The sequence below is a fragment of the Pelophylax lessonae genome (assembly GCF_965119305.1).
Source record: "Pelophylax lessonae genome assembly, chromosome: 9".
In the NCBI taxonomy this organism is placed as follows: Eukaryota; Metazoa; Chordata; class Amphibia; order Anura; family Ranidae; genus Pelophylax; species Pelophylax lessonae.
The window spans coordinates 82567207-82711385 of record NC_138776.1 but is presented as its reverse complement, the minus strand read 5'-3'; the positions used below and the strand labels follow the sequence as shown (position 1 = coordinate 82711385).

At 45.9% G+C, this 144179-nt stretch overlaps 1 protein-coding gene and 1 long non-coding RNA gene across 9 annotated transcripts; one reads left to right on the top strand and one right to left on the bottom strand.

Moving 5' to 3' along the window:
* Positions 1–31198: 31198 nt before the first annotated feature.
* Positions 31199–121108, top strand: PHC1 (polyhomeotic homolog 1). Of its 8 annotated transcripts, none has more exons than XM_082268238.1 (15): positions 31199–31330; positions 52703–52830; positions 56572–56682; positions 69473–69550; positions 69686–69835; positions 72602–72757; positions 76502–76826; positions 87912–88468; positions 90763–90895; positions 91096–91283; positions 92042–92153; positions 103248–103353; positions 116459–116609; positions 119636–119861; positions 120708–121108. In XM_082268238.1, exons 2-15 carry the CDS (start codon positions 52717–52719, stop codon positions 120860–120862), a joined length of 2562 nt encoding a protein of 853 aa, XP_082124364.1. In that variant the 5' UTR covers positions 31199–31330; positions 52703–52716; the 3' UTR covers positions 120863–121108. The 8 variants fall into 8 exon arrangements, with proteins under 8 accessions (XP_082124364.1, XP_082124360.1, XP_082124363.1 ...); XM_082268234.1 differs by having other exon boundaries at positions 116444–116618; XM_082268237.1 differs by having other exon boundaries at positions 69683–69835.
* An 848-nt stretch (positions 121109–121956) lies between these two features.
* On the bottom strand, positions 121957–122912 carry LOC309563661. The gene is made up of 2 exons (XR_014225726.1): positions 122112–122912; positions 121957–122081 (listed from the first exon to the last, which is right to left on the bottom strand). It is a non-coding gene; the product is annotated as an uncharacterized lncRNA (long non-coding RNA).
* Between the last annotated feature and the right edge of the window lie 21267 nt (positions 122913–144179).

Genomic DNA, 144179 nt, shown 5'->3' with positions numbered 1-144179 from the left:
GACGGGCGGCTGATATAAACACAGCCGTCCGTACTTCTCCCTGAAGTGATCACAGATGTCATGTGATCCTGCTATATAGGATCACATGTCTCTAAGATGACTTCACAAGGAAAGCCCCCCCCCCCCCACACAGTTAGAATCACGCCCCTAGGGCCACATTTAACCCCTTGATCACCCACAGGGTTAACCCCTTCCCTGCCAGCGTCATTATTACAGTAACAGTGCATATTTTTAACCCTGATTACTGTATTAATGTCGCTGGTACCCCCAAAAGTGTCAAAAATGTCAGTCAGGGGTCCGATCTGTCCGCCGCAATGTCGCAGTCCCGCTAAAAATCGCTAATCGCTGCCATCACTAACAAAAACAAAAAGTTCAAAAATCTATCCCGCTAAAAATCGCAGATCGCCGCCATTACTATTAAAGAAAAAAACAATAAAAATGACATAAATCTTTCCCGTAGTTAGTAGACGCGATAACTTTTGCGCAAACCAATCATAATACACTTATTGCAATTTTTTTTTTTTTTTTACCAAAAATATGTAGCAGAAAACAAATTGGCTTAAAATGTAAAAAAATTTAGATTTTTACTGTTTTTTTTTTTTTTTACAATTTCATATAAAATTATGTGAAAAATATATATTTTTTTTTTCAAAATTGTCGCTCTTTATTTGTTTATAGCGCAAAAAGTACAAATCGCAGAGATGATCAAATACCACCAAAAGAAAGCTCTGTTTGTGGGGGAAAAAAGGACATTAATTTTATTTAGGTACAGTGTCGCACCACTGCGCAATTGTCTGTTAAAGTCACACAGTGCTGAATCGCAAAATAGGGCCTGGTCTTTGAGCAGCCGAATCCTCCGGGGCTAAAGTGGTTAAGCAGGGGGAATCTGCGCCACCCAGAGTGATTAGGGTGTGCCCAGGCACACCTGGCACACCCTGTGCGCACGCCTATGTGCTTCTGTCTTTTTCTGAGGAGTGTTCTTCAGCAGGCTGAGTGAGAAGATACAATGTATGGGGAATATTTATTCTGCCTTGGATAATTACTGCACCACCGCGCAATTGTCTGTTAAAGTCACGCAGTGCCGAGGAAACCTTCCGGGGCTAAAGTGGTTAAATACTGAGGTATTTTTTTTTTACTATAGGAGATTCTCTTTCAGATAAAAGTGGTTTTGCAGGCAGATTCGCAGTGGGCCCACTATTAGAAGCCCCCCCCCCCCCAGGTGCCCCTCCCCCACCGCTTCCCAGTTGTTCCCGCCCGGGCTTACCTGACTGATCGGTGATGCACCGGAAGCAATCCGACACTGGCAGTAGCCAAGATGGCCGCCACTCATCTCTATGCCCTTGGAGGACCAGAGGGACGTCGTGACGTCACTTCTGGTTCCCGGGCCAAAATAATAATTATTTTTTTTAACCACTTTACCACTGCTCACTGTGCTGCTACTGCGGCACAGTGGCTCGTTATCGTCTGGCGATGTAGACCTACGTCACCAGACATTCCTCTCTCTCGGCGGCGCGTGCGCGCTGCCGTAGGCTCGCTCCCGCTGTATTCAGACACAGCGGGAGTCGGACCAGGGGAGGAGAGGTGGTGATCACCGCCGCTCTTCCCCGATCGTCGGGGATCGAGTGTGGAGATCCGCCTGCTTGTGTAAACAAAGCGGGCGGATCTCCTAAGTGACAAACAGTGACAGATTGCAGGATTCAGCATAGCTGAACCTGCGATCTGTGCCTGTGTCACATAGTCCCCTCCCCCCACACGTCAGTAAGCACCAGGCATACATTAACCCCTTGATCACCAATAAAAGTTAACCCCTTCCCTGCCAGTGTCATTTTTACAGTAACAGTGCATATTTATAGCACTGATTACTGTAGTAATGTCACTGGTACCCCCAAAAGTGTCAAAAATGTCAGTCAAGGGTCCAATCTGTCCGCCGCAATGTTGCAGTCCCGCAAAAAAAGAAATTGCAGATCGCCGCCATTACTAGTTAAAAAAAACCCAATAAAAATGACATAAATTTCCCGTAGTTAGTAGCTGCGATAACTTTTGCGCAAACCAATCAAAATACGCTTATTGCGATTTTCTTTTACCAAAAATATGTAGCAGAAAACAAATTGGCCTAAAATGTTAAAAAATTTTGATTTTTACATTTTTTGGGGGGGAATTTCATATAAAAAAATGGGAAAAATATTGTTATTTTTTCAAAATTTTCGCTCTTTTTTTGTTTATAGCACAAAAAGTAAAAATCGCACAGGTGATCAAATACCACCAAAAGAAAGCTCAAATTTAGTTTGGGTACAGCGTCGCACAACCGCACAATCGTCCATTAAAATAGCGCAGTGCCGAATCGCAAAATTTGGCCTGGTCAGGAATGGGGTAAAATCTTCCGGTCTTAAAGCGTTTAAAAATACACTCATTGAGAATTGTTTTGTCAAAGACATGTAGCTAAATACATTTTGGCCTAAATATATGACAAAAATGTAATATATTGGATATTTTTTAACTGTCAAAGTAGAAAAATATTGTTATTTTTTCAAAATTGTTCCATTTTTTATTAATATCGCAAAAACTGAAAAGCGCAGAGGTGATTAAATACCACCAAAAGAAAGCTCTGTTTGTGGGAAAAAAAGGACGTAAATTTCGTTTTGGGTACGGCGTTGCATGACCGCACAATTGTCAGTTAAAGTCGCACAGTGCCGAATCGCAAAAAGTGGCCTGGACGTACAGCAGGAAAATCCTCCAGTGGTAAAGTGGTTAATGCAAAAGTTTCAAAAAACTTTATTTTTTGATCCTTTGTTTTTAACCACTTGTGGACCGGAAGGTTTTACCCCCCTTAATGACCAAGCCAATTTTTGCGATACGGCACTGCATTACTTTAACTGACAATTGCGCGGTCGTGCGACCAAGTACAATTGCTGTCCTTTTTCCCCACAAATAAAGCTTTCTTTTGGTGGTATTTCATCACCTGTGCCGTTTTTATTTTTTGCGCTATAAACAAAAAAATTCGGAAAAAAAAAAAAACAATATTTTTCACATTCTGCTATATAACATTCCCAATAAAAAAAAATTGTAAAAATCTAATTTTTTTCAACATTTTAGGCCAATTTGTGTTCTGCTACATATTTTTGGTAAAAAAAATCCCAGTAAGTGTATTTTGATTGGTTTGCGCAAAAGTTATCGCGTCTACAAACTAGGGAAAAGATTTATGTCATTTTTATTTATTTAATTTTTTACTACTAATGGCGGCGATCTGCGATTTTTAGCGGGACTGCGACATTGCAGCGGACAGATCGGACCCCTGACTTACACTTTTGGGGGGACCAGTGACATTACTACAGTAATCAGTGCTAAAAATATGTACTGTTACTATAATAATGACACTGGCAGGGAAGGGGTTAACCCAGGGGCGATCAAAGGGTTAAGTGTGAGTCTAGGGGGTGTTTTCTGACTGTGAGGGGGAGGGACTTGTGAAATGATCACAGAGACGTGTGATCCTATATAGGAGGATCTCTGGTTCATTTCAGAGAGAACAATGGTCTGATGTGTTTACAACAGCAGACCGTCCGACAGCAGAGCAATAATACTAGCACTGGACCTTCTCTGTAACTCTAAACTGGTGACCTCTAAAAAAAAATTTAAAGCGTCGCCTATGGAGATTTTTAACCTCCTCCCATCCGCGCTACAGCCGAAGTACGGCTGCAGCGCGGACTCACATTTTCGGGAGGCCGTCTTTAAACGGCCTCCCAGACACAGGCTCCCAGCGCACTCCCGCGAGCGCGCATCGGGGAAAATCTGTGTCGGCTATGTCCCTTGGACACAGCCAATCACAGATCGTGGTGAATGGCCAATCACAGCGGCCATTCACCACGTGATCGGACCGTCCAATGAGAGATGATCTCATATGTAAACATATGAGATCATCTCTCATCGCCAGCGCTCCTTCCTCACACGGAGACTGCAGTGTGAGGAAGGAGAGAGCAGATCAGCCGTCGGGGACAAAGAAAAAAGTAATCAGGGCACTGATCACCAGTGCCCTGATTACACAAGGTACACCAAACACACTAACTGCCCACCATCAATGCCCACAGTGCCCGCCATCAGTGCCCCCCATCAGTGCACACAATCAGTGCCCATAGTGCTGCCAGTCAGTGCCCATCAGTGCCTGCTCATCTAGGCACTGATGAGCACTGACTGGCAGCACTATGGGCACTGAGTGTGGACACTGATGGTGCTGCCCATCAGTGCTCATCAGTGCCGCCCATCAGTGCTCATCAGTGCCACCCGTCAGTGTCAATCAGTGCCACCCGCCAGTGCCCATCAGTGCCGCCCGCCAGTGCCCATCAGTGCCGCCCGCCAGTGCCCATCAGTGCTGCCCGTCAGTGCCGCCTCTCAGTGCTCAGCAGTGCCACCTCTCAGTGCCCAGCAGTGCCACCTCTCAGTGCCCAGCAGTGCCGCCTATCAGTGCTCATCAGTGCCGCATATTAGTACCTCCTCATCAGTGCCACCTCATCAGTGCCCATAAGTGCCACCTCATCAGTGCCCATCAGTGCAGCCTATCAGTGCCCATCAGTGCCGCCTCATCAGCGCACATCAGTGAAGGAGAAAAATTTATTTCTTTTCAAAATTTACTCGCAGAAAATAAGAAAAAACTTTTTTTCTCTTACGTCCTCCGACAGTCGCCGCCCCCTTCCAAGTCCTCACCAATAGGTATTGACCTTTGCTCCGTAGGAGTAGCTAGGCAACAAGAATTGTTAATACAAAAGCTTTTAGCATAGACACACCCCTAGGGGCTGTCCCCTCAGTCAATACCTCCCTGCACCAGCATTCCCAACTCAGTTTGATCTTGCCTAGCTTAGGAGTAGCTGGCTTTCCTGTGCTGGGGCTCAGTCTCAGCCTTCTACCCTTCTTTGATTTTATTTCAAGTATTTTTTCTCTTTTCTTTACTAGCTGTTATTTTGTCAGCCTTAGTTTTGGGATCTTCAAATGAAGAATCGTCATGCGGAGCTTGGTCTCGGACTGGCCGCCCTGGTTCCCAGGGCTGAGAGCCAGATGGATCCCCGGCCTGCCATCGAGCGTTCAGCTTAGGTTTTACCCTGGCACATTGAACGACCCATCCCTGTTCGCTGCAGGGATGCTGCCTGTGAGGTGGCTACCTCACTGGACGCCATGGCTGCAGTCCACTAGCGTCCTGGCTGCGGCACTCCCTGTCTGCCTTGATAGCGGTTTGCCGCTGGAGACGGCTCCCCACGCCATCTGGTACGGTAAGCACCTTCTGTGTGGGGACCTTCTGTGTGGGTGTCAGTCTGTGGCTGTGTAGTACCCCCCATGTCTGTGTAACTGCGGGCTCCCTGTCAGATCCCTGTGTGGCTGCACTGCCTGTGGGCTGCGAGGGGGGGCCATCCTGCTCTGCTGTGTAATATGCTCTGGGTGCAGTTTTGTGTGCAGACATGTGTGTGTGCGGCGGTCGCTGCGGCGATCCGCCATTTTCTTTGCCTGAATACTGTGACCGGCCCTGTCCCTGTGCAGCGCCGTGTTTTGGCGCCATTCGCCGCCAATTTTGGTGGGCGGTGCTCGTCCGAGCACATGTCGGCGCCATTTTACTGTAGCCTTCTCCCCCAGCCGAGCGGCCATTTTGCCGGAGCCTTCATAGGCTATATCAGTCAGCCAGCTGTAATGTTCTGGTACCTCTGGTACCCTTGTTCCCTATTTCTCTCTTACTAAATTGCGTCCCATCTTGTTATCCAAGAGACGCATACACCTTTAAGACCGGATGACATCATTGCTGAGCGCCGCTATGAGCGGCTATTTCAATCGCCGGCTTTCTCTCACTCATTGCTCGTTCAAACCACATGTTCACCGCATCTTCTCCTGTGAAGTCGGAGCTGCTGACATTTCCCTTTGCTGAACTGAAGCCGGAACCTCGCTGCTGATCCGTATCTCGCTACGGGATCACCTCTCTCTAATGGGCACTGTTACTACTAACCTATCTAAGTGATAAGTACCCCACAGGGGATTCCTTACTAACCAATCTCCTACTGTCATCTACTGCAATTACCAGGACTATCTGTATCTATCTATTCCCTATCATCTGCATAGACTGTTAGCTCTTGGGACTACCTTCAACTATCCCTGCACTAGGTTACTCTGTCTAAGTATACTCCATCTGTGTCCTCTTACCATCTGCACTATACTTGACATCAGAACCTATCTGCTTTACCATCACCTGCAACTCTCCTAATACTACTCCTAGTGCTCACCATACAATAGCCTGTCTCTCATCTATACATTCTCATATATTCTATCCTTCCATTAAACATCTGATTGAGTATATGTATATTGCATAACAGGCTGTGCACTGTGATGAAGTCCTGAGAGTTGGATATGTTTGTTCAACAGAATCTCTACAAGGCTACTGAGTGTAATAATTCTGCAGCTGTAAATCCATCCACTAACAAAAACGCATGAACGTTACACCAGCATTGCATCACTTCCTCTTTCTCTGGGAACAGCGATCGGTGGCAGCAGTCCGGTGTGCTCTCTCCAGGTTTTTACCTTCTTGTCCTGCAATCCTTGCTCAGTGTTATCTATCCCTGCGGGGTCGGTGCATACAGTAGTGTGCGGTGGGCTGCGCTCGCCGTGGTATTGAAGGGCCAGTACCTTTATTGCTTTTCTGTGCTGGGGCATGGATTCTCAGGATAGCAAGTTTCCCCCCGCCCTGGTGGGGGACCAGGGGGCTGCTGCACCCCCCGAGGGGGCCGATCTGACCGCTGTAGTGGCTTCCTTAGTGTCTCAGGTGCAGATGCTGATGGCTGAACGATCCGCAAAAAGGGCCAGGGTGTCCGTTTCCTCTGATTCAGAGGGCGATGTGGCTGCTGTGGCTGGCGTACCCTTCTCAGGGTCCCACTCATCTTTGGACCTTCTGGGGTCTGAGGGGGAGGCAGAGGTGGAGGGGGTTGATGTTTCTCCCCCTGGCTCGCCTGAAGAGCTTGCACTCATGAATGAGCTGATTGCTTCTATAAAGGATACCTTGCACCTGGAGGATGAGCCTACTCCTCCTGCTAGGGTGTCCTCTTTTGGAACGCAGAGGGCTCGCAAATCAGCGCAGGTTTTTCCCTGTCCTGCTGAATTCCACCATACGGTTAATGAACAGTGGCGCAATTTAAAGAAGCCCTTTACTGTGCCAAATAAGTTTAAACTGCTCTATCCATTTGCGCCCTCCACCGACGAGCGTTGGTGTGTGGCGCCTCAGGTGGATCACGCGGTGGCCATTTTGAACAAGGCTACTGCCGTGCCTTCTGAGGATACCCCGGTTTTCCGGGACCCTACGGACAGGAGAATAGAGTCTCTTGCCCGTCATGCCTATATGGTGGCTGGTTCTATGCTGAAGCCTGTTTTTGCTTCCATTATGGCGGCACAGGCTGTTGCAGATTGGACGAAGATGCTCAGGCGCACCTTAGTGGCTGATTCAGCTTCACCTACCACGTTGGCTATGGTGGACCAGATCCATCAGGGTGTCATGTACTTGTGTGATGCGGATTTGAATTTAGCTCCCTTGGCTGCGCGCCTGTCCAGCGTGGCGGTACTGAACCGTCGTTTGATTTGGCTGAAGAATTGGTCGGTCGACCAATCTTCTCGCAAGACGCTGGCGGATTTTCCCTACGCGGGATCTCGCCTTTTTGGCGAGGCTTTGGATACCCTGATAAAAGGGGTTACGGGGGGCAAGAGTACTCTCCTGCCCCAGTCCAACAAGCATAAGTCATTATGTGGAAAACGGAATTTCTCGTCTAGGCCCTCTCAGGGGTCCTTTCGTGCCTTTCGGTCGCAGTCCAAGGGCAAGCCCTTCAAAGGCCAAGGCTCCCAGAAGAAGCCGTGGGCGGGGAAGCAGAAGTCCGGCCAGTCCGGTTCGACTTCCCATACCACTTCCGCCTGAAGGGGCGCCCTCACCCGTTTCTGGGGTGGTGGGACGTCTGCGCGGTTTCCTACAACCTTGGCTGGCCCACATTCGGGACAGATGGGTTCATCGGGGGTTTTACTCCAATCTGTTCACTGTGCCCAGAAAGGAGGGCAAGGTGCATCCGATTCTGGACTTGAAAGCTCTGAACCGCTTTGTGCGGGTTCGCAAGTTCCGCATGGAATCCCTGCGCTCAGTGGTGGCTGCCCTGAGTCCGGGGGAATTCATGGCTTCCATCGATCTGAAGGATGCGTACCTACACATCCCCATTTTCGAGGGTCACCAGAGGTACCTTTGATTCGCCATTGCGGAGGATCACTACCAATTCGTGGCGTTACCTTTCGGTCTCGCTTCGGCTCCGCGGGTTTTTACCAAAGTGCTGGCGCCGGTTCTGGCCCTGTTGCGAGCACAGGGCATTGCTGTCCTGGGGTATCTGGACGATATCCTGATAAGGTCAAGCGCCAGTCAGAGCCTGGTGACCGACCTGTCCACCACGATGCGGACACTGCAGGAGTTCGGTTGGACTATAAACATTCTGAAGTCGACTCTGCGTTCCTTCGGTTCGTCTTCCCTACCTGGGAATGATTCTGGACTCTGTCCAAGCGAAGGTCTTCCTGCCGGTAGACAAGCTTCGGACTCTTCAAGACGAGGTCAGGTCCCTCAGGGACAACCGGCACTCGTCTCTCCGGACATGCATGAGATGTCTAGGTTTGATGGTCTCGGCTTTCGAGGCGATCCCCTTTGCCCAGTTTCACACGCGAGGTCTCCGAGCGGAGATTCTTGCCCAGTGGGACGGGCGGCCGCAATCCCTGGATCTGTGGATCTCGTTGAGCCACAGCACCAGAAGGGATCTTCTGTGGTGGCTCCAGTCCCCGGCGGTGTCGGGGGGCTTGTCTTTTCGTCCATTATCGTGGACGGTGCTCACCACGGATGCCAGCCTGTCGGGCTGGGGTGGTGCTCTGGGCGTTCTGTCCGCCCAGGAAACTTGGTCGGGGGAGGAGTCCTCCCTTCCGATCAACATTCTGGAATTGAGGGCGATAAAGCTTTGCCTTCTGAGATGGACGGACAGGCTTCGGGGCCGTCCAGTTCGGGTCCAAACGGACAATGCCACCGCGGTGGCCTACATCAACCACCAAGGGGGCACCAGGAGTGCCCGAGCGGCTCGGGTAGTAGCCGACATTCTGTCTTGGGCCGAGACGCACGTCCCGGCGATAACGGCAGTTCACATTCCGGGGGTGGAGAACTGGCAGGCGGATTATCTGAGTCGCCAGACCCTGGACCAGGGAGAATGGTCCCTTCACCTGGATGTCTTCCAGATGTTGTGCGCGAAGTGGGGTTCCCCGGATGTGGACCTGTTCGCGTCTTGTCTGAACAACAAGGTGAAAAGGTTAGTGGCAAGGACGCGCGATCCTCGGGCAGACGCCTCAGACGCGTTAGTGGCGCCCTGGCATCAGTATCGTCTGATGTATGCCTTTCCACCGATTCAACTACTGTCCGGGTTTCTTCGCAGGTTAACCTCGGAACCGCACACGGTGATTCTTGTGGCACCGGACTGGCCTCGCCGGTCTTGGTACGCAGACCTCGTAAATCTGGCAGCCGACGCTCCGTGGCATCTGCCGCTTCGAGAAGACCTCCTGTCTCAAGGGCCGATATTCCATCCTGCTTTACAGTCGCTGGCTTTAATGGCCTGGCTGTTAAAAGCCAGGTCCTGATGGATAGGGGTCTCTCCCCTGAGGTCATTCCCACTTTGATCAAGGCTAGAAAAGCCTCTTCGGGAAAAATTTATTACCGTACTTGGTATTTTGCTTGGTGTGAGTCCAGGGGGTATTCCCCTCGCTCATACTCGGTGTCGAGAGTGTTGGCTTTCCTTCAAACGGGAGTGGACCAGCGTTTGGCGTTGGCCATGATTAAGGGTCACATTTCTGCACTGGCTGTTCTCTTTCAACGCCCTGTGGCGTCTAATTCATTGGTTAGCACCTTTGTTCAGGGGGTGCGACATTTGGCCCCTCCTAGGAGGGAGCCTTTGCCTCCATGAGACTTGAACTTGGTTCTGTCCGTGTTACAACAGGCTCCCTTTGAAAAGATCAGGGAGATCTCGTTGTCTCTGTTGTCCAAGAAAGTTGCCTTTTTGGTGGCGATCACTTCGGCTCGCAGGGTGTCGGAGCTGGCGGCTTTGTCCTGCAACTCTCCCTACCTAGTGATTCACAAGGATAAGGTGGTCCTGCGACCTAACCCATCTTTTCTTCCGAAAAGGATCTCGGAATTTCACCTAAATGAAGACATTGTCTTGCCTTCGCTCTGCACGAAGCCTAAGCATCCGAAGGAGGTTGCCTTGCATTCCTTGGATGTTGTCCGGGCGATCAGGGTTTACCTGTCGTCCACTAAATCTTTTCGCAAGTCAGATTCCCTCTTTGTCCTTCCTGAGGGACCTCGGAAGGGCATGGCGGCGTCAGCTGCGACCATCGCCAAATGGATCAGACAGATCATTGAGCAAGACTATGCCTTGAAGGGGAAGGTTCCTCCCTTCCCTGTGAAAGCGCACTCTACCAGATCTTTGAGTACGTCTTGGGCCTACCGTCATCAGGCTTCTGTGGCCCAGGTGTGTAAGGCGGCGACTTGGTCGTCCGTTCACACCTTCTCAAAATTCTATAAGGTGGATGTTCAGGCATCGGCTGATGCCTCCTTTGGCCGTAAAGTTCTCAGTGCGGCAGTTTCTTAGGGACCCTTGTTTTTTGTGGGTCCTTGGTTATTGGGGTGTTTTGCCCCTGGGTTACTTGTTTTTCCTGGGTTGTTGCTCCTGTTGAGCACGTTTTCCTGTTGCCCAGTTGGTTCTCTTACTGTGGTAAGGTTCCTTTCTCGGATGTGGGTACTGCGTTGCATTTCTACGGTTGCGTCTCCCACCCCTCATGTCTACACTGCTTTGGGACGTCCCATTGGTGAGGACTTGGAAGGGGGCGGCGACTGTCGGAGGACGTAAGAGAAAACTGAATTTTTGTAAAATCTTACCGTAAAATTCCTTTCTCTGAGTCCTCCGACAGTCGCCGCCCCCGCCCCTCTTTTGAGGTTTTTGTGTACTCTTACTGCTATGCTACCAAACTGAGTTGGGAATGCTGGTGCAGGGAGGTATTGACTGAGGGGACAGCCCCTAGGGGTGTGTCTATGCTAAAAGCTTTTGTATTAACAATTATTGTTGCCTAGCTACTCCTACGGAGCAAAGGTCAATACCCATTGGTGAGGACTTGGAAGGGGGCGGCGACTGTCTGAGGACTCAGAGAAAGGAATTTTACGGTAAGATTTTACAAAAATTCCGTTTTTTTTCAAAATTTTCTGTCTTTTTTCATTTTTTTTGTAAAAAATAAAAAACCCAGAGATGATTAAATACCACCAAAAGAAAGCTCTATTTGTGTGAAAAAAATTATAAAAATTTCATATGGGTACAGTGTAGCATGACCGCGCAATTGTCATTCAAAGTGTGAGAGCACTGAAAGCTAAAAATTGGTCTGGATGGGAAGGGGGTATAAGTGCACAGAAGGCAAGTGGTTAAGTAGCGTAGTTTGTCGCCATTTCACAAGCGCGTGCAATTTTAAAGCATGTTAGGTATCAATTTACTCGGCGTAACATCATCTTTTATATTGTACATAAAAAATGGTATATCTATGGTGTTCTTTTCACAATAACATTCATGAAGCCCTCGTTTACATTGAATGCGGCTTTGAAATCGTGCGACTTCATCTGAAATTGCACGCTTTCAAAGCCGTTTGCCCTTGCAAGTCCAGGTGCAACTTGGCAAACATCTGTGCGGCTTCATACACCAACGTCTATGCGAGTCGCCCCCGCCAAAAGTAGTGCAGGAATTACTTTTTCAAATCAATGCACCGACGCAAAGTCAAAGTTGCACCGAATTGAACAGTGGCATGGCCAACAATAGGGTGAGAGCTGTCATGACAAGTCGCTACAGTGTGAACGGGGGCTAAAGTGTATTTTTTCCAAAAAAAATTTGCATTTAACCACTTAAGGACCGAGCCCATTTCTGACACTTGTTGTTCGCAGGTTAAAATCAATATTTTTTGCTAGAAAATTACTTAGAACCCCCAAACATTAAATATATATATATATATATATTTCTAGCAAAGACTATAGAGAATAAAATGACCGGGAAGTGGCAGGAGGGGGGGACACCTCTCCAGCCACCATTGAGAAGCAAAGTCCCTGGATTTAGGAGACACCTAAACCTAAACCTAACAATCCTAGATAAAACATACAAAACTAGCTGCTTAGTTTTCAGTGGAAGGGTCCTCTGAAGGTCCCACTTTAACTGCTTGCATAATCCTGTACCTAGTCCAGAAAGGGTGCCTATAGATTGTCTCGTTAAGGTGACATACCCCTGCTTTGGGGTTGTCCGTTTATTACATTACAATTATATCCACACAGGGGTCAATTGAGGTAACACAATTTCAAACTCGCATTCATTATGAACCTACTTCATGGTCCCCAGGCATGAACCTATCTAGTTGCACCTGTGCTAAAGCTGTTTCATGGTACCCAGCCTTAAACCTATTCCTGGTTTCAGGTTTAGCTGGATACACACTATACAACTTTTGTTGTTAGATTTTCTTTAGATTTACCTTCAACTATGTAGTGCAAGGGCCTGCCTGATTGCATACAAATTGAAAGTGTTTAGGTTTGACCTCATATTATATGGTTTTGGTAAATCTAAAGGAAAAAATCTAAAGACAATTGTATAGTGTGTATAGCCTCTGTGATTACTTTAGTGAGAATGACAGACGGCTGTGTTTACATCAGCCGTCTGTCATTCTCTCACTGCAGAGGGAGATTGCGAGTGGCCGGTGGCCATCGGAGCCGCCGGGCACACGCACTGACTCCCCAGCCGACGAGCGGGGGCGTGATCGCCCCCTAGCTCCTCCCAGGCTAGTGCCGTAAATGTACGACGCTTTGCGTTGGAGCGCCAGACTGCCGCCGTACAACTGCGGCGGACGGTGGGCAAGTAGGTAAACCCCTGATATTTTACCAAAGTCCCCTAATGCAGTGCTCCCCAACCTTTTTATCCCCGCGGACCGGTCAATGTTTGATCATTTCTCTGTGGCCCACTGGAGGGGGGACGTCAATGCAGAGTGCCCACAGCGTGCCCCCAATCAATGCACAGTGCCCACAGCATGCCCCCAATCAATTCACAGTGGCCACAGCATGCCCCTAATCAATGCACAGTGGCCACAGCATGCCCTTAATCAATGCACAGTGGCCACAGCATGCCCCCAATCAATGCAAAGTGCCCACAGCATGCCCCCAATCAATGCACAGTGCCCACAGCATGCCCCCAATCAATGCACAGTGCCCACAGCTTGCCCCCAATCAATGCACAGTGCCCACAGCATGCCCCCAATCAATGCACAGTGCCCACAGCATGCCCCCAATCAATGCACAGTGCCCACAGCTTGCCCCCAATCAATGCACAGTGCCCACAGCATGCCCCCAATCAATGCACAGTGGCCACAGCATGCCCCCAATCAATGCACAGTGCCCACAGCATGCCCACAATCAATGCACAGTGCCCACAGCATGCCCTCAATCAATGCACAGTGCCCACAGCATGCCCCCAATCAATGCACAGTGCCCACAGCATGCCCTCAATCAATGCACAGTGGCGACAGCATGTCCCCAATCAATGCACAGTGCTCACAGCATGCCTCCAATCAATGCACAGTGCCCACAGCATGCCCCCAATCAATGCACAGTGCCCACAGATTGCCCCCAGTCAATGCACAGTGCCCACAGCATGCCCCCAATCAATGCACAGTGCCCACAGCATGCCCCCAATCAATGCACAGTGGCCACAGCTTGCCCCCAATCAATGCACAGTGCCCACAGCATGCCCCCATCAATGCAGAGATGCCAGCGTTTCCCCAGAGACCAGCGCACTTACTTCACGGCAGCTTCTCTTCAGTCCCCGGGTGTCCTTGAGTCCTCCCACCTCCTCCTCAGCCAATGGCATGGGTTTTGCCTTTCGACCAATCAGGAAGCAGGAAGACCCGCTCCCTGATTGGCCAGGAGGAGGATCGGTGTGACAATAGCGATTTTCATTCGCTATTGTCACACAACGGGCGGGCTCAGGCGCAGAGTGCTCTGTGCACAGGCCGCCCGCCACAGTAAAATAGTTTAAACTTCCTCGGGCGGCCCGGTACTGTTTGCTCGGTCCGTGGCCCGGGGAACACTGCCCTAATGGGCCTTGTAAAAAATGTGTAATAATTATTTTTTTAAAAAAAAAGTGTAAAAGAAGAATAAAAAATAAAATAATACAAATAAAAAATACACCAATCACTGCTCTACTGACACCGTCAGTATATATATATATATATATATATATATATATACACACATGCACACGCATATGTGTTTGAGCTTTGAGGTGCACACCCTAATGCAACCAATAAGGCTTTTCCCACAGCCAATCCGCCACTGGGACCACCCTTTTGTTAAAGCGGACCGCCCGCAGTTTAAAAGAATAGCTGGGTTATGGCAGCTATGTGTGAGAATAAAATAGATGAAAAAATATTGAGTAGAAGCAATTTGGTGTAAGAAAAAACTTGGTTCTACTGTGAAACTGTTACATGTATTACAGCTGACTGGGTCCAGCATACAGCGGGATGCTCAGAGGTTGCTAATGTGCTTCCTTCGGCCACCTCCGGCCACCTCTGTACTCAATGGTAGACTTGAGCAACTGTTACATGTATTGCAGCTGACTGGGGGTCCAGCGTACAGTGGGATGCTCAAAGGTTGCTAATGTGCTTCCTTCGGCCACCTCTGTACTCAATGGTAGACTTTATAATGCTTTATGCACTACCGGTGGTGGACGAGTAGTATGGCGCTGCATTACCTATTGCATTACCTATTACCTAACCTACAGTTCAGCAGAACTGTATATAGAGAAGTTGCAATCGGTATTTAAGGCCTCCAATTTCAGAGCTGGTCACGTTAGGGAGAGTACCATTTTTTATTTTTTTCACTGGAAACGTCCCAAACGGATTGTATAAATGACCTTCTTCCTTAAAGAATAATGTATGTGAAAAAAAAGTTGATTACAATAAACAAAATAATAGGAATACAGCACATTGTGTGAGGCATATCACTATATGCAAATGAGCAGACCTGCCGCATTGCATTATGGGAGCGCAGACCCCGCCCACCAGCCAGCACGAGCCACGATGTTTTCAGAGACAGTACTAGAGTTCTGCTGGTGGGCGGGGTCTGTGCTCACACAATGTATTCTGGTTGGCTGGTGGGGTGGTAGGCGGGGTCTGGGCTCTCATAATACATTCTGCCAGGGCTAGTGACTGACAGAATGTGCTGCATTCCTATTATAATCTCCTTTTCATTTCACAGACATTATTCCTCAGGAAGAAAAGTAATTTATAGAATTAGTTTGGAATGTATAGATGAAAATATTACAGTTGTTCCCTCCCCCTAAGTTCCCCGTTTTTTTTTTTTTTTTTGACACTTCTTTACAACTTATTTGGCTAGAAAATTACTTAACCACTTGCCGACCAGCCGCTGCAAATGTACAGCAGCAGGTCTGCTCTCCCAGGCACCGTACGGCGCTCGCCTGGGAGGAGCTAAGGGGCGATCGCGCTCCCGCCCCCGCTTGTCAGCAGGGAAGCTAGTGCGTGTGACTGGCGGCTCCGATGTGCGCCGGCCACTCGTGATCTCCCGCCGCTGACAGAGAAGGACGGGCGGCTGATATAAACACAGCCGTCCGTACTTCTCCCTGAAGTGATCACAGATGTCATGTGATCCTGCTATATAGGATCACATGTCTCTAAGATGACTTCACAAGGAAAGCCCCCCCCCCCCCCCCACACAGTTAGAATCACGCCCCTAGGGCCACATTTAACCCCTTGATCACCCACAGGGTTAACCCCTTCCCTGCCAGCGTCATTATTACAGTAACAGTGCATATTTTTAACCCTGATTACTGTATTAATGTCGCTGGTACCCCCAAAAGTGTCAAAAATGTCAGTCAGGGGTCGGATCTGTCCGCCGCAATGTCGCAGTCCCGCTAAAAATCGCTAATCGCTGCCATCACTAACAAAAACAAAAAGTTCAAAAATCTATCCCGCTAAAAATCGCAGATCGCCGCCATTACTATTAAAGAAAAAAACAATAAAAATGACATAAATCTTTCCCGTAGTTAGTAGACGCGATAACTTTTGCGCAAACCAATCATAATACACTTATTGCGATTTTTTTTTTTACCAAAAATATGTAGCAGAAAACAAATTGGCTTAAAATGTTAAAAAATTTTGATTTTTACTTTTTTTTTTTTTACAATTTCATATAAAATTATGTGAAAAATAGTTTTTTTTTTTGTTTTCAAAATTGTCGCTCTTTATTTGTTTATAGCGCAAAAAGTACAAATCGCAGAGATGATCAAATACCACCAAAAGAAAGCTCTGTTTGTGGGGAAAAAGGGCATCAATTTTATTTAGGTACAGTGTCGCACCACTGCGCAATTGTCTGTTAAAGTCACACAGTGCTGAATCGCAAAATAGGGCCTGGTCTTTGAGCAGCCGAATCCTCCGGGGCTAAAGTGGTTAAGCAGGGGGAATCTGCGCCACCCAGAGTGATTAGGGTGTGCCCAGGCACACCTGGCACACCCTGTGCGCACGCCTATGTGCTTCTGTCTTTTTCTGAGGAGTGTTCTTCAGCAGGCTGAGTGAGAAGATACAATGTATGGGGAATATTTATTCTGCCTAGGATAATTACTGCACCACCGCGCAATTGTCTGTTAAAGTCACGCAGTGCTGAGGAAACCTTCCGGGGCTAAAGTGGTTAAATACTGAGGTATTTTTTTTTTACTACAGGAGATTCTCTTTCAGATAAAAGTGGTTTTGCAGGCAGATTCGCAGTGGGCCCACTATTAGAAGCCCCCCCCCCCCAGGTGCCCCTCCCCCACCGCTTCCCAGTTGTTCCCGCCCGGGCTTACCTGACCGATCGGTGATGCACCGGGAGCAATACGACACTGGCAGTAGCCAAGATGGCCCCCACTCATCTCTATGCCCTTGGAGGACCAGAGGGACGTCATGACGTCACTTCTGGTTCCCGGGCCAAAATAATTATTATTTTTTTTTAACCACTTTACCACTGCTCACTGTGCTGCTACTGCGGCACAGTGGCTCGTTATCGTCTGGCGACGTAGACCTACGTCACCAGACATTCCCCTCTCTCGGCGGCGCGTGCGCGCTGCCGTAGGCTCGCTCCCGCTGTATTCAGTCACAGCGGGAGTCGGACCAGGGGAGGAGAGGTGGTGATCACCGCCGCTCTTCCCCGATCATCGGGGATCGAGTGTGGAGATCCGCCCACTTGTGTAAACAAAGCGGGCGGATCTCCTAAGTGACAAACAGTGACAGATTGCAGGATTCAGCATAGCTAAACCTGCGATCTGTGCCTGTGTCACATAGTCCCCTCCCCCCACACACGTTAGTAAGCACCAGGCATACATTAACCCCTTGATCACCAATAAAAATTAACCCCTTCCCTGCCAGTGTCATTTTTACAGTAACAGTGCATATTTATAGCACTGATTACTGTAGTAATGTCACTGGTACCCCCAAAAGTGTCAAAAATGTCAGTCAAGGGTCCAATCTGTCCGCCGCAATGTCGCAGTCCTGCAAAAAAAAAAATCACAGATCGTCGCCATTACTAGTTAAAAAAAAAAACAATAAAAATGACATAAATTTCCCGTAGTTAGTAGCTGCGATAACTTTTGCGCAAACCAATCAAAATACGTTATTGGGTTTTTTTTTTTACCAAAAATATGTAGCAGAAAACAAATTGGCCTAAAATGTTAAAAAATTTTGATTTTTACATTTTTTGGGGGGGAATTTCATATAAAAAAAAAAATGTGAAAAATATTGTTATTTTTTCAAAATTGTCGCTCTATTTTTGTTTATAGCGCAAAAAGTAAAAATCGCACAGGTGATCAAATTCCACCAAAAGAAAGCTCTATTTGTGGGGAAAAGGGAGTCAATTTAATTTGGGTACAGCGTCGCACGACCGCGCAATTGTCCATTAAAGTAACGCAGTGCCGAATCGCAAAATTTGGCCTGGTCAGGAATGGGGTAAAATCTTCCGGTCTTAAAGCGGTTAAAAATGCACTCATTGAGAATTGTTTTGTCAAAGACATGTAGCTAAATACATTTTGGCCTAAATATATGACAAAAATTGAATATATTGGATATTTTTTAACTGTCAAAGTAGAAAAATATTGTTATTTTTTTCAAAATTGTTGCTTTTTTTTTTATTAATATCGCAAAAAATAAAAATCGCAGAGATGATCAAATACCACCATAAGAAAGCTCTGTTTGTGGGAAAAAAAGGACGTAAATTTCGTTTGGGTACGGAGTTGCATGACCGCGAAATTGTCAGTTAAAGTCGCACAGTGCAGAATCGCAAAAAGTGGCCTGGACGTACAGCAGGAAAATCCTCCGGTGGTAAAGTGGTTAATGCAAAAGTTTCAAAAAACGTTATTTTTTGATCCTTTGTTTTTAACCACTTGTGGACCGGAAGGTTTTACCCCCTTAATGACCAAGCCAATTTTTGCGATACGGCACTGCATTACTTTAACTGACAATTGCGCGGTCGTGCGACCAAGTACAATTGCTGTCCTTTTTTCCCACAAATAAAGCTTTCTTTTGGTGGTATTTCATCACCTGTACCGTTTTTATTTTCTGCGCTATAAACAAAAAAATTCGGAAAAAAAAAACAATATTTTTCACATTCTGCTATATAACATTCCCAATAAAAAAATGTAAAAATCTAATTTTTTCAACATTTTAGGCCAATTTGTGTTCTGCTACATATTTTTGGTAAAAAAAAATCCCAATAAGCGTATTTTGATTGGTTTACGCAAAAGTTATCGCGTCTACAAACTAGGGAAAAGATTTATGTCATTTTTATTTATTTAATTTTTTACTACTAATGGCGGCGATCTGCGATTTTTAGCGGGACTGCGAAATTGCAGCGGACAGATCGGACCCCTGACTTACACTTTTGGGGGGACCAGTGACATTACTACAGTAATCAGTGCTAAAAATATGTACTGTTACTGTAATAATGACACTGGCAGGGAAGGGGTTAACCCAGGGGCGATCAAAGGGTTAAGTGTGAGCCTAGGGGGTGTTTTCTGACTGTGAGGGGGATGGACTTGTGAAATTATCACAGAGACGTGTGATCCTATATAGGAGGATCTCTGGTTTATGTCAGAGAGAACAACGGTCTGATGTGTTTACAACAGCAGACCGTCCTTCTCTCTCAGCTGGGAGTGATCGCTTGTGCCCCGCGGCAAACGCCGCCGCTGCTGGCCCCGTGGATCGGCTTCCCCGCTGCCTTATGGGGACGCACTCCCGCGAACTGCCGTAAGATCCCCGCGCTTGTTAGAGCGAGAGCAATAATTCTAGCACTGGACCTTCTCTGTAACTCTAAACTGGTGACCTCTAAAAAAAAATTTAAAGCGTCGCCTATGGAGATTTTTAAGTAGCGTAGTTTGTCGCCATTTCACAAGCGCGTGCAATTTTAAAGCATGTTAGGTATCAATTTACTCGGCGTAACATCATCTTTTATATTTTACATAACAAATGGTATATCTATGGTGTTCTTTTCACAATAACATTCATGAAGCCCTCGTTTACATTGAATGCGGCTTTGAAATCGTGCGACTTTATCTGAAATTGCACGCTTTCAAAGCCGTATGCCCTTGCAAGTTCAGGTGCAACTTGGCAGACATCTGTGCGGCTTCATACACCGACGTCTATGCGAGTCGCCCCCGCCAAAAGTAGTGCAGGAATTACTTTTTCACATCAATGCATCGACGCAAAGTCAAAGTTGCACCGAATTGAACAGTGGCATGGCCAACAATAGGGTGAGAGCTGTCATGACAAGTCGCTACAGTGTGAACGGGGGCTAAAGTGTATTTTTTCCCAAAAAAATTTGCATTTAACCACTTAAGGGCCGAGCCCATTTCTGACACTTGTTGTTCGCAGGTTAAAATCAGTATTTTTTGCTAGAAAATTACTTAGAACCCCCAAACATTAAATATATATATATATAGGGCCGCTGATAGGCATTAGTGAAGATTATGAAGTGGCGGCGACTGTCGGAGGACGTAAGAGAAATATATATATTTCTAGCAAAGACTATAGAGAATAAAATGACCGGGAAGTGGCAGGAGGGGGGGGACACCTCTCCCGCCACCAACATAGGCGTGGGCACAGGGTGTGCCAGGTGTGCCTGGGCACACCCTAATCACTCTGGGTGGCGCAGATTCCCCCTGCTTAAACCTCTGATATTTGACCAAAGTCCCCTAATGGGCCTCATAAAAAATGTGTAAAAATGATTAAAAAAAAAAGTGTAAAAAAGAATAAAAAATAAAATACAAATAAAAAATACACCAATCTCTGCCTTACTGACACTGTTCACTGCTCTACTGACACCTTCAGTATATATATATATATATATATATACACAGGGTTTTTTTTTCTCAGAGAATAGGAGCAGGAACTCTCCTTTTCCGAGTCACCCCTTTTCTCTGCCCCTACCCACCTCTGAGCCCTATTCCTTGGTTCCACTCCTTACCCACCTCCAAGTACTGCCCTTTTAGAGAATACAGAGCCAAGAATCATTTTGTGGTGCTAAGTAATTTGCATGGAATATGGTAATAATAAGAAAAGCGGTAAAATAGATCCCTGGCAGGCAGTAATAATATAGCCCCCCGTGTGCAACAATAGATTCCCCTAACAGCAATGGACCACCCCCAACAAAATTTCCCCCCTAGCAACAATAGACTCCCAGCAGCAACAACAGATCTCCCACAGCCAGCATTAATAGATCCCTACCTCAACAGCAGATCTCCCCCAGCAATATAAGACCCACCCCCAGCAACAGTAGGTCCCCCACCAGCAACAACAGACTTTCTCAGGGTCAATAGACCCCCCTGCAACAATAGATCCTCTCCAGGTGGAATAACCCCCCCCCCCCCAGCAGACAGCATCAACAGACCCTGTAGTGCACCCCAGCTCCTCTTGCTATTACATACAGTCGGTGCTGGAGGTGCCGGAACTGCGTTCTCCCGCGTTCCCTCTGAAAAAAAGCCCTGTATATATATATACACATGCACACACATATGTGTTTGAGCTTTGAGGTGCACACCCTAATGCATTAGGCTGTGCACACCTAAGCAGAACCAAACAAAGTCCCTGGATTTAGGAGAGAAAGCCAACGATCCTAGATAAAACATACAAAACTAGCTGCTTAGTTTTCAGTGGAAGGGTCCTCTGAAGGTCCCACTTTAACTGCTTGCATAATCCTGTACCCAGTCCAGAAAGGGTGCCTATAGATTCTCATTAAGGTGACATACCCCTGCTTTGGGGTTGTCCGTTTATTACATTACAATTATATCCACACAGGGGTCAATTGAGGTAGCACAATTTCAAACTCGCATTCATTATGAACCTACTTCATGGTCCCCAGGCAGGAACCTATCTAGTTGCACCTGTGCTAAAGCTGTTTCATGGTACCCAGCCTTAAACCTATTCCTGGTTTCAGGTTAAGCTGGATACACACTATACAGGGGAATCAATGGCCCCCTTCCAGGCCACACCCATGTTCTGCCTCCTGCCACACCCACATCACACCTCCAGCCACACCCTACACAATCTTTAGACACAAGGAACAAAAGTGCAATAATTTATAAACAAGTGCAATATAAATAACGAATGCAAAACCAAACTGTGCAAAATAAATCACAAACCAAGACAAGTGCATTACCAATGATAAACAGACAAACCAAGACCAGTGCTTTACAAAATCATAAATATACAAAACCAGAGCATTACAAATCACAAACAGACAAAACCAAAGCATTACAATGGTAAATTGCCAGGTCTAGGTGGGGGGAATTAAATAGTGACAATGGGGGTGAAGTGCAACAGTGCATTGTTAGGTCAGGGGGAGAATCCCATTGTAGCAGTAGGGGGAGGGGTGGTGAATGCCAGGTCTAGGGGGGGGGGGGTCACTGTGTAGCAGTGGGGGTGGTAGGCAGTGGTGAATGCCAGGTCTAGGGGGGGGGGGGGTAGGCAGTGGAGAATTACCAGGTCTGGGGGTGGGGGGTCACATATGCAGTTTCCTGCAGACACCTATAAGTGATATTTGCAGTATGACAGGTGGTGTTGCATTTAAAGGGACTGATGGAATAGGATGTTATGGATACACCAATATAAAGTCAGGTAGTATCAGTGGAGGCTGGGAATGGGGTGGCAGTGAATTGGCGGGGGGGGGGATAGGTAATAGTCAATGATCAGGTCTGAAGGGGATCACATATTAGGGGCGGGGGTAGTAGTGAATCATCAGGTCTGGGAGGGGGGGGGGGAAACACAGTGTGGTGGTGAATTTGGGGGGAGATCATATATTGGTGGGGGGCAGTGCTGAATCGTCAGCCCCGGGTGTCAGTGGTGAATTGAGTGGTGGGGAATGAGAGCGGCGGTGAATTTGGGGGAGATCACATATTGGTGGGGTGTCAGTAGTGAATTGTGTGGTGTAATGGGGGGGGGGGGTGACACAGCAGTGGTGAATTGTGTGGTGTAAAGGGGGGGAGGGTGACACAGCAGTGGTGAATTTGGTGGGGAGATCACATATTAGAGTGGGGGGTGTCAGTGGTGAATTGTGTGGTTTGGCAGGGGGGGCCCTACACCACCACTGTATCATACCCCCCACACAGTTCACCACTGATCTCCTCAACACATTCACCACTGCTGTGTCATTCCCCCTGAATGACACAGTAGTGGTGAATTTGGTGAGGAGATCAGTGGTGAAATTGGTGGGGAGATCACATGTTGGGGTGGGGGGTGACAGTGGTGAAATGTGTGGGGTGGTGGGGGATGACACAGCAGTGGTGAATTTGGTGAGATTACATATTGGTGGGGGTGTCAGGTGAATTGTGTGGTAGGGGGGGGGGATGGCACAGCGGTGGTTAATTCTGGGGAGATCACATATTGGTGGGAGTGTCAGTGGTGGTGTAGGGGGGGGGGGGGTGACACTGCAGTGAACTTGGGGGAGATCACACTTGGGGGAGATCACATATTGGTGGGGTGTTAGTGGTGGTGTGGGAGGGTATGACACAGCGGTGAACTTGGGGGAGATCACATATTGGTGGGGTGTTAGTGGTGGTATGGGAGGGTATGACACTGCGGTGAACTTGGGGGAGATCACATATTGGTGGGGTGTCAGTGGTGGTATGGGAGGGTATGACACTGCGGTAAACTTGGGGGAGATCACATATTGGTGGGGTGTTAGTGGTGGTATGGGAGGGTATGACACTGCGGTGAACTTGGGGGTGATCACATATTGGTGGGGTGTCAGTGGTGGTGTAGGGAGGGGATGACACTGCGGTGAACTTGGGGGAGATCACATATTGGTGGGGGTGTCAGTGGTGGTGTGGGGGGGGGTATGACACAGCAGTGGTGACATCTCCGCTGTGTCAAACCCCCCCCTACACCACCACTAACCCCTCCACCAATATGTGATCTCCCCCAAGTTCACCGCAGTGTCATCCCCCCTACACCACCACTGACACCCCCACCAATATGTCATCTCCCCCAAGTTCACCGCTGTGTCATACCCCCCCCCCACCACCACTAACACCCCCACCAATATGTGATCTCCCCCAAGTTCACTGCAGTGTCATCCCCCTACACCACCACTGAAACCCCTACCAATATGTGATCTCCCCCAAATTCACCACCATGGTGAATTTGGGGGAGATCCCATATTGGTGGGGGTGTCAGTGGATCTGGCATTTAGTTGGGCTTGCCTTGAAGAAAGCCTGTACCATACCATCATTCTTAAACGGTTACCAACTAATTAGAGAAATTACCTACCTGTGGACATCATGACATTGACGCAGCGTCACTCAGTATGCGACGCCGACGCTCCCCCTCTCACTGAGGACACCATGGAAACCCAAGGCGGGCCCCTCCTCCCACGGAAGCAGTGCCGGCCACAGGGCCCCTCCCTTCCTCCCACTACCACAGCGCCGGTGGCCGGGCCCCTCCCCTCCTCCCACTTCCATAGCGACGGCCACAGGGCCCCTCCCCTCCTCCCAAATCCATAGCGCCAGCCGCTGGGCCCCTCCTCTCCCCTCCTCCAACTTCCATAGTGACGGCCGCCGGGCCCCTCCCTCCTCCCATTTCCACAGCGCTGGCTGCCGGGCCCCGATAGCCCGATGTTGTCTCTGAGACAACATTGGGTGAATTAATGCTGTACTGGCCAGCTGGTCCCCTTCCCGACCGGGCCCTTCTTCTCGGCCGGGCCCTCGGACCACGTCCGAAATGCCTGACCGCTCAGTCCGCCCCTGACACTATACAACTTTTGTTGTTAGATTTTCTTTAGATTTACCTTCAACTATGTAGTGCAAGGGCCTGATTGCATACAAGTTGAAAGTGTTTAGATTTACCAAAACTATATAATATTAGGTCAAACCTAAAGGAAAAAATCTAAAGATAACTGTATAGTGTATATGGCCCATTAGCTATACCTGTGTTACAAACTATCTCATGGTTCCCAGCTGTGAGTGAATGTCTGTGCTGCTGCTGTGACTGTGCTGTTGAGCTGACTAAAAAAAAGAAAAGTAGACAAAATTTTATTTTTTTCCAAATTAGATTACGGAGGTAGGGAGGAGTGCAATGCTGTCTAGTACATCTACTCAGTATAGGGTGACCAGACGTCCCTGGTTTCCGGGGACAGTCCCCGGACTGAGGACACTGTTCCCGGACCAAGTTTGTCCCTGGATTCAGGGCTGGATTAATGTAGACAGGGCATCCCATGCTGGCTGAGAAACAGCCTGGTGGCTCAGATGCAGACACCCCCTGCTGGACGATAACACCTTCCTGTATATTATGTAGTCCTGTGCCCAGCACTCTGTGTATCATGCAGTCCTGTGCCCAGTGCTCTGTGTATTATGCAGTCCTGTGCCCAGTGCTCTGTGTATTATGTAGTCCTGTGCTCAGCGCACTGTGTGTTATGCAGTCCTGTGCCCAGCGCTCTGTGTATTATGCAGTCCTGTGCCCAGCGCTCTGTGTATTATGCAGTCCTGTGCCCAGCGCTTTGTGTATTATGCAGTCCTGTGCCCAGCGCTTTGTGTATTATGCAGTCCTGTGCCCAGCGCTTTGTGTATTATGCAGTCCTGTGCTCAGTGCATTGTGTATTATGCAGTCCTGTGCCCAGTGCTCTGTGTATTATGTAGTCCTGTGCCCAGTGCTCAGTGTATTATGTAGTCCTGTGCCCAGCTCTCTGTGTATTATGTAGTCCTGTGCCCAGTTCTCTGTGTATTATGTAGTCCTGTGCCCAGTGCTCTGTGTATTATGTAGTCCTGTGCTCAGCGCACTGTGTATTATGCAGTCTTGTGCCCAGCACTCGGTGTATTATGTAGTACTGTGCTCAGCGCTCTGTGAATTATGTAGTCCTGTGCTCAGCGCACTGTGTATTATGCAGTCTTGTGCCCAGCACTCGGTGTATTATGTAGTACTGTGCCCAGCGCTCTGTGAATTATGTAGTCCTGTGCCAAGCGCTCTGTGTATTATGCAGTCCTGTGCCCAGTGCTCTGTGTATTATGCAGTCCTGTGCCCAGTGCTCTGTGCATTATGCAGTCCTGTGCCCAGTGCTCTGTGTATTATGCAGTCCTGTGCTCAGCGCACTGTGTATTATGTAGTCCTGTGCCCAGTGCTCTGTGCATTATGCAGTCCTGTGCCCAGTGCTCTGTGTATTATGCAGTTCTGTGCTCAGCGCACTGTGTATTATGTAGTCCTGTGCCCAGTGCTCTGTGTATTATGTAGTCCTGTGCCCAGCACTCTGTGTATTATGTAGTCCTGTGCTCAGCGCACTGTGTATTATGTAGTCCTGTGCCCAGTGCTCTGTGTATTATGTAGTCCTGTGCCCAGTGCTCTGTGTATTATGTAGTCCTGTGCCCAGCACTCTGTGTATTATGTAGTCCTGTGCTCAGCGCACTGTGTTTTATGCAGTCCTGTGCCCAGTTCTCTGTGTATTATGTAGTCCTGTGCCCAGCACTCTGTCTATTATGTAGTCCTTTGCTCAGCGCACTGTGTATTATGCAGTCCTGTGCCCAGTTCTCTGTGCATTATGCAGTTCTGTGCCCATTGCTCTGTGTATTATGTAGTCCTGTGCTCAGCGCACTGTGTATTATGCAGTCTTGTGCCCAGCACTCGGTGTATTATGTAGTACTGTGCCCAGCGCTCTGTGAATTATGTAGTCCTGTGCCCAGCGCTCTGTGAATTATGTAGTCCTGTGCCAAGCGCTCTGTGTATTATGCAGTCCTGTGCCCAGTGCTCTGTGTATTATGTAGTCCTGTGCTCAGCGCACTGTGTATTATGCAGTCTTGTGCCCAGCACTCGGTGTATTATGTAGTACTGTGCCCAGCGCTCTGTGAATTATGTAGTCCTGTGCCCAGCGCTCTGTGAATTATGTAGTCCTGTGCCAAGCGCTCTGTGTATTATGCAGTCCTGTGCCCAGTGCTCTGTGTATTATGCAGTCCTGTGCTCAGTGCTCTGTGTATTATGCAGTCCTGTGCTCAGTGCTCTGTGCATTATGCAGTCCTGTGCTCAGTGCTCTGTGCATTATGCAGTCCTGTGCCCAGTGCTCTGTGTATTATGCAGTCCTGTGCCCAGTGCTCTGTGTATTATGCAGTCCTGTGCTCAGTGCTCTGTGCATTATGCAGTCCTGTGCTCAGTGCTCTGTGCATTATGCAGTCCTGTGCCCAGTGCTCTGTGTATTATGCAGTTCTGTGCCCAGCCCATTGTGTATTATGCAGTCCTGTGCCCAGCGCTCTGTGTGTTATGCAGTCCTGTGCCATTTGCCAATAAAAAAAATAAAAAGGTCCCCGGATTTAATTTTAAAAATCTGGTCACCTTAACATAGTAAAGGTCTGCTTTAGTCACAAAAAAATATATAGTGCAAAAATCCCTTTTGTGCTACTGCAGAAGATCGTTGTGTGGCCGTTAAGAGTTTACTCAGATTATCCTCATGGGGGGTACTTAAATGTGGAAAATCTGCCAACAATCTACTAAATAAGCATGTGTAGAGGGAATAATCCCCTGCACTAAATTCATGAACAGACAGCATTTTGGATCGAGTGAAGAGGGATTAGAAGACCTGTCAGGTTTTTTTTTTTGCTGTCTTTGCCCTTATTAGGGAGATTCACCCTCTGTGCTGTTTACCGTTATCACCGCGTGTGGAAAAGAGAGAAAATCCCAAATTTTGGATTGTCCCCAGAACTCGTTTTGTCCATTTGGGACCTTAGTTCTGGTGACAACCAGGGATTTCCTCACTTTGTAGAGATTTCCTCTCTCTTCCTGTTTTGGCTATTGGACAGGAAATCTCCCCAACTGGACATAGATGGGAAAAAAAGAAAACTGACAGAGGATCTGCCCCTCATTTACTCTATCCAACATGTAAAAAAAATGAGCTTTAGGCTCCATTAACATTGCAGTGTCTTAAAAGTTGCACTGCAAATCGGCTTTTGGTGCGACTATGATCTGACTTGCCATTCTTTGGATCAAAGACGCAATCAAAAGTCAAACCAAAGTAGTGCAGGCATCCTTCCAAAGATTTAAACGGGTGCCATTGAAAAAAAGGGGTGCCATTTGTCATGCGACTTTGATGGCCAAAGTCGCATTACAAATCGCACAACTGTGAATGGAGCCTAAATTCTACTGTAAAGTGGAATTAAACTGAAAAACAAACATGTAATAAATTGCAGCTCACTAATGATTAGATGTGGTGGCTGCATTTGTTTTCTATTTAGGCTTTTTTTTCTTTATTTCACCTGGTGATCTGACCAGAAACATCTTACAGTGGCTGCATTCTGGACAAAGGAGTAAGTCAGCCACCTTTGGAGAGCAGCATTGTCAGTATGGAGACAGAGACATAGTAGTATTCAAAGAAAGACAGTACAGTTAGATGAGAGACAGATTTAGATGGGCCTGACACATTTGATGCTGAACTCCAGCTAATACTTTATAACCAGTTACAGCAAGGGCTTTTTTTTTAGCTGCAGTTTAATTCTATCACCTCCGGCATTGGCCCTGTGCTTACCACACTACTGTCTTTTGTAAACACAGAAGTCTTAGTTTCTGTTATAAAATGTTACAAACAGCTAATTCTTCTCCTGCACTGATGTGCGCTGATGAGGCTGCACTGATGAGGTGGAACAGGTGGACACTGATAAAGCTGCACTGATAGGCGGCACTGATGGGTGCTAATAGGCAGCACTGATGGGCGCTAATAGGCAGCACTGATAGGCGCTAATAGGCAGCACTGATGGGCGCTAATAGGCAGCACTGATGGTCACTAATAGGCAGCACTGATGGGCGCTAATAGGCAGCACTGATGGGCGCTAATAGGCAGCACTGATGGGGGCTAATAGGCAGGACTGAATGGTCGCTAATAGGCAGCACTGATGGTCACTAATAGGCAGCATTGATGGGCGCTAATAGGCAGCACTGATGGGTGCTAATAGGCAGCACTGATGGGCGCTAATAGGCAGCACTGATGGTCACTAATAGGCAGCATTGATGGGCGCTAATAGGCAGCACTGATGGGTGCTAATAGGCAGCACTGATGGGCGCTAATAGGCAGCACTGATGGTCACTAATAGGCAGCATTGATGGGCGCTAATAGGCAGCACTGATGGGTGCTAATAGGCAGCACTGATGGGCGCTAATAGGCAGCACTGATGGGCGCTAATAGGCAGCACTGATGGGCGCTAATAGGCAGCACTGATGGGCACTAATAGGCAGTACTGATGGGCGCTAATAGGCAGCACTGATGGTCACTAATAGGCAGCACTGATGGTCACTAATAGGCAGCACTGATAGTCACTAATAGGCAGCACTGATGGGCGCTAATAGGCAGCACTGATAGTCACTAATAGGCAGCACTGATGGGCACTAATAGGCAGCACTGATGGGCGCTAATAGGCAGCACTGATGGTCACTAATAGGAAGCACTGATAGTCACTAATAGGCAGCACCGATGGGCGCTAATAGGCAGCCCTGATGAGACAGCACTGATGGGCGCTAATAGGCAGCACTGATGGTCACTAATAGGCAGCACTGATGGGTGCTAATAGGCAGCACTAATGGGCAATAATAGGCAGCACTGAGGAGACAGCACTGATGTGCACTGATGAGAAGGCACTGATATATGGCACTGATAGGCGGCACTGATGGGCACTAATAGGCAGCACTGATAGGTGACCCTGATGCCCCTGATAGCTGGCACTGATTGGCAGCATTTTTGTGCACTGATTGACAGCACTGTTTGGGATCACTGATGGGGCTGCACTGCTCATCAGGACACTGATGCTCAGTGCAGATGTCCTCTTTCAGACTAGCCAGTAAGCGGCTCTCTCCTCCCCTCAAACTGTCACAGCGTCAGGAAAGAAATGTCAATAGCTGGCAAGTGTGTTTACATTGTGATTTGACAAAGCTGATCATGTAGTAAAGAGCTGCTGTGATTGGCTCTTTACCCCAATCAGCTGTGTCTGAAGGACACAGCGATCACACAGCGCGCATGGCGTGCGCTGCAGCGGGCATGCAGGGGGTGCCATTCTGGGAGGACGTCAATAGAACTGAACTTTATTCTATCACCTCCGGCGCTGGCCCTGTGCTTGCCACACTACTGTCTTTTGTAAACACAGAAGTCTAAGTGCCGGTTCACACTAGTGCGGCTGCGGAGATTGCATGTAATTCGGAGCGCACTGCTCCTTTATTACATGCGATCGGAGGTGCGGATGCGAATTCAGCTATACACTATGTATGGGTAAATTCGCACTGCACCCGCACAAAAGACGCACAGGACCCTTTTTTCCAGCCGCATCAGGATCGGATCGCACAGTGGTTCACACTTGTGCGATCCGATCCTGTGCGAACTGTCAGATTGCACTACGATATGCGATCAAACTGGGGGTGTCCTTAACATTTAATTGACACCCCCTGCGTATCGCATATGGCAGTGTGAACTGCCAGATGTGCGTTTGCGATGAGGGAACAGGCTGCGAATTCGCAGCCTTCCCGCATCGCACAAGTGTGAACCGGCACTTAGATTCTGTTATATAATTTTGCAAACAGCTAATTCTTCTCCTTCACTGATGTGTGATGATGAGGCGTAACAGATGGGCATTGATGAGAAGGTACCAATGAGGCTGCACTGACAGGCAGCACTGATGAGGAGGCACTGATATATGGCACTGATGGACACTAATAGGCTGCACTGATAGGTGACCCTAATGGGCACTGATTGGGCTGCACTGATCATCAGCACACTGAGGATCAGTACAGATGTCCCCTTTCACACTAGTGCAGTGATGGCGAACCCAGGCACCCCAGATGTTTTGGAACTACATTTCCCATGATGCTCACCTACACTGCAGAGTGCATGAGCATCATGGGAAATGTAGTTCCAAAACATCTGGGGTGCCAAGGTTCACCATTACTGCACAAGTGGGTTACCGTCTCTCTCCTCCCCTTGCACTGTCACAGTGTAAGGAAAGGAATGCCGATAACAGACAAGTGTGTTTCCATTGTGATCAGCTGTGATTTGTAGTAAGGAGCTGCTGTGATTGGCTCTTTACCCCGATCTGTAATAAGCTGTATCTTAAGGGTGTGCGCTGCAGTGGGCGCGTGGGGGGTGCCATTCTGAGAGGACGTCAATAGACGCCATCCCAGAAGCGGACGACCACGCTGCAGCTGTCATTTGGCTATTGTGCGGTCTGGAAGTGGTTAAATGAGTTAATGCCCAAGACTTGCTAAATGTGTCTAGATGTGTTTACAGCTTCAAGCATCTTTTCTGTCAAAACACTGCTGCCAGGAAGAAAGGATTGCCATCACATTATTTACATATTTTTAGCAGGTCTAAAGGAGATTGTATAGTGTATGTTAAGCACAAAAGTAATTGTACAATCAGACTGAAACTTTTATGTTCAGCTCTATACTGATTTGGGTGTGCATGAGGTCCTATACCCTGGTGGAGGAGAGTGTGCCATTCTACACCCATCCCCTGTACACACAGGGCACCCATGGGGCACAGCACAGGGATAGCACAGGGACCGCCCCCTCCGTTCCCATAACAACGCACCGAAAGGTGAGGAGGGAGTGGTCACGTGCTCAGGAAGTCGTCCAGTCTGAGGGGAAATGACGTCAGGGGCTGAGAGAAAGAGCCAGACAGAGAAGGAGAAGCTGAGTTCGGAGTGAGCGGCGGGGAGAGGTCAGAGGTCAGCGCGGGACCGTAGAGGGGAAAGGTCAGGAGGTCAGTGCTGGAGCGAGGGGCTTCCCAGGTCAAACGGGAGAGGGAAAGGCGGGGGGAAGCTGGCTCCGTCCGGTCTATGTGTGTATATATGAGGACATGGAGCTCCTCCCCCTCTGTGTACAGTCACCTATCAGTATTATGTGTGGAGCTGGTGTCACCACCTGTCTGCCTGTCTCCATACCGAAGAGACCCTCATCTGTGTACAGTGTGTATAGACAGGTCTGTATACATGGAGATCACACCCATCATCTGTGTACAGTGTGTATAGACAGGTCTGTATTGTATACATGGAGATCACACCCCCCATCTGTGTACAGTGTGTAATAGACAGGTCTGTATACATGGAGATCACACCCCTCATCTGTGTACAGTGTGTATAGACAGGTCTGTATACATGGAGATCAGACCCCTCATCTGTGTACAGTGTGTATAGACAGGTCTGTATACATGGAGATCAGACCCCCCATCTGTGTATAGACAGGTCTGTATTGTATACACGGAGATCAGACCCCCCCCCATCTGTGTACAGTGTGTATAGACAGGTCTGTATACATGGAGATCAGACCCCTCATCTGTGTATAGACAGGTCTGTATTGTATACATGGAGATCAGACCCCCCATCTGTGTACAGTGTGTATAGACAGGTCTGTATACATGGAGATCAGACCCCCCATCTGTGTACAGTGTGTATAGACAGGTCTGTATACATGGAGATCACACCCCCCATCTGTATACAGTGTGTATAGACATATCTGTATACATGGAGATCAGACCCATCATCTGTGTACAGTGTGTATAGACAGGTCTGTATACATGGAGATCAGACCCCCCATCTGTGTACAGTGTGTATAGACATATCTGTATACATGGAGATCAGACCCATCATCTGTGTACAGTGTGTATAGACAGGTCTGTATACATGGAGATCAGACCCCTCATCTGTGTACAGTGTGTATAGACAGGTCTGTATACATGGAGATCAGACCCCCCATCTGTGTATAGACAGGTCTGTATTGTATACACGGAGATCAGACCCCCCCCCCCATCTGTGTACAGTGTGTATAGACAGGTCTGTATACATGGAGATCAGACCCCTCATCTGTGTATAGACAGGTCTGTATTGTATACATGGAGATCAGACCCCCCATCTGTGTACAGTGTGTATAGACAGGTCTGTATACATGGAGATCAGACCCCCCATCTGTGTACAGTGTGTATAGACAGGTCTGTATACATGGAGATCACACCCCCCATCTGTATACAGTGTGTATAGACATATCTGTATACATGGAGATCAGACCCATCATCTGTGTACAGTGTGTATAGACAGGTCTGTATACATGGAGATCAGACCCCCCATCTGTGTACAGTGTGTATAGACATATCTGTATACATGGAGATCAGACCCATCATCTGTGTACAGTGTGTATAGACAGGTCTGTATACATGGAGATCAGACCCCTCATCTGTGTACAGTGTGTATAGACAGGTCTGTATACATGGAGATCACACCCCTCATCTGTGTACAGTGTGTATAGAGAGGTCTGCATTGTATACATGGAGATCAGACCCCCCATCTGTGTACAGCGTGTATAGACAGATCTGTATACATGGAGATCACACCCCTCATCTGTGTACAGTGTGTATAGACAGGTCTGTATACATGGAGATCGGACCCCTCATCTGTGTACAGTGTGTATAGACAGGTCTGTATACATGGAGATCACACCCCTCATCTGTGTACAGTGTGTATAGACAGGTCTGTATACATGGAGATCACACCCCTCATCTGTGTACAGTGTGTATAGACAGGTCTGTATACATGGAGATCACACCCATCATCTGTGTACAGTGTGTATAGATAGGTCTGTATACATGGAGATCACACCCCCCATCTGTGTACAGTGTGTATAGACAGGTCTGTATACATGGAGATCACACCCATCATCTGTGTACAGTGTGTATAGACAGGTCTGTATACATGGAGATCACACCCCCCATCTGTGTACAGTGTGTATAGACAGGTCTGTATACATGGAGATCACACCCATCATCTGTGTACAGTGTGTATTGACAGGTCTGTATACATGGAGATCAGACCCCCCATCTGTGTACAGTGTGTATAGACAGGTCTGCATTGTATACATGGAGATCAGACCCCTCATCTGTGTACAGTGTGTATAGACAGGTCTGTATACATGGAGATCACACCCCTCATCTGTGTACAGTGTGTATAGACAGGTCTGTATACATGGAGATCAGACCCCCCATCTGTGTACAGTGTGTATAGACAGGTCTGTATACATGGAGATCACACCCCCCATCTGTGTACAGTGTGTATTGACAGGTCTGTATACATGGAGATCACACCCCCCATCTGTGTACAGTGTGTATAGACAGGTCTGTATACATGGAGATCAGACCCCTCATCTTTGTACAGTGTGTATAGACAGGTCTGTATACATGGAGATCACACCCATCATCTGTGTACAGTGTGTATAGACAGGTCTGTATTGTATACATGGAGATCAGACCCCTCATCTGTGTACAGTGTGTAATAGACAGGTCTGTATACATGGAGATCACACCCCTCATCTGTGTACAGTGTGTATAGAGAGGTCTGCATTGTATACATGGAGATCAGACCCCCCATCTGTGTACAGTGTGTATAGACAGGTCTGTATACATGGAGATCACACCCCTCATCTGTGTACAGTGTGTATAGACAGGTCTGTATACATGGAGATCAGACCCCCCATCTGTGTACAGTGTGTATAGACAGGTCTGTATACATGGAGATCAGACCCCTCATCTGTGTACAGTGTGTATAGACAGGTCTGTATACATGGAGATCACACCCCCCATCTGTGTACAGTGTGTATAGACAGGTCTGTATACATGGAGATCAGACCCCCCATCTGTGTACAGTGTGTATAGACAGGTCTGTATACATGGAGATCACACCCCCCATCTGTGTACAGTGTGTATAGACAGGTCTGCATTGTATACATGGAAATCAGACCCCTCATCTGTGTACAGTGTGTATAGACAGGTCTGTATACATGGAGATCACACCCATCATCTGTGTACAGTGTGTATAGACAGGTCTGTATACATGGAAATCAGACCCATCATCTGTGTACAGTGTATAGACAGGTCTGTATACATGGAGATCACACCCCTCATCTGTGTACAGTGTGTATAGACAGGTCTGTATACATGGAGATCACACCCCCCATCTGTGTACAGTGTGTATAGACAGGTCTGTATACATGGAGATCAGACCCCCCATCTGTGTACAGTGTGTATAGACAGGTCTGTATACATGGAGATCAGACCCCCCATCTGTGTACAGTGTGTATAGAGACGTCTGCATTGTATACATGGAGATCGGACCCCCCATCTGTGTACAGTGTGTATAGACAGGTCTGTATACATGGAGATCAGACCCCTCATCTGTGTACAGTGTGTATAGACAGATCTGTATACATGGAGATCACACCCATCATCTGTGTACAGTGTGTATAGACAGGTCTGTATACATGGAGATCAGACCCCTCATCTGTGTACAGTGTGTATAGACAGGTCTGTATACATGGAGATCACACCCCCCATCTGTGTACAGTGTGTATAGACAGGTCTGTATACATGGAGATCAGACCCCCCATCTGTGTACAGTGTGTATAGACAGGTCTGTATACATGGAGATCACACCCCCCATCTGTGTACAGTGTGTATTGACAGGTCTGTATACATGGAGATCACACCCATCATTGGTGTACAGTGTGTATAGACATGTCTGTATACATGGAGATCAGACCCCCCATCTGTGTACAGTGTGTATAGACAGGTCTGTATACATGGAGATCAGACCCCCCATCTGTGTACAGTGTGTATAGAGACGTCTGCATTGTATACATGGAGATCGGACCCCCCATCTGTGTACAGTGTGTATAGACAGGTCTGTATACATGGAGATCAGACCCCTCATCTGTGTACAGTGTGTATAGACAGATCTGTATACATGGAGATCACACCCATCATCTGTGTACAGTGTGTATAGACAGGTCTGTATACATGGAGATCACACCCATCATCTGTGTACAGTGTGTATTGACAGGTCTGTATACATGGAGATCACACCCCTCATCTGTGTACAGTGTGTATAGACAGGTCTGTATACATGGAGATCAGACCCCCCATCTGTGTACAGTGTGTATAGACAGGTCTGTATACATGGAGATCAGACCCCTCATCTGTGTACAGTGTGTATAGACAGGTCTGTATACATGGAGATCACACGCCCCATCTGTGTACAGTGTGTATAGACAGGTCTGTATACATGGAGATCACACCCCCCATCTGTGTACAGTGTGTATAGACAGGTCTGTATACATGGAGATCAGACCCCCCATCTGTGTACAGTGTGTATAGACAGGTCTGTATTGTATACATGGAGATCACACCCATCATCTGTGTACAGTGTGTAATAGACAGGTCTGTATACATGGAGATCACACCCCTCATCTGTGTACAGTGTGTATAGAGAGGTCTGCATTGTATACATGGAGATCAGACCCCCCATCTGTGTACAGCGTGTATAGACAGATCTGTATACATGGAGATCACACCCCTCATCTGTGTACAGTGTGTATAGACAGGTCTGTATACATGGAGATCACACCCCCCATCTGTGTACAGTGTGTATAGACAGGTCTGTATACATGGAGATCACACCCCCCATCTGTGTACAGTGTGTATAGACAGGTCTGTATACATGGAGATCACACCCCCCATCTGTGTACAGTGTGTATAGACAGGTCTGCATTGTATACATGGAGATCAGACCCCTCATCTGTGTACAGTGTGTATAGACAGGTCTGTATACATGGAGATCAGACCCCCCATCTGTGTACAGTGTGTATAGACAGGTCTGTATACATGGAGATCACACCCATCATCTGTGTACAGTGTGTATTGACAGGTCTGTATACATGGAGATCACACCCATCATTGGTGTACAGTGTGTATAGACATGTCTGTATACATGGAGATCACACCCATCATCTGTGTACAGTGTGTATTGACAGGTCTGTATACATGGAGATCAGACCCCTCATCTGTGTACAGTGTGTATAGACAGGTCTGTATACATGGAGATCAGACCCCTCATCTGTGTACAGTGTGTATTGACAGGTCTGTATACATGGAGATCACACCCATCATTGGTGTACAGTGTGTATAGACATGTCTGTATACATGGAGATCACACCCATCATCTGTGTACAGTGTGTATTGACAGGTCTGTATACATGGAGATCAGACCCCCCATCTGTGTACAGTGTGTATTGACAGGTCTGTATACATGGAGATCACACCCATCATTGGTGTACAGTGTGTATAGACATGTCTGTATACATGGAGATCACACCCATCATCTGTGTACAGTGTGTATTGACAGGTCTGTATACATGGAGATCAGACCCCTCATCTGTGTACAGTGTGTATAGACAGGTCTGTATACATGGAGATCAGACCCCTCATCTGTGTACAGTGTGTATAGACAGGTCTGTATACATGGAGATCACACCCCTCATCTGTGTACAGTGTGTATAGACAGGTCTGTATACATGGAGATCACACCCCTCATCTGTGTACAGTGTGTATAGACAGGTCTGTATACAGTAATCCCCCGCTACATCGCGGTTCAGTTTTTGCGGTCCCGGTAATTCGCGTTTTTTTTTGTAATGTTATTTTACTATATAAATCATTAAAAATGAAAGATTTTTGTGTTTTTCATAGCTCTTGCTCTGTCTCGAAGTATCTTTTATGTGTTTAAATTAGTTTCTATTGTTTTAAAAGTGTGTTTAAAGACCTTAAAATGCTTCTACACGTACAGTGACAGAAAAAAATCATGCCTACAATGCATTTTAATAGGGTTTTTCTATTTCGCGGAATTTCACTTTTCGCGGCTGGGTCTGGAACGTAACCCCCGCAATGGAGGGGGGTTTACTGTACATGGAGATCACACCCATCATCTGTATACAGTGTGTATAGATAGCTCTCCATTGTATACATGGAGGTCAATCCAGTTCATCCCTTTTGATATAAAATAATTGAATGATACTTTGTTTATAGTTATCTCCCAGCACTTAGCAATGTTGGAGGCTCTTTTTTTTTTTTACAGCTGTGAGCGAGGAGAGAACAGCTCTGCACTGTATGAATTGTGGAAATGCCGGATAAAGATCGTGCGGGGACTTGAATTGAGATTTTTTTTTTTTTTTAACGAATAATCGTGCAACTCTACTGTGCATATAAACCAAATATCTTCCAGGTTTTTTGTCAAAGCCTATTTGAACACGCTGAAGTTAGAGACATGCATCTGCATGGCTGTCAAGTTGGAATCAGTGCAGTGTCTGTGCAGCTGCTGCGTCCCAGTAGACATGAATGGGACTGTCTGCACATCCTATGTGGGCAAAGGTGGTCTTTCACACAAGTGTACAGATAGGTCTGCCTGTGTGAATGAAGCTTAATGAACCGTACACAAAAAATTCCGCTTTCCAGCCTTTGGAAGAATGGTCAAACATTCCCATAAACACACTCCTAAACCTTGTGGACAGCCTTCCCAGAAGAGTTGAAGCTGTTACAGCTGCAAAGGATGGGCCAACTCAATATTGAACCCTACAGACTAAGACTGGGATGACATTAAGGTCATGTGCGTGTAAAGTCAGTGTCCCAATACTTTTGGTAATCTAGTGTATATCCACATGGCACCAGTCCTATTATCTATACCAGCCTTTCTCAATCAGGATCTCTCCAGAGCTTTTCAGGGATTCTTATAATAGGGGATAAAATAAGTATTGAACATGTCACCATTTTTTCCATGTATATATATATATATTTCTAAAGGTGCTTTTGACATGAAATTTTCACCACATGTCGGTAACAACATTGACATTTCATGTCCATAGGAATTTTCAGAAATATTTACCTAGAAAAATTGTGACGTGTTCAATAATTCTTTTACCAGCTTTATATATCCACATGAGGGCCGTCTCATGTTTACAAGTTTTTATACAGCCTGTGGCCCTTTTAATGCTTGTGGCACAGCCTATCATATCCCAGCAGTAAGTGAAAGCATAGATTTGTCAAGTGGGTTGTAATTGCAGCGATGCCTAGCAGTCTCATGTAAAAAATTCCCAGTCTTTAACCACTTGCCGACCGCCGCACGCCGATCTACGTCGGCGGTCAGCCCCTCACAGGCAAAGTGACGTAGGGCTACGTCACTAGCTTGTGAGGGTCTAGGGAGCGAGCGCGCGCCGCCGGAGGCGCGCTCCCGCGTGGTCACGGACCCCCCCCGCGCGTGTGACCGGCGGACCCGATGTCCGCCGGCCACTCTGCGATCGGCGGGGGAGATGGAGAAAGTCAGGCAGCTTGTGTAAACAAGCTGCCTGTCATTCTCCCCTCTGTATGAGAGCTGATCATATGGATCTACTATGTAGATCCGTTGATCACTCTGCATACAGCTGAAGCCACAGCCAATCACAGTAAAAATCACGCCCCTAGGGACACACACAGCCCCTCCCTCTCAAATAAAGTTAACCCCTTCACTACCAGTGTATTTTTACAGTAACAGTGCATATATATAGCACTGATTACTGTAGAAATGTCACTGGTAACCCCAAAAGTGTCAAAAATGTCAGTCAAGGGTCCGATCTGTCCGCCCCAATGTCGCAGTACCGCAAAAAAAATCGCAGATCGCCGCCATTACGCGTTAAAAAAAAAAAAAACAACAAAAATGACAAAAATCTTTCCCTTAGTCAGTGAACGCAATAACTTTTGCGCAAACCAATCAAAATACGCTTTTTGCGATTTTTTTTTTTTTTTTTTTTTTTTTTTTTTTTTTTTTTTTTTACCAAACATAGGTAGCATAAAACAAATTGGCCGAAAATGTTAAAAAATTTTGATTTTTACATTTTTTTGGGGGGGAATTTCATATAAAAAAAAAGGGAAAAATATTGCTATTTTTGCAAAATTGACGCTCTTTTTTTGTTTATAGCGCGTGATCAAAAAATCGCACAGGTGATCAAATACCGCCAAAAGAAAGCTCTGTTTGTGGGAAAAAAAGGACGCCAAATTCGTTTAGGTACAGCGTCACACGACCGCGCAATTGTCAAAGTCACGCAGTGCCGAATCGCAAAATAGCCCCTGGTCGTTTAGCAGCCAAATCCTCCGGGGCTTAAGTGGTTAAAGCCCCTTTCACACGAGTGTTCTGATCGGGTCTGGCTGTCCATATTTTTGTCGCACCTGATCGCCCCCTCCATTCTCCGCTATAGGCAGTTGTGTTGTGTATGTTTACAGGGTGCCAGCCAGCCACCTGCCACAGGGTGCCAACAAGCCAGAAACCCACCACAGGGTGCCAGCCAGCCACCCACCCCACCACAGGGTTCCAGCAAGCCAGAAATCCACCATAGGGTGCCAGCCAGCCACCCACCCCAGGGTGCCAGCAAGCCAGCCAATAAGCATTAACCACTTAAGCCCCGGAGGATTTGGCTGCTAAACGACCAGGGGGTATTTTGCGATTCGGCACTGCGTGACTTTAACGGACAATTGCGCGGTCGTGCGACGCTGTACCTAAACGAATTTGGTGTCCTTTTTTTCCCACAAACAGAGCTTTCTTTTGGTGGTATTTGATCACCTGTGCAATTTTTTGATCATGCGCTATAAACAAAAAAAGAGCGTCAATTTTGCAAAAATAGCAATATTTTTCACATTTTTTTATATGAAATTCCCCCCCAAAAAAAATGTAAAAATCAAAATTTTTTAACATTTTCGGCCAATTTGTTTTATGCTACCTATGTTTGTTAAAAAAAAGCGTATTTTGATTGGTTTGCGCAAAAGTTATCGCGTTTACTAACAAAGGGAAAGATTTTTGTCATTTTTGTTGTGTGTTTTTTTTTTTTTTTAACGCGTAATGGCGGCGATCTGCGATTTATTTATTTATTTTTTTTTTTGCGGTACTGCGACATTGGGGCGGACAGATCGGACCCTTGACTGACATTTTTGACACTTTTGGGGTTACCAGTGACATTTCTACAGTAATCAGTGCTATACATATGCACTGTTACTGTAAAAATACACTGGTAGTGAAGGGGTTAACTTTATTTGGGAGGGAGGGGCTGTGTGTGTCCCTAGGGGCGTGCTTTCTACTGTGATTGGCTGTGGCTTGAGCTGTAAGGACACTGATCAACGGATCTACGTAGTAGATCCGTGTGATCAGTGTCTTTACACTGAGGAGAATGACAGGCAGCTTGTTTACACAAGCCACCTGACTTTCTCCCTCTCCCCTGCCGATCGCAGAGTGGCCGGCGGACATCGGGTCCGCCGGTCACACGCGCGCGGGGGGGGGGGGGGGGTCCGTGACCGCGCGGGAGCGCGCCGCCGGCGGCGCACGCTCCCCAGATCCTCCCAGGCTAGTGACGTACCGATACGTCACTCTGCCTGTGAGGGGCTGACCGCCACTGTATATAGTCGTGCGGCGGTCGGCAAGCGGTTAAACAACAATTAACATGTTCAGTACCAGGTTTGTGTCAATTTTTTTTTTTTTTTTTTCAAAACTTTAAATGTACAAAATATCGACCGATAGGTTGTGACCAAAATATCAGTATCGGTATCGGCCCTGAAAAAACCATATTGGTCTATCCCTAGTACAAATACTGTAGCGGCTGACTTTTAATAAACATGCCCTTACCTGTCCAGTGATCCCGGGAGCCTTGTCCTCACTCAGTCCAGTTCTTGGATGTGGGAAGCCGGCTGTGACTTCCTGGTTCTTTAAAGCCCTACTTTTCACTGCGCATGCTGGAGACACACTGCGCTTTCACAATGGTACTGCGGGCTTCTGGGCCCTGTGATGTGTTCTGTTCTAGGAGGTTGTGGGCAGGGAAGGTGGGGGGAGCAGGTACCTGCCAGAACTAGGTACCCACTTCCAGAAAGACATAAGTGGGAGAGGAAGAGGAGAAAAAGTGGAAATTCCCTTTTCAGGTGGAGTTCCACTTTAGGCTGACTACACATTGTCTATGTAAACATGTCGGCCATCAGCAGTGGTGGCAGCCAATAAGGTCGATTGTATGATGTGCACATGTAAACATAAAATATGTCCCATACGCAGGACTGTGAATGCAGATTTTTTTAATGCTGCAAAGCTTTGTGCATGGGCCCATAGGGTACAGTACTGCTGCTTTCACATCTGTATATATTGCTGATCTGAATACAGAAAAACTTATGCCCATGTGCAATGAGCTCTTTACAGTGTATCTAAAACCACTTTTTTTTATTTTGGATAAAGTAGGGGGAAGGATAACAATCTTTGTCAGGTTTTTCATTTCTGTCTGTATCCCCTATGGGGAGCTTCAACCTCTTTGTCCTGGATTGAAAAGTGAAGGAAAACCCCAAATTCTGAGCTGTCATTGGACCAAGGATCAGGGAGGAAATTATCCAGTGCAGACACTTGTTGTAAAGATAATTGTCCAAGAGATGATTTCTCTTCCTTTTAGAGATCACCTGCTCCTGCTTGTTGTGTTTGGGGACAGAGGGTGAAGGAAGATTTTTTTCCCAAAGGGACACAGGCTGCGAGCAAAAACACTGTCAGGGATTTTAACCATTTCCGACTCAAACCAAGAGGTAAAAAAAACCTTTAAAACTCTTGCACTGTCTGTAGTCCCTGTGCTTAACCAGTTCTGGACCAGAAGGATTTGCCCCCTTAATGACCAGGCCGTTTTTTTTTTTTTGGGATTCGGCACTGCGTTACTTTAATGGAAAATTGCGCGGTCGTGCGACGCTGTACCTAAATAAAATTGATGTATTTTCTTTTTCCCACAAAGAACTTTTTTGGGTGGTATTTGATCACCTGTGCAATTTATTTTTTGTTTGTTGAGTTTTTGCGCTATAAACAAAAAAAGAGCGACTATTCTGGAAAAAAAACCCCCAATATTTTTCACATTCTGCTATACAACATTCCCAAAACAAAAATTTTAAAAAATCAAAACTTTTCACCCTTTTTAGGCCAATTTGTATTCTGCTACATATTTTTGGTAAAAATCGCAACAAGTGTGTTTTGATTGGTTTGCGCAAAAGTTATCGCGTCTACAAACTAGGGGAAAGATTTATTAAATTTTTATTTACTAGTAATGGCGGAGATTTTAAGCGGGACTGCAACATTGCGGCGGACATACCGGACCCCTAACTGACATTTTTGACACTTTTAGGGGGACCAGTGACATTACTACAGTAATCAGTGCTAAAAACTTGCACTGTTACTATAATAATGACACTGGAAGGGAAGGGGTTAACACCAGGGGTGATCAAAGGGTTAAGTGTGAGCCTAGGGGGTGCTTTCTAACTGTGTGGGGGGTGGACTTGTGCAATGAGCACAGAGACCTGTGATCCTATATAGAAGGATTACTGGCACTCTGTGATCATTTCAGAGAGAACGGTCAGCTGTGTTTACAATAGCTGATCGTCCTTCTCTCTCAGCAGGGAGACATCGCAGGTGCCCAGCGGGCTGTGGATCGGCATCCCCGCTGCCTAGTGGGGGGGGGGGGGGGAGCGTGCCGTCGGGAGGGCCGCGCTTGGCCCCTAGCACTCTGCGCGCAACTGACGTACAGCTACGTCGGTTTGTGCAGGAGAGCCAACTGCAGCGGGTGGTCGGGAACTGGTTTAAGGGGAACTTTACTAGAGGTTCACTGAATGGAAATTTTGGTGCAGAAATTTTTTTAAATATATATGTTTTTATATAATATTTTGTTCTATTCCACATTTTAATTATCATAAATGTTAAATGAATAAGAATTTGTCAGCCTTTATTGGCACCTTTAGCACAAGAAAAATGTATCCCTTTAAATTCTATGTATGACTTCTGGTCCATTTCCGTTGTGGTGTTTAAAAATCTGGCTTGCTGCTTTTTTGGTCATTTTAAAAAACCGCACCAAAAATGCACCTCCCCATTGAAATGCATTGAAAACACTACAAGAACGCATCGGTAACGCACCCGTGTTCTATTTTTGATGCAGTGTTTGAGTCACATGACCTAGGAAAAACAAACCATAAGTGCAGTGAAATGGCAGCAAAATTGAGTGTGCTCTGTCGTGGTGAAATAGTCTATTTCAGTATATAAGGGGAGTTTACTGCTAAAATCAGTCTGAAATTCAGTGGGTGTAAGAACATGTCTGCTGCTGCTTCGTGTTCTCTCACATTAGGAAAGCTATTGGAACGCATAGTGCCCATGTTGGAACGCATGGCGCATGCGCAGTAAGTTTTCTCCTCCGAACGTCCCTTCCGGTTGCAGAATCTGATGGGTAGCGGTATTCTGATAGAACACCGGCATCCGCTGGAGGACATCGGGCATCCTAGGGACAAGGTAAATTTCACTACAGGGTAATAATGAGTGTGGCTCGGGGCTACCGCATTTGGTACTGAAAATTAACCCCAAGCCATACTCGGGATTACCGCCAGGGAAGTTGTTGGCTGTGTGTTGAGTTATTTTGAGGGGACAGCAAATGTACAAGCTGTACACTCACTACTTTACATTGTAGCAAAGTGTAATTTCTTCAGTGTTGTCACATAAAAAGATAGAATAATATTTTGGGAGATACTGTGTGTGTAATAAAATCACAAAAGTGAGTACACCCCTCACATTTTTGGAAATATTTTATTATGGAAGTGGGTATCTGTCAATACTAGGTACCCTCTCCTCCCTCCCCCCCCAAAAAAAAAATAATAATTATATATATATACACATACACACACACACACACACACACACACACACACACACAGTATCCCACAAGTGAGTACACCCCTTACATTTTTGTAAATATTTTATTACATCTTTTCATGTGACAACACTGAAGAAATGACACTTTGCTACAATGTAAAGTAGTGAGTGTACAGCTTGTATAACAGTGTAAATTTGCTGTCCCCTCAAAATAACTCACACAGCCATTTAATGTCTAAACCGCTGGCAACAAAAGTGAGTACACCCCTAAGTGAAAATGTCCAAATTGGGCCCAAAGTGTCAATATTTTGTGTGGCCACCATTATTTTCCAGCACTGCCTTAACCCTCTTGGGCATGGAGTTCACCAGAGCTTCACAGGTTACCACTGGAGTTCTCTTTCACTCCGCCATGACGACATCACGGAGCTGGTGGATGTTAGAGACCTTGCGCTCCTCCACCTTCCATTTGAGAATGCCCCACAGATGCTCAATACGGTTTATGTCTGGAGACATGATTGGCCAGTCCATCACCTTTACCCTCAGCTTCTTTAGCAAGGCAGTAGACCTGTTTGTGTGCATACAGAGGAATCTAATATTCATGCTGCAATCAGTGTTCGTCCCTATAATAAATTCTTAGCAGAATTTTGACAGTTTTATAATTGTTTCTGAAGTATTTGCTTGTAAACTATCCTGTAGGAATTGGTACATTCTGTAATGTGTGAGGCCACACATTGGTCTTATTGCAAAAAGACCCTTTCACCAGACCACTCATTCCAACAAAAATCTTCCCATAACAGATCTTCATTTAATGTATTTTATACATCTTATTTATCCAAATAAAGCTTCCCTTATCATGTTGGCATGTAAAAGAGAGCTGTTGGGTGCCACTATCTTGGATGTGTTGGCAGCCCTCAGCAGGTTACTATATGTAGGAAGGTGAGGAGAGGGGTGGAGGAGCTGTGCCAGCACAGGCACTAATTACTCACTACCAGAAGAGGAAAGGGCTATGACGTGCTAGGATGAAGGAGGTCTGTACTGGGAATTGACCTTCTGAAGTAGCCAAAGTGTCTTGCAAGTTTAACCACTTATCTAATGGAGCAATTCTTCCAGTTTTTTTGCACGTTAAAATCTGCATTTTATGCTAGAAATTACTGTAAACACCCCCCAGAAAGTTTTATTATTTCTGAAAGCAGAGACCCCAGGGAAAAAAACGGTGGCAGTTGCAATTTTTTATGTTGCAAAATATTTGTGCAGTTGATATTATTATGCATTATTGATTAAGGGATATTTTCAGGGAAAAAATGCACGAAAATTAATTTTGATGCATACAAACGCCACTATATTTATATTATATACATTTTTTTTTATTATTATTTTTTTTTTTCTAATAAAGCATAAAAAATGGGTTTGCATCAAGTAATAGGATATATAGATATATCCACAGAATAATGTAGAACTCTTGCTGCCATTGCCGCAACTAATGCAGACTTTGTAGGCCCAGATTGACTGTTGACTTTTAGTATCTTTGGCCATAGACCAGGTTAGGACTCTTCACACCTCTCTGTGGTTAGTTGTGGACCTTTAAGCCCAGATCGGCAACTATCTGAACAGCTTCCTCCATAATCCTGCACCTAGTCCAGAAAGGGTGTCTATAGATTCTCTCATTAAGGCGACATACCTCTGCTACCTCCCTGAAAGGGGGGGGGGGGGGTGCTGCACAGAGAAGGTTGTATAGAATGCATGAAGGTAAAAACCTTAAACCTTTACAACCACTTTAAGGCTCTGTGCACACTAGCTTAAAAAGAATGCTCCTAGCAGCAACTTTTGAGCATTTATTTTCCTGCTTCTAGAAGCAAATGGTGTTATCCGGCGTGTCCAGTCACACTATTTTAGTCTAGAAGCGTTTTTTTGAAGCTTCAGCTTTCAGTAGCAGAAATGTTCTTTTTTTTTTTTTTTTTTTTTTTTTGTGTTTTTGGGAGCAATTTGCCCGCAGAAAAAAAAATACTGAATGCTCCTAACTGCTGCCAAAATCTGGCACAAAATTATATTATGAATGTTTTCAGACATTTTTTTTATAGTGTGCATGGAGTCTTAAAGTGGAGTTCCACCCTAAAATGATACTTCCATCTTCTCGCTCCGGGTCACCTGAAAAACAAATGGATAATCGTATTTTTTTTTTTTTTTTTTTTTTTTTTACTTGCCTCGTGGAGAAGAAAATATACTTGCCTTACTTCCTCCTTCCTCGGCAACGGCCCGTCATCACTTCCTGGCTTTGCAATGATTCCTGGGAGCTAAACGTCATCGCTCCCAGGAATCATTGCGCCTGCACCGGCCCCGACGTCAGTTCCGGGGCGCGTGCTTCATTCCCTTCTAAACAGCTTCTGGGCATGCCCAGAAGCTGTGGAGGGATGACGTGCGCGCACCGGAAGTGACGGCGGGGCCGGTGCAGTGCATCGTGGGACCAAAGAAGACGACCCAGAGGAGGATCGCGCTGGCTTCAAGCTGCCCACACCTGAGATGGCAGCGCTGGACAATACTTTTTCAAGGTAAGTATTTGTCCTAACAGGTAAGTGCAACCCGGGACAGATCAGAGGCTAGCCATTGTGGAATGTACTAGCCCTGACTGTCCCGGGGGTATTTTTATTAAAAAAAAAAAGTATTCCAGGGTGGAACTCCGCTTTAAGCTGTTCTTCATGATAAGCAAATATTGTAAATCAGGGCTTGACAAATTTGCCTGAAATCTAGGAGCCAGCTAAAAAAGTTAGGAGCTAGTTTTTTTTTTTTTTTAACAACCAAGCTTTATTTCCAAAAAAATAACATACTACATTTATACATAATGATGACTAGAACCCCACTCTCCTCTATAGGGCAATCGGATGGAAACAGACTGTCTGTCTGTTTCCATCCGATGCCATCTGATCCGATCCACAGGATGGATAGAAAAAAAGAACCACCATCCGTCTGTTTTTGGCGGACAGGATCAGATGGCGTCAGATTACCGCTCCATAGAGGAGACTGAAGGGTCCGATCAGGTCTGCCTGAAAAACTGACAGGCGGACATGATCAGACAGCCCGTGTGAAAGGGGCCTTCGGCTGTGTGGCTGTGGCATGGCGATGAGGAAAAATATATATATATATATATATATTTTTTTTTTTTTAATAATAATTGAAAAAAATAATTTTTTTTTAATAATTTAAAAAATAAATAATAATAATAACCACACTCCTGCAAAAACGTCCGTCTCATCTCCTCTTGGTAAGGAGATTGGCAGGCATTGAGGACAGGCAGTGGAAACAGAGCCATTAGTGACTGCTTGTCAAACTCCTGGCCACCACAAGAGGGTGCCAGTTCCCCGTTCTCTCACTGAAGAAGGCCGAAAAGCCGCGGCCTCAATTATCGAATGGCGCGGTAGTCTGTGCACTCGAGGAGGGGGTGGGGGGCGCAAAAGGGACAGGACACCTCCTTCAGTGCACCCCAGGCGCCAGGTCGCTAATTCTAGTCGCCAATGCTACCTGGCGCCCGGGGTTTGTCGAGCCCTGTTGTAAATACATGTTAGTCTTACTTGAATCTTGGTGTACTTGGTGTATTTCTTCCAGATCTGTGCAGTATTCCAGCATAAAACATTGCCTCTGTGTAGGAGCTTCCTATAATAAAGACCCGTCATTGCGGCTCTCTCTTGTGCAGAGTGACTGGTCTTGTCTCCTCCCACTCCTGTAGTTTTCTACAGGGAGCCTGTAGTGGGTGGGGCCTGCTGGGTCCCTCCCACAGCTCTGCTCTCTGTACAGGTTATGTACAGCACAGTGGTGATGTCCCATCTATTAGTAAGGTAATATCTGGGTTTGCAAAAGTATCTGGTACACCCAAAGTGTATTTATGTACTTTTGTGGTTATTGAGGAATACATATAAAAGTTTTTGTGCCTAAAGTTCCGCTTTAAACAATATTTGATTATCTAGAACAGGGGTGGGGAACCTTTTTTTCTCCCAAGGGCCATTTGGGTATTTATAAAATCATTCGGGGGCCGTACAAAATTATCAACTTAAAAATGTGCCTGTTATATTTGGTCAAAAATTTAATTAACTCACCCCTAATGTGATGGCTGCAACCGCTTCTCTTTGGTGCGGTGTGTGATGTTAGCTGGTATTAGCTACTCTCAACTGGTTTTCCAGGTTTGCGTTGGTCAGTCTGGAGCGGAGTCGACTTTGTGGTGGTAAGTTTTGAAAAGAACTGCTGGCGGGTAATGCAGGTGGGTAAAGCTGGCTGGTACTGCTGTGGGTACTGCTAGCTTGTACTGTGTTGTGGGTACTGCTGGCTGGTACTGCTGGCTCAGGCTGGTACTGCTATGGGTATTGCTGATTCAGGTTGGTACTGTGCTGTAGGTACTGCTGGCTCAGGCTGGTACTGTGCTGTGGGTACTGCTGACTGGTACTGCTGGCTAGTACTGCTGGCTCAGGCTGGTACTGCTGAGGGTACTGCTGGCTGGTATTGCTGAGGGTACTGCTGGCTGGTACTGTGCTGTAGGTACTGCTGACTCTGGCTGGTACTGCTGTGCTACTGCTGGTTCTGCTGTGGGTACTGCTGGCTCTGGCTTATACTGCTGTGGGTACTGCTGGCTCTGGCTTATACTGCTGTGGGTACTGCTGGCTCTGGCTTATACTGCTGTGGGTACTGCTGGCTCTGGCTGGTACTGCTGTGTGTGCTGCTGGCGGGAAATGCTGGCTAGCAGCGGCGCCGCGCTGGAGGAAGAGGCGATGTTTCCTGTATTGGTCACAGGCGGAGTGCATTTGATATCACTCCGCCTGTGACTCACTCAGACTGTCAGAACGGAGCTGGAACTATACAGGAAGCATTGGCTCCATTCTGACAGATCAGCTGCATGGGGGGCCGGACCAAATGACTTCGAGGGCCGCATATGGCCCCCGGGACGTAGGTACTCCTCCCCTGATCTAGAAGTTCATCTTTAAGGTGAAGCTGCTAATGTACATTGCAGCACACCACCAAATTCCTGTCTAGTAGCCCCACTGATGGATGGCCTAGCAGTCTTCACTGCCCCTCTGCAGCTGGAAGTGGAAATCTACACCAAATTGTGAAGAATCTAAAAGCCGCACCATTTAGGGTTTATTCTGATGAGCAGTAATCCGCTTTGGAGATGCAACTCTCTGCTTTAGCAGTTGGATGGTCTTCACTGCATGAGTGGCAGGCTCCATTCATTTTTATGGATTGTTGGATGAAGGGAGCTATAATTTAAAAGTGGAGCTCCACCCAAAAGGGAAGCTCTGCTTGTTTGCCTCACCCCCCACTGCCACATTTGGCACCTTTCGGGGGGAGCGGGTATCTGGTTTTGACAGGTACCCGCTCCCACTTCCTGCTCAGTTCTCTGCGGCCCCCCTCCCCATTCCCCCGTCACCAGGCAATTCGCAAAGTGCAGCGTGCTTCGTGCATGCGCAATGGGGAACCGCCTGTGAAGCCGCTAAGCTTCACTGCTAGTTTCCCTTAGCCGAGATGTCGGCGGCAGCACCTGAGAGTCAATTTAAAAAATCGTCTCGGGTAAAAACACGGCTGAATTTGTGGACAGGTAAGTGTTCTAATATTAAAAGTCAGTAGCTACATATTTGTAGCTATTGGCTTATTATTCTTTCTGAAGGTGCCTGGAGCTCCTCCTTTAAGCACAATGTTGATAAGTGCTGGCATATGCGTTGGCAGTTAGAAAATGCACACAAATAGGTGGCAGCCAGTGTCCATCATGCACTCCATCCCGCTGGGTTTATATGGCAGCTGCACTTATCCATAGAGATGAATGGAGCCTGTTATTCATGCAGCAAGGCTTATATAGTTGCTCAGGAAGCAAAGTGTGATCATTGAAGCTGCAGATTGCTGTTCATCTGAACAAAAACTTGACAGACATTTCTTTCTATCCAGTGCAGCTGAATCTAAGAGGAACCCTGTCTTCAATGGCCTCTTTTAGAAAAAGTTAGTTACTAGGCTTTCTTGCTCATCCTGTTGGCGTTAACTCGACTACAGGCTCAGCCTCCATGGCAGCCAGTCACCCCCTCCCTACCTGGCGTATGTTGTGCAGTTTCTCTTTTATATCCTTTCAGAAATCTTCAGGTCACATGACAGACTGGTTCCTCTTCAGTTTTCTCATTGATGATGGGCAGTCCACTATGATACACAGGGCCAGGGCTGGCCCAAGACACTGTGCTGCCTGGGTCCAAGATAAAAATGCTGCCCCCCCCCCCCCCCCCAAAAAAAAAAATCACGCCTAACAAAAGGTCCCCACATCCATTATAATATTATAATATAGAAATACAACCTTTATAAAATATTATACTGTTATCTTCTTCCATAACTCACCACCGTACTGGTCCACCAAACACCCACTGTCTGTCCTCCGTCCTCCTGTCACTCTTATGTCTACAGTGCCCACCGCCCTAGAAGATCCATCCTCTTATGTCTACAGTGCCCACCGCCCTAGAAGATCCTTCCTCTTATGTCTACAGTGCCCACCGCCCTAGAAGATCCATCCTCTTAGGTCTACAGTGCCCACCGCCCTAGAAGATCCATCCTCTTATGTCTACAGTGCCCACCACCCTAGAAGATCCATCCTCTTATGTCTACAGTGCCCACCGCCCTAGAAGATCCATCCTCTTATGTCTACAGTGCCCACCGCCCTAGAAGATCCATCCTCTTATGTCTACAGTGCCCACTGCCCTAGAAGATCCATCCTCTTATGTCTACAGTGCCCACTGCCCTAGAAGATCCATCCTCTTATCTCTACAGTGCCCACTGCCCTAGAACATCCATCCTGCCCTGCCTGAGATGGAGTGCGCTGATGTCTGAGGTCATTGCACACATAACAGTTCTCCGGAGGAGACACTCTGCCTCCTCATACTCATCAGTTTGTACTACAGGCGGCAGTACGAGATGGGAAAATGCCACCCGTAACTAACTGATGACACACAAAACTGCTATAAAAAAGAAAGAAAAATCTTGGAGTCAATTTGCTGTCCCTCTCAAAGTTCTGCAATGGACCCAGCGGCACCCATGGTAGGGCCGGCCCTGCACAGGGCTGCACGAATATGATGACTTCATCACTGCTCTTTGCATCAATATACTAAAATGAAAGGGCGCCGTGGTGATGTCCCCTCAGGGGTGGGCACATAACGCCCTGCATTTACAGTATTTCACAAATATTCTGGCTTAAATGATGCTGGGTTTCCTCATTTAAGTAATGCAGCAGGGTGTGTAATCTGATCGTTCTGCTTCCGGTCTATTTTTAGCACATCAGTTTTTAAGAGTGATAAATATAGCAGAATCCTTTTAATATGTCAATATTACACAATTAAAAAGACATTTAAAAAAGTTGAATGTTATAAATTACTGTGATGCTATTTACGGCCAGAAAGGCCTTTGAAGCATCCTGGGGGAATGTGCCTAGGTGTAAACTAGTGAGGATTGATCCCCATCCAATGTTTTTACATTTGTCTGGTATCCTGGTTAAGAACTAGGTTTTTATGTTTATTTTTTTTTCTGCATCTTTTAGACCGCATTCACACTGAAGCGGCACGACTTCGGGGGCGACCTGTGAAGTCGCGTGCAGCGTGACTTCGGCACGACTTGCACGGACTTTATAAAATGAATGTCTCTGCAAGTCGCTCCAGGTCGCCCCGAAGTAGTACAGGACCCTTTTTCTAAGTCGGAGCGACTTGTGTCGCTCCTATTAGAACCGTTCCTGTACTACACATGGACCGCGACGGTGCACGACTTGTCAGGCTGACCAAGTCGCCTGACAAGTCGTATTAGTGTGAATGGACTCTTAAGTGTCCATTCACACTAGTCCGACTTGTCAGGCGACTTGGTCAGCCTGACAAGTCACGCACTGTCGCGGTCCATTGACTGGTACAGGAGCTGTTCTAATAGGAGCGACGCAAGTTGCTCCGACTTAGAAAAAGGGTCCTGTACTACTTCGGGGCGACCTGGAGCGACTTGCATAGACATTCATTTTATAAAGTCCGTGCAAGTCGCGCCGAAGTCGCGCTGCACGCGACTTCACAGGTCGCCCCCTAAGTCAGAGTGACGTAGTGTGAACCGAGCCTTAAGGTCTGGCAAGCTCTGTTTTCCTAATTTAGGCCCCTTTCAGACAGGCGGACTGCGCCAGCTTAGCAGGGAATCTGTCTGCTGATCCCTGCTGAGCAAGCGGGTGACAGGTCCGTGTTTGCTCCATTTATGCAGAGCAGACACGGACACAGTCCACTTTCCTCAATGGGCGGTCAGATAGAAACGGATGGATGGGGAATGGATCCCCCAGCTGTCTGTTTTTAGCGGACAGGATCAGATCGGATGTCTGTTCACATCTGCCGCTCCATAGAGGGCAATGAATCGCCTGATTGGGTCCGCTTAAAAAACTGACCGGTGGACCTGATCAGTCTGCCCGCATGAAATGGGCCTTATTTATAGAAGGGAAGGGTAGCCGGTAACACACAACAATTAGATTTAGCATGCACAACTCATAAAATGTAAGCATAATTGCATAATATCTAATTTTAAAAAATGTTTGAAAATATTGCGTTCATTTAACGAAGTGCTTGTTTAAATTGCAGTTCTGGGCACCAACATGGAGACGGAGAGTGAACAGAATTCCACTTCCACCAATGGGAACACTGCCTCTAGCGCCAGCTCCCGCCCACAGATTTCTCAGATGTCCCTGTATGAGCGCCAGGCTGTGCAGGTAAATATCTCATTCTGTACAGAGTTTCACAAAGATGTCATTAAAGTGCTTGACATTCTACTTTTAGGATTATTGCATTGTTCTCTCTAATTCTGAACATTACCCATTTATGATTTTTAAACTTTGAAGTTTTGCAATGGCATGCTGGTAAATGGCATCTACATTATTTGTATACATCGGACACCTTAATAGCAATAAATTCTTCTGTAAGTGCCGTTTCACACTATCTGCACCGCATTGCACTGCAGATCACATGCAATGTCTGTGCGATGCGATTTTAGCCATAAAAAATGTATGGCTGAAATCGCATCACATTCGCACCAAAATGGTGCAGGACCCTTTTTTGGTTTGCATTGGAATTGGATCGCATGGATGTTCACACCTATGCAATCTGATTCCTGCACCATTTTACAGTTCGCACTGCGATCTGCGAACCAATCGGGTTAACTGTACATTGACACCCCCAGCGATTCGCAGATCTCAGTGTGAACCATTGTGCGAATCTGGTGCTATGTGGGAATCGGCACTGATTGGCAGGGCTTCCTGCATTGCACCAGTGTGAACCTGGACTAAATGATGCAGTGTTCTTTGGTACATCAAACATCACTGCATGTGAGGGTTACCTAAAACTACTGAACGTGAAAACATTTTGCAAGAGCAGTCATTTTTTATGTTGTAAGATGATTTTTTCAGGATTTGTGTCGGTTGGGACTTGGGGAACGAGATCAGAGAACAAACATTTTAAGGTTTAAAGTATAACCAAAGGCAAAACTTCTTTTTTTTTTTGCTTTGGATAGGGGGGAGAAGAATAAGAACACTTATCAGTTTTTATTGCTGTCTGTGTCCCCTTGTTAAAGAGATTCACCCTCTCTATTTGTCCTGTTTACCATTATCATTGAATGTAAAAGCAAATCCAAAATTTTAGGTTGTCCTCACAAAAGTAGGAAACTTGTCCTCACAAAAGGGGAAATCTTTCTATGAGGACACTAGTTATGGTGACCTGGAGGTCCCCAAGGAATTCCCTTAATTTGCAGGGATTTCCTCTCACTTCCTGTTTGGATATGGGACAGGAAGTGAGGGGAAATCTCCGCAATGGGACACAGATGGCGGAAAAAAAAAATTGACAGGGGTTTTAACCTTCCTTTATCCAAAATGGGAAAAAAAAAAAGTTTTGCCTATAGTTCTACTTTAACCCTAAGAAACCTGTTTATAAAGAAGGATGGTTTATATTTTACTCTCCTTAATATCCCTTCCACTAGTTTTCCCGATTTACTGTATAATGGGGGAAGCTTCCCACAGTGAACATGTCTCTCTCACAAAATGGTTTTCTGTAAAGAAACTTCACCTGTTCATACAAACTACTGTGCTTTTGCTTCCTCTCCCTGATCAGTGCTGTTATTTGAGGGTTGTTCTGCTTTGTGTGAGAGCAGCAGTCTGACTCCACTTTGTGCCACCAGCACAGGGTTATTTACCTTTTTTATTATTATAAATGCAGCTTGACTGGATTACGGTGGTATATCAAAAGTGTTCTGTTGAGCTTTAAAAATGCATAACCAGATTAATTTTATATCTGCCAGGAGCTAAGCTTTAAACTGGAGTGGTCCATTGTTTTCAAAGAAGGGGATCTAGAGAACTAACCTTACTCATTTTTTGGTTTTCTTGTAATCAATCTCCTTTTTTTTTTTTTTTTTTTTGCCTATTTTTTTTCCCCAGCACACTTTTGCAGAAAAAAATAATTTTTGTGGTTTTAGGCCCTGTTCGCACTTATATTAAAAGCAGTAGTTTGTTGCACCTTTTAACTTTCCTCAAACTTTTAGTAAAGCAGACTGCAATTGATAAAGTGAGCAGCACATAGTGCTTTTCGCAATATCAAAATCTGAAGCATTTGTGTCCTGATGCTGCACTTCAAAAATAAGGCTTTATGTGGAGTTTGGAAGGAGTTGAAGCATCTCAACTCCTTCCATTCAAGTCTATGGTAACGCACCATAAACACGCAGGCATGTGTTTGCATTTGTGATGTGTTAGGTCTTGTTCACAACAGCAAAAAATAAAAAAACGATCCTGTAACACACATCAAACACAAGGGCATACGGGGAGTGTTTTTAATGTGCGCGTTAACTGCCAGTCAAACTCCACAAGCAACTCACATTAACGCTATAGGCACGTTTTTTATGTTTAATCTCTATATTAAGTTTTGCAGATAATGAAGTACAAAAGTCAAATGTCCATGATGGACCAGAAAGGTACAAACGTATCCATAACAGGAAACCAGACATAGAGGGGCATTACAATGAGATCAGTAGAAATCCTAACAATTTGGTCAAATTCTACCAAAAAGAGAGGAAGAACAAAAATCCTCGCAAAAGCTAATCAAATACATGCTAGGTATAGTAATAAAAGTCAAACGAGCAGAAAACAATAGGTTCAAATTTAGAGGCGATATTGTCTACATATATGGATTTCCATTTGGAAAACCAACCTCTGTCCAGGATGCTATAACATAAGGAAAAAAGTATTGAAAACCAAGGAAGAGAAAAAAAAAAGGGGGGGGGTGAAGGGAGGAGGGGACTTGGTCACTGAACATTTGTAAAAAGGCACGTGCCCCTAATGGGTTCCAGAAAGTTTGTGTGCACTCAAATAGTAGTAGCAATAAAAGAGGCAAAATTGTAAGAATAATAAAAATGAGTCCAAACCGTTGACATTAATTAGGCAGTGAGATTCAAATTGGTCCTCGTCTCTGGCAATCATGCTTTCCATATACTCAATATTTTAATATTTTTCATTTCATAAACCCAAGTGGCCAGAGATGGTGGATCAGGCTGCAGCCAACATCTGGCGATCACAGATCGGGCTGCTGTCAGGAAGTGCCTAATCAGACTTTTCTTAATTTGTTTGTAGGATCCCGGCAGCATAGAGAGTATTGTGGGCACATTTTTTTAAGCGTCAGTAGTTTGAGCATGTGTGAACAAGGCCTAATAGTGCAAAGCATAGTGAAAATGAGAAGGCATTATTTTGCATCCCTTTTGTAAATAGGCCTTTAAAACATCTTCCATGGGCAGCATAAAATCAATCTATCACTTTTTTGTTATGGCTTCTCATAGCCTAGGCTGGTAATTTGTGCTGGACAACCAGTCTTATTTTTCTGTGTCCTGTTTGAGTTAAAGCAGAAGTAAACCCTCCTATCCTTTACAGTCAAGGAAGCTAACATCTTGGGCTCTGTTTGATCTGCAGTTGCCATGGTGCTGCAAGTATGTGATCAGTTATGACATTAGCCATTTCACAGTCTAGGTGAGAGCACAAGCAACTGTGACCGTTATCATTCGCGGCATGCCTTGAACGTAACTGTTTTGAGAAACTGTTAAATCGATGGGTTTAATTCTGGTTTAGGCTGTGCAAATACACCCTGCCCTGAAACTCATACCAGCCTTTTCACTACAGGTCATTGGTTTGAATGATAAGTGACAGATTTTCTTAAAACTGATATTGTCATGCCAAAGTCCACAAAATTACAAATCATGATTGATTTCTAATGAAGTTTGATTTTGACAACATAATGCAGGCATATTTGTGTTGTTTTATTTTTTTTGTTTGTGTAGAGATTTTTTATCCAGCACCCTTGTTACAAATTAACCGGATCACATTGCAGCATCCCGCCCTGAGCTCTAATGTCGGTGTAGATAATCTATTGAGTTCAAGGCCTGTATGTGTCATGTAATCTTTGATGTATTACTTTCTCTGCAGGCTCTCCAGGCTTTACACAGACAACCAAATGCAGCCCAGTATTTTCACCAGTTGATGTTGCAACAGCAGCTAAGCAATGCACAGCTGCATAGTCTTGCGGCCGTTCAGCAGGTAAAAAATGGATTAGAATAATTTTTTTTACCTTGTTGCTGATGTCTTAAGTTTAACAAAAATATTAGTTGGCGGTTAGTTTGCAAGTGTATAAAATTCTCTTACAGTAGACTGGTACATGGTTATGTATTATCATCCAACATAAGAGAACATATTCCTTTAGCTGACTTCCTCCTGCAACAATGTTGTCCATAAAGAGAAATATTTTATTTTTTTTACTCTCCGTGAAATCCTTTTCTTGGAGTCTATTGAGGGACGCAGGTCCCATCCCTCAGTGTTTATGATCATGCTCTCTGTACTTTTCTACAAAACTGAGGCATATTGGTAGAAGGAGGGTTTATCCTGAGCTGGCCTATGGTTTGTTTATTTGCCAGTGTCCAGTCCTCCTGTCTGACATAACTTGAAAGTGAAAAGCTTCCTGTGTCCCTCAGTGAACTCCAAGCAAAGGATTTTATGGTGAGCACACAAATCCTATTTTCCTCTCTAAAGCCACTATAACTATAATATGGATCGCATTAATCCAGAATATAATATGTACAGCACTTACCCCTATGTGACTGCAAAATAAATCAACTGATAATATATAAAAAATTTAATTTGTTATGGGGCTATAGAAAGCACAAAAGGTGACATATATAAATTCAGTTCATATTGTAAGTGCAATTAACGAACAAGCATAGCCCATAATATAAAGTGTAATTTTGTACAGTTCTTGGAAACAGTCACATAGTGGAAGAAGACTTTTGAGTGTGGTTTAAAGCCTCATACACACGCACCAATTGTTGGCCGTGAATTTTCGGCCAACGTCCGATCGGCAGATTGTCGGCTTGTTAGTATGATGCTTCCGACAACCGACTGCGACTTTTCGGCCGAACAAAATCTGATGTGCATGCTATAAAATTTTTGTTGGCCGTCACCAGAACGGCCGATTGTTCTTCAGTCAGTACAGATTTCGGCAGACAAAAATGTGATGAGCAAGACTGGGCATGCTCAGAGAAGAAAAAACACACGGAAAGTAAACCAGAACATGACATCACTTCTGCAGTCGGTTGTTGTTGGCTGACAAAATTCGTGTGCAGTCTAGAGCACATTTCAACCAACACAACAACACTGGACAAAAGACGGCCGCTCGGTCGGCCAACAATCGGTGCGTGTGTACGAGGCTTAAGAGTTTTGCTTCAAACATCACTCAGCTCCCAGTCAGTGCTTCATTGTTCACCTTCTTTCTCCCCCGTGATTAAACAAATTCACCAGGTGTTACTGACCTCTTTTAATAAAGCCGGTCTGTTTTTATTATCAATATGTGTGATATGCTTGAGTCCTTTCTGCACATTACTCAGGAGAAGAAACAAAGTGTAACAATATATTAAGTCATAGTCAAAATGACAGTCACTCTCAATAAAAAGTGCTTTCCAATCACTGAGGAAACTCTGGGCTGAGTCATGTAGGAGGCGCTGCAACTCCAGTCTCTCTGCCTGCGCTCTCCCCTTCTAACCCAATGACGTCACAATGCAAAGACCCAGCCGATTCACTTTTCATTAATCCTGTTGTCTTCAGGAGTGGTCTGTGCATTGTGATCTTGTGGCCATTCATTTTCCCGTAGCCTTACTAACCTTCTTGAAAAACTACCTGGTAACACTTAGTGGTCATTTAACTATGTCACCAGAACAATCCACTATCTCCACAAGAGAATCCCTGTACCTAGACACAAACCAGTCTAGCTTGTTGTTGAACATCAACGCAGGAGGTCTTCATTCAGTGTCCACTGCTTGTTACACAGGTCCTGAAAATCCTTTGAGCGTAGGGTCATTACCCCAGGTCCATACACTGCTGGCTGAGAAATTCTGCCTGTCAATTTTCCACACTTTAAATGTGCACAGCGGACAAGTCTGGAACGTGAAGTTTTGCCCATGACAAAATCCAATCTACCTTTCTTGTCGCAACGAGACTCCTGGTTTCTCCCTCTGGTGGTTGATTTATGCCACTGTCCTGACGTCAGACTAAATCTGGATCGCGTTACCCTCCAGCAGGAATGGTCCATTGCTGCAAAGACAGCCAAATTGGCTGAAGCTCTAGGATGTTGCTCAGTAGACAAGCCTGAGATGACCAAAGTCATTATAGGTGGGGCAAAGTCAGACTGAAGATCAAAGTTCCTTGGCTCTGTTTGGGAAGTAGGTGTAGCAGAAAGAAATGCTTCCTCAATGCTGTATGGGCAGTAAAGAGACGCCCTCCAACCAGTGGATGACATCATAACTCTGTCCAACAGCATTAACCCCTTCTGTGGAAATTAGCAGGAAACAGGCAATTATAAATTTGTCCAGCAACCTATGTACTTGAATCTGCCTGATTGGTCCTCACACAGAGTCTTCTGAGGGGCAAGTGCTAATGACTATCAGTGGCTCTGGATAGCACTCTGCGGCAAACTTTTTTTTATCAAAACAGAGTCTGAAAAGAGCACTATGTGGAGCCCAGGGCTCAGGTTAATGTCAAGCTATCCCTTACAGGGTTCTGACGCGGCACACCAACAACCAGGCTGGAGATGGCCACCCTGGATAAGAAAAGTCAAAGGGAGACCAGTTCAGTTCCAGCAGCAGTGCAGAAAAGAATCTTGATTTGAAGAAAAAGCATGTTGATGTGAGAAAAAATAAATGGTGCTAGCTGAAATATGTTGGTCTTTTACACAGCAGAGCTAAAGAAATTAGGTTTATCTTTATGAATATACACATACACAATATATGATAGGCTATCCTAGGCAGACCTACATTTTTTGTTTTTTGCCATTGTCTATTCCTCCAGCAGACAGCAGCATAACCCAAAGTCCATTTTAGCACATAGACTTTTCTTTTTAAGGTCAGCTTGGGTGATATTACATACCTAAAAATACCAAGAGTTCTTATACCTAAAGTGTATGTAAATGATAACAATAAATGTCTCTTAATTGCTTGCTTTGGTCTGTTAAATAAGCCAAATTTCACAATGTGGACACATTTTCTGCATGTTCTGTTCTATACACCTGGTAGGTTGCCACAACTGATTTGTATTTAAAGGTACTTGCTCTAGGGCTGTCATCATCATCCTTCCTGATATGGGAAAAGCACGGGCATATCAGGTGTCTGACCCATTATACGTACATGCTTGTTTTGGGATATTGATTTGGAGAAGGGATAGTAAGGGTGGGGGGCAGTGCTGGAGCACTTTCAGCAGTGGCAGCTCTCATTTCTCTATTAAATACCTGTGTTCACCAACCTCCCCTTAGGTAACATACCAAAAATCAGACCTCAGATGCAGCATGGTAGCCCTACACTGCTGCCTGTACTCCAGTGCGTAGACACAACTTCAGGTCCTATAAAGGTGAATAGGAGAGCCCAACGTCACTTGAGCTCTTTAGCTCTGTAAACAGACTATTTACTATTCTATGAAATAGTAAAATGGTCATAGCTTAGAGAAACCCCAAGACGGAACAGACAGTGTAGTGAGCAATTTGGAGACATGTACAACGGATAAACACTGGGAATCGATGAGTTATACCGTTGGCACTGTCTGTCATTGATGGCCCAATTTGAGTTTATTGCATCGCCCATATCCATCTAATATCTGGTAAGCAGTTGGCATATTTCCACGCTTGGGTGTTGGCTTCTTTTCATCCGCACGGCTCTGATATTGGGAATTGGTCTCCACTACTTCTCATCTCTCTTGGACTGTTGGGACTTATTGTGGACACTCTACATTGTTTAATATTTAGTTACAGTGTTTGGCGCTACTACACCTTTTATATATGCCTGTATGATTTGTAATCTATCATTTAGTTGGCTGCCTTCACATTTATCTTCAGGATCCTCAATATTATTTTAACTTCTTGTTGTCCGAGCGCAGATTCTTTTCCCCTTTTTTATATATTTACTATTCTAAGCAGACAGAGGAAAATGTGAAGGAAGCCTCTAGCTTTAGTTCCTGGATGAATTGAAATTTACACAATATCCATAATATCCATATCCATATCCATATGTAAAATACCAAACAGCTGTATGTTCCCTTTAATAATTTTGTTAAAGGGCAGTTCAGCCTAAACTTACAGATGAACACTGTTGGGCCAAATCACTGTGTCCCCTTACAATTCTCAGGCTGATATTCATTAACATCTGAGTTCTGACTTGCTCCCCTCTAACTGGGCCTTATGACGATATATTTATAGAAAGATATATCTTCTTAAAGCTTTACCAGAACCCAAAATGCTCCAAAAGAGCAGTCTCTTGGGTGCATGCTGTAATGTTTATTTCTAAAATATTGTTTCTCTTTCGTTCATTGACTGACACAGCTCGAGAATCTTAACCATTGGCTTATGCTGCCCCCTTCTGGAGTTGGACACTAGGCAGGATAAAGCTTTACCTTGCCTATGGGGCAGTCCTAGGGGATATACTCCCACACTCTGCTCTAGGCATTCCGTTTTTTTTTTTTTCTGAATAGTCAGGAGTTCCTTGCTGGGATCTCTGGTCCTGGCATTTTTTCCTTTTTTAAATGGAATTTTTTTCCACTTGTAATATTTTATATTCCTGTAAAAACTCTAATCAACTGCTGGACTGGGCGACGGTCTCCCCAGTCCATCCAGCGAGCGTGTGCAGGCCTCAGCTCCACGTTAGGTCAGCCGCGACATAGCCCCACTACACTAGCCTGAGTTGCAGCATGCCTCTTGGCCTGCAGCACCCCTATTCCGATGGTGCGGTGCCCACCCGGCTCCATGGTTGTGGTAGGTAGTGTTTCCCCCTCTCCCTGGTGGTCTTTTGGGGTGGATATGGACCCATCCCTGGGACACTCGGACCCCTGGGTCCCCCCCCCCCCCGACCCTCTAAACGATCACTATGGGTCTTTCAGCCACCCCCCCTCCCTTGGTGCGGTTGTGAGCTGGCTTTTCCACGTGCTCCTGTGGGGGGGTTGGCTGTAGTTGATGTTGACCAGGTTGATGGCTGAGCTGCTGATGTTAACCGGGCTGCTGACCGGGTTTCCCCTGAGGCACAAGGGGGGGTTGAGCAGTGTTCCCTGCCATCCTGGGGGTTGGCTGGGGCAGGGATGTCCTCGGGGTTCCCTGTGGCAGTTGTTGGGCTGGGGGAGTGGATGTTTTACCATTCACGGGTATGTGCCTCGTGCGGCCGGATTTATGCTGCGGCTTTGCGATCTACTTGGCGGAACTTATGTAAGGCGGCGCTTTCGAGGATGGCTGAAGCCACTGCCTCCCGTGTGGGCATCTGCCTTCCCCGCCGCTGCCCTGGATGGTCAAATCTGCTGGGGCTCGCATCCTGGTGGCGGGGTGCCCTCAAAATTTAGGTCACCTCCGCTGGGGGGGGTTGCCTAAGTAGGTCTAGCTGAAGTCCCCAACTCCCCCCCCTTAGGCTGGGCCCCCACAAAACTTTAGGCCGCGGCTTGTGGCCTGCTGGGTCATATGGTCAGCTTAGCACCTCTTTAACCGGGTGGCACTATGGGGGCACTTCCTTTTTAGTGACCATCTTGTTGCCATTTATTGTGTGGGCGGGGGTACCCTGCCTGCGTGTCTGCATCACGGCGGGCGGCCCACATTTAAGGGGGGCTATGTTCTATATAAGATGCCCCCCCCTTGTCTTTTGTGGGGTGTCTCATAGATGGTCCATTTGGCCGGTGTCCTCTTGTGGGATCGCAGTCGGTGGTCTCCCCTGTTATGTTTCAGGGTGAGCTTAGTATGTAGCGATGCTCTGTTAGTGAGGATGATTCCTCTTCTACTGCAGCTGCGCATGAAATGGCGCTGGTGGATGCACTGATTGTATCTGCGCGGGACACTTTAAAAATGGAGAATGCAGCTGCTGCGTCGGAGGCGCCTGTCCTCCCCAAAAACGGCAAAGATATTCCCTTTTCCCGCCTATTTTGACAAAATTGTCGTGAGTCAGTGATCTAAACGCAAAGGGTCGGTGCCCATTTTTATTTATTTATTTATTTTTTTTAGAGTCACAAAGTGGACAGTCCCACCTGTGGTGAATTCTCGGGTTCAAGGCTGAATAAATCCACTTTAATCCAGTGGAGGAGTCTCTGGCTTTTAAAGACCCCTTTTAACAGGAGAGCCGAGACTTTGGTCCGCCACATGTTTCCTGTGGCCGGTTCGGTCCTTAGGCCGGTGTTCACCATAGTATTGGTGTGCCAGTCTTTAATGGAGTGGGCAAAGCTTTTGCGCCAGGATCTGGAGGGGGAACAGCTTCCCCCCTGCCCTTGCGAGGCTGGCAGACCAGTTGGTCCAGGGATTGGAATTGTCTGTGATGCCTCTCTGGATGCAGCTCCCTTCATTTCTAGGCTGTGGTTCTTTGGCGCATGATATGGATGATATCTCAGAGTTGTATAAAGTATTCGAAACCCATACTTGAGTCAAAGTACAAGTGCTCGATCAAAAAACTGACTTGAGTAGAAGTGGAAGTGCTCGATCAAAAAGTGACTTGAGTAGAAGTACTAAAGTATTCAACATTTTTTGTACTTAAGTATTGCAAGTAGTTTTTTTTTAAATTGCTACTCAAGTACTGAAAGTAAAAGTACAAGTACTTTTTTATGTAGTTTATTAAAGAAAGAAGTCAAAAGTTTGAGCATCATATTGTTTTTTTATTATTTCAAATGCAGCTTTTATTGATACATACAGTAGCATTTATTTTCGTTTGCGCTGATAATACACATGTTTTGAGCTTCATGAAACCTGCCATCTACTGTTCTGGCAGTGGTAATTTTTATAATTGTAACGAGTAACTATGCAGCACAAAAAAAAATATATCGGAGTAGAAGTATTGAAATCATTGAAAAAATGTAGTGAAGTAAAAGTGGAAGAAGGAAAAAAACTACTCTAGGAAAGTACAGATACCGCATTTCGGTACTTAAGTACAGTAGTGAAGTAGTTCTACTTAGTTACTATACATCTCTGGATATCATTAAGGGTCTTACAGGGGGGAAGAGTACTCCTCTTCCACAGGCTGCCAGGGACAAGGAGTCTCGTCGCAGACGTGGGCCCTTTTTTTTTTTTTTTTTTTTTTTTTTTTCTCGGCTCATATGCGGCCTTTTCGTCTCTCAGGATCTCAAGACACAGGATCTAAGTCTGTCAGGACCTTCTCCGGAGTTCCAAGAGGACCTGGTCTGGTAAGCCGAGAACAGGTTTTTCCAGACCTGCAGACAAGCTCTCTTCTACCTGAAGGGATGCCCTCACCCATGTCTGAGGTGGGGGGATGTCTTTGTTTCTTTCTGGACCTCCATGGACCTGATTCAAGACAAGAGGGGTCCACAAGCTGATTCAGTCTGGCTACAAGATCGAGTTTCGGTTCTTTTGTTTCAATCTGCGTTTTGTCCTCAGACTGCCTGTGGGTTTCTTTGGGGCGGTGCAAGTCTTTCTACAACAAGGGGTGATTGTTCTGGTTCCAAAATTGGAACGTTTTCAAGGTTTCTAGTCAAATCTGTTTACAGTTCCCAAGAAGGAAGGCCGGTTATGTCCAATCCTGGACCTCAAGACTATGAACCGCTTGTGTGGGTACAGAAGTTTCGAATGGGGTCCACTCGTACATTAGTGGCATTATGTGTCGATCATCAGCGTTTCCTCCATTTGCCGTGAATGAGAAGCATGCTCAATTCATGTCGTTACCCTTTGGTCTCGCTTCAGCTCCTCCGGTGCTGACAAAGTGTTGGCTCCGGTGCTAGCATTGTTGCGACAGCAGGGGATTGCAGTGCTGGGGTACCTAGACTATCTTCTGCGAGCAGAGTCTCCGACTGCTCTACAGGACAACCTGGACATCACTGTGCGAACTCTACAGGAGTTCAGTTGGACTTTAAACTTCCAGAAGTCTGCTCTGGCTCCATCCACCAAGACTATCTGGGTCTGACTCAGCCTCAGCCAGGGTGTTTTCTTCGGCTGGACAAGCGCCAGAAGTGGCAAGATGCTATTCAACTCCTGTTGCCCAGCAGTTGGTTGTCTCTCAGCAATTGCATGCGGGTGCTGGGCCTGATGGTATCTACCTTTTTTAGAAGCAGTTTCATTTGCGCAGTTCCACACTAGACCTCTGCAGAGAGAGATTCTTGCCAGGTGGGACAAGAATCCGCAGTCTCTAGACAATCCGATCCAGCTGAGTCGGGGTACGAGAGGGTCCCTGATCTGTTGGCTTCGCTCTCCGGCTCTTCGACAGGGCAAATCCTTCCTTCCCCTGTACTGGACGGTGGTCACCACAAATGCCAGCCTGTCCGGGTGGGGAGGTGTTTTGGGTACGGATTGTGCTCAGGGGGTCTGGACTGGGGGAGTCCAGACTACCAATCCACATACTGGAACTTTGGGCGATCAGACTTTGTCTGGTCCATTGGACTGTTCGTCTTCAGGGGTGTCCGGTACGGAATCAATCGGACAGTGCCAAGGCCGTGGCATATGTCAATCACCAAGGGGCACAAAAAGTGTCCTTGTGGCTCGAAGTAGCCAGAATTCTAATATGGGCAGAACATTTTGTTCCAGCGCTCTCTGACCCTCATGTTCCAAAGGTAGAAAATTGACAGGCTGATTACCTCAGTTGACAGGCCTTGGCCACGGGGAGTGGTCTCTTTATGCGAAGGTGTTTCACCAGCTGTGTCTCCGGTGGGGAACTCCCAAGGTGGATCTGTTGGAGGTGGCTCTGTTGGCCTCTCGTCTCAACAGGGAGGTGCAAAGATTTGTGGCAAGGTGTTGGATCCTCTAGCCGACGCAATACCATCTGATTATATGCCTTTTCCCCTCTCAAACTTCTGCTAAGACTTCTACGAAGAATCGAGGCAGAAGGGATTCCAGTCATTTTGGTGGCCCCCAGACTGGCCTCGCCGTTCTTGATACGCCGACCTGGTACGGCTGGTTGCCAATGTCCCTTGGGGACTCCCTTTCAGGGAAGACCTGTTGGCCCAAGGGCCGGTCTTCCATCCTGCTTTACAGTCGCTGGCTTTAACGGCTTGGCTGTTGAAAGCCAGGTGCTGAAGGATAGGGGGTTGTCGGACTCGGTGATTCCCACGCTGTTAAAAGCTAGGAAATCTACCTCTAGGAAGATTTACCATCGCATTTAGAAAGCATGCATTGCTTGGTGTGAGTCTCTGGGAGTTTCTCCCCATTCTTTTTAGGTGACTCGCATTTTGGTGTTCCTCCAAAGAGGTGTGGAACAGCACCTGTCCCTGGGTACCATCAAGGGCCAGGTTTCAGCCTTGGCGATTTTCTTTTCCCGTTCTTTGGCTATGCATTCCTTGGTTCACACCTTTGTTCAGGGGGTTTGCCACTTGGCTCCCCCTGTGCAGTCTCTGTTGCCTCAGTGGGAGCTCAATTTGGTACTGTCGGTTCTTCACAAACCGCCTTTTGGAAATAATCGCAAGATTCCTCTGCTCACTTTGTCCCAGAAGGTAGCCTTTTTGATGGCAATTACTTATGCACACAGGGTGTCCGAGCTGGCAGCCTTGTCTTGTGGTTCACAGAGATAAAGTGGTGCTTCACCCTTGTCAGTCGTTCCTTCCTAAGGTCAGCTCTGGCTTCCATCTGAATGAAGAGGTGCCCTGAGTCCTAAGCATCCTAAGGAGCTTGCCTTGCATTCTCTGGATGTGGTTCGGGAGATCAGGGTGTACCTGGCGGCAACCGAGTCGTTAGGAAATTGGACTCCCTTTTTGTCCTTGCGGATGGGTTGGCCACGTCTGCCGCATTCATTTCCAGACAGATCAGCCAGAAGGTAGTGCAGGCTGATTCGATCAAGGGTCAGGTTCCTCCTTTCTCTGTTAAGGCGCATTCTACGTGGGCGCTTGGTGCTTTCTGGTCCTTCCGCCATCAGGCGTCAGTGATGCAGGTTGCAAGGCGGCCATCTGGTCGTTTGTGCACACTTTCACAAAATTCTACAAGTAGATGTGTGATGTGTTGGCATCTGCGGATACTGCTTTTGGCCGCAAGGTTTTGCAGGCTGCTGTTTGAGAGGACTTGGTCCTCTTTGAGGGTGTATTGTGTGTGTTTGTTTTTTTGTTTTTTTTTTTGAGCTCCAGTTGTTCCTGGTTGAGCTCCATGTTGCACGGTTGGCTAGTTTTAGCCTTTGGGAGTTTTTTCTGCTGTTTTTCCCACCCCTCATTTTGGGAGGTGCCAATGGTCAAGAAGATTTTGGAGCTGTGCCCGTCCATGAACAAAAGATAAAATTGGATTTTGTCTTATCGTAAAATCTTTTTCTCTGATGTTCATTAATTGACACAGCACCCACCCCTCTATTTAATCTATAGCAGGAAATGGGAGTATACCCCCTGGGACTGCCCCATAGGCGTGGTAAAAGCTTTTTCCGCCTAGTGTCCTACTCCTGTAGGGGGCAGCATAACCCAAAGATCAAGAAGATTCTGGAGCTGTGTCAATGAACATCCGAGAAAAGGATTTTACGATAAGACAATAATAATTTTTAATGGGTCCTTAAAAAGTTACTTTACCCCCCCCCCCCCATTTTTTTTTCTCTCCCGTGTCGCCGGGTTTCCCTATGGCATCATCGGGTAGCGTCCCCCAGCTCCTCCAGATTTTGAAGCAGCCTCCCGGTGCTGTGCCACTAGGGCGGCCACCTCCTCAATTAGTGAATGGGATGTTGTGCAGGGCTTTGGGATATGTGATACAGTATACATATACCAGGATGCATTGGGTGAACTGTCATTCACCTTGGTGAATGGAGGATGGGGGGTTGGATGAAACTTAGGCTCCGTTCACATGTCAGCGTATGATCGCGGGCAGAACTGCCGCGGTTCCGCCCACGATCCGGAGATTTATTGCAAATCGCGGGACGCCTAGCGTTGCCCGTTGATTTGCAATAGCCCCCCAAACGCAGAGCGATGTTGCCGCGATTTACGCCCGCCGAATCGCGGCAACATCGCGCCAACAAAATCGCGGGACGCAATACGCTCCAAAAAAGTACAAGAGCTTCTTTGGAGCGTATTGCGTCCCGCGATTTTGTTTGCGCGATGTTGCCGCGATTCGGCGGGCGTAAATCGCGGCAACATCGCTCGGCGTTTGGGGGGCTATTGCAAATCAACGGGCAACGCTAGGCGTCCCGCGATTTGCAATAAATCTCCGGATCGCGGGCGGAACCACGCCGGTTCTGCCCGCGATCATACGCTGACATGTGAAGGGAGCCTTAATGTGGAAAAAAAAAAGCAAGTAAACAAACAAACAAATTACATTTGTGCAGCAAAGATGGGCAGGATGAAGAGAAACCATGTCAATTGAAATGGTGAAGATCACCAAATTGAACCTAAACATTGGGGTTATGTGAAATACACCTATGGGACCCTGTGCTGCTGATTATGAAACTATGATCTAGGTGTACAGTTGTGCTCAAACGTTTGCATACCCTGGCAGAACTCGTGAAATTTTGTCATTAATTGAAAATATTACTGATCATGCCAAAAAAATGTATTTTATTTAAGGATAGTAATCCTATGAAGCCATTTATTATCACATAGTTGTTTTGGCACCTTATTAAATCCTAATAACAGAACTCACCCAGATGGCCCTGATCAAAAGGTTCCATCCTCTGGAATGTTTGGTCTTGGTACATACACACAAGGTGAGACATTCAGGTTAAAATGGCAACTAAAGGTTATTTTCCCACGTGTGGCTTTTAAAATTGCAATTAGTGTCTGTGTATAAATAATCAATGAGTTTGTTAGCCTCCATAGTGCATCCTTACGAGAGCTATGGGAAGCAGAAAAGAACTGTCAAAATACCTGCATAACAACGTAATTGAACATTATAAATACGAAAAAGGACATAAAAAGATATCCAAAGCCTTGAATATGCCACTGCCACTCAGTATCGCTTATTTAGTAGTGGAAAATTCAGAGATCTCTTGATACCAAGCCAAGAAAGATTGCAGCCACACCTGCCAGAAGAATTGTCCTGGGTACAAAGAAAAACCCACAAGTAACCGCAGAAGAAATACAGGCTGCTCTGGAAGAAGATGGTGTGATTGTTTCAAGGAGCACAATATGACGATACTTAAACAAAAATGAGCTGTAAGGCTGAGTTGCCGGAAAGAAGCTTTTACTGCCCCAATGCCACAAAAAAGCCCGGTTAAGATATGCCCGGCACCATCTTGACACGCCTCACAGAGACCAAATTGATGGCAAGATAAATGCAGCATGTTATGAGAAAATGCTGGCAGACAATTAGCATCCTCTGCATGAAAGCTGTGCATGGGACGCTCTTGGACATTTGAGCATTACAATGACCCTAAGCACAAGCCCAAGTTGACCCTCCAGTGGTTACAGCAGAAAAAGGTGAAGGTTGTGGACTGACCATCAGTCTTCTGACCTTAATATCATTAAGCCACTCTGGTTGTCTTGTTTGAGAACTCCCCAAAGGCTTTGTATGACCTGGAGGCATTTTGCCAAGACCAATGGGCAGCTATACCACCTGCAAGAACTCTGGGCCTCATAGACAACTATTACAAAAGACTGCACGCTGTCATTGATGCTAAAGGGGATAATACATAATATTAAGAACTAAGGGTATGCAGACTTTTGACGTGGGGTCGTTTCATTGGTTTACTTGATGTCATGTTTTGTTTCAAGATTGTGCCATTCTGTTATGACCTACGGTTGAATATGAATCCCATAAGAAATAAAAAAAAAATTATTTTGTCTCCTCATTCAGGTTTTCTTTTAAAATGGTACATACTGTATATTAAAAATTCTCCAAGGGTATGCAGACTTTGAGCACAAATGTACCTGTGCATTCATTTGCAAAATACTTTCGTGTTGGTCTGAGCTAACTTATTGCATTTTGACATTACAGGCTACCATTGCAGCCACCCGCCAGGCTGCTTCTCCGAACACTGGTTCCAATCAGCAGACCAGCACCACCCAAGGATCAGTAAGTGGTAGACATTATACAGGCATTATTTCCAGTACTGACTCATTTAAGTTTATATTTAAGTAATACAAACTGAATTCTTTTGACTGTTTGTTTGTTTTTTTTTTTTTTGCATTATTTTGTCTTTTTCAGCAGGCAACTTTATCAACCAGTTCATCAGCCCAGCTCCTGAGTCGCGCTCAGAATGTCACTGCCCCCAGTGCAACAACACTTACCCAATCAGTTCTGCTTAGCAATGCCAGCTCCCCACCCCTCAGCCAGTCCCAGACACAAATGTACCTACGGGTGAGTGAAATGTGTGGTTTATATCTAAAGTTCACCCAGTCCTGTTTTGAGGATTTCCTTCATTATATTGGATATGGCTCTTGAGATTTTTGCTGGTGTGTCTCATCTATTGAATTGTTTTATGTAGCTGAATTTTTTTTTTCCAGTTTTGGATTGAGTACATAATAATTAAATCTTCCTATAATTTTTTCTTGCGAATTTCCTTCACTTTCTGTCACAAATACACAAGAATTGAAGCATTCCTATCAATTCCTGTTTTGGTCTTCCCGTTATTTTCTGTTCTGGGGACAATGGGAACAAAGAAAAAATGGGTTGAATCTTGCCAGTGGGAATACAGTTGGCAATAAAATCTTGCAGAAGTTCTAGCTTTTCGCTTCTCTTTCCAAAAAAGTGTTGGCTATACTTGCATATAAATACTTTGCATTGTTATGGTTCTAGTGCATGAGGGACTGTGTTTTGTGTTTCCCATAAGGAAAGAAGCACATAGAGGTATTGGAATAAATACAGTAAATGGTTCAAAAGCTTTTTTAATGATCATCTTACACGTTGTTTCCTTTTTTTAGCTGTCAGGTTAAAACTAGGACTGTAAATGTAAAAGTTGCTAAAATTATATCTGGTGCATGTATATTATGTTAGGGTCAATACATTAATCTAAAACCTATGGGTTATTTGCTATAATTTGTTTTCTATGTTGATATTTTTATCATTTTACTTTGTTTATGTCTGTTACAATGGGGAGGACTGTTGTCTAGATCCTTTCTTAGTTTCTTTATGCCTTTTTAAAATTGGTCTTCTGTAGACTTTTCAGTTGGCTTCACTGCTACTTAATCAGTTTGATTCTAAAGCATTTTCTTGCAAACACGTAAAAATCTACATTTTTGGCCATAAAGTTACTTAACCCCCCAAAACATTGCATATTTTTATATAGCATTTGGTATTAATGTGATAGCATTTGGGAGGTGACAGGTACTCTTTATGTAGACATTGGGGGTCTATTAGACTCCAATGTTTTCCTCCCTGCCCCCCCCCCCAAAGCAGCTAGCGAAACACAAATTCTGCTTGGTTAACTGCCTCCCTGTCTTGGGGTCTGTTTAGAGCCCAGATATCTCATCAAAGACACCCCCCCCCCCCCACCACCCAATTCGTTTTCTAAAATATTACCTATAAAATTGTAATAACCTATTAAAAAAAAAAAAAAACCTAGAAAGGCTTCGTTCCCACAGGGCGTACTACAACGTACGTCCCTGCGAGACCATGTTTATGCACGCCGGGATACACAAGTGTTCTGTTCATCCCTGTGCAGGCAGGCTCATTTTGATGTCAATTGGGATGTTGCTTCGGGTGCATGTGGGTCCGGGTGCATGTCCCTGAGCTCACACGGCCTGTGTTTGGGGTCGTGCACTCACAGGCATGTCAGGTTGGGTGCAATGGCTGTGCCCGTGCAGCTGCTGCATCCCAATTGAGATGAATGGGACTGCCGGCACGAGTATGCACGTAACACCTGGGCATCCCCATGCTAGTGAACATGGCCCTCCATGGGCATACACTTTAGTACGCCCCATGTGAATGAGGCCTTCATAGGCATTTAGCAGGAATTTTGTAAGTTGTTTGCTTCCACTAATAATGATTTTAGTGTATTTTTTGTGAAAATAGCAATTTGATAAACATTTGAGCAACTATTAGGGGACCTAAAAAAAAAAAAAAATCAGTAGCACTTTTTTTTTTTTTTCTACAAGTCATATGCTTTTAGAAAATGTATGGTTTGGGGGGAGGGTTTTATTTTTTTTTTTTTTTTAAATATGTACAGTACTGCAATTATTTAAGTTGAACATATGTACAAGGCCAAAGTACCTACAATTTCCACTGGTGCAATTTAATAAAGGCATGCTCCTGCTTGCATTTGTTTTGTTTCTAGATTGCATCTGGTTTGTGTATTGAAAACATTGAGTATCTTTAAAAACCCAGCGAAAAACGAATGGAGAAAAAACAGCAGCTTCCTGAATCCCCTATATGGAAACAGTACCATCTGGTACTGACTTTTCCTTGCTGTTTCTGTGAGCTTAGGCAAACTTCAGCAGTGGAGTCGGACCCTTAGTGTTTAGAAATAATGCCACCCACAATGCGATGCAGAAAGCTTTGTATTTGTATGTTTCCCTGATACTTTATTTAATTTATGTTTGCTGCACCCATTCTGTTACCAGGACCTTATTGCTGTGGCTTTTCAGTCATTAAAGCCTAGTACACAAGGGCCAAATGTCATCTGTTCAATAGAAACCGGCTGTGTGTACCGCAGGCGTGCTGACAGAAACCAGCTGTTTGGCCGCCTTCTGTCGAAGAGGCATGACCGAAAAAGGTCTACCGATCGGCATCCAATCGGGCAATAGTTGAGAGCGCTGACTGGTGTGTTCTGATGGGGAGGCCGTCCCCCTGTCAGAACGCAATAGCTCAGCGGGGGAGATCGCTGTACTAACATCAGATTGTTAGTACAGCAGCTCCTCCTAAGCTCTTTACTACTTTTTTTGTTTAGCCCACTGGATTGAACGACAAAAAACTACTAGTATGTAGTGTACTAGGCTTTAGTCTTGGCTACATGGTAAATGGAGGTGTTTTTCCTAGGTCTCACTAGTTTTCAGGGCTTGACTGTTTCAGAACGTCTCATGTAGATTTCTGCAGAAATAAAGCATTATTTGTTACAAAGTGACTGGAATAACTGTAATACCTCTGCATCTTGTTTGTACTATTCTAATTGTCATTGTCTCTAAGCAGCAGCCTCAGCTGGGAAACCTTTTGCAAGTAAATCGTTCTCTTGGCCGTGGAGTCCCTCTGAACTCTCAGCTGATTCTAATGCCTAATGGCTCGGTGGCTACTGTCCAGCAGGAAGTGACACCATCCCAAAACCAAGGCATGCATGACTCAGACCAGGTGAGTAATTTGTTTACTTTGTTTTATTATCAAAAATAAAGGTAACTAGAATTAAAAAACAGCCTACCTGTTCTATTCAGGCATATACAAATGGCTAGATGCTTTTTTTGAAGTGTAACCCTTCTCATAATTTCAGGTAAACTTTCTTTAGAAGGCTATTTATAATAGTCCACAAAAAACACAACCAAGCTTTTAGATACAATGTCTCCGTATCTCTTTAAAATTCTGTTACATCCCAATAATGTGTTTGCAGATCCGCCTGTTCTGTCCAACCTAAGAGGCTATTTCCTAAACAGATGAAGTTTGAAAAGCTTAGTCATCTGCCAGGGAACTCAAGGGAGGAGATCCTTGTGCAATAGTTCTGCCTGTTTCTCACCTTAAAGTTTTGGGTGTTCCAACTTGTCCAGTTGCATTCAATATACAATACATTAAACATCCAGCAGGGAGAGCAGGGACTGTAATGGCCACAGCTGGCATGCAGACCTGTAAACTCAAGCACAGACCTCTTTATCAACAGAGAACCCAAGAGATAATATAAGCTGCCCAGTGGTTCAACTCTCCCAACATCTGCCAGAGCTGAACTATTTTTAGGTAGACTAATTGTTTAAAGCCCTACTCCAGGAAATGGAAAAAATCCACCCTTGCAAGTAACCCCATTGCAAAGTTGGATTTTGTCAAATTCCTGGAGTTGGGCTTTAAAGTATATCTAAACCCTAGTAAAAAAATGTAATTGATCTCAATTTACCAGTCCTAGGATGTGGTGGCTGCAATCGTTTTCTTCTTCAGACAAAGTACAATTCCCGCAAGTACAGAAAAATACCCGTTGGCTCGGCCAGAAATCCAGTGTACTTGTAAATTCCTAGGCACCAAACTCAAGCAACTTAATGAGCTTTCTCGGTTCCCTGTGAACTACAAAACAACCCCCCCCTCTGTGTAATGGAGAAAAGGAAAGGGGAAGGTGTTTTTGGTTCAGATCAGGATAGGGCGACAACACTTCTATATAAATACAGCGCAGTGAGTGAGTGAGTGTTGTCACTCCAGGACAGGAAATGTGTTGCTGGCAGGATCACAAGGTGGAAATAAAGCCTTATAAAAGAATGCATGCAGCCATCACATCTAAGGATAGTATGGTGATTACCGCACTACAAACCGTTACTGTATCGAACACCGTGTTCAAAATTAGTTTTTTGACCCTCTGGTTGTTGTAAATTTATTAGCATTGTTGCATTTATATTATTTCTTTGTACATCCTTGACGGTTTTTATTTCCACTACCTTCAATCGGTCATGTGTTTTTTTGTTTTTTTTTGGTCATGCAGCTGTTGCATGTACAATGTGTTATATATTATACTTTTTATCAGTTACCCATATTTATTTTCTTGGTATTAGAGGTGTTTTGTGCATGCTTGCATGATCTGGCCAACAACACAGCAATATACAGTATATGTTTCAGTAAAATGTTATATTAGCCCAAGGGTCATCAAAGATCTGTTTCATCGTTGTTCTGTATTTCTACGATGTTAAATGTTTTCCTATTCATTTTGTGACCTGTGCTAAGCACCTACATATTGACAAAAAATGTTTGTCACCATGTTGCTTAAGACTACTTTCATGGCACGTATATGTGAGATAATAATAAAACTGCTGGGTTAACGGAGGGTTGCCGTAATAGTAGATTCCTCTGCGCAAATAATTTTTCTTTTAGATACTGCGATCTCAAATATTTAATTATAGTTTGCTCAGCTGTTTGCATACAAAAATCATGTGAACAGCTTCCAGTGGAACAGCATTGTTCTACTAAAATAACGTCACTAAGGCCCTGTTCACACCTGAGCATTTTTCAGCTCGTAAAACGCTCATCACGGAAGTCTCAAAACGCCCAACAAGCAAAATCCCATAAATTTCAATAGCCCCTGTGCACATATGAGCGTTTTTTTATGAGCGTTCAAAGTACATGAGCTTCTTTTTTGGCAGATTACAAGTGTTTTGTTAGATGTCAATGCCTGCAAAAAAACGCCTGCAAAATGCTAAATAAAATGCCTGAAAACAATACGCTCAGGTGTGCATGGAGCCTTTAAAGTGACGTCTTCTTTAGTGTCTTTGTAAATATTTATTTGTCTTTGCAAAACCATTGTAGGTGTGCTACACGTGTTTAGAGCTTCATCCACATCAGGGCTAAATATATATTGTGAAACTCTGTTGTCACATCATGCAGACAATAATTATACAGAGTTCATTTTGTTATCATGGTACTTTGATTCACAGGCTCTATAGGCCTACGTTATTTGTCCATGTTTGAAATGGTAATTTTTAAGGAGAAACAAACTGTCTTAAGAGGAACTGTAAAATAAGTTTGATTTTTACTGAAAGTGTATGTCCAGGTAAAACTTTATTTTTTTTTTTTTTTCCAGTTTTTTTTTTTTTTTTCTATTACCAAGAGCTCAGAGAGAATTTCCCTCACCTCCTATCCTTCTGACATTGTTTTACCAGATAGGAAGTGTGGAGAAATCTCGAACAGCAACACAAAACAAAATTACCCCCCCCCCCCCCCCCTCGAAAATAAAGTCAGGCTTTGATTTCTATCTGTTGTCACGGGACAGAAAGTGAGGAGAAATCTGTAAAATGAAGCCCAGAATGGTAATCAAAACCTCCATGAAGGTCCTGGACCTTCATGGAGGTTTTGATAACCAAAGATAAAAAAAATTTATAGCTAAGCTTTGGCTTTAGATAGACTTTACGCTTGTCATATTCAGCAGAGAGACTGGTTGTTCCTATTGCAGCGCCATCCTGACTGCATAAAGGCAGAACCCATCACATGTCCTCTCTTTACTCCAAAGGGTGAATAATTGGGTGGTGTCACATGTAGCCTGCTGGTGTTGGATCATTAGCTACACGATGGCTGACAAGATGGCACAGGACGCGCATTGGCTTCTCAATGCTTGCCCAGAACTGAACTATTAAATTGGTCACAATCCTGGCTAATGTAAACTTAAACAAATGGTGAACTTCAAGCTTGGCACCACCCTTTTTGGCCCTTTTAATGTAATGGAAGGCTTATTGGTGGTAACAAAGCTTTTGTCCACCTTCACTAAAAGTAAAGTTTAAATGCAGCTGCCTGGATTTATTTACATTTAGAAGGTAGTTTTAAAGATGAGCTCCAGGCTCCTCCAAAAAAATAAGTCAGCAGCTACACATACTGTAGCTGCTGATTTTTAATATAAGGACACTTATCTGTCCAGGGATCCAGCTATGTCCTCACTCAAGCCAATTCTTCAGTTGGCTTCAGGTGCAGGCTTTGGCATCAGGCTTTGACAGCTTGCCGCTTTACAGCAGAGTGCCTACTGCGTGAGCCGCGGGGCACACTGTGCATGGTCCCACGGTCTTCTGGGACCTGTGTGTGTCCCAGAAGACTGCGGGGGGGGGGGGGGAGTAGGAGGGGCCGAACTTCGAGCTCAGATCGCCACTGCAATCTGACCTGGACCAGGTACCTGCTCCTCCCTCCTCCCAAAAATTGCCAAATGTGGCAGTGAAGGGGAGAGGATGCAAAAAAGCGAAACTTCCCCATTTGGGTGAAGTTCCTCTTTAAGCTGAATATCTCCCAAATCACACTCATTTACATCGCTTTGTGGAATTGTTCAAACTACCTTTTCTCATCTGTCTCTATAGAATAGTCCCCTATGCTACTATAAATGTTCATTTTAAAAAAAAAAAAATTTTTTGACATTGTTGTCTTTCTTTACTGCAGGTTCAGAACTTGGCTGTCCGAAGTCAGCAAACAACTCAGCCCACCTCCACTGCTGCGGGATCTACCATTGCTCATCCTGCTCCTCCACCATCCAAACCAGCTACTCATCCAGCACCCTCTTCCTCAGCACCCCAACAACTGCCTTCCTCCCCTGTACCACAGACTGTGAAGAGTCCTTTGAGTCAAACAGGGGGCACTGTGAGCCAAGGAAGTCAGACAGAGGCAGAGGGTAGAAAAACAGAAGGGGAGGGGGTACAGCAGAGCGTTGGTATCAACTTGACCAGAGCTGCAACTCCAGCACCCAATCAGACCCTGATCAGCTCCTGTGAGTTTGACTGATCTCTACTCTCTAGGATTTAATTCTTTGAATATTGTTGCTTGGTCTTTATTTATAAACTGTTTGAAGGGAATTGTGGGCCATAAATAGAGTTTAATAGACTTTCTGTAAGTAAACCTCAAGCAGAACTTTATTGTCCCCTTTACAATTTTTCCCCATCTTACCATGTCCACTGGTTGTCCACCAAAGTATACTTCTGCACCCAGCAAATCCACTGCCGCTACTCCATCTCTGGGTCATGTGCCAGCTTATTCTTATCTGAATTCATCAGGGAGCCGGCTGTCTCTTCTTAGTTAACACAGCCGCCCCTAATGACATGACACAAATTGATTGCAGTTGAGTTTACGCTGAAGCCTCCTGGGATGGCTGACATTAGTACCCTGGGAGGCTTCATTCTCGCCTAGGAGAGAAAGTCACAAGTGCAGGTCTAGGACCTGGAAAAGAGGTACTTATACCCTAAACAAAATTTTTGAATTGCCGATTGTGTAAGGGTAAGGAGGAAAATGGTGGTAAGTGATAAAAAAGGGCAAAGGCCTGCTTTAAAAAGACTATCTTGTGTATCACAACCAATTATGTCTCATTGTGTTGATAAAACATTTTTATTACTACATTATTACATTTTCTCTATCGTTCATCGACAGACACAGCTCCATCTTCATTATTAGTAGGGTTATGCTCCTCCTATCAGTTAACGGTAATAACACGGCCGTTATGGCGCTTTTTTGAGAGGGGTGGATGGTCCTGGGTGGGTCCCTGGTCAGGGACCTTTTAGATGCCTATTGTTCTGGGACCCCTTTTGGGGGTTCTGGAGACCGCATGGCGCCCTGTGGGAGCCGCCATTTTGCTGTGGTTCGTGATTTTTATGTTCCCATTAAGATTGCATGGGCAACCATTTTATATAATTCCCCATTGAGAATGTATGAGCGGCCATGTTTTTGAGGTCCATGGGCTGGACAGGTTCGCAGCATGGTTTTTTACAGATAGAGGCAGAGTTTTTTTCTCTTCCTGTTCTGTCAGTATCATACACTGATCGTGCTGGTATCTTTTTGTGGTCTGGCAACGTTTTTTTTCCTGAGGTTTTTCCTCATCTGCTCTGCTATTATTATATAATTATCAGGGATTGAGAGCCCGCAGTGTTAGCGATGGGACTGCGTTTTTCGCAGTTATAAAGGGACAGTACCCAAAAATTTTTAATTGCATAACTTGAGAGTCTCAGGATAAAAATGTCACCTGCAGACCCCCTGGGAGCGATAGGGGGACCTTCTGTTTCTCAGGCTCAGCCAGAGATTGCAGTTTTTTTTGCAAAATTTGATTTTACGGTAGACTTGGTAATTTTGGTGCTGCCAGCCGAAAACGCCCTCACCTCCATCAGCAGGGTCTTTGGACTCTGAGATAGATATGGTCACCGCGGACACAGACCACCCTGAGGGGTTGGTGTCTTTGCATTCTGATGGTAAAGAGGACCTGTCCTCATTAAGCCCCTGAATCGAGGAAAGTGTTTCCTTGCCCAGAATTTTTTCACGCCATTGTAGATAAACAATGGAGATGCATTAAGCACATGTTGGTGGTGCCTAAGCGTTTTGCACGCCATTACTCCTTTTCGGAGGCGGTGTCCAATAGGTGGACTGTTCCACCAAAAGTAGATTCTCCGGTGACCAGGTTGAATAAGGCGACTCTGGTACTGGTGGAAGAATCTCCAAATTTTCTGGATCCCGTTGTTCCGCCATTTACACATGGTGGCAGGTCACAGTTAAAGACCACCTTTGTGAATGTTCTAGTAGCGCGGACTGCTGCTGAATGGGTGAAGTTATTTAAAAGTAACTTGGAAACTGTACAGCTCCCCTCTGCGGTGCTGGAATTACTAGACCAGTTGGCTCAAGCTCTAGTATTCATTGGTGATACGTCCCTGGATTCAGCTCCGTTAGTGGCCAGGACGTCAGCAGTGGGGATTGCGATTTGGTGCTTGGTATGGCTGAAATGCTGGTCGATTGACCAGGCCTCAAAAAAAAAAAAAAAAAAAAAAGGCTGTGGCTGATCTTCCGTTTACAGGGGAGAGGCTGTTTGGATCCTCTGTGGACGAGTTGATCAAAGATATCACGGGGGGTAAGAGCACTAATCTGCCCCAATCTTCAAAAAGTAAGGCACCACGGACTCCGGTGGTTTCTTTGCTTTGCAGTAGCAGAGGAACATTATCTATTTGTGGCGTTATCCTTTGGTCTCGCTTCCGCTCCCAGAGTGTTTACGATTTCCTGTTGAGAGCGGACTCTCACTCAGCCTTGTTGGGGGATTTGGAGATCACTGTCAGGACCCTACAACAGTTTGTCGGAACATCAATTTCATGAAATCCATGCTGACTCCTGTCCCTAGACTGGAGTGCTCTGGGCTTGACTCTGGATTCAGCCCTTGCAAAAGTTTTTTCTCCTCCCGGACAAGCTACAAAAGTTGCAGGGGGCGATTTGGTTGTTGATGGACAACAATCTGTCCTCTCTGCTAGTTTTCATGCGGGTCTAGGGTCTGATGGCCTCGCCCTTCGAGGCGGTCCCATTTGCTCAGTTCTACACAAGACCGTTGCAAAGGGAGATTCTGGTCAAGTTGAACATGGATGCAAAGGGAGATTCTGGTCAAGTTGAACATGGATCCAAAGTCCTTGGATTCTATGATTCTGTTGAGCCACAACACAAAGTCTGCTCTGTTGTGGGGGTCTCAGTCTACAGCTCTGTGCCAGGGCAAGTCATTCCTTCTGTTGTTTTGGACAGTAGTAACCATGGACGCCAGGCTGTCGGGCTGGGGCGGAGTGCTGGGGAAGTTCTGTGCCCAGGGTCCCCAGACGATGGAAGAGTCAAAACTTCCGATAAATTTTTGGAGCTCAGAGCATTAAAGCTATGTCTGCTTCATTGCACGACTTGTCTGCAAGATTGTCCGGTTCGGATTTAATCAGACAATGCTGTGGCTTGCATCAATCACCAGGGGGCACCAAGAGTGTGGTGGCCGAGATTCTGACCTAGGCGGAAAGCTTTGTTCCAGCCCTCTCTGCTGTACACTTTCCAGGTGTGGAAAACCAGTAGGCAGGTTACCTGGGTCGTCAGGTTACCTGAGTCGTCAGGTGTTGGATCAAGGGGAGTGGTCCCTGCACCCGGAGGTGTTCATCGCCTGTGTGTTCGGTGTGTCGATCTGTTTGCTTCTCGCCTCAACAAGAAGGTTCAGAGGTTCGTAGCCAGGTCTCGAGATCCTCTGGCCGATGCCACAGATGCACTGGTGGCTCCTTGGGGTTGGTATCGGCTGATTTATGCATTTCCCCCCATTCCAACTTCTGCCGTGGCTTCTACGCAGGATAGAAGTGGAAAGCATTCCGGTCATTCTGGTGGCTCCGTACTGGTTTCCCCGGTCTTGGTACACAGACCTAATAAGGCTGGTCGCCGATACTCCTTGGAGAATTCCTCTCAGTGAAGATCTGCTGTCTCAAGGCCCGATCTTCCACCCTGCTTTACAGTCCCTGGCATTGCTGTTGAAAGCCAAGTGTTGCGGGATAGGGGTCTTTCTGACTCTGTGATTTCTACGCTCTTGAAGGCTAGGAAGTGGACTTCCAGAAAATGTATCATCGTACGTGAAAGTCCTACATCTCATGGTGTGAATCACTGAAGGTGCATCCTTGCTTGTTTTCTATAGCTAGGATTTTGGCCTTTTTGCAGAAAGTAGTTGAACAGCGGTTGGCTTTGGGCACAATCAAAGGCTAAGTTTTGGCTTTGGCTATATTATTTCTAACACCCATTAGCTGCGCACGCATTGATTTGTACTTTCATCCAGGTAGTGCACCATATGGCTCCTCCGAGACTATCTCCTCTGGCTCCGTGGGATCTCAGTCCGGTGTTATCCGTTCTTCAAAAGCCACCTTTTGAAAAAATTCTAAACATTTCTCTGCATTTGTTGTCTCCGAAGAATGCCTTCTTGGTGGCTATCACTTCTGCTCGCAGAGTATCTGCATGGCTGCATTGTCCTTTCGGGGTGTAATTTTGTTCTGGGAGAGCTCTGGTTGTTCCTGATTGAGCTCCATGTTACTTGATTGGCTACGTTTAGCCTTTGGGGGATTTGCATTCGTTTTTTGTGTGGTCTTCCCACCCCTCATAAATATACTGCTTTGGGACATCCCTACTAGTAATGAAGATGGAGCTGCCTCTGTCGATGAACGATAGAGAAAACTGGATTTTTGTAAGCACTTACCGTAAAAGCCTTTTCTCTGAAGTTCGACAGACGCAGCACTTGCCCCTCTACTTCTGAGTGTATGGGGTCTTCTAAACGCTGCTTGCAACTAAACGAATTAATGGTAAGAGAGTGTGAGGGGCTATGCCTGCAGAGACAGCCCCCATAGGTGCGGTTAAGCTTTTTGCCTGCCTAGTGCATAACCCTACTAGTAATGAAGATGTAGCTGCATCTGTCAAACTTCAGAGAAAAGGATTTTATTGTAAGTTCTTACAAAATCAATTTTCTCTTACGTCCTCCGACAGTCGCCGCCCCTTCCCAAGTCTTCACCAATGGGTATTGACCTTTGCTCCGTAGGAGTAGTTAGGCAACAAGAATTGTTAATACAAAGCTTTTAACATAGACACACCCCTAGGGGCTGTCCCCTCAGTCAATACCTCCCTGCACCAGCATTCCCAACTCAGTTTGACTTTGCCTAGCTTAGGAGTAGCTGGCTATCCTCTGCTGGGGCTCCGTCTCAGCCTTCTACCCTTTCTTTGATTTTATTTCAAGTATTTTTCTCTTTTCCTTGCTAGCTGTTATTTTGTCAGCCTTAGTTTAGGGATCTTCTGATGAAGAATCGTCATGCGGAGCTGGGTCTCGGACTGGCCGCCCTGCATCCCAGGGCTGAGAGCCAGATGGATCCCCAGCCTGCCATCAAGCGTTCAGCTTAGGTTTTACCCTGGCACATTGAATGACCCATCCCTGTTCGCTGCAGGGATGTTGCCTGTGAGGTGGCTACCTCACTGGACGCCATGACTGCGATCCACAAGCGTCCTGGCTGCGGCACTCCCTGTCTGCCCTGATAGCGGTTTGTCGCTGGAAACGGCTCCCCACGCCATCTGGTATGGTAAGCACCTTCTGTGTGGGGACCTTCTGTATGGGTGTCAGTCTGTGGCTGTGTATTACCCTCCATGTCTGTGTAACTGCGGGCTCCCTGTCAGATCCTTGTGTGGCTGCATGCCTGTGGGCTGCGAGGGGGGGGCCATCCTGCTCTGCTGTTTATTATGCTCTGAGTGCAGTTTATGTGCAGACGTGTGTGTGCGGCGATCGCTGCTGTGATCCGCCATTTTATTTGCCTATATACTGTGACTGGCCCTGTCTCTATGCAGCGCCGTGTTTTGGCGCCATTCGCCGCCATTTTGGCGGGCGATACTACTCATGCACATGGCGGCGCCATTTTATTGTAGCCTTTTTTCCTCTGCCGAGCGGCCATTTTGCTGGAGCCTTCCATAGGCTTTATCAATCAGTCAGCATGTCATCCCTTCCTCTTTCCCCGGGAACAGCGATCGGTGGCAGCAGTCTGGTGTGCTTTCTCCAGGTTTTTACCTTTCTGTCCTGTCATTCCTTGCTCAGTATTTGTCTATCCCTGCGGGGTCAGTGCATACAGCAGTGTGCGGTGGGCTGCGCTCGCCGTGGTTTTAAAGGGCCAGTACCTTTATTACTTTTCTGTACTGGGGCATGGATTCTCAGGATAGCAAGTTTCCCCCCGCCCTGGTGGGGGACCAGGGGGCTGCTGCACCCTCCGAGGGGGGCGATCTGACCACTGTAGTGGCTTCCTTGGTGTCTCAGGTGCAGATGCTGCTGACTGAACGATCCGCAAAAAGGGCCAGGTTATCCATTTCCTCTGATTCAGAGGGCGATGTGGCTGCTGTGGCTGGCGTACCCTTCTCAGGGTCCCGCTCATCTTTGGACCTTGTGGGGTCTGAGGGAGAGCCTGAGGTGGAGGGGGTTGATGTTTCTCCCCCTGGCTCGCCTGAAGAGCTTGCACTCATGAATGAGCTGATTGCTTCCATAAAGGACACCTTGCACCTGGAGGATGAGCCTACTCCTCCTGCTAGGATGTCTGCTTTCGGAACACAGAGGGCTCGCAAATCAGCGCAGGTTTTTCCCTGCCCTGCTGAATTTCACCAATACGGTTAATGAACAGTGGCGCAATTTAAAGAAGCCTTTTACTGTGCCGAATAAGTTTAAATTACTTTATCCGTTTGCGCCTGCCACCGACGAGCGTTGGTGTGTGGCGCCTTCGGTGGATCACGCGGTAGCCGTTTTGAACAAAGCTACTGCGGTGCCCTCCGAGGATACCCCGGTTTTCCAGGACCCTACGGACAGGAGAATGGAGTCTCTTGCCCGTCATGCCTATATGGTGGCTGGTTCTATGCTGAAGCCTATTTTTGCTTCCATTATGGCGGCACAGGCTGTTGCTGATTGGACCAAGATGCTCAGGCGCACCTTGGCGGCTGATTCCGCTCCGCCTACCACGTTGGCTATGGTGGACCAGATCCATCAGGGTGTCATGTACTTGTGTGATGCGGACTTGAATTTAGCTCCCTTGGCTGCGCGCCTGTCCAGCGTGGCGGTACTGAACCGTCGTCTGATTTGGCTGAAGAATTGGTCGGTCGACCAATCTTCTCGCAAGACGCTGGCGGATTTTCCCTACGCGGGGTCTCGCCTTTTTGGCGAGGCTTTGGATACCCCGATAAAAGGGGTTACGGGGGGCAAGAGTACTCTCCTGCCCCAGTCTTTCAAGTATAAGTCTTTCCGTGGAAAGCGGAAATCCTTGTCTAGGTCCTCTCAGGGGTCCTTTCGTGCCTTTCGGTCGCAGTCCAAGGGCAAGCCCTTCAAGGGCCAAGGCTCCCAGAAGAAGCCGTGGGCAGGGAAGCAGAAGTCCGGCCAGTCCGGTTCGACTTCCCATACCACTTCCGCCTGAAGGGGCACCCTCACCCGTTTCTGGGGTGGGGGGACGTCTGCGCGGTTTCCTACGACCTTGGCTGGCCCGCGTTCGGGACAGGTGGGTTCAGGAAATCGTTCGATCTGGTTACAAGATCGAATTTCTCTCTCGGCCGGCGGGCAGATTTTTTCCCTCAAATCTTCAGCTGTCTCCGGAGCGCTTGCAGGATTTGCACCTGGCGGTGCGGGACCTGCGGGCCCAGGGGGTGGTGATCCCGGTGCCTCATCGGGACAGATTTCGGGGGTTTTACTCCAATCTGTTCACTGTGCCCAGAAAGGAGGGCAAAGTGCGTCCGATTCTGGACTTGAAAGCTCTGAACCGCTTTGTGCGTGTTCGCAAGTTTCGCATGGAATCCCTGCGCTCAGTGGTGGCTGCCCTGAGTCCGGAGGAATTCATGGCCTCCATCGATCTGAAGGATGCGTACCTACACATCCCCATTTTCGAGGGTCACCAGAGGTACCTTCGATTCGCCATTGCGGAGGATCATTACCAATTCGTGGCGTTACCTTTCGGTCTCGCTTCGGCTCCGCGGGTTTTTACCAAAGTGCTGGCGCCGGTTCTGGCCCTGTTGCGAGCACAGGGCATTGCTGTCTTGGGGTATCTGGACGATATCCTGATATGGTCAAACGCCAGTCAGAGCCTGGTGACCGACCTGTCTACCACGATGCGGACTCTGCAGGAGTTCGGTTGGACCATAAACATTCCGAAGTCGACTCTGTGTCCTTCGCTTCGCCTTCCCTACCTGGGAATGATTCTGGCCTCTGTCCAAGCGAAGGTCTTCCTGCCGGAGGACAAGCTTCGGACTCTTCAGGACGAGGTCAGGTCCCTCGGGGACAACCGGCACTGGTCTCTCCGGACATGCATGAGATGTCTAGGTCTAATGGTCTCGTCTTTCGAGGCGATCCCTTTTGCCCAGTTTCACACGCGGGGTCTCCAGGCGGAGATTCTGACCGAGTGGGACGGGCGGCCGCAATCCCTGGATCTGCGGATCTCGTTGAGCCACGACACCAGAAGGGATCTTCTGTGGTGGCTCCAGTCCCCAGCGGTGTCGGGGGGCAAGTCTTTTCGTCCATTGTCGTGGACGGTGCTCACCACGGATGCCAGCCTGTCGGGCTGGGGTGGTGTTCTGGGCGTTCTGTCCGCCCAGGGAACTTGGTCGGAGGAGGAGTCCTCCCTCCCGATCAACATTCTGGAATTGAGAGCGATAAAGCTTTGCCTTCTGAGTTGGACGGACCGGCTTCGGGCCGTCCGGTTCGGGTTCAGACGGACAATGCCACAGCGGTGGCTTACATCAACCACCAAGGGGGCACCAGGAGTTCCCGAGCGGCTCGGAAAGTAGCCGACATTCTGTCTTGGGCCAAGACGCACGTCCCGGCGATAACGGAAGTTCACATTCCGGGGGTGGAGAACTGGCAGGCGGATTATCCGAGTCGCCAGACCCTGGACCAGGGAGAATGGTCCCTTCACCCGGATGTCTTCCAGATGTTGTGCGCGAAGTGGGGTTCCCCAGATGTGGACCTGTTCACGTCTTGTCTGAACAACAAGGTGGAAAGATTCGTGGCAAGGACGCGCGATCCTCGGGCAGACGCCTCAGACGCGTTAGTGGCGCCCTGGCATCAGTATCGTCTGATGTATGCCTTTCCACCGATTCAGCTGCTGTCCAGGCTTCTTCGCAGGTTAGCCTCGGAACCACACACGGTGATTCTGGTAGCGCCGGACTGGCCTCGCCGGTCCTGGTACGCAGACCTCGTAAATCTGGCGGTCGACGCTCCGTGGCGTCTGCCACTTCGAGAAGATCTCCTGTCTCAAGGGCCGATATTCCATCCTGCTTTACAGTCGCTGGCTTTAACTGCCTGGCTGTTGAAAGCCAGGTCCTGAAGGATAGGGGTCTCTCCCCTGAGGTCATTCCCACTTTGATCAAGACTCGGAAAGCCTCTTCGGGGAAGATTTACTACCGTACTTGGAAAGCGTATTTTGCCTGGTGTGAGTCTAGGGGGTATTCCCCTCGCTCATACTCGGTGTCGAGAGTATTGGCTTTTCTTCAAACGGGTGTGGACCAGCGTTTAGCGTTGGCCACGATTAAGGGTCAGATTTCTGCGCTGGCCGTTCTTTCAACGCCCTGTGGCGTCTAATTCCTTGGTTAGCACCTTGGTTCAGGGGTGCGACATTTGGCCCCTCCTAGGAGGGACCCTTTACCTCCATGGGACTTGAACTTGGTTCTGTCCGTGTTGCAACAGGCTCCCTTTGAAAAGATCAGGGAGATCTCGTTGTCTCTGTTGTCCAAGAAGGTTGCCTTTTTGGTGGCGATCACTTCGGCTCGCAGGGTGTCAGAGCTGGCAGCTTTGTCCTGCAATTCTCCCTACCTGGTGGTCCACAAGGATAAGGTGGTCCTGCAGCCTAACCCATCTTTTCTTCCGAAAAGGATATCGGAATTTCACCTGAATGAAGACATTGTCTTGCCTTCGCTCTGCGCGAAGCCTAAGCATCCTAAGGAGGTTGCCTTACATTCCTTGGATGTTGTCCGGGCGATCAGAGTTTACCTGTCGTCCACTAAATCTTTTCGCAAGTCGGATTCCCTCTTTTGTCCTTCCTGAGGGACCTCGGAAGGGCATGGCGGCGTCGGCTGCGACCATCGCCAAATGGATCAGACAGATCATTGAACAAGCCTATGCCTTGAAGGGGAAGGCTCCTCCCTTCCCTGTGAAGGCGCACTCTACCAGGTCTTTGAGTACGTCTTGGGCTTTCCGGCATCAGGCTTCTGTGGCCCAGGTGTGTAAGGCGGCGACTTGGTCGTCCGTTCACACCTTCTCAAAGTTCTATAAGGTGGATGTTCAGGCATCGGATGATGCCTCCTTTGGCCGTAAAGTTCTCAGTGCGGCAGTTTCCTAGGGACCCTTGTTTTCGTGGGCCCTTGGTTGTTGGGGTGTTTTACCCCTGGGTTACTTGTTTTTCCTGGGTTGTTGCTCCTGTTGAGCACGTTTTTTCCTGTTGCCCAGTTGGTTCTCTTACTGTGGTAAGGTTCCTTTCTCTGCTGTGGGTACTGCGTTGCCTTTCTACGGTTGCGTCTCCCACCCCTCATGTCTACACTGCTTTGGGACATCCCATTGGTGAAGACTTGGGAAGGGGCGGCGACTGTCGGAGGATGTAAGAGAAAACTGAATTTTTGTAAAATCTTACCGTAAAATTCCTTTCTCTGAGTCCTCCGACAGTCGCCGACCCCCGCCCCTCTTTTGGGGTTTTTGTGTACTCTTACTGCTATGCTACCAAACTAAGTTGGGAATGCTGGTGCAGGGAGGTATTGACTGAGGGGACAGCCCCTAGGGATGTGTCTATGTTAAAAGCTTTGTATTAACAATTCTTGTTGCCTAGCTACTCCTACGGAGCAAAGGTCAATACCCATTGGTGAAGACTTGGGAAGGGGCGGCGACTGTCGGAGGACTCAGAGAAAGCAATTTTACGGTAAGATTTTACAAAAATTCCGTTTTTTTTTTCTTTCTCAACCTTCCCTATATGAGGTTTGATAAAAAATACACAAAGTTGCTTCATTTTTTGTTTTTAATATTTGCTTGCAATCAATTTTTGTTCTTTTAATGATGATGGCATTGTGGACAGAGAACATCCTGTGCAGTTATTGGTCAGGTCCAGCCCTGACTGTTTTTGTCATGGATGGTTATTAACGGACAGAGGTGAGATTTTTCCATTTAGAATTCTTGGTACTTGGTCTTTTGCCATGCACTCAAAAAACAAGTGTGAATTGTTCTGATCACTAAAGCTCTACTATATTGGGTGGGGAGTTGATGCTCAATTTGCATTTTCTTATAAATGGAATTGTAGCAGAGAGCAGTTCTGCTGGAAGTGGGTAGTCCAGGAGTTATTCAATCTGCTCTACCCATAACCTAAATATTCTTGCTGAAAGACTGAACACAAATAATGAGTTACTTTTTACCCCTTTAAAATTTCTCAAACCTAATATTTGCTTTGGGATTTGTATTGATGCAAATGAACTGGGACTGATTATTTTTTCCATTTTTTTTTCTTCTTCCTCCAATATCTCTCCATCCATTCACCATTCTATCCCCATTGTTTTTTCATTTTCTGCTCTACAGCTATGTACACTCACATTCAGCCTCATTCGGTCCTACAGCAAAAACAGGTGGTGTTCCAGCAACAAATTGCCATCCACCAGCACCGCCAGGCTCAGCTTGTCCATACCTCTGCTCACCTGCAGCTGGCGCAGCAACAGCCCCAGGCTGCCTCACAGCAAGGTCTGCAGACACCACCTGCACAACAGACCCTTGTCGTACAGCCAATGTTACAGACACCCGATGCAAATCTGCCGACCAAAGCCCCTGTACCCATTCAGCCTAAGCAGCCTGGCAAAGGGGTTCCTCCTCTAAATCTTCAAGGGCACCTAGCAGCCAAACCAACTCAGGGTGCCAGACCACTCCCCACACCCCCTCCTAATCAGCCTCACATTCCAGTACAACTGGTTGGTGCCAGACAGCAGGGTCCCCCTCAAGCACTAGCCTTAGGAGCCCCTCAAGTTCCATCACAGGGGTCGACGTTAACTCAGATGACATTACCTCCTTCTCCAGCTCCTGTCCCAACTTCTGTGTCTGGTACCGTGCAGGAAGCCCAAGCTGCCTTCTATGGAGTTCTGCAGGTGAGTGCGCTGAAGAAACGTGTTCTTTTCTTTATTTGCTTTTAAAGAAGAATTCCACTATGACTGACTGATTGATTGCTGCCCCTTTAGGAAAGGTGTAAGTTTCTCTACTTAAATCAAACTAATGAATGCATCCAAAAAAAAACAAGGATATTCCAGTAGCAATGAGTATACTCCCTACATAAAATATACAATGTACTGTATACAGAGACCTTAAACTATAACTAAAGGCAAAAGCATTTTTTTTCTCTTTTAAGTTTTAGATTGCAGAGGGATTACAACACTTGTCAGTTTTTATTGCTTTTTTGCGCCCTCTCTATTTGTTGTGGTTACCATTATCATTGAAAGTGAAAGTAAAAGAAGATCCCATATTTTGGGTTTTGCCCATAAAAGTAAGAGGGGAGATGTTCCAATGGGGACGCTAGTTCTGGTGACACACCCCAAGATATTCCCTTAATTTTTAGAAATGTCCTCTCACTTCCTGTTTGGCTGTCGGACAGGAAGTGAAGGTAAATCTCAATGGGACACAGATGGCAAAAATAAATCTTATTGGGGTTTTAGCCCTCCCTTACGCTATCCAAAATGAAAAAAAAAGTTTTTTTCCTAAACTATTTTTATGGTATGAATGCAGTCAAAAATTTAAGTTTATTTCAAAGAATGCTGAAATAAATTTTGATTTGATAAATAGAATTTAGGTTTCTATGTATATTGTAGGTCAATACATTGAATAGAATCAAAATCAAAAAGAGTTTGCTCTCACGTGTCCACTGGGGAAGAAACCTTGTACACGACCTCATAACCATGAAAGTATAAACACTGACACCATGACAGGTGGTGCAGTGTAACAGACCGCTCCAACCTCAGTCCTCTCTGTGAGCACTGACAGGCCAGGGAAATGGACGACTCACTCCTGCGCATGGTACAGTGTTCCACGTCAGAGCCCACAGCATGCAGACATGTATGACCGTAGACATGCACTCCCTCTGACAGCTAGCAGTAGTCCATGCACACTAGATATTAGCCTGAGTTTCTGTGTGCTGGTACATGTGCACGAGCATTAGCTGTATGGGAATGAGCAGGAGCTGCAGAAGAATTCGCATTCGCTATATGAGAATTAGAATCCACTAGCTTCCTGACATACGGTTATTTATTCATTTATTTTTTGTTATGGTTAGGGGGTTAATACTACTACTTCAAATAATAAGAATAAATGAATAAAAAAATGTAAAATAAATACACAAATAATAATCATAAATACATTTAATACATGAATATTAAGTAATAGTAAATAAAGAATTGCCCCTAACCTTAACCCGTAACCCTTAAAAAATAAATAACTAAACACCCTAACATAAAATAAATAGATTACTAGAATTTTAATTAACTTTTTTGTTAAGGTTTGGGTGTTTATTATATTATTATTTATAAATTATTTAATATTTTTTAAGGTTTTAGTTTAATTTTTTTATGTATTCTATATTAATTTATTTTATTTGTGAATGTAGTTTATATTTATTTCTTCATATATAATTGCTATTTTATGTTTTACAATTTAGAATTTGAGCAGAAAATTGAACACAAACGTGCAACAAAACACGCTCCAAAACATGAGAATGGAGCGTTTCTATTCATTTCTATGAGAATAAAAACACACCAAAAACACTCACCTCTGCCCAATTCGAGCTACAAGAGAAGCTCCAGAACTTTTTCAGCTTCAGGAATTTGGCTTCAGGCGACTTGGAGTTGAGATGTGAATCCTTCTACATAGAGAATCATTTATTTTTTCCTCAAGCATTTTGGAGCTTTAAGATACAAAATGCTGTGGTGTGAATGGGGCCTGCGTGTTTTCTTTATCGTTGTGTATATTGTATGTACAGTGCATAACCATTACTACTGGAATATCTCTTTTTTACAATTGAGGGAAATGTATCCAGTGAATGACACTATTTATGAAGATTAAACCTATTACACAAACCCAAGGCCCATATATTGCTATGACCATAAGTTTCTGTCTGTCTATTTTTTTTGATGGCTGCTGATTGGTTAAATTATTCACTGATTTCTGTTGTCTTTTGGGCAAAGGTCTCTCTTCTATAGATCCCATCTCTATCCCCCTCCTGCATTAGAATTTTAATGAAAAACCCATCGGGAACAGTGAGACAATTTGGCAGAGCTGGGAACACAAATGCAGAAGACGGCTTCTTACTAGGGAGGGAAAAAAAGAATTGATGATTCAGCTGACCAGGTTGGACTGACCATTCAATAAGACACACAATGGTTGTTTGATCTCTTAGGGCAAGATGTCTGCAGCTGGAAAGAGAAAGGCAGAGTCAGAGGAGGACAGGGAAGAGTCTCCAACACTCCCAGTGAAAGCATCTCCCCCAGCAGATACTCCACCAACAGTTGAAGAAAGCAGCACCCCAGCTGGTGGGTGAATGTGATAACTCTGCTTTGCTTTACTTGTTATGTCTTTCAGCAGTTAAGTTGGTAACATTCTACTCGCTTCTGTCCTGTCAGCTCTTTCAGCCTCTCTTTGTTTTCACATTTTGCATTTGCAGCAGAAGGTAGGATGCTGATGTTTTCATTCACAGCTTGATTTCATTTTATTTGCACACTGTACTCCACAGATAAGTCCGAAGCTGCCTCTCAAGTCACCCCTGCTCTGTCTGTGTCTGCACCCCCTTGTGCGCCCACCCTTTCGGTCACGTCGCGTCAGCACAGTGACTCCAAGCCCCCACAAGCCATTGTGAAGCCACAGATCCTGACTCATATCATAGAGGGCTTTGTCATCCAAGAGGGAGCGGAACCTTTTCCTGTAAGCTATTAGCCCTTATCTTAGTTATGTGCTACTGTTGGTTGAGAAGAGTGTACCATATGTGTACAGATTCTGAAAATATTTATTAAAAGCATTTGTAGAGGCAAAAATTTTAAAGTAACAAGTGAAGTAGAATGAAGTTTTCCTTAAGGGAGTAAAGTGCTTTCTAATTTTTTCCTTTGCTTTCATGTAAAACATACCTGTTGATCCTGCTAAATTCTGTGTCCAGGCATTTTGTTCTCTGTATCAGAATGACACTGGTGTATGCTTTGTTTTCAAATTGTCCCAGTGTGGTCACCCTTTTCATTCTGCCCCTCTGCAATAGAAGGCTGCATTAGCTGTTTGATTATGCAGTATCTTCACCTAATGTCACATTATTGTCGCTTTTGGAGGATAAAGCTGGACACTACCACATGGATGCATGTCCAGTCCCATCTCCTGAGGGCTGCTGATAGTAGAAGTCAGAGTGAGGATAACATCTATGGAAAGGGCTGATGCTGGTCTTCTCCCACAGCCCTTTACCCAATTGCTTGGGTATATAAGAAATGCAATCATGTGACTGCTACTAAAATCGATTTGAAAAAAAGATCGGCACAAAAAAAAAAATCTTTTTAATATCTTTTTAAGAAAGAGTTTCGGAATAACAATAGATGTACCTGAGAATCGGGTTTGCTTATTGACTTTAGATCACGAAGGAAAGAAATTATTTTCTTGCAGGATGAAGGAAAGTTTTGCTCATGCATGTTGTCTGTTTCCAGGTGGGTAGTCCTCAAATACCAAAGGACCCTGAGAAGTTGCCTGCGACTGGTCCAGCTTTGCTTCCAGCGGAGAGTCCTCCCCCTCAGCCGACACTAGACCAGGCTATTAGTGGTATTTCCCTATGTTACTCCTTTGGCTTTGTTGTGTCATCATGTACTAACTTGTTACATTTTGTCTTGCTCTATATTACTTATCATTTGGTAAGTCAAATTTAGCTCTTCTAGACTGGTAGAATCACAGCCATAGAACCTGTGGGAACTGCATGTTAACCATCTTTTTTCCTATGTTCCTTCCTATTTTCATGCAGTGCCACTACTCAAATTGGTAAATTATGGTTGGTTATTTTATGTGCAAGATTGTAAAAGGGGAACCATAAGGTATAATTTGTACAGTTAGAAAAAATATGTAACAGATGTGAGGAATCTGCCTAACTTTGAACTAGTTTTTGCCCTGCCAGGAGCAGTTCCAATCTTTTCTCTAATCTTGGTCAACATTTTAATGCAGCATAAAGACAATAAAATAATTGTAATCTTTCACTCCATGCAGAAGGGAATGATCAGCTCTCACATGTACAGAGAATTATTTCCAGTTGTTGGAAGTTCCCTTTATCGCACCCCTAGGTAGCTCCTATAAGACCTGGTCTATGTATGATCATTAAAAGCCAAATGAGTATATCTACACCCAAGAACAAACATTTTTCCATTGCCCATTGAGGAACACACGATAGTTTGGTTATGTTGCCACCTTTAGGAGGTAGGCGACTCCGGCAAAAGAAGCGTGTCTTTTTACTTTTTTTTTTTTTTTTTTTTTGAAGCGTGTCTTTTTACAACCCCTTCTCGACCCAGCAAGCCTTAGTTTTTTGCTAGTGTCATGAGAAGTTGGATGCCCTTTCTTCAGCTATCTTTTTTTGCCAGTCTTCAGTCAAGATTCCGCTCTACCCTGCTGCTTTAGCTGCTCCCTTCATAGCAGCTATCCTAATAAGTATTTCCTCAGCACTAGCTTTAAAGGCCATACCTGGACCCCATCTGACCTAGACTTGCAGAGCAAGCCAAGAATTTGCTCTTCAGGCACTGGACTGTGCATTTTGGTGCTTTCCAGACTTGCGTACTGTCAGGCTTCAGTTTGTATAAAAGCAGTGTGAACAGCAAGCTTTTACAAAGCAATTTGCAGGGCTTTCAGCAAGCTTTGTTGAATCTTTTTGTGCCCTTTAGCTCCGGTTTGTACATTTTGAACACAGATCCTGATGGGAATGCTGCTTGCCACTTTGAACAAGCTTCAACTAGTGCTGAAGATTTCTAGCAGTTTGTTTAAAGCCTATTGAAACCTTCTAGCAGCTTGTTTACAGTTAAATTCTACACTACCATTTAAGATCTTTGCTCAACATTTACAAACTGGAGCTGGAGGGCACATTAAAAGCTCAGAGTAAGCCACTCGAAGTTTGCTGAAAGCTTTGCAAAAGCTTGCAGTTCACACTGCTTTCACACATGCTTTTTTATTTAATAGGGTCATCTTCAGTGGAGTCTACTTTAGATTTCCTACAGATTGTACCCTTTTACTGAAGCAATCTGCCAGCAGAGGCTCTAAACGCTCTGTCTCTGACCCCCTCCTGAGACTGTATATCAAACCAGGCCTGCCCCCCTGTTACTCATTCAGATTCAGAGTCCTAATGGTCTATGTCACGAGAGGCTGTTTTTTGGTCACCGAGGTCTCCTGCAGTTGACTCGGATATACAGGGATTTGTTTTAAACCTTTTATTGATGCAGGATGTATTACCTTTTGCATCTAAGCCTGCTGTTCAGGGTGCTGGGTCCTCAGTCATCATTATTGACTAGTATGAGATGACTTTTATTCATTCTGGGCACACAGGCACTATGCCAATAATGTACTCTGAGATGCACAGGTACAGCTTAGTGAACATTTAAAGGAAGACTGTGAACAAACGGGTACTTTTCTCTGTCGCTTATTGACAGACGCAGACTTCTTGATTAATATCAGTAGGGATATACTGCCCCCTACAGGAGTAGGACACTAGGCAGGAAAAAAGTTCTGGCCACACCTTATGGTCAGTCCCAGGGGGTATATCCTCTCTCTCCCTGCATAGGATGTCAGTTTTTTCTGCCTAGTCAGGAGTAAGGTTCCTTGCTGGGATCTCTGGTCTTGGCAAGCTTTTTTAGATAAATCTTTTTTAGTTAGCTTTTTTTTTTCTCCAGTTTGTTCCTGTGAGATCTTCAAGCAATTATGCTGGATCTGGGCGACGGGCTGGATGTTGAGATCCGGTGGTCACCCCAGCCGGCCTATGAGCGCGTGTAGGCCCTAGCTCCGCGCTGGGTCGGCCGCGACATAGTCCCACTGGACGGGGACTGGCCCCGCGAGTTAAACGTCTCGCCAGGTCGCCTACGACCAGTCGGAATCTGAGTCGCCGTGTCCGTATTGGCCGACAGCCCCCCCACCTCGGTGGAGAGGGGTTCTGTCAGGAGTTGGTGCCCGCCTGTTCCGGTATGGTGAGTAAATGTTTCCCCCCTGCTCCTCATGGCTGACTCTGGGGTGGACACGGGCCCCTCCCTAGGACGGTCGGACCCACAATAATCTGGGTTCCCCTCTGTTCATCTGTGCACCCTCCCCCTATGGTGTCCCTCTCCCCCCTCCCTTCCCCCCTATGGGGGGGTGTTTGTGTGTGTGTGTGTGTGGGGTGGCTAGCCGTTCATGCAAGCTGCTAAGGGGGCGGGGGGGTCCCGAGTGCGGACGGCTGTTGTGCGGGGGGCTTCCTCCCTGGCTTCCCAGGACCTACCTGCCGATCGATCGTCTGTTAGTGAATGTGGGGACCCCCCTTCCCACCGCAGCGCGCGGGGCCGCCATTTGTTTGGAGTCCCTCCATGTGGCTCATGGGGGCGGCCATCTTGGTACACCCAGCTCGTTTTGTTTGCAGAGCAGGGCAGCTGTGGGAGTTACTGGGGGCGTGTGAGGGGGAGGAGCCCCTCCCTAGACCCTGGAAGTTTGCTCCATAAGGCTTGTCATGCAGACAAACACTGAGAGCAGCCCTGTTGAACTCTGGTGCATCGTGTGGTGAGCCTTTTGGGAGTCTCTCTCTCTCTGCGGGGGACCGTAGGGCGTAATCTGTGTCCGTTCCATATTCTCCCTGGCAGGGTCGGCCCTAAGGCCAGTGTTTACCATTGCTCTGGTTTCACAGACATTGACGGAATGGGCCAAGCTATTACGCCATGACCTGGAGGGGAGAAGTCTCCCTACTGCCGTGCCGGATTTGCTGGATCAAATAGTGCAGGGGCTACAGTTTGTTTGTGACGCTGCACTGGACGCTGCCCCATTGCTGGGACGTGTGTCGACCTCGGCAGTGGTCCTCCGGCGCATGCTATGGTTAAAGTGCTGGTCAGCGGATCAGGCTTCCAAAAAAGTCTTGACTGATCTCCCTTTTCAGGGGGATCGCCTGTTTGGTGCTACCTTGGATGAGATTATTAAGGATCTCACTGGGGGCAAGAGCACCTTTCTACCACAGGCTAATAAAGGTAAGGAACCTCGTCGTAGACAGGGACCTTCCTTTACAGCTCACAAGAAGTTTTTTCGCTCCTCCAGGGCGGGCGATAAGGCAAAGTCCTCCAAAGCCCCCCCAGGGGGTTTCAAGAGACCCTGGTCTGGTAAGCAAAAATCCGGTCCTTCCAGACCTGAGGATAAGACCACTTCAGCCTGAAGGTGCGCCCCCACCCAGATCAAGGGTAGGGGGGTGTCTTCGCCGGTTCCCGGACCCGTGGCCCTACAGTATTCAAAACTAATGGGGTCACGAGGTCATGCGGTCGGAACACAAGATTGAGTTGCGATCGTTTCTATCGGTGCGGTCCTCCCCTTTCAATATGCGACTGTCCCAGAATCGCCTAATGGCTCTGTTGGGGGCAGTGCAGCACTGGATGTAAATGGCGCCCATAGAGGGTGCCTATCTTCACGTTCCCATTTACGCAGGACACCAGCGGTATCTGCGCTTTGCGGTGGGAGCGGACCATTATCAGTTTGTGGCGTTACCCTTTGGTCTCGCCTCTGCTTTCCGGGTCTTCACGAAAATTTGGGCCCCAGTCCTTGCTTTGTTGCAGCAGCGGGGCATATCGGTCCTGGGCTACCTGGACGACCTCCTCTTTTGTGCGGAGTCTCCGCAGGCTCAGTGTCATACGCGGACTCTCCAAAAGGAGATTCTTCCCAAATGGAACTGGAATTCCGATTTCCTAGACAATCGGATCCGGCTGAGCGAGCGGACCAGGTAGTTTCTGGTTTGGGGGCCTCGGTCTCCGATGCTCAGTCAGGGGAAGCCTTTTTTTCCGAAAGTATCCAGGTGATCGATAAATGTGTTGGAACTGAAAGCGATCAGGTTTTGCCTGGTTCACCGGACCAGGCATCTTCAGGGCTGCTTGGTTCGGATTCAGTCGGACAATGCCACGGCCGTGGCCTATGTCAACCATCAAGGGGACACCAAGAGTGTTCTAGCGGCCGTGGAAGTGGCCAGCATGTTTTTGGGCGGAACAATTTGTTCCGGCTCTGTCTGCAGTTCACGTTCTGGGTGTGGAAAATTGGCAGGCGGACTTTCTCAGCCGCCAGACCTTGGATCAAGGGGAATGGCCTCTTCAGCTCAGGCTGGTCGCAGACGCTCCTTGGCGACTTCCTCTCAGGGAAGAGCCGCTGTCTCAGGGACCGATCGTCCATCCTGCTTTACGATCACTGGCTTTGACGGCTTGGCTGTTGAGAGCCAGGTGCTGAAGGACAGGGGCTTGTTTGCTTCAGTTATCCCTACTCTGATTAAAGCGAGGAAAGCGACTTCCAGAAAAGTCTATCATCGCACATGGAAGTCTTATATCTCGTGGTGTGAATCCCTTGGGTTTCCTCCACGTTCTTACTCGGTGGCTCGGATATTGGCCTTTCTGCAACGGGGTTTGAGCAGAAGCTGGCCTTCAGCACTATCAAGGGTCAGGTCTCAGCTTTGGCAATCTTCTTCCAGAGGCCACTGGCTACTCATTCTTTGGTACGGAATTTTATCCAGGGGGTGCGGCACCTGGCTCCTCCGGTGCGCGCGCCCTTGCCGCCCTGGGATCATAATTTGGTGTTGTTGGTTCTCCAGAAACCTCCCTTTGAAAATATTAGGGAGATTCCCTTGCTTACCTTATCCCAGAAGGTGGCCTTTTTGGTGGCTATCACTTCTGCACGCAGGGTGTCGGAATTGGCCGCATTGTCCTGTCGTTCCCCATATCTGGTGGTTCATAGGGATAAGGTGGTTCTTCGTCCGAATCCATCCTTCCTTCCTAAGGTGGTTTGGGAGTTTCATTTGAATGAGGATATTGTGTTACCTTCCCTGTGTCCTAAGCCCAGTCATCCTCGGGAGTTTGCGTTACACTCCTTGGATGTGGTTCGAGCGATCAGGGTGTACTTGGCTACTACTGACTCTTTTCGTAAGGCTGGTTCACTTTTTGTGATCACGGATGGCCCTAGAAAGGGGTTGCCTGCGTCTGCCGTGACTATCTCCAGATGGATCAGACAGACGGTGGTGCAGGCTTATTCTATTAAGGGTTGGGTTCCTCCGTTCCCTGTTAAGGCACACTCGGGCTCTTAGTGCTTTCTGGGCCTTCCGCCATCAGGCGTCGGTGCTTCAGGTGTGCAAGGCGGCTACCTGGTCGTCGGTTCATACCTTTACAAAATTTTATAAGGTTGATGTGCTGGCATCGGCGGATGCCTCTTTTGGCCGCAAGGTTCTGCAGGCCGCTGTTTGAGGGGACCGTTGGTCTACCTTGGGGGTTTTTGGGTTTTTCAGTTGGGTCTCATCCTTTTGTTCGATGAGTCCTTGATGCTTCTGGTTGGCTCCGGTTGGGCCTTCTGGATTGGATTTTTATTTCTGTTATCCCACCCCTCATTTGTGGCACTGCTTTGGGACGTCCCTACTGATATTAATCTAGAAGTCTGTCAATGAGCGACAGAGAAAATTGGATTTTTGACTTACCGTAAAATCCTTTTCTCTTAAGCTCATTGACAGACGCAGGACCCGCCCCTCTATTGTGAGTTGGGTTGGTATGAGTCTCTGACACTGCTTTGTTACATAACTGACATCCTATGCAGGGAGAGAGAGGATATACCCCCTGGGACTGCCCATAAGGTGTGGCCAGAACCTTTTCCTGCCTAGTGTCCTACTCCTGTAGGGGGCAGTATATCCCTACTGATATTAATCAAGAAGTCTGCGTCTGTCAATGAGCTGAAGAGAAAAGGATTTTACGGTAAGTCAAAAATCCAATTTTTTTTTTTTTTTTATTATTATTATTGCAGAAGAGACAAAGCATGTCTCCTCTATAATAAAACTCTCAATTGCTCACAATTTTTGCAGATTTAGTTCCACTTGAAAAAGGCTCAGCTTTCTAGGCCCTTGCAGATGGAATTCTTCTTAAGGGCAAAACTCCTTTAGGCTTTGACCAGGTGGGGAAATCCTCAACACACCCTGTGTGTCAGTTGATCCTTCCCTATCCCTTCTTCCCCTCTAAGGGCTTGTATGGTGTTGAGGGATTACCCTCTTAACAGTATCCCCTTTTCATCCTGACTTTCAGTCTTGTCATCTTGGTACCTGGGAGCCTGGAGGTGAGAAAAGCAGATGATCCTTATGGACCTGATATGACCCTCCTCTTGGAGATAATGGGATGATTACTGTCTCCCACCCAGGGAAGACCGTACTTGTAGGGGGGCCTGGAGCTTGAATCTCATTTTCCAGAAATATTGGCAACTGTTGTTTTTTTTTTTTCAAGGGATCCCACTGTGAGTTGGTTCCTTGACCTAGATTCTGTTGACATCACTTTGGTGCTGTAAGACCTTTACCACTAGGAAGGTTTGGGAATGCTGTCTGTGACTGGGTGAATGGTCTGATGATGCTGAGGGTGCTACTTTCAACCGCACGGTGTTCCTCATAGACACTGCATTGCTTTCTGGCTCCCATCAACTTGTAGCCTCTATTCTGTAAAGAGAGGTTTATGCACCACCTGCACCTCATCTCCTTCATGGCAGGAGGTAATCCTCACTTGAGGAATCAGTATTCCTTTGAATTGTAAGCAGATGGCTCACACTGGAATCCTGCTGCAGGTATACCCTGTTGGGGGACACTGTACATCCACAGGCCTTTGTGTAAACTGGTCACCTGGAGTTAGGGCCACCTTCTGTGACTGTTCTGAAACCTTGTGAGAAAGCTTCTCGGGATACCTTTCCTTGGTTCTGTCCTTAGTCATGTGTATGTTTTTAGCTGTCTGGCAAAGGTTCTTGCTCCTCAATCCATGGCTGGATCGGGGCAGCTCAGTTGACTCTTAGTATGGAGTCTGGATCTGGTAGGCAGGGCCTATAGAATTTCTTTGTCAGGTCTTAGAGACACTTAGTGGATGGGTATTCATATGCACCAGTCTGGAGTGGTGTTTTGACCCTATTTCTGCCTACCTTTGTAGGGATACTTCTTTTGCACCCTATCTTACTCATTTAGTCACACTAACTTTATTGTTGGTTCCCTTGAGATTTTTACCAATTCCTGGGGTCTTTTGACTATCGGTTTGAAACGACGCTGTAAGGCTTCTTCTAACTTGGATAACTCCCTGCAAAATTGATTGCCTGGCCAGGCAAGCTCGTTTCTTTCCTTGAACCTTCCTTCCCTGGATTCCAAGGAATGGAAGTGTAAGGCATGGGCCCTTTCTCTTGGACACTGGCTGATTTTTTTTTTTCTTTTTCTTTTTCTCTCTGAACCTGTATTTGTCCAATGTTTCCTCTGGGACCTGTTTTTTTTTTTTCCTTCGAAATTATCAGTGTTTTTTTTTTAATCTTATCTTGTTCTATTCTTTCTTATCAGGTAGTACCTGTTTTTGTGGTTGTTTGGTTCACACCTGCTTACTGTTGTGGGCTCAGTGTCCCCTTGGAAGGAGTAATTTCCCTTGGTGGGGATCTCTTCTGTCCTGCTCTGAGAATCACTTTAGTACTCTGTAGCCATCTCTTGGTCGACTCTGTGGACATCTCAACAGTTTAATTTCTGTGTCTCTCAATACATGATTGGTGTCATTATTGATGTAGTGGCTGCATTTATTTTATTTTGCATTTGTTTTAATATTTTATTTTTTTCCTGTAATTTCACCTGGTAATCCTGCCAGTAACACAATTTCCATCCTGCAATGACTATGCTCACTCACTGTACTGTATTCATAGATGAATAGTGTTGTCACTCTAGGGTGCACTCCTGATTTGGACTGCAAACCCCTCCTCCTCTCTTGATCTCAATAACCTGTGTGGGGGGGGGGGGGGCCTGTAGTTTACAAAGCAAAGTAGCGATGTTGCTTGAGATATTCAGTGCACGGAAAATTGCAAGGGCACTGGATTTCTGGAAGATCCAACAGGAAACGTTCTGTATTTGCAAAAATACACTTGGCCTGAAAAAAAAAAAAAAAATGACATGGCCACACTAAGGAGCAGACTTCAATATATTAAATGTTTGTTTTTGGGTTATAAAGGAACACGTGCAAAGATTTGTTCATGTAGGGCCAGCATTACTCAAAGCTAGCCACAAACATGGTATGACTTTTGGCCAATCTGTAGAGAAATATTAACACCCTGTGTGTGGAATCATGCAAGATCCATTCCAAGTGAATATATTGGATGATTTCCATTTGCAGCATGGAAAATATCTCATGAAAATGCTTTTTCCTACATTTTGCAAAACATATGGAAGTGGAGCTTTACCCATAACCACTTGATAAAAAATAATGTTCTTCAGCAAGGAACATACGTTCCACATTAATAATTATGCTCCCACAATGAGTGTGTGCTGTATATCGCCTCTAGCATTGCTTCTGTTTCTTCTTGCCGAAGGCTGCCATTTTGCTAAAGCCCAGAGCCCCAAACAGCAGTAAATCGTAAAGCAAAACTAAACCATCGATTTAAAGCGGAGTTCCAGCCTTTTCTGTGTTTATTAAAAGTCAGCAGCTACAAAAAGTGTAGCTGCTGACTTTTAATAAACACACACTCACCTGTCCCACAGTCCAGCGATGCGGCTGCCGGAAGCCTCGATCCTCTCCCTCTGGTCTCGGCGGCGCTGGCATCACTGGTGTGTGTACCCGGCTGTGACGACTTGCAGCTTCACAGCCGGGTACGCACTGCGCATGCGCGTCTTGATTGGCCGGCAATCTTCTGGGACCCAGAAGATTGCAGGGAGGGAGGGGGAGAGGAGAACTTCCCGCTGATTGCGCCGCGACACTCCAAGCGGAAGTTGGAGCGGGTACCTGTCAAAACTAGGTACCCACCCCCCCCCCCAAAAAATGACATGCCAAATGTGGCATGTCAGGGGGTTAGGACTACCTAAGGCGGAAGTTCCACTTTTGGGTGGAACTCCACTTTCACTGTTTCAAAGACAGTTCTATTTCTGGAATCCCGGGATTACTAACACATTTGCTTGTGTCCTCAACTAAACTGTCAAACCATCAAATGGCTGGTGTCATAACTGATCACATGTGCAGCACCATGGCAGTTGCAAATCAAGCAGAAGGCGCTTCCTTGGCTCTAAAGAATGGAAGGTTTTAATTCCACTTTAAGGCTGTCAGCAGATCAGCCTCTACAAACTCTGCACTGCCTACAAATGGAGATCAACTGAGCATGTGCAGAGCAGGGGGGCAGGAAAATATTTTAACTGGTGCAGGAGGAGACTGGATTTTAACCACTTCATTACTGGGCCATTACTGAAACTTCTCTCATATATGTAAAAATCAGTGGGGGTTTTTTCTTTTTTATAGAAAATTAATTTGAACCCCCAAACAAATATATTATATATATATTAAATAATGGCCCTAGAGAGTAATATGGCAGTAATTGCAATTTTTTAATGTCACACAGTATTTGCACAGAGATTTGTTTACAAGTTGCCAGTTTTTACTTAGAGGGGGCCTAAAGCTAGAATTATTGCTTTCACTATAACGTTTGTGGCAATACCTCACATGTGGGGTGTGAACACTGTTTACATATGTGGGCGTGACCTATGTGCACATTTGCCACTGCGCACGAGCACTGAGGATGGGGGATGCTTTTACATTTTTTAAATTTTTATTTATTTTATTACTTTTTCATTTTTAGACTGTCCCTTTTTAAAAAAAAATGTAAACACTTTTATTGCTATTGCAAGAAATGTAAAGATCCCTTGCAATAACAATACAACATGACAGGTACTCTTTATGAAGAGATCTCGGCTCTAAAAGACCCCACATCCTCTACAATGGAAAACATTTGATTGAAAAAAAAAAAAAAACATTGATCCAAAGCTTTGAAAAAAGACCATAGAGTTTATCTGAGGTGATCTTTCAGACAATGACGGATAAGAGCTAAAGGTCCCGGGAGCCGCACATCAGAACACGACCTCAGCCTGGACCTCTCGCCAGGCCACGCCCCTAACACTTTTCACTCTGACTATGAGTAAGCTCCAGTGGGCGGAGTGAAATGTGTTGGGGGCATGGCCTGGCGGTTGTCCAGGCTGAGATTGCTATTTGTCTACACACAGCAGGTCTTGTTCTGACGTGCGGCTCGCGGGATCTTCAGTTCTTATCTGTCATTGTCTGGAGCGTGGACAGGCTCCTTCCTGGCCAGGACACACACACACAGCAGCAAGCACAGAACTACACTTTCTAGTAGCCTGAGCGGCTCTCCTACATACCATGAGGCCATCTTTCCTCAGCTAACTTCTGTGATCAGTCGCCCCAACCGCCGGATCAGTTCCCATGTTTTCCAATCATCCAGGTAAGCCCAAGAACCACCGGAAAGTGGCAGGAGGGATGACTCCTGCCTCTTCTAAAACTGATCCAGCGGCTAATCAGCTGCTCGGGTCTTTTTTAGTGGTTAGAGAATCGCCAGCTGAGAAAAACAATACTGGGTTTATGGCATATTGCTGCAGCCATAACCCCTATATTCTGCTTCAAACCGAGGATGTCTTTCCCGGTAGTGAAGTGGTTAAACACTATTGGCACTTATTTTTAATGTTTTACATAGCTATACCCGCAAAAGGAGCCAGCCTGAAGTGATCTGTCAGTACTGCATTTTCTGATTTGAAGTTCCACTTTAAACAATTATAGCTGCATTTAAATGTCCCTTCTTTGTTAGTCTTCTGTCTGTATATACGGCTCTACGCTTGTTATCTGAAACCTATTATATTTATGCTTTCTGTTGCAGATTCGTGTAGCTCCAAACTATTAAAGTGTGAATACTGTGGCAAGCTTGCTCCATCAGATCAGTTCCGGGGCTCAAAGCGGTTCTGTTCAATGACCTGTGCCAAGAGGTAAATTTTAATATTAAATATCTTTGGCTGCTTAGTACACGTAATGCTGCATGTAAGGTTTGGTACAGGTAGACTTCTTATTTTATCACTCCAAATGTTTTGGTTGGGTCCTAAAGGCATAGTTCACCTTTACAAAAAAACTGCCTATGCAGATAATGCAGCTATTTCTCTGATTTAAACCCCTGATGCAGCCTTTGGGAACTCACTCCAGTGATGGTGAAGATGAATAGTAATAACTGGTCATGTCTTAGCAGTGTCCTAGCAACAAGGCAGGATGGAGAGATGCAATCTCTGAGTTTTTCAGTCAAGCATTGTGAGGTACATAAATGGCCTATACCTTATATCCTTGCATGGTTAATACACAGCTCCTGACAGGAGACATCAGTTTTTATTATTGCACAAAAAAACCTGTAGTTTGTACCTTTTTTACCTACTGCCAGTTTTTTTGGTAAAGATAAACTAACCCTTTCATCTCTTGAACACTCTGCAAGTTAATGGAGTTTTACTTTTGTGCTAAGTGAACATGAATGTTCCAATCAACTGCTTTTGTTTATATGGCCTGAACCTGCTAAAGTGATTGTACAGCACCAATAGGTGGGGCAGTCACTGTACATCCAAACAGGGAATGGAATGTCAGAGAAAATGTTGTGCTTGTATTTGTTTTCATGTGTTTCAAAGTGAAGGTTTCACCATATTAACCAATTGCCCCCTGGAAGGTTTTACCCCCTTCATGACCAGGGCATTTTTTGTTATTCAGCACTGTGCTACTTTAAAGTGTTACTAAACCCAGGACCCTGCATTCACTATATCTGGTCTCCCACAGTACGCAGAACACGGAACTGCAATTATTTTAGTAAATCTAAACTGCTAAATATCTTTCTCTTTCGTTCATTGACGGACACAGCTCTTGATATTCTTAACCATTGGGTTATACTGCCCCCTACAGGAGTAGGACACTAGACAGAAAAAAGTCTGGCTACGCCTTTGGGCAGTCCCAGGGCATATACTCTCTCTCTATGCTATAGGTAGTTTTTTTTCTGCCTAGTCAGGAGTAAGGAACTAGTTCCTTGCTAGGATCTCTGGTCCTGACAATTTTTTATTTTTAGATAGAAAATGTTCTCCTGTTTTTTTCTTGTGAGATCTACAATCAACTGCCGGACAATCTACATCCAGTGGTCACCCCAGTCTGGCCAGCGAGCGCACGCAGAGCTCAGCTCCACGTTAGGTCAGATGTGTGGGGGTTGTACCTGCTGGGGGCTCCTGCCAGGGCCCCCTGTCCCTGCCTGGGCCTGCCCTTGAGGCCACGGTTTTGTTGTAGCCTGGGTGCTCAATGCACGGCGGCAATGTTTGTGTAGTTCGGCGGCCATTTTGCGGTGGTTTGCCATTGAAAATGGCGGAGGCCATGACTGTGGAGCCCTGTGGGCGGCAATTTTGGCGGTGGGAATCCCTCCTCATCCGCTGGTGCTGACTCCTGGATCTTTTTACTTCCTTATCGCCGCACGTGGAGTGCAGATTGTCCTGGTGGCTGCTGGTGCCTGTTTCTGCTGGGTGGTGAGTCTGGTGGGGTCCTCTCCCTCTCTGCTGATGATCGCTTGGTGCTTTGTGCCTGGCGACCGGGTGGTGCTGCCAACGCAGTGAGGGTTGTCCCTTTGCAGTGTTTTACACTTTTTGTGTGGTCCCCCTGGTGACTCATGGAGTCTTTGGAGCACATCTCCCCACCTGATCCCCTCTCTGAGGATGCAGGGCCCTCCTGTCTCATTAGATCCTGAATCTGATTCGGCCACCGAGGACGTGGGTCTCCCTGCTGGGTCTGCAACCACACGCCCGGAATCCTCATATAGTGAGGACGATTCTTCTACATCTGCAACCGTGCACGAAAAGACGCTGGTGGAAGCACTGATTGTATCTGTGCGTGAGACCCTAAAAATGGAGGATGCAGCTGCTACGGAGGCATAGGTTCCCTTTGGCACTCACAAGCTAACCAGTGAAGTTTCCTTTCCCTGCCTATTTTGACAGAATTGTGGCTAACGAGTGGGGACGACCAAAGCTTCCCCTTGGGGTCCCTAAGGGTTTTGCTAGGCGATACCCCTATGAGGAGTCCCTTCTTAAGAAGTGGACTGTTCCACCAGTGGTGGACCCTCCGGTTTCCAGATTGAACAAGGCAACCACGATTCCGGTTGAAGTGTCCTCAGCGTTTCAGGATCCAGCTGATTGGAAGTTGGAGGCTGTGGCCCGCAATATGTACACTCTGGCTGGTTCGGCACTGAGGCTGGTATTTACCATGGGCCTGGTGTCGCAAACTCTGACTGAGTGGGCTAAGCTTTTATGCCATGACCTGGAGGGAGAACAGCTACCCCCTGCCTTTGCTGAGCTTGCAGACCAGCTGTTCCAGGGGCTGCCGTTTATCTGTGATGTGGCTTCCCTTGTGGCTCAGCTCTTTGTTTTAGCAGTGGTCCTTCAGCGTGTTTTTTGGCTCAAATACTGGTCTGCGGACCAGACTTCAAAAAAGGACTCGACTGATCTTCCCTTTCAAGGATATTGCATGTTTGGAGCTACCCTGGATGACATCAATAAAGTTCTCACAGGAGGAAAGAGTACCTTTCTTCTACAGGCTGCTAAGGGCAAGGACCCTCTTTGTAGACTTGGGCCCTCCTTCTTGGCTCATAAGATGTTTTTTTGTCCCACAGGGTCAACATGAGCCCGAAGCCTTTCAGGACCTCCTCTGGAGGATCCAAACGAACTTTGTCTGGCAAGCCGAGAGCGGGCTTCACCAGACCCGCGGACAAGGCTCCTTCAGCATGAAGGTGTGCCCTCACCCGTATCGGGGTTGGTGAGACGTCCTCCCTGGTTTCCGGACCCGTGGACTTCCCTGGTACAAGACAAGTGGGTCCACAAAGTCATTCGGTCCGGCTAGAAGATCAAGTTTCACTCTTGTTGCCTGGCAAGGGTCTTTCCTTCTAACTTGTGCCTGTCCCCGGGCGGCTTACAGGGTCTGTATGGGGCGGTACAGGACCTGTTACTTCAAGGGGTGATTGTCCCGATTCTGACTTCGGAACGTTTTCAGGATTTTTACTAAAACCGGTTTACAGTTCCCAGGAAAGAAGGCAAGTGTCCAATCCTGGACCTCAAGGCGCTAAACTGCTTTGTGCGAGTGCAGAAATTCAGAATGGAGTCCATTCGCACGGTGGTGGCATCCCTGCATCATGGGGATTTTCCTGCCTCTATCAACTTAAAGGATGCTTACCTTCACATTCCAATATGTGCCAGTCACCAGTGCTTCCTCCCCTTTGCCATGGGAGAGAAGCATTATCAGTTTTTGGCGTTACCCTTTGGTCTCGCCTCTGCTCCTTGGGTCTTCACAAAAGTGTCAGCCCCGGTGCTAGCCTTGTTACTCCAACAGGGGATCGCCGTACTGGGCTACGTGGACGACCTCCTGCGAGCGGAGTCTCCTACTGCTCCGGTGAAAAACCTGGAAATCGCCATATGAACTCTGAGGGAGTTCAGCTGGATTCTGAATTTTCAGAAGTCTGCTCTGGTTCCGTCCACAATGCTGGACTATATGGGTCTGACTCTGGACTCGGCCTCAGCCAGAGTGCTTCTTCCTTTTGGACAGGCTGCAACTCGTCTCCTTCTGTCCAGCAGATAGTAATCCTTCCGGACTTGCATGCAGGTACTGTGCCTGATGGTGTCCTACCTTCGAGGCGGTTCAGTTTGCACAGTTCCACACGAGGTCCCTGCAGAGGGAGATTCAGGCCAAATGGGACAAGACTTATGCAGTCTCTGGACAATCAGATCCGGCTGAGCCGGGGATCGAAGGAGTCCCTGATATGGTGGCTTTGTTCCCTGGCACTTCGGTTGGGCAAATCCTTCCTCCCCTTGTATTGGACAGTGGTCACCACAGATACCAGCCTGTCTGGCTGGGGAGGCGCCCTCAACAAAAGTTTTACCCAGGGGCTCTAGATACTGGAAGAGTCCAGACTACTGATCAATGTCTTGGAACTCCGAGCAATCAGACTGTGCCTGGAGCATTGGATGGATCATCTTCAGGGATGTCCAGTGTGCATTCATTCGGACAATGCCATGGCCGTGGTTTATGTCAATCACCAGGGGGGCTCAAGAAGTGTCCTTGCAGCTCTGGAGGTAGCCAGCATTCTAAGGTGGGCAGAATGGTTTTCCAGCCCTCTCTGCCGTACACATTCCCGGGATGGAAAACTGGCAGGCGGATTATCTCAGACGACAGGCGTTGGATCAAGGAGAGTGGTCTCTTCATCCGGAGGTGTTTCATCATTTGTGTCTCCGGTGGGGCATACCCAAGGTGGATCTGTTGGTGTCTCGGCTCAACAGAAAGGTGGAGAGGTTTGTGGCTCAGTCACGGTATCCTCTGGCAGACGCCACAGCCTCGCTGGTGGCCCCGTGGGGTCAGTATCGCCTGATTTACGCCTTCCCTCCTCTAAAGCTTCTGCCAAGATTTCTATGCAGGACTGAGACAGAAGGGATTCCAGTCATCTTAGTGGCTCTGGACTGACCTCGCCGGGCTTTGTACGCTGATGTGGTGCGGGACGGCTTGACTGTTGAACGACAGGTGCTGATGGATAGAGGTTTGCCTGCGTCGGTGATTCCAACGCTGTTAAAAGCTAGGAAATCTACTAGGAAGATCTACCATCGTACGTGGAAGTTGTACATTTCGTGGTGTGAATCTCTTGGGGTTCACCCTCGCTCCTTTTCGGTGGCTCAGATCTTGACTGTGGCAAATACAGCCACTGTATATTGTCCTTCGTGTAGGCATTAGGTTTATTGCATGTGTATACCTTTAAGAACCAAGTGTTTGTAATGTAATGCTACAGCCCTTCTTCCCCCATCCCCCCTCCCCCCCTCCTGTTTCTGTGTCTAATTGTGTGGATTCATGACACAGACATTGGTCTGGACTGGAGACCTCTCTCCACAGGGGGTGTGTATTGAAAGACTGTCTGTTTCAAGGTACAAATATTCAGTCCCCCATGTGGTATGCTGCTGTACAGCCCCTGGAATGTTGTGGGGAAGCCCCTTGCATGGGGAATCCCATTAATACTGAAAGCCTGTGAATAAAAATGTTGTTGACTCCCAGCATATGTGTCGTCTAGTCTTTGGGAGGGAAGAATGGTATAACGCTACCTGGATTGTTGCATGCTGTACCTGCCTATTTGGAATATTACCTGTTTTCCTGTCTACCAGCGGAGACCCTGTAGATTGAACTACTTCTCCGCTACAACTGGTGGCAAGCGACGGGATTGCAAACCGCACAGCAGATCCACGATCGGCAGTAACTACCAAACAAAGAGGAGAAGCAGCAGCACAACGGAACGAGCCATTCGGATAAAACCAGCATTCGGGAAATATGTCAAAGTATAAGAACGCTTGATGAATGGAGGTGAACTATGCAGCATTGAAAAGAACTACATTGAAGGAATTATTGCGAGCTAGAGGGGGAAACGCCAGCCACAAAACATGCTGTACCTGCCTATTTGGAATATTACCTGTTTTTCTGTCTACCAGCGGAGACCCTGTAGATTGAACTACTTCTCCGCTACATTGACCTTCCTTCAACTGGGGGTTGAGCAGAAACTTGCCTTGAGTACCAAGGGTCAGGTGTTGGCCTTAGTGGTCTTCTTTCAATGGCCCTTGGCCACACACTCCCTGGTGCATACTTTTCTTCAGGGAGTTAGGCACTTTGCCCCTCCAGTGCGGTCTCCGGTGCTACCTTGGGACCTCAATTTGGTGCTCTCAGTCCTTCCGAAGCCTTCTTTTGAAAATCTTCGAGAGATTCCCCCTGCTTACGCTGTCCCAGAAGGTGGCCTTCTTAGTGGTTATTACTTCTGTGCGCAGGGTGTCGGAATTTGGCTTGCTTGATGTGAACACAGATGCCTCATTGAACAAGGAAAAGATAAACAGTGTCCCATGGTACTTATAGTGTGGGTAATAGAACAGATGCCAAGATCACTTCCGGAGGCTGAACGATAAAAGAGATTATGTGCAAGAGAAACGTATTGTATTTACTACCTCGATACTCTTTCGCCAGGTGGGTAGTGTATTGAAATTGCTACTATTCTCTAGTCCCCAACCTACATATTTCTTTTCTTATAAAAAAAATGACACTGAAAGTGTCGGTCTCCTCTTAAGAAAGGGGGGGATTTTTAAGGCAATAATAACTGAAAAATATAGCAATACATATATAGTAAAATATAAATCGTTCATTTAAGCTAAAAAATGACAAACCATGCCATTGATGTACAGATAAAGAGACACCATGACCGCGCGTGGAAAACCACCATAGGTCATGGATCACACAAAAACACAGTACATACAAACATTGAAATGTAGCACATAGAGAAAAAAAAGTATATATATATAGAGGGAAACAAGGGATAGGAGTATACCCCTCCCGCACCGGGGATCGGAATCCCAGGCGAGTGAGAATGTTCAATCCGACGCGTTTCGAATGTTTGTGTTGAACTTTATAGTTCCAATCTTCCTCAGGGATATGTGAACTGGTGGTCCCTTTGTTTTCCTACCTAAAGAGGAAAAAACATAGCCATTTCTATGTGTTTGTTTGTTGGTTGTTAAAGAAATGATTCAGGTACATGAATGCGCCACCAGAAATTGCCCCCCCCCACTCCCATCCATGGACATGAACACTGAAAACATAGGCAGCATATGCATGAAAAATACCCACCAATTCCTCTTTGTAACAACAAATGACTATAGTTGCCATGAAGACACAAGCCTCAACCGATGGTGATATAGTTGTTGACCCAGGGAGGAGCAGGAACGGCTGATACGCTGTCCCAAATATTGTGTTGACGAAAAAAGTCTGCCCATCCGGTAGGCCCACGGGGTATATACCAATAAGAGTACCCCTTAAAATGTGGTGCCTAAAAACAAGGATAAACATACATGTAAAATAATATATGGAAGCTAAGTTAGCCAAACTAAAAAATAAAAAATATATATTATATTTTGTAAGAGCAAAGGAACCAGATTTTTAGTCGAAGACCATCAAAAAAATCCACCACCATGCCTGACTTGTCTGAAATTGGGCACAGAGTTCAAAAAATTCCAAAAAGTAAATGGAAAATATATGTATCTCTATATAAAAGATCTCACTTACACTCAAATAGGTGTTTGAGTCCCCAACATAGTGGAGCAGAAAGCTCAAACTGGTCCCAGATGAGGTCCGTAGTGGCTCCAAAATAGGGGTGCATGTATGTAAAACCCCTAGCTCCCTCCCGTAATGTGGAAGAGCATGGGGATGAGGCATCAGCGGTGGGACTTGGCGTCCTCTGTTTTAAGGAGTCCGGCGTGGTGCAAGACCACGCCCTCCTCGCACTCCCGCGGGTTCGCGCTACCCGGAAGTAGCTGCGTTCCCGCACATGGACCGGAAGTGATGTACCCGGCGCACCGGAAGTGACGTCAACATCCGGTCTTCCGGGAGGGACACAGAGGACCAACAGCCACCGACACAGAACAGGAAAACAACATGCGGCGCAGGCAGAAGCCAATCGGACCACGCCGGGCAATGCACCATGGCCCCCCACTGGCACACTCGCCGACATGTGCCGGACCGGAGGGGCAAAACAGGGGAGGCCAGCACCTCTGCTCGGTCAAAAACAAAGGCACCAAGCAGAAACAAAAAATTAATTCCATATAGAAAAATGCAAAAAATGTGGATGACTATCATGGCAACCATCCAAAAGGCGCCAATAGTTGCCCACCCAAAATGCCATTCCCTGCTGGAAACGGGGGATGCAGCAACACCATGGTGCCAAAGGGTCACAGGAGGTAGGGGGCAAAGAAAGAAACCCCCCCCAAAAAAAATATACCAAACATGCTTGCCATAGTCAAAAAGTATCCATAGTCCATGGGTTGAGAATGCTGGTGGCTCCGCGTCACACACGCATGCCCTAATATAACAACCAAAGTGATTGCAGAGAATACAGAATATAATAAACAAATACACAGAAAATGAGAAAAAATAATAAATAATAACAATGATTATGCAACCAATTGTTGCAGGGAATCATTGTTGTTAACACCACAAAATATACTGCTCCGTTGTTCAAAATACAAATCTGATGGAGAAAAAGAAAAGGAAAAAGGAGAAAAAAAAAAAAAAAAAAAGAATGAATAACATAGGAGGGACTAGTCGGTCTTAACAGAGCTAAACCCTTCCAGGAAGGGTCTAAAACTCTCTGACTCATTTAGGCCAGGTCGTTTGGTAGCCTCAAGAATCTGGATCCAACGTGCCTCCCTCTGAAGCAATTGCTTATTCCAGTCCCCGCCCCTTGGTGGAATGTGAATGCGGTCCAAGACAGTGAAGTTGACTCTGGGCATGCGATATTGGTGGTCCCAGGCCACATGTATGCCCTCCGAGATGCTACCATTGCCGGAGATAATCGGCCTCCCTGGTGGGTCGTCCAAATTTTTATGCGCCTTTGGGAGCGCATACATGGTCGGTGTTCTGGGATGGCGGTAGCATCTCGGAGGTCATCAGTAGAGTTATTGATGCCTATCTTCGCCCCTATGTGTTAAGTTTGACCTCCTACACCAGGGACACCCTACATCTCTTGCAAATTTTAGAGAACTTACAAGTTCCTAAGTCAGCTCTACTTGTGTCTATTGACGTGGAGTGCTTGTATAATAGCATCCCGCATGCTCTAGGGATACAGGCCATCCGCAAGATTTTGGGTCAGAAGGGCATGGACAACTGGGCCTTCGACCAGTTTGTCCTTTCCATGCTGGACTTTATCCTCCATAATACCATTTTTGTTTTCCAGGGCTCCCACTACCTCCAGGTACAGGGTGTGGCTATGGGGACCTGTTGTGCCCCAACATATGCCAACCTGTACCTGGGGGAGTGGGAGCGAGTGGTCTTCTCAGACGGGGCCTTGTCTATGTATACCTGCCATGTATTATCATGGCAGAGATACATAGACGACGTTTTCCTTGTCTGGGATGACTCCCTGGACCTTTTGGAGAATTTCTTGGAATGTCTGAATCAAAACGTCTTCAATCTGTTTTTCACCATGGTGGCTGATAAGAAGCAGATTGATTTCTTGGACGTGACCATATACAAAGGGGAAGATGGTCAATTATTCAGCAAACTTTTCCGGAAAAAGACAGCTGGCAATAGCGTTCTGCATGCTGCCAGCTTCCACCCGGAGTCGCTCAAGAGGTCGATTCCTTACAGCCAGTTCCTCAGGGCCAGACGGAACTGTTCGACCCTTGACGACTTCCGGGTGGAGGCTGGCGGCCTGACTGAGCGTTTTTTGGCCAGAGGCTATAGCAAGTCATGCTTAAGAAAATCTTTCAACAAAGTAAAAAAATTTGGAACGTAAGGATCTAATTTTCAAGTCAGGGAAACAGCGATCGCACGCTTTTCCACAGAGCATGAAACCATAGCCAGAGTCCTTACCAAACATTGGGACATCCTAACGGATGACTCAGTACTATCCAAATTTGTTTCCCAGAAACCGTCTGTGACATACAGAAGAGCTGGATCCATCAGCCAGAAATTGGTCCAGAGTGAGTACAAAGGGGACCACAGACGTGACCCCTGTCGTACGTGGGGCACCTTTCCCTGTGGTTCCTGCTCCCTCTGCCCGTATGTGCAAAGGAGACTCTCCTTCACCCTCCCCAATGGCGACAGCCACAGACTGCGCCATTTTGCGAATTGCAAGACCAGGGGGGTGGTCTACTTGGTGGAGTGTGAATGCGGTTCATTTTATGTCGGGAAGACCAAGCAAGAGCTACAGGCTCGTGCCAATAAACATCTGGCAAGCATGCGTATTGGCAACCTTTATCTGCCCCTAGGCAGGCATGTGGCCTGGGACCACCAATATCGCATGCCCAGAGTCAACTTCACCGTCTTGGACCGCATTCACATTCCACCAAGGGGCAGGGACTGGAATAAGCAATTGCTTCAGAGGGAGGCACGTTGGATCCAGATTCTCGAGGCTACCAAACGACCTGGCCTAAATGAGTCAGAGTTTTAGACCCTTCCTGGAAGGGTTTAGCTCTGTTAAGACCGACTAGTCCCTCCCATGCCCCCTTATTCATTCATTTTTTTTCTCCTTCTTTTTCCTTTTCTTTTTCTCCATCAGATTTGTATTTTGAACAACAGAGCGGTATATTTTGTGGTGTTAACAACAATGATTCCCTGCAACAATGGGTTGCATAATCATTGTTATTATTTATTATTTTTTCTCATTTTCTGTGTATTTGTTTATAATATTCTGTATTCTCTGCAATCACTTTGGTTGTTATATTAGGGCATGCGTGTGTGACGCGGAGCCACCCGCATTCTCAACCCATGGACTATGGATACTTTTTGACTATGGCAAGCATGTTTGGTATATTTTTTTGGGGGGGGTTTCTTTCCTTGCCCCCTACCTCCTGTGACCCTTTGGCACCATGGTGTTGCTGCATCCCCCGTTTCCAGCAGGGAATGGCATTTTGGGTGGGCAACTATTGGCGCCTTTTGGATGGTTGCCATGATAGTCATCCACATTTTTTGCATTTTTCTATATGGAATTAATTTTTTGTTTCTGCTTGGTGCCTTTGTTTTTGACCGAGCAGAGGTGTTGGCCTCCCCTGTTTTGCCCCTCCGGTCCGGCACATGTAGGCCCCTACACTCGGCGAGTGTGCCAGTGGGGGGCCATGGTGCATTGCCCGGCGTGGTCCGATTGGCTTCTGCCTGCGCCGCACGTTGTTTTCCTGTTCTGTGTCGGTGGCTGTTGGTCCTCTGTGTCCCTCCCGGAAGACCGGATGTTGACGTCACTTCCGGTGCGCCTTTTACGTCACTTCCGGTCCATGTGCGGGAACGCAGCTACTTCCGGGTAGGCGGGAGTGCGAGGAGGGCGTGGTCTTGCACCACGCCCGAGTCCTTAAAACAGAGGACGCCAAGTCCCACTGCTGATGCCTCATCCCCATGCTCCTCCACATTACGGGAGGGAGCTAGGGGTTTTACATACATGCACCCCTATTTTGGAGCCACTACGGACCTCATCTGGGACCAGTTTGAGCTTTCTGCTCCACCATGTTGGGGACTCAAACACCTATTTGAGTGTAAGTGAGATCTTTTATATAGAGATACATATATTTTCCATTTACTTTTTGGAATTTTTTGAACTCTGTGCCCAATTTCAGACAAGTCAGGCATGGTGGTGGATTTTTTTGATGGTCTTCGACTAAAAATCTGGTTCCTTTGCTCTTACAAAATATACATTTTTTATTTTTTAGTTTGGCTAACTTAGCTTCCATATATTATTTTACATGCATGTTTATCCTTGTTTTTAGGCACCACATTTTAAGGGGTACTCTTATTGGTATATACCCCGTGGGCCTACCGGATGGGCAGACTTTTTTCGTCAACACAATATTTGGGACAGCGTATCAGCCGTTCCTGCTCCTCCCTGGGTCAACAACTATATCGCCATCGGTTGAGGCTTGTGTCTTCATGGCAACTATAGTCATTTGTTGTTACAAAGAGTAATTGGTGGGTATTTTTCATGCATATGCTGCCTATGTTCTCAGTGTTCATGTCCATGGATGGGAGTGGGGGGGGCAATTTCTGGTGGCGCATTCATGTACCTGAATCATTTCTTTAACAGCCATTTCTATGTGTGTGTTTGTTGGTTATGTTTTTTCCTCTTTAGATAGGAAAACAAAGAAACCACCAGTTCACATATCCCTGAGGAAGATTGGAACTATAAAGTTCAACACACACATTCGAAACGCGTCGGCTTGAACATTCTCCCTCGCCTGGGATTCCGATCCCCGGTGCGGGAGGGGTATACTCATATCCCTTGTTTCCCTCATATATAATATATAATATATAATATTTTTTTTTCTCTATGTGCTACATTTCAATGTTTGTATGTATTGTGTTTTGTGTGATCCATGACCTATGGTGGTTTTCCACGCCCGGTCAAGGTGTCTCTTTATCTGTACATCAGTGGCATGGTTTGTCATTTTTTAGCTTAAATAAACGATTTATATTTTACTATATGTATTGCTATATTTTTTCAGTTATTATTGCCTTAAAAATCCCCCCTTTCTTAAGAGGAGACCGACACTTTCAGTGTCATTTTTTTATTCGATATATGGGATGATGGCAATTACATGTCACTGATCATCTGGGAAAACTTTTTTTGTTCCATATTTCTTTTCTTTACCCCTTCTCTCTTCTTTCACACTCCCCCCCCCCCCCCCCGTTCTCATTCGCTGTTCCCACCCCTCATGTTTAACACTGCCTTGGGAAGTCCCAAAGTATAAGAATATCGGGAGCTTTGTCTGTCAATGAACGAAAGGGAAAATGGGATTTTTGACTTACCATAAAATCCATTTCTCTGATGTTCATTGATGGACACAGCACCCACCCCTCAGAAGAATCCAACTCCACAGACACTGCTTGTAACAAAACCAAGTACCTATAGCAGAGCCAGACTTTTTTTTTTTTTCTGCCTAGTGTCCTACTCCTGTAGAGGGCAGTATAACCCAATGGTTATAAATATCAAGAGCTGTGTCCGTCAATGAACATCAGAGAAATGGATTTCACGGTAAGTCGAAAATCCCTTTTTTTTTCCTCATCAGCAGTATATAGCTGACTTAAACCTCTATCAGTGTTTGGTTAAAGCTTGCAAGAGGAGTTTTCATTCTACTCTGACTGTCCTATGCGGCTGCAGGACCCCTGACCCACTGGACAGTGCTGATTGGCCCTGTGCTGATCACATGCACCCTCCCAAGCAAAAAAAGAAAACTCTTTAGCAATGCACACCAAACTGAGCATGTGCAAAGTGACTACAAAGGCTCTATTTTATCAGGAGATGGTTTGGGGACAGTGGAAGAAGGAGAGGATCAAACAGCCTTTTTACACAATGCAGAGGATTAACCTCCACAGTGCGTATAACCAGCATGTTTTACTGCATATACAGATTGATTTTACTGTTGGGGGTTTAGTAACACTTTAACTTGCAATTGTGCGGTCATGCAACACTGTACTGCATATAAACAGCAGCAATGTATGTGGCTGTGGCATGTCAAGACGTCATTACAGTTCCTTTCCTTCCAGATACAATGTAAGTTGCAGTCACCAGTTGCGTCTTAAAAGGAAGGCATTGAAGGATCTTCAGGAAATGGGAGGAGTGAGAGTGCGCAGACGTGGCCCACGAAGAAACAGTTCTGAGATTGCACGTGCCAAGATTCAGGGGAAGCGAATGCGGGTAACAGAGGTGCCTAGCGCCCGTGTTCTTTCATATGGAGCAAACGCATAACAGGCAAACGTGTTTTAAGCTACAATGTTGCTATAGCTGTTTGGAGGGGGAGTACAGGGTTTTTTTTTTTTTTAATTAGAATTCTAGATCACATGAAGTATATAATGAAATCATTAGAGCCTGCTTACCTGCTTAGAAAATATTATTTATTATTCTATATTTTGCTAAACAATCAAATACAGATTTATTCGAGAGCATTTTCTATGTGACAACAGTGCTTTTCCCATTTTTTTTTTTTTTACATACTGTTGGTTGGCATCTGCGTTACCTTTGTACCATTGATTGACTAGTTTGGAGTTATGGCCAGTGTCCCTGCATGGTTTTATTCTGTCACCGTAGTGGTCAACTTGAATTAACCACTTCCCGCCCAAGGACGTCCATGGATGTCCTGTGAGTTAAAGTGGTGATACCAGCTACAGGCATCATCCTGGTATCAAATTTTCAGTCGGTGTTTCCCCTCTTAAACAGAGTGGCTGTTCAGTCACTCGATCACTTCTGTGGGGATCCTCCCCTCTCCCGTCCGATCACAAAGCCTGGGAGCACTGCGACCGGCAGCGATGGCTGCACTAGACAGAAAGTGAAGAACTGGTCTTTCTCCCCCCCTCTCTGTGACCCCGGAAAATGGAAGGGACAAGGATTTCGTCACTTCAGGTTTTGGCTCTTTGTTTACCTGGCCGTTAGCGCCCATGAAAGCAGCCAGCCTGACGGATCTATGTCTCATTGGCTGTATTGGAGGCCAGTGGAGAGATTTGGGGTCTAATAGACCCCAGATCTCTCCATAAAGAGGACCTGTCATGGCCCATGGTGTCACAAGGGATATCGTTCATCCTTTGTGATAGCAATAAAGTTAATACAAAAAAGAGTGTAGAAAAAAGTTTTAGATAAAATAAATAATACAAAAATGTAAAGTGCCCCCATGCTTGCACACAAATGTGAATGCATACGCAAGACCTGCACACATATGTAAACTGTGATTGCACCGCACTTAGGAGATATTGTCATGAACAGTGAGAACAATAATTCTAATAGCAGGAGACCTCCTGTGTAACTCTAAACTGGTATTATGGAATTACACACAGCGCAAGAATAAGTGTGCCTTGGGAAAGTGCAAATAACAAGATCCAAAAATACAAAATAATATTACTGAATATATAGAAAAAATGCTAAGTGCTCTGGTTTCAATACAGTGCATACATTTTGGACCATCAACCTTAAACAGCACGAGACCTCCTGTGTAACTCTAAACTGGTAACGTGAAGGGTTTTAGACCCCGTTCACACTGGGGCGACCTGTCAGGCTACCTGGTCGCCTGACAGATCGCCGTAGGTCGCCTGGCATAGAGAAGCTGTGGACCCGTTCTAATAGGAGCGACACAAGTCGCTCCGACTTAGAAAAAGGGTCCGGAGCTTCTTTGGGGCGACCTGGAGCAACCTGCATTGACTTCAATGTTATGAAGTCCGTGCCGGACGCTCCGAGGTCGCGGTGCGAGCAGCGCGCCGCGACCTGTGAGGTCGCCCCGGGAAGTCGGATCGCCCCAGTGTGAACGGGGCCTGAAAGCATCACCTGTGGAGTATTTTAGGTACCGTAGTTTGTTGCCATTCCATGCAATTTTAAAGCATGACATGTTGGGTATCTATTTATTTAAATAGAACATCGTCTGTTATATTTTGCCAAAAATAATTTAAATAATAATAAATTAAAGTGTATTTTTTCCAAATTGATTGCATTTAAAAAACTGCAGCGCAAATACCATGTGACATAAAAATTTGCAACACCAAATATTTTATTCTATAGGGCTGCTGTTAAAAAATATATATATAATGTTTGTGGGTTCTAAGTAGTTTTCTTTAAAAAAAAATTTAGATTTTTACATGTATGGTAGGGAATTGGTTAATAGAGGGCCTCAAGTGCGGCCCCTCTCTGCAAGATAGTGCCCAACATGTAGCGTCCCAACACACAGCGTTGGGCACCATTGTACCAGTGGCAGAGCTTGAGCAAAACGGCATCGATAGATGGCCGTTAAGAGTTATGTAATCACTGATTTTTGAGGGACAAGCCAGAACATTTTGACTATCAGCGCCTTTTCCTGATGCAAGTCCTGCAGCCATACCTGAGAGGTAGTGAGCCACCACTAAATTAAAGGACCCTGATCTGTGTAGTTGCTAAGTATTTGCAAGGTTGTTTATTAGGCTAAAGAGCTCTAGTTTACTACAGGGTTTAACCTTTTTCGCTTTGATTGCTTTTACTATTTTTTATTTTTTCTTTTTCTGCACACATGGTAAAATGCATATTTTTTTTAAACCAGAAGATTTGTTAAAACACCCACATTATACATTTTCTAAAAGCAAAGACCCTGGAGAATAAAACAGTGGTAATTTAATTTTTTATGTCGCACGATAATAGAAAATGTACTAAAGTTTATTTTAGGATACATAAATGCAATATATTAATTTAATAAAATATAAAGGTCGCGATTTGGACTGAGTATTTATAAATGCAATATATTAATAAAATATAAAGGTCACGATTGGGCTGAGTATTTACCCAACAGTTGAGTAGATACCCAACATGTCAGAGAGGAGGTCAAGGTGGTAAAACATTGTTTTTTTTCTGGTGACGGTTTAATTGTTTACCGTTTCTCCCCCCCACATAACTTTATTGCTGTCACATTGTGGATTAAGAGCTCCTATGTGACAGCATATAGCTTGTGACACCTTCTATTTAATGAGACATTTTAGTCCCCTATATTCCTGTGCCTGTGGAAGTGAGTGGGTGACTTTACAGTTGCCAAAACCACTTCAAGAGAAAGATGTCTGTGAAGTACACACAAATTGTGTGTGGAAGCCACCACTGCCACAGGCAAAAGTTTTACGCTGGTGGCACAGAAGGGGGTTATGCTCACTTTAGCATGTAACCTGTATTAAATCCAGGATTTATTGGATTCCTGCATTTTTCTGACTATTCCTTTCTTACAGGAGGATTCGAGCCGCGGTTCTGACAATTCCAGCTATGATGAGGCTTTCTCTCCCACCTCCCCAGCCCCTCCCTCCTGTAGGACACCCCATGCAGAGAGAGATGGAAGCACCCCAACCAGTGGACCCTCCAGCTCAGAACTTCTGGGGATAAATCCAGTGTTTCTGTCCAGCAATCCCAGTCGTTGGAGTGTGGAAGAGGTGTATGAGTTCATTTCCTCCTTACAAGGTATAACTGCGTGTCATTATCTGTATTTATAGACAGCCATCACAAATCTTGCAGAATGAAGGTGGGGGAGGGGGGTGCTGACCAACTAAAGCTATATTTTAAAACATTTTTGGTTGACTGTTAGAGATTTTTTATGTAATTGACTATTGCCTCTACTGCTGTGATCCATTTGAAAGTTCTTGTACTGTTTTGAGTAGTATATTTTAATTTATTTTGAATTCTTGATGATATGCTCTCTGAGTTGCCCAATCGGACCACCCATAGCTCACTATGGAGCATCAGATGTCAGTGGACACCCACCGACATCTGATCTGATCCTGTCCACTAAAAACAGACACATGGGGATCTGATGATATGCTCTCTGAGTTGCCCTTCTTAGGCCCCTTTCACACGAACAGACCGATTTGGATCCGCCTGTCTGTTTTTCAGGCATACCCAATTGGACCACCCGTAGCTCTCTATGAAGCATCAGATGTCAGCATTCCGATCTGATCCTGTCCACTAAAAACAGATGCATGAGGATCCATTTCCATCTGACCCCCTATGGAGAACAGCGGGCTGTGTCCGTGTACATGGACCTGTCATCCACCTGCTCAGCGGGGATCAGCTGACATCCCCTGCTGAGCAAGCAGATTCGCTGCCAGTCTGCTCTGTGTGAAAGGGGCCTCAAATGAATAACCTGCAGTAAGTGATCAGAAGCCTGTTTTCGTTAGTCTGTCCTCTTTAGTTTTTGAAAGCCAAATTCTGATTGGAAAAAAGTGTCTTTACGATTTGGAAATGCACCCCTGTCACTATAAAGTGAGATCTAAGAAAACCTTCTGTTTTGCCCTTTTTTTTGTCCCCTAGGATGCCAGGATTTAGCTGAAGACTTTCGGTCTCAAGAGATCGACGGGCAGGCTTTGTTACTGCTGAAAGAGGAACACCTTATGAGTGCCCTGAATATTAAACTGGGACCTGCTTTAAAAATCTGCGCCAAAATCAACCTGTTAAAGGAGACTTAACTGACCGTGTTTTCCCTACAAAGCACAAGGCGGGGTGCAGGAGACAATGGACAACTCCCTGGACTGTTCTCCCCGTGATATTTCTCCGGAAAACTGTGTAGGGAAGCAGTACAGCAAAACTGACAAGAGAGAGGAACAGCAGCCTTCTCCACTACCAGCCACCATCTAATAAACTCCCCTACGCTCCAAGCTCTTCTTTTACCATTTAATCATTATTACTATAAATATATATCTATATCTTCTGTATGTTTGTATCTGGTCATTCAGGAACCATGCCTGCCATTGGGAAAACTACAGGCATGTGAGGACTTTAACTACGGGCCAAGCCTTGTGCAGTTTGATGCTTTGTACGTTCTAGACAATACTTGCCTAAGCAAGTAGGAATAACACAAGTAGATGCAGGGGAGGGGGGGGGGGGGGCAACAGAGAGCAATTTTGTGTACATGTAGCAAATCTGTAGACAATATACAGATGAAAGCATACTTGTAAATATATTGGTCTGTGCAGGTACAGGGGCCTCTTTTACTTACGTATCATATGCACACATTTCTACATATGACTGAATGTATATATAGTGAGATCCCCTGGTGACGCTTGCTGTAGACTGGTACTTCAGACATGTCCACACTGTATTTCCTTGTGCCTCTTCTTAGTGTACGCTGGTCTGTTGCACATATATGCAATGGTCCGGTATGTTGGACATGCTCGTCTTACGTGTACATCACTGCAGCATGCAATACTGCCTGTTCAATCTCCTAGTGGCAGGGCTATTGCTGCACCCTGTTTAGTTACAATGTTTGCCCCTTGAGCCCCCTGTGTGCACCAGCATTTGGGATCTGAGCCTTATTGATTCTCATCTCACAATGGAAACATCCCTGCTTGTGCTGTACTGCAAACAGACCCGCTGACACAGCGCCCTCCTCTTGTGCTCTTTAACGTGTAAATGTGCCTGCTGAGTGGAGGCAGCCATTTTTCCTGCTAGCAGTGTTTGCGCTAGATTCCAGCAGGTTGGATCACAGACACTCCAGCAGTGACATCTCTCATCTGGTATCCTCAGTGCTTTGTTGTTCTTGGAGCTTTCATTTATTTTACAGCAGCAGCAGGAGTGAGACCCGCGGGGGGTCTAATTTAATAACTTTGAGGAAGAGATCTTGTCACTGAACTTCCTAAAAAAAAAAAAAAAAATAGCGACTGGGTGGTTCAGCCCACTTTCACCCACCTATGATTAAAAAATGAGTTTTGGATGGACACACCTTACGTAAGCAACATCAGCGAGTTGGTCAGAATATCCAAAGAGGGACCCTGAATTGTTTTTGTGGCCCCCAGATTAATGGATATGATGTATATTCTCCACAAACCATGCCGCTTTCTTTTTAGAGCAGTGACCTACTAACATCCAAATATGACATGTTGACATAAGGGGCCCTGTCATACACAAGGTCACATGAGCATTGCCTAGATGTACCCCAGCCTTTTTGCCACCTGAACCAGTAATGATGAGAATGCATACTGCCATTTTACTAATTCCTTCTAAATTGGAAGACTAAAAATTATTTCAGCACAAAAAAAAAAGTCAGAATATTGGTACTTTTCACAGGCCGGCCATGTGTCCTCTGTATGGGTGGCCCCTACGCTTTAAAGACTCCAGCACACTAATAAGCACAGCACAGCGTGTTGCTGGATATCAGCCCAATAAAAGTTCACAGTTTGGTCTGTATATTATGTTTTTATAGCTTCTTTTATTCTTGTTTGAATACCCCATTGTTTTGTGACCATTCTTGCAGTACTGGCTTCCTTTTCCCCTTTTTTGTATTTTCTTCCTCTTGTTTTCTAACATATATAAATATATATATATATATATATTTTTCCCTGTAGGTTTTTATGTAAGAGCTCATTCTGCAGCCGATCACTGATTTTAGGATGCCGTGACTGTTGGCCAGCTGATACAGCAGCAGTGGGAGGGAAGTGGAATGTGTCCCTTTTTTTGTTTTGTTACATTTTGTCAGCACTTGAAGACAATGGAATAAAAGAATCATTGCTTTGGATCTCTGTGATTTGTTATGTGGATAATTCTCCTCTGCATGTCCTAAATACCTCCTCTCCTTCCCAACACTTTATTTTGTATTTCATTGGAACACCATATTGTTATTAGCGTGCAGGCTGTGTATACATTTCACAGAATGTTTTCTGCACAAACTATGTGGTAGGTATTCAGGAAGCCATGGGACACTTGGGGTCCTTTCACATGGCCGTATCCGCCGACGGAGTCCGTTCTGCTCAGCGGGGGATCGATCCGCCAATCCCCGCTGAGCAGGCGGATGACAGCTCTGTCTCCGCTCTGTGTGCGGAGACGGAGCTGTCAGATCCCCGCTGTCCTCTATGGGGAGATCAGATGAGAACAGACCGCCTATCCATTCTCATCCGATCCAATCCGCCAGGCGAACGGAAAGTAGAGTTTCCATGTATCCGGATTTCACGGACAGGATTGGAATGTCAGCAGAAATGTCTCCACTGACATCTGCTGCCCCATAGGGGTGCATGGAGCATCCAATCTGGTCTGCCTGAAAAACTGACCGGCGGATCGGATCGCCCATGTGAAAGGGGCCTTAGAGCTCATGCACACTAGATGTTTTTACAGCTGCTGTTAGAGGCTTCTGACGCTTTTTTGGGGGGAGGTTTTACTGCCTCTAAATGCCCCTCCATGTTAGCTTATATGTCCATGTACACATAATCTTTCATAGGCGTTTAGGGGCAGTAAAAAAAACCAGCCTGTGCGTCCAGGAGCAGATTCAAACCATCTGTGGGCAGGCTAATTGTACCATTAATCAACTTTGGTACCAAACGTTGGATTTTTACATACAAATATTGCCAGCGGCTATAACCTCAGCAGAAATCACTGTGTTCTCCTGACAGGGACGGCTCCCCCGCCACTGATTGTGTTGATGGAGGAATCAAGCGATTATCTTTCTTGAAAATTGCATCATCTATGGCCTGCCTTCTGGAGAGATTTACTAAAACTGGCACGCACAGAATCCGGTGCAGCTGTGCATAGAACCAATAAGCTTCTAGGTTTTATTGTCAAAGCTTATTGAACAAGCTGAAGTTAGATGCTGATTGGTTACTATGCACAGCATCTGTGTGCACCAGTTTTGGTAAATCTAGTCTTATGTAACAGAAAAAGCTTTTCCAAAATAAATATTCTGCCCTCAACTTAGTCCATAGTCTAAGCTATTTTAGTCCATAACTCAGTGGGTATTGATGGAGAGCCCTGGTGTGTTTGTGACTTTGCATGATTTTTTAATCAGTGGCAGCTCCATTGACCCTCTTGTTTTAGATGTGTGAGCTGCATTCACACGCAAATATGTGGCCTCTTGGCTGGCAGGCCTTGGTGCGAGCGGCTGCACATTTGCATGTAATAGCGCCGATGGAGCTGTGCCGAGAGTGCGCTCCCAGCACAGTTACCGGCAGCTAATGGAAAGATTTCCGATCGTGACTGCCGTGTCAGCCAATCACAGCAGTCAGATGACCATAAGCCCCATCTCCAGGCATTCTAAACCCCTTAAATGGCCGGCAGGAGCTGGCTCTTAGAGGTTAATTAACTGATTGAGACTATATGCAGCCAGACACAATGCCATCTTACCGAATGGGCATGCTGGGCATCCTGTGTGCATTCCGCCACCAAATTGATCAGGTGGCAAGCGCCTGTCTGCCCTGCGCTGCTGCCAGGCCTCTTGGCCCGTGGAGGGGGAGCCCACAACTGCAGGAATGCCTGTCCACCTCCACGGGAACAGGCGCGCACACACAGGACAGTCGAGTCTGACCCCCGTCCGTGTGTGTGTTCACCAGACCCAGCCGCCCAACTTGGAAGCTGTCATTAGCCTGGCACTGCTGTACCAATAAATATCGCCTTATCGATGATTTGCATTTTTATTTTCGTGGGTGATTGTGTAGGCAGGGCACTGCATTGCCCGGGGGCCTATAATGCTCTTAAGATGCCACTGGGTTGATTGCTCCGTTCTCGCTGCAGAGCCAGCGGGGTATAGATGCATCATCGGATCCATGCTGCATCCACCTAGGGGAGTATAAAGCCGGGTTCACATATGTGTGAGTTTGGATGTGGTTTTAACCGCATCCAATTCGCTTGCCATGTGAATGTGACCGGCTCTCAATGGAGCCGGTTCACACATGTACGGGGCGGCCGCGGTGTGGTTTCTAAAAGGGTTCTGTGCGTTTTTGGGCCCAAATCAGGTTCAAATTCATGCAAAAATCCGGACCTGATTCGCACCTGAACGGGTGAACAGAAACGCACTGGACCCCAGGCTGTAAACCACGGCCGCACATATGTGATCCCGGCCTCAATGTTCTTTTGTAAGTCTGTACTTCTCTTCTAACAAAGTCTTTGGAAGGTGAGAATAACAGCAGGAAGTAGTATGGAGTCGTTTTGTTCTTGGGATTTGATGTCCTTTATTTCCAAGAACAGAAAATGAAAATAATAAATCTTCCCTGTCCTTACATGCAGGAAATGCGTTCATTTTCTTTTTTCCTGTCATTATTTTCACCTTCAAGTGGTTGTAAACTTCTATCTTATACTTGTACCTATAGGTAGGCCTATAATAAGTCTCACCTATAGGTACTGTAAATATCTCCTATATGTGCACCGTTTAGGAGATATTTATTATATATGCAGCTGATGACGCCATCAGTACATGCGCTCTGAAGGAACGGCCACCCATGCTGTTACTTCCGAATCCTGTGCTGTTAACGGCGGCTCCCCAGCGCATGCGTGGGTGCAGGGGCGGACTGACCATTCGGGGATTAGGGCACTGCCCGAGGGCCCAGGGTCAGTAGGGGGCCCCATGAGAGGCTACACACTACAGAAAGAAGCCAGGAACTTCCATGCAGGCTATGCTGTGGTAGATATTTAAATGCCCACTCTATGTGGCTGAGCTGCAATTTGTAGGTGGGGTTTTGTGTGGCTTAAGTGTGGACATAGGGGGCCCCATGAACTCTGATTGCCCGGGGGCCCCATGAGTTGTCAGTCCACCCCTGCGTGGGTGTGACCTCATCACTGCTCCGGCCAGTCACGCGATGGATCCCGTGAACCCGGAAGTAAGACGGGTGACGATGGAAGCAGCCTCCAGCGATGGCATCTCTGGAATGCTTTGTTTTCAGGTAAGTTTCACATAATGTAGCATGCGATCCATACTAGCACTTTATGGCTTTACCTTGCAGGTCAGAATAAAGGTGAAAAAAAGGCACCCAGGGGCTTACAACCGCTTTAACCTGCCCATACGACCCCTCCAATCTTAGGGTGACAATGTGTATATCCTCCTGACGACAGGCAGGCATCCAGAGGGCCGGTGCAGCCCAATATCACTAACTTCTAATGAAAACCGTGAAGCCGCACATAATCAGTCATCCCAGTAATGACCGAATAAACATGGACTTCAGCTAGTCTCCTCCCAGAGGGTGTGGCCTGGGAGGAGACTAGCTAAAGTTGCTCTGTATACTTTCATTACCAGGCTGACTGGTGTGCAGCTCCACGTTTTTCATTGTAAGTTATGAAAAAGCCTTGTTGTCACTCTAGAATTACCGAACACCTTCGCTTCTCCCCATCTTATAACAGTGGGGGAGGGGTTGTTAAGTCTGGGGAGACCTGGATAGGAATAATACCCCGGCTGAAGATAAGTATGCAGAGTGAGCAGGATAGCACTGGATTTCTGGCAGGATCATCAGATGTTTTTCCACACTTATTGAGCATATAAAAAACTTTCAGTGATATATTCACCAGACCAAAAGGGAGAAAACAAAGTTCATTGATGGGGGTTCACATTCATGATAACTTAACCACTTACTTACTGAGCACTTATACCCCCTTCCTGCCCAGGACAATTTTTTGTTTTTAGCGCTGTCGCACTTTGAATGACAATTGAAAGGCCGTGCAACATTGTACCCAAATTACATTTTTATCACACAAATAGAGCTTTCTTTTGGTGGTGTTTAACCGCTTCCCGACCACACGCCGCAGATGTACTGCGGCAGGCTGGCTCCTACAGGCAAATCGCCGTACATGTACGACGCTCGCTCTGGGGAGTCCCGCCCCCGTTCGTCAGGCGGGAAGCCAGTGCGTGTGTCAGGTGGCTCCGATTGCCGCCTGACACCGGCGATCTCTCCCCGCTGAGAGAAAAGGATGGTCGGCTGTTGTAAACCCAGCCGTCCGTCCTTGTCCCTGGGATGATCACAGAGACCATGTGATCCTGCTATATAGGCTCCCATGTCTCTGAGATCATTTCACAAGCCACGCCCCCAAGTTAGAATCACTACCCTAGGCTTCATTTTAACCCCTTGATCACCAACACTGTTAACCTCTTCCCTGCCAATGGCATTATTACAGTAATAGTGCATATGTTTAGTACTGATTACTGTAGTAATGTCGCAGCCCGCAAAAAAATCGCAGATCGCCGTCATTACTAGAAAAACAGTTTTTGCGCAAACCAGTCAAATTTTGTCACATTTTGAATTGTGCGCAGCTCTGCAGGACTCCGTCCACACAACCACGTAATTTATTCACAGGAAGACCCGTTTCCCGATTGGCCGAAAGGAGAAGCCATGCTATTGGCCGAGGAGGAGGAGGCAGAAGACTGAGGGGGAATCCGCATTATTAGGTGACCTGTCCATCCATTTAAACCCCCCCCCCCCCCGATATTCCACCCACTCCTATATCCCATAGCAAACTCCATGTGTCCCCCATACGCTCTCCTATACCCCATAGCACACTCCATGCAACCTCCATACACTCTCCTATTTACAATAGCACACTCCATGCATCCCCCATACACTCTCCTATACCCCATAGCACTTCATGTGTCCCCCATACATTCTCCTATGTCCCATAGCACACTCCATGTGTCCCCCATACACTCTCCTATACCCCATAGAGCACTACGTGCTTTCCTATAATACTACTACTGTTTGTTGTACCATACTAATACTCTATGATACATATACCGTATATGGTGTAATGTGTCTGAGATATGATATATGATTTGCATTATATAATGCTCTATATCCAATATAATGATCTATAATATGACCTCCCTCCAATATAATCCTCTATATGCAATATAATGTTCTATAACAGGACCTCCATCCAATAAATGATCATCTATAACATTATGACCACTGACCGGTAAAGTGAATAACATTGATGATCTTATTACAATGGCATCTGAAAATGGGTGGGATACATTAGGCAGCAAGTGAACACGTTGTCCGTGAAGTTAATGTTTTGAAAGCAGAAAAAATAGACAAGTGTAAGGGTTTCAGGGACTTTGATAAGGGTCAGATTGTAATGGCTGCATTAACCACTTTAGCCCCGGAGGATTTGGCTGCTCAATGACCAGGCCCTATTTTACGATTCGGCACTGCGTGACTTTAACGGATAATTGCACGGTCGTGCGACGCTGTACCCAAACGAAATTGATGTCCTTTTTTCCCCACAAACAGAGCTTTTTTTTGGTGGTATTTGATCACCTGTGCAATTTTATTTTTTTATTTTTTTGCGCTATAAACAAAAAAATGAGCGACAATTTTGAAAAAATAATATTTTTCAAATTCTTTTATTTGAAATTCTCAAAAAATGTAAAAATCTAATTTTTTTAACGTTTTAGGCCAATTTTTTTTCGGCTACATATTTTTGGTAAAAATAAATACAATAAGCGTATTTTTATTGGTTTGCACAAAAATTATTGTGTTTACTAACTACGGGAAAGATTTATGTCATTTTTTTTATTTATTTTTTTACTAGTAGTGGCAGCGATCTGTGATTTTTTTTTTGCGGGACTGCGACATTGCGGCGGACAGATCAGACCCCTGACTGACATTTTTGACACTTGAGGGGTAGTAGTGACATTACTACAGTAATCAGTGCTATAAATATGCACTGTTACTGTAAAAATGGCACTGGCAGTGAAGGGGTTAACAGTATGGGTGATCAAGGGGTTAAATGTGTCCCTAGGGGCATGATTCTAACTGTCTGGGGGCGTGGCTTGTGAAGTCATCACAGAGACATACGATCCTATATAGCAGGATCAGATAGCCTCTGTGATCACTTCAGGGAGAATGACAGACGCTGTGGGGGGGGGGGGGGTGGAGCATACTTTTTTTTTTTTTTTTTCATTTAGTGTTGCATGCCTGCACAAATGTCAGTTAAAGAAACGCAGTGCCGTATCCCAAAAAATGGACTGGTCACAAAGGGGTAATTCTTACGGAGGATTAGTGATTAATGGATTTGAGTTATTAAATTTTTCCCTCCTCCACACAGAAATGAGGGCTCTTCTATTATACAGATGACATGTTTTACTGAGTTGTCCAAGTAATGAATGATTTGATTGCATTTCAGATCATGAAGAGTGTGGAGCTATGAGTCGAACACCAGTTACAAGCAATGAAGGAAACAATGAAAAGATACAGTGAGAAAACCAAAGTGAAAAAGCTTTTCCCTGTTTGGCCTTTATTGTCATTGAGGTGAGCGCTGTATTTTTTAATTTTTCAACAGGTTTGAAAAATATGTAATTGTTAAAGTGGTTGTAAAGGCTGAAGGTTTTTTTTTTTTTTTTTTTACCTTTTATGCATTCTATAATTGAAGGTAAAAACCTTCAGTGTGCATCTCCCCCCTAAGCCCCCCCAATACTTACCTGAGCATAATCCTGATCCAGTAATGTGCCAGGGAGAGCTGAGGCTCTCCCAAGCCTCTCCCTCCTGATTGGCTGAGATGCAGCAGCAGGACCCATTGGCTCCCACTTCTGTCAATCACAGCCCGTGAGGTGGGGTTGAATTGTGCTCTATGTGTCTTATGCCCCGTACACACGTGCAGATTATCTGAAGACTTTTGTCTTCAGATTTACCTTTTCTATGTAGTGCAAGGGCCTGCCGGATTGCATACAAATTGAAAGTGTTTAGGTTTGACCTCATATTATATGGTTTTGGTAAGTCTGCAGACAAAAGTCTTCAGATAATCTGCACGTGTGTACGGGGCATTATGGACACAGAGAGCCGGCTCGGGAGCAAACATGCTCGTGTGCCCCCATAACAAGTAAGTTGCTTTTAGGGAATTCGGCAAGGGGGAGGGACCCAGAGCGCTGGCGAGGGACCTGAGAAGAGGAGGATCGGGGCTGCTCTGTGCAAAACCACTTTACAGAGCAGGTATTACATGTTTGTTTTTTTTGTTTTTTTTTAATAAAATGTTTCTTTAAAATCACTTTAAGGATTAATTAAAAGAGAAGTATGGGTTTTGTTTTTATAAAATCATATTTACCTAGGAGGATGCAGCATCGATCCAGTGCTCCCCCACTGCTTCTAAGTCAGAACTGAGCCATCAAAAACCACCGATCACTCAGTTCTCAGCCTTCACTGAGCTGACAGTCATTGACTGTCAGTTGCAGCTCTCTACTCTGCCCCTCCAGTGCTCACTGGAATGCAGGGCTGTGGAGGGGGCGGGAGCGGCTGGCTCAGACTCTCAGTAGTGCACTGAGAGGCTGAGCCAGCTCCCAGTTCCAGGATCTAGGTGGATGCCGTCTTTAAATCGGTAGTATACTCTAATGGAAAAAAAAAAAAAACCCTGCAAGACAAAGGCATAATGAGCTAGTATGCATCGCATACTAGCTCATTATGAATTACTTACCTTAGAACGAAGCCCCGACACGGACCCCCGGACACCGCTGTGGGAGCGGACATGATCCCACGGCGTCTCTTCCGGGTTCCGCGGTTCCGGCGCTGTGAGTGGCCGGAGCCGCGATGACGTCACTCCCATGCATGCGCACGGGAGTAATTTTCCGGCAATTCCGCCGGACCTTCAGAGCGCATGCGCCGCACTCGTCAGCGGCTGCATGCAGTGGTAATATCTCATAAACCGTGAAGGAGATATTAATTGTACCTACAGGTAAGCCTTATTATAGGCTTACCTGTAGTTAAAAGTCAAAAAAAGCGGTATACTACAGCTTTAAAGTTGGGATTTTTTCCCAGCCTGGACCGGCTGAGTGATGTCAGCCAATAGTGGGATTTAGCCTGCTGTTCACTGAAAACGGGTCACAGTAATGCAGTGCGAACTGTACTCCTGTCATCCACAGGAGAAACCAACAAATGGCCCTTGCCCCCACCTATAACTGGCCTTCACATCAAGGAGCACAAGCAGGACGCATGCAAAACAAAACCAAATAAAACTTCCAGCTCAACTCCCCTACCAGTCTGCTACCAACCGAATTCATTTTGTAAATTTATGAGAGCCTCTATAGTAGAAGCATTTTCATTCCAATGGATAGATAGAGGGCAGATGAGCCTGGAGGGAAAAAAGTAGTTGTAAAGGCAGAAGGCATTCTATGCATTAGTATAAAAAAAAAACCTTCTGTGTGCAGTAGCCCCCCTCAGTCCCCGAATACTTACCTGAGCCCATCTCGATCCAGCAATGTTTAGAGACTTTGCTGTCCGGGACTCTCCCTTCTGATTGGCTGAGACACAGGAGTGGGAGCCATTGGCCCCCACTGCTGTCAATCAAACTCAGTGAGCGAATGAGGAGAGGGGGGTGGGGCGAGTTGGGGGCTCCGTGTCTGAATGGACACATGGAGCTCTACTTGGGTGCACCAATAGCAAGCTGCCTGCTGTGGAGGCACTCAGCAGGAGGGAGGGGCCTGGAGAGCTGAAGAGGGACCCGAGAATAGGAGGATCAGGGCTGTTCTGTGCAAAACCAACTGCATAGAGCAAGTAAGTATGACAAGTTTGTTATTTTTATACAAAAAAAAAAGAAACAAGACTTTAGTATCACTTTAACCACTTGCTGACTGGCCGCCATACTTATACAGCAGCAGGGCGGTTTTGTCCCCTGAAATGACGTCGTTTCGTGGGACAGTTGGGGGGGCGTGTGCATGCCCATTGGCCACAGGGGGAGCAAATCAGTGGGTCCAGGGGACGCAATGTCCGCCGGGGACCTGTGATTGCTTCCCGTGAAGACAGAACAGCAGTCGGCCGATGTAAACACAGCAGACCGCTGTTCTGTTAGTGATGAACACAGGAATCCTGTGTTCCTGCTACTTAGGAACACAGGTCTCTGTGTTCATCCAGCAAGTCCATCCCCCACACAGTTTGAAAGAACCCCCTAGGGACACATTTAACACCTTTGATCGCCCCTAGTGTTAACCCCTTCCCTGCCACCATCATTAGTGCAGTAACAGTGCATATTTTTAGCACTGATTACTGTAGTAATGTCGCTAGTCCCCCCCAAAGTGTCAAATGTTAGATGTCCGATCTGTCCGCCGCAATGTCACAGTCCTGCTAGAAACCGCTGATCACCGCCATTACTAGTAAAAATAATAAAAAAATAAATAAAAATGACATAAATCTTTGCCCTCGTTTGTAGATGCAATAACTTACGCAAGCTTTTGCGTACCCGAGCCAGCAGTATATATGCAGCGGAGGGTCGGCAAGCTGTTAAAGGGAACAGCGCATAAAAATATTTTTACAAATATTTTTTAAATGGACTTACCAGTCCTGCCGCAGGATTCTATAACAATTATCCAATCTTTACCCATCACGGTGAGTTTCTGTCACTTTCCGACCTTTAAGGACTGGGTCCCCTTGCTTTTGAGGGGCCACTCCTTTGGACCTGTAGAGCACCCTGCTGGAGCGCCTTTGGGAGTTGGTTTTACCAAGGGTCCGGATCCCAGGGTCCAGTGCCTAAAAAGGATAACATTAGAGGCAAAACCTCGTATCTCCTTTCCCAGACAACCGCGCAATTCTCAGTTAAAGTAACGCAGTGACATATCGCAAAAAATGGCCTGGTCATTAAGGGGGTAAAACCTTCCGATCTGGAAGTGGTTAAAGGCATAGGGGCACACTGGACACCCAGAACATAGCACAATGGCAGCAAAGGTGTCCAGTGTGTCCCCTCACCAATTCTACATCCGTAACAAATGGCCCCTGCCCCCACCTCTAAAATCAGGCTTACAGTGATATTAAAGATTTTTTTTAACAAACATATGTAATGGTTGTGCACAGATCACCCCCAATCTCCTCCGGTCCCCCGCTGTCCCTCCTGGCTCCACCCCCTTGACAAGTGCTCCCAATAGCATGACCCCCCCCCCCCACTCTCTCCTCATTGGCTTACTGACTGCTGTGTCTCAGCCAATGAGGAGAGAGGGACCGGGGACAGCCAAGGCTCCCATGCACATTGTTGGATCGGGAGGGGGCTCAGGAGAGTATACGAGACGGGCTGTGTGCGGAGCTGCATAGAGAAGTTTTTTTACCTTCTTGCATAGAATGCATAAAGGTAAAAATCCTTCAGTCAACCACTTTAAACCACTTTAAATAACTAAACGAATCACCTAACGAGCTATAGAAGAGGTATATTTTTATTATTTAAAAAAAAAAAACAAAAAAAAAAAAAACACAACCCCCAGCATGATGACATACGCGAGACCCTGGAATAAATATCACAAATAAAGCCATGTGTGTGTGTTTTTTTTTAACTACTGCACCCAAATGGACGTTCCAGGATGTCCTTGGATTTCAGTGGTTATACCGGGATGATATGTAAAACCAGAATTTGACCAGCGCTATGGAGTGTGCGGTGAGGCGTGAAGGACTAACAGGTGTAAGCGGCCAACAACCAAACCCCAAAGGGGTCAAGATATGTGTGAAGTGCAGAGAAAGGTTGTAAACGGCGCTACCTTGTGCAAATAAATAATTAAATGGTAATAAAGTGCATTCACTTATAATCAAATGATAAATGAGAGGGTGTGTCCCATAAAACCGAAAGGGTTAAAAATTATTATATATACTGTGTATCAAGTGGGTACAAGTAAAAAAGGTAAAATATCCTGGTGTGTGATGGATAAAACCCAGAAAGTGCTGAAGTGCAATAAAAAAATAAGTAACATAGACAGTGTTTTTATTGTGATATACAGGTAATTAAATCAATCCACTGTGGAAATAAAATAATCAAATATTGGTGAATATTCCTGGCGCTGTTACTATCAAAAGTGCAACATGCCAGTAGAAACCATATAAGTGAAGTAGAGTGAAATCAGGGAATAATCCCGTGTAAATGAATAGATCAAAATAAAATGAGAAATCAGGTGCAATCACCTGTGTGACCACTAGGTGTCACGCTGTATATACAACCTGCCCTAAACGAAAGTTAGGCAAAATGGATCTTCAAAGGTCCCCCTCCACAATCAACCAAGCACCGGTTGGCGAGTTTCCATATGGAGAGAAAGAAAAGGGGAGCCTCGTGAAGTATCAATCATAAATTGAAGAAAAGAACGTAGCATCCACTCACTATGAGAAGCTGTACTGGCGGGCGGGTCCATTGCGTCACAGCGTCACTTCCGGTTTGAGACTCCACCGCCGTGGAACGCGGAAGCTTCCCGGCGATTGCAACTGATGCGAGGCAGCTACCACAGCTTCTCATAGTGAGTGGATGCTACGTTCTTTTCTTCAATTTATGATTGATACTTCACGAGGCTCCCCTTTTCTTTCTCTCCATATGGAAACTCGCCAACCGGTGCTTGGTTGATTGTGGAGGGGGACCTAACTTTCGTTTAGGGCAGGTTGTATATACAGCGCGACACCTAGTGGTCACACAGGTGATTGCAGCTGATTTCTCATTTTATTTTGATCTATTCATTTACACGGGATTATTCCCTGATTTCACTCTACTTCACTTATATGGTTTCTACTGGCATGTTGCACTTTTGATAGTAACAGCGCCAGGAATATTCACCAATATTTGATTATTTTATTTCCACAGTGGATTGATTTAATTACCTGTATATCACAATAAAAACACTGTCTATGTTATTTATTTTTTTATTGCACTTCAGCACTTTCTGGGTTTTATCCATCACACACCAGGATATTTTACCTTTTTACTTGTACCCACTTGATACACAGTATATATAATAATTTTTAACCCTTTCGGTTTTATGGGACACACCCTCTCATTTATCATTTGATTATAAGTGAATGCACTTTATTACCATTTAATTATTTATTTGCACAAGGTAGCGCCATTTACAACCTTTCTCTGCACTTCACACATACCGGGATGATAACCTGCACCTACAGGCATCATCCTGGTACCATTCTTTTCAGCCTGCGATTCTAAATAAGGCAAAAGTGATCCGAGTGGCTAATTAGACACTCAATCACTTCTGCGGATGGCGGCAGGGGGTCCCACCCTTGTCCTGCCGTCGAATCTCCCGGCCGGCGGTGATTGCTGCCCTGTACAGAGAGAGAGGAACTGACGTCATTCCCCTCTCTGTTACCCTGGAAACCGGGAGCAATGAGTAGTTTGTCACTTCTGGTTTCGCCTCTTTGTTTACCTGGCCACCAGCAGCCAGAGAAGCAACCGATCGGACCGATCTCATTCTGATCGGCTGCATGGGGGGCCAGAGGAGAGATATGGGGTCTAATAGACCCCAAATCTCTCTATAAAGAGGACCTGTCACGGCTTATGCTGATGTGAACAACATCCCTTGTGATAGCATTAAAGTTAGTACAAAAAAAAGTCTAAAAAAAAAAATGTTGTATAAAATAAAAAAATGTAAAGCACCACGGTCCCACTGTGCCTACACGCAAATGCGAACGCATATTTTACTCCTGCATGCTTATGTAAATGGTGCCCACACCACACATCTGAGGTATTGTCGCGAACGTCAGAGCAAGAGCGAGAGCTCCTTTTTTCTCTTTTGCAAGATGTTTAAAAAAATATATATATATATCCGGCCTCCTCCTCTCCTTACAGCCGGCCAATCCCGCTCCTTTTTATCTTTTGCAAGATGTTAAAAAAAAAAAAAAAAAATCATCTGGCCTCTTTCTTCCTTTACCACTGGCCAATCACGCTTCTTTTTCTTTTTTTTTAAGATGTTTAAAAAAAACCTCTGGCCTGCTCCTCCCTTTACAGCTGGCCAATCATGCTCCTTTTTCTGTTTTGTAAGATGTTCAGAAAAGAAAATCCGGCCTCCTCCTACCCTTACAGCCGGCCAATCACTCTCCTTTTTCTGATTTGCAAGCTGTTTAAAAAAATAAAAAAAACATCCGACCTGCTCCTCCCCTTACAGCTGGCCAATCACACTCCTTTTTCTGTTGTGCAAGATTTTTAAAAAAGAAAAAAATCCAGCCTCCTCCTCCCCTTACCGCCAGCAAATCCATGCTCCTTTTTCTGTTTTGCAAGATGTTTAAAAAATAAAATCCGGCTTCCTCTTCCCCTTACAGCCGGCCAATCACGCTCTTTGTTCTGTCTTGCAAAACATAAAAAAAAAAAAAGAAAAAAAAATCAGCCTTCTTCTCTCTGTACAGCCGGCCGATCATGCTCCTTTCTCTGTTTTACAGCATAATTAAAAGAAAAAAAATCCGGTCTCTTCCTCCCCTTACAGCTGGCCAATCACACTCCTTTTTATGTTTTACAAGATGTTTAAAAAAAATCCGGCATCCTCCTCCTCTAAGAGCCCATTCACATTGAGGCGACATGACTTTGGGGGGCGACCTGTGAAGTCGCGTGCACCGCTGTGCACCGCGACTTCACATAATGGAAAAATTAAGAGTAAGAGGTGATATGCGCGCTGTCACTTCGGTATAGGGTATAACGAGAGATGATTCTAATCAGCTGTAGCGAATAAATATCTAAAAAACGTTGATTGCAGATGATCAAACTATATGAGATTAGGATCAAATCCTACCTCACATGCAGCCAATCCTAGTATGTTCACTCCATACCAATATACATGTAAAATTATAGAATGAATCGGCGCAATATGAGGAACAATCTCAAAGGGAGCTAAAATGTAAGGCTCCCTAATACCTCTGATAAGTTATGGTGAGGAACACTATATATAAAATCCGTATAATTGTGATCACATATATGGGGAAAGAAACATTTATTTCATATTAAAATCCGAATCTTAAAAATAATCCCAAGCCTAAAACAAATCAAATGTCCGTCTTCCAATGGGTCTAAGATGATAGTAAAATATAAAACCACCTTCTGGTTCTCAGATAAAATACAGATCAAGTAAAAGACAGATCCAATAAAAGATGCCAGACAGCAACACGATATTAAAATCGCATACTCGCAGAATCGCTATGAGGCTACTAAAAGATATTTCAATAATATAATCCTAAAACATATAAAGCCACAGACGTGGGGAGATAGATCAGATATAAAAGAAATAAGTGGTAAAACTGAATTCAAAACATCCGAATCTAACAAGTAACCAAATCTGGTGTCTGTCTTCCAGTATGTCTGGCTGCCGTTATGCAACTATATAGAAATGGGATCTTGTGATAAGTGCCAATAAAACGCAAGAAATCGCTAAAAAACTACTTCAAGATAATCAAATTGATAATAATCATAAATATAAATGTGATGATAAAAACTCTTCTAAGTGAATAAAATAGTGCTCATAAATCAATATATCATGATCATATAAAATATATCATAGTGAAGCATATCATAATAGGGCAGTCCAAAACACTAATCAGTGAATATCAAAAAAAAAAAATATATATATATAAATATATCTCAAAATAAATAGATGGATAGATAATAAATGATAGTGGTGCCAAAAAAGTTGATAACAATATTAATATTTATGCCGAAATCATTCAGTCCATGAAAAATATCGGTGTATTCAAAAATAGTAAAAGTGAAGAAAGTGCCGTGATAAAAGTTCATCAGTGCAATATGACAGCAACTCAATGCATTTAGGCATCTAGACGTGGTGAAGGCAGCTTGCTGAAGTTCAATCCGAACAACAGAATGGGGAAGAAAGAGGATTTAAGTAACTTTGAACGTAGCATGGTTGTTGGTGCCAGACGAGCTGGTCTGAGTATTTCAAAGACTGCTGATCTACTGGTATTTTCATGCAAAGCCATCTCGCGGGTTTGCAGAGAATGGTCCAAAAAAGAGAAAATATCCAGTGAGCGGCAGTTGTGTGGATGAAAATGCCTTGTTGATGTCAGAGGTCCAAGGAGAATGGGCAGACTGATTCAAGAAAGGCAACAGTAACTCAAATAACCACTCGTCACAACCAAGGTATGCAGAATACTATCTCTGAACGCACAACACACCGAACCTATAAGCAGATGGGCTACAGCAGCAGAAGACCATACTGGGTGCCCCTCCTGTCAGCTAAGAACAGGAAACTGAGGCTACACTTTTCACAGGCTCACCAGAATTGGACGATAGAATATTGGAAAAACTTTGCCTGGTCTGATGGGTCTCAATTTCAGCTGCGACATTCCGATGATAGGGTTAGAATTTGGCGTAAACAACATGAAAGCATGGATCCATCCTTCCTTGTATCAAAGGTTCAGGCTGGTGGTGGTGGTGTAATGGTGTGGGGGATATTTTCTTGGCACACTTTGGGCCCCTTAGTACCAATTGAGCATCGTTTAAACGTCATGGGCTACCTGAGTATTGTTGCTGACCAAGTCCATCCCTTTATGACCACAGTGTCCCCATCTTCTGATGGCTCCTTCCAGCAAGATAATGCACCATGTCACAATGCTCCAATCATCTCACCACTGGTTTCCTGAATATCACAATGAGTTCACTGTACTCCAATGACCTCCACAGTCACCAGATCTCAATCCAATAGAGCACCTTTGGGATGTGGTGGAACGGGAGATCCGCATCATGGATGTGCAGCCGAGAAATCTGCAGCAACTGCGTGATGCTATAATTTCAATATGGATCAAAATCTCTGAGGAATGCTTCCAACACCTTGTTGAGTCTATGCCACAAAGAATTAGGGCAGTTCTGAAGGCAAAAGGGGGTCCAAACTGGTACTAGCAAGGTGTACCTAATAAAGTGGCCGGTGGGTATACACCGTAGCTCTTCCGCTGTATTGCTACAACATACCATGGAAAATGCCGGTCCCCCTTCCAAATGCTCTGTCGCAATTTGTTTTTGGGCTTCGTGTTCTCATCGGTGAACCTAGATCATGCATGAAGGTTTCCACTGGGGGGAGGGGAAGAGGATCAGCAAATGTCTATTTCTTCTCTCCTTTTCCTGTTTAACGGTTGTAATTTTTTTTTTCAAATGAAAATAACAAACATGTTATACTTACCTTCTCTCTGCATTGAGATTCCAAGCCTGCCCACCACGACAAGGTAGACTCTTCTAGGGCAGGACCTACACTAAACTACACTAAGCTACCCTACTTGATGCTAGTCATCATTTTTTAATGTAGACAGGCTGAGGAAGAAGCTTGGAAACCTGTTCCTGTATCCTACTATGCATGTGAACATCGGCTACATCGGGGGGCCTCCACATCTGGGGTTGTGGAATGGCGCCAAACATTGGTACTTAAAAATTCCCATAGGCGACATTTTAAAAATGTCTACAGGTTACCAGCTTAGAGTAACAGAGGAGGTCTAGTGCTCAAATTATTACTCTCGCTCGAACGATCGCAGCGATACCTCACACGTGTGGTTTGGACATCGTTTACATATGTGGGCGGGACTTGTGTATGCGTTCGCTTTTGTGCTCGAGCTAACGGGGACAGGGTGCTTTAATTTTTTTTTTCCTCTTTATTTTATTTATTATTTTTTATTTTTACACAGTTTAAAAAATAAAAAAAATGTTGATCATTTTTATTCTTATTACAAGGAATGTAAACATCCCTTGTAATAGAAATAAGCATGACAGGACCTCTTTATTGTGAGTTCTGGGGTCAAAAAGACTAAAAAAAATCCGGTTGCTAGGCAACGATGTTTGACAATGCTCCGGTCCTCCAAGACCATAGAGTCGAGTGGGGGACATCTTGCCCTCACTCGACTTCCTGTCTGTGAGGAGCGGGGACCGGATCATTTTCCTTGCTGCCGGCGGATCCGGTAAGCTGGGAAAACGTCCGGGACGCGGCGGGAGGGGCGCACCGTAAGGGTGATCCCACGGCGAATCCCCCGCTGGGACCACTGTTATCTGAAAGCAGATCGCCTGCCGTTTAAGAAAATACCGGGTATTTAGCGTTAAAGGACCGACGTATAATGATAGCGGGCGGTAAGTGCTTAAGGGGGGGGGGGCTTTTTTTCTTTTTTAGGAAAACATCCACTACAACTAGTATACACATCCTGTATAAAAAGAAAAGATCAATTAAACTATACATTTACACTTATATAGTTATACTTTTTTTAAGGGGGGGGGGGGGCGTTTTTTTTTTTCTTTTGTTTTTTGGGAAACATCAACTACAACTAGTATACACATCCTGTATAAAAAGAAAAAATTGTTATATTATACATTTTTTTAAAATCATTAGCTATTAAAACACAATTCTAAACATCCTGTATAAAAAGAAAAAATATGTTACAGTATAGGGATTAATAGCACATGCGTTTTTGACGCAGAAAAAAAAACGCACTGCACCTCATGTTGTGTGAACCGGCTCTAAAGGCAAAACGTATTTTTTAGCTTTGTACGGAGTAGAGAGGGATTGGAGCCCCTGTCAGGTTTTTATCGCTGTCTGTGTCCCCGTGAGGGGGATTCATCCTCTATTTATCCTGTTTACCATTATCATCCAAAGTGTCCCCAGAAAAGTCATAGAGGAGAAATCGTCCAATGGGGACACTAGTTCTGGTCACCTGGGGGTCCCTATGGAATCCCCTTATTTGCAGGGATTTCCTCTTCCTGTTTTGGCTATGGGGGCAGGAAGTGAAGGGAATTCTGGGACACAGATGGCAGAAAATAATCTGACCGGGGTGACCCCCAATAGCACGGGGAATCGGTGCGGTCGGGCCGGGGAAATTCCAGAAGGAAACCCTGTGCAGCTCTCTTCAGCAGCTGAAAGCCAGTTTCTCCCCATCCTGCCAACTTTAAGCTTCTGCGGGAAAAGAGAGACAGACATAGGGCATCGATCCGGTAATTGCTTCTCCAGCACTGATCCCCCCCCCCCCCCGCTCCCTGTTCTGCCTGCTTCTGATTCCCCCCCCCTCCCCATGTGCCCCCATTTCACGGTACCTCCTGTGTAACTCCACACTGGTAACCTGTCAGGGCATTTAAGTGTCGCCTATGGAGAATTTTAAGCACCGTAGTTTGCCGCCATTCCACAGGCAGACAGAATTGTAAAGCGTGACATTACTCAGTGTGACATCATCTTTCCCATTATACAAAATATTGGGCTGACTTTAGTGTTTTTATTTTTAACCACTTAAAGACCGAAAGGATTTGCCCCCTTAATGGCCAGGCCCTATTTTGCGATTCAGCACTGCGTTACTTTAACAGAAAATTGCGCGGTGGTGGTATTTGATTACCTATGCGATTTTTATTTTTGCGCTATAAACAAAAAAAGAGCGACAATTTTGAAAAAAAAAAAAACAATATTTTTCACATTCTGCTATATAACATTCTCAAAAAAAAAAAAAATGTAAAAATCCAATTTTTTTTACATTTTAGGCCAATTTATATTCTGCTACATATTTTTGGTAAAAAAAAATCACAATAAGCGTATTTTGATTGGTTTGCGCAAACGTTATTGCGTCTACTAACTACGAGAAAGATTTATGTCATTTTTAATTTTTCTTTATTTTTTTACTAGTAATGGCGGCAATCTGCGATTTTTTTTATTTTTTTTTTGCGGGACTGCGACATTGCGGCGGACAGATTGGACCCCTGACTGACATTGTTGACACTTTTGGGTTTACCTGTGATATTACTACAGTAATCAGTGCTAAAAATATGCACTATTACTGTATTAATGACACTGGCAGGGAAGGGGTTAACAGTATAGGTGATCAAGGGGTTAAATATATAGAAGGATCACAGGGGCTCTGTGATCATTTCAGGGAGAAGGACGGTCAGCTGTGTTTACAACACTCTCTCTGCGGGGAGCGATCGCGGGTGTCAGGCAGCAATCGGAGCCGCCTGACACACGTGTCGGCTTACCCGCTGACGATCGGGGGTGGGAGCGCGTCCCCTAGCTCCTCCTAGACGAGTGATGTAGATCTACGTCGTTTTGCCTGTACGAGCCAGCCTGCCGCAGTAAATATATACAGGAGCTGGACGGCAACTGGTTAATTCATGAAAATTGTCTTTCTCTTACGTCCTCCGACAGTCGCCGCCTCCTCTAAGTCATCACAATTGGGTATTGTCAACCTATCCGTAGGAATAGCTAGGCATATAGACTTAGTCAAAAGACAAAAGGCATTAGCATGTACACACCCACGGTGGCTGTCCCATCTGGTCAATACCCCCCCTGCATCACCACTCCCAACTCAGTTTTAGTTTGCCTAGCATCAGGAATAGTTCAGGCTACCTTGTGCTGGGGCTTCAGTCTCAGCCTTCCTATATCTTTTATTTGATTTTCTTTGAAAAATGTCAGTTTTTTCTCTCACTTTACTAGCTGTTTATTTTGTCAGCTTTAGTGTTAGTTTATTCTTCGGATGAAGATGGATCATGCGGTGCTGGGATTCGGACTGGCCGCCCTGGTTCTCCAGGGCACTGAAGGTCAGATGGACCCCCAGCCCGCCATCGAGCGTTCAGCTATTGTTCGGCCTGGCATTATGAACGACCCATCCTTGTTCGCTGCAGGGATGCAGCCGTGAGGTGGCTACCTCACAGGACTCGTCTGCGCTGCTGCAGCGTCATGTCCCTGGCTCACGGCACTCCCTGTCAGGAGAGGACAGAGGTTTATCCGTGCATAGAGGCTCCCCCACGCCATCGGGTACAGGTAAGTACTTTTCTGTGTGGGGCCTCTGTCTGGGGTGGCAGTCTGTGTTGCTGTGTGTCCCCATGTCTGTGCCTGTGTGACTCCCTGTGCGATCCCTGCGGGGTTCGTTTTTGTACAAATCTGTATGTTTTTTACTGGGGGTCCCTGTGTCACCTTAGGTGCATGTTTGGGAGTACAGACGTGAGTGTTGTGCGGCGACCGCTGCGGGGGTATGTTCGCGCGGTCCGCCATGTTTTTTACTGCACATGGATGTGGCCCCTCTGGGGCAAGCATACAGATCGTTTTGGCGCCCTCCGCCGCCATTTTGTGGGCTGTAGAACGATCGGTTCGGCCGCATGTCGGCGGCCATCTTGGTGTAGCCTCCAATGCATTTCCTATGGGCAGCCATTTTCCCTTAGGTCTGGCTTATAGCCAGCCCCTTCCAGCAGCATTTCCTTTTCCTCTCAGGCAGCAAGGACACAGGTAGCAACGATCTGCGGGCTCTGCAGTGCATCTCTCTGTCTTCTTCTGTATACTGCTTCTGGCTCAGTTTTCGGTGACCATGGATGAGTTGATTGTTTCTGTAAAGGAAACCTTGCATTTAGAGGATGAGCCCAATCCTCCGGGCGTTGTGTCCTCCTTTGGGACGCACAGGACCCGCAAGTCTGCGCAGGTTTTTCCCTGCCCAGCTGAATTTCATTACACTGTTAATGAAATGTGGCGCACGTTGAAACGTCCATTCGTGGTGCCTAGTCGGTTCAAATTGCTTTATCCTTTTGCGTCGTCTACGGAATTGCGATGGTGTGTGCCTCCACAGGTAGATCACACTGTGGCCGTGCTGAACAAGGCTACCTTGGTTCCTACTGACCAACCTAGTGTCTGATGACGTGCCGCCTGCCCGACTGGAAATGGTGGACCAGATCCACCAAGGAGTCATGTATTTGTGTGATGCAGCCTTAAATGAGGCCCCCTTGGTGGCTCACCTCTCGAGTGTCGCGGTGCTTAACCGGCGACTGATATGGCTGAAGAGCTGGTCGGCCGACCAGTCCTCACGGAAAACAGTTGCTGATTTTCCCTATGCTGGCTCTCGCCTTTTTGGCGAGGCGTTGGATACCCTGGTGAAAGGCGTCACGGGGGGCAAGAGCACTATGCTGCCCCAGAACCCAAAGAACAAGTCTTTCCGAGGCAAGCGGGGTTCTGCGCCTAGATCCAATCAGGGGTCCTTTCGTGCCTTTCGGAACCAATCCAAGGGCAAGCCCTTCAAGGCCCAGAGCAACCAGAAGAAGCCCTGGGCGGGTAAGCAGAAGGCCGGCAACGCCGGCTCGGTGGGACAATCCGCCTCTGCCTGAAGGGGCGCCATCACCCATTTCAGGGGTGGGGGGACGTTTGCGCGGTTTCCTTCAACCTTGGCTGCTCCGGTTATCGGACAGGTGGGTCCAGGAAATCGTTCGATCAGGATACAAGATTGAATTCCTTTCCAGGCCGGCGGACAGATTCTTTCCCTCCAATCTCCATCTGCTTCCGGGGCGTCTGCAGGATTTGCATCAGGCGGTGCAGGACCTGCTTGCTCAGGGAGTGATTGTCCCGGTGCCTCATCGGGACAGGTTTCGGGGGTTTTATTC

What these genes read in the sequence shown, in the direction of transcription:
- PHC1 (XM_082268232.1), top strand. Translation starts at nt 52,717, where the DNA reads ATGGAGACGGAGAGTGAACAGAATTCCACTTCCACCAATGGGAACACT. An exon ending in ACTAGACCAGGCTATTAGTG is followed by an intron (nt 92,154 to 103,247) that starts GTATTTCCCTAT and finishes TTTCTGTTGCAG; the next exon opens with ATTCGTGTAGCTCCAAACTA. An exon ending in TCAATGACCTGTGCCAAGAG is followed by an intron (nt 103,354 to 116,443) that starts GTAAATTTTAAT and finishes ACGTCATTACAG; the next exon opens with TTCCTTTCCTTCCAGATACA.